The 114,479-nt window shown below is 39.2% G+C and overlaps 9 protein-coding genes across 12 annotated transcripts; 6 read left to right on the top strand and 3 right to left on the bottom strand.

The window, feature by feature from the left end:
- Positions 1 to 17,887: 17,887 nt before the first annotated feature.
- LOC149940949 (RNA helicase MOV-10-like) lies at positions 17,888 to 23,245 on the top strand. The gene is made up of 18 exons (XM_090177629.1): positions 17,888 to 18,338; positions 18,494 to 18,738; positions 18,810 to 19,050; positions 19,112 to 19,276; positions 19,336 to 19,424; positions 19,495 to 19,568; positions 19,840 to 19,994; positions 20,058 to 20,243; positions 20,306 to 20,453; positions 20,561 to 20,731; positions 20,800 to 21,067; positions 21,137 to 21,357; positions 21,416 to 21,497; positions 22,009 to 22,172; positions 22,237 to 22,413; positions 22,480 to 22,568; positions 22,634 to 22,740; positions 22,803 to 23,245. Exons 1-18 carry the CDS (start codon positions 18,121 to 18,123, stop codon positions 22,886 to 22,888), a joined length of 2,886 nt encoding a protein of 961 aa, XP_090033755.1. The 5' UTR covers positions 17,888 to 18,120; the 3' UTR covers positions 22,889 to 23,245.
- Positions 23,242 to 25,708, bottom strand: LOC149940948 (ankyrin repeat and BTB/POZ domain-containing protein 1-like). 2 transcript variants are annotated; one of them, XM_090177630.1, is made up of 12 exons: positions 25,622 to 25,708; positions 25,496 to 25,558; positions 25,063 to 25,118; positions 24,858 to 25,002; positions 24,641 to 24,800; positions 24,540 to 24,585; positions 24,365 to 24,481; positions 24,181 to 24,308; positions 24,039 to 24,122; positions 23,809 to 23,976; positions 23,549 to 23,749; positions 23,242 to 23,489 (listed from the first exon to the last, which is right to left on the bottom strand). In XM_090177630.1, exons 1-12 carry the CDS (start codon positions 25,675 to 25,677, stop codon positions 23,283 to 23,285), a joined length of 1,431 nt encoding a protein of 476 aa, XP_090033756.1. In that variant the 5' UTR covers positions 25,678 to 25,708; the 3' UTR covers positions 23,242 to 23,282. The 2 variants fall into 2 exon arrangements, with proteins under 2 accessions (XP_090033756.1, XP_090033757.1); XM_090177631.1 differs by lacking the exon at positions 25,622 to 25,708 and having other exon boundaries at positions 25,525 to 25,558.
- A 244-nt stretch (positions 25,709 to 25,952) lies between these two features.
- Positions 25,953 to 28,937, top strand: Rap1 (RAS oncogene family member Rap1). Of its 2 annotated transcripts, XM_090177576.1 has the most exons (9): positions 25,953 to 25,967; positions 26,682 to 26,754; positions 27,519 to 27,587; positions 27,659 to 27,727; positions 27,792 to 27,848; positions 27,913 to 28,053; positions 28,117 to 28,260; positions 28,326 to 28,425; positions 28,490 to 28,937. In XM_090177576.1, exons 3-8 carry the CDS (start codon positions 27,531 to 27,533, stop codon positions 28,413 to 28,415), a joined length of 558 nt encoding a protein of 185 aa, XP_090033702.1. In that variant the 5' UTR covers positions 25,953 to 25,967; positions 26,682 to 26,754; positions 27,519 to 27,530; the 3' UTR covers positions 28,416 to 28,425; positions 28,490 to 28,937. The 2 variants fall into 2 exon arrangements, with proteins under 2 accessions (XP_090033702.1, XP_090033701.1); XM_090177575.1 differs by lacking the exon at positions 25,953 to 25,967 and having other exon boundaries at positions 26,506 to 26,754.
- Positions 28,938 to 29,799: 862 nt separating this feature from the next.
- LOC149940946 (putative E3 ubiquitin-protein ligase makorin-1) lies at positions 29,800 to 36,186 on the top strand. Its single transcript, XM_090180152.1, has 7 exons — positions 29,800 to 29,993; positions 30,806 to 31,059; positions 31,126 to 31,299; positions 31,367 to 31,707; positions 31,770 to 32,095; positions 32,461 to 32,620; positions 32,740 to 36,186. The coding sequence occupies exons 1-7, from the start codon at positions 29,944 to 29,946 to the stop codon at positions 32,875 to 32,877; spliced, it is 1,443 nt and encodes a 480-aa protein (XP_090036278.1). The 5' UTR covers positions 29,800 to 29,943; the 3' UTR covers positions 32,878 to 36,186.
- On the bottom strand, positions 36,054 to 38,159 carry LOC149940945 (uncharacterized). Of its 2 annotated transcripts, none has more exons than XM_090180154.1 (2): positions 37,315 to 38,159; positions 36,054 to 36,214 (listed from the first exon to the last, which is right to left on the bottom strand). In XM_090180154.1, exon 1 carries the CDS (start codon positions 38,093 to 38,095, stop codon positions 37,316 to 37,318), a length of 780 nt encoding a protein of 259 aa, XP_090036280.1. In that variant the 5' UTR covers positions 38,096 to 38,159; the 3' UTR covers positions 36,054 to 36,214; position 37,315. The 2 variants fall into 2 exon arrangements, with proteins under 2 accessions (XP_090036280.1, XP_090036281.1); XM_090180155.1 differs by lacking the exon at positions 37,315 to 38,159 and adding an exon at positions 36,604 to 37,138.
- A 260-nt stretch (positions 38,160 to 38,419) lies between these two features.
- LOC149940944 (mucin-5B-like) lies at positions 38,420 to 51,686 on the bottom strand. Its single transcript, XM_090179396.1, has 40 exons — positions 51,631 to 51,686; positions 51,007 to 51,053; positions 49,949 to 50,605; positions 49,198 to 49,866; positions 48,840 to 49,130; positions 48,528 to 48,759; positions 48,053 to 48,464; positions 47,919 to 47,989; positions 47,609 to 47,844; positions 47,373 to 47,543; positions 47,115 to 47,294; positions 46,991 to 47,057; positions 46,741 to 46,923; positions 46,542 to 46,667; positions 46,241 to 46,479; positions 46,010 to 46,179; positions 45,687 to 45,949; positions 45,491 to 45,621; positions 44,957 to 45,251; positions 44,741 to 44,885; positions 44,427 to 44,673; positions 43,822 to 44,166; positions 43,681 to 43,770; positions 43,363 to 43,607; positions 43,194 to 43,305; positions 43,041 to 43,133; positions 42,598 to 42,983; positions 42,335 to 42,536; positions 42,112 to 42,245; positions 41,794 to 42,025; positions 41,238 to 41,729; positions 41,072 to 41,179; positions 40,803 to 41,003; positions 40,628 to 40,728; positions 40,447 to 40,569; positions 40,295 to 40,387; positions 40,116 to 40,232; positions 39,831 to 40,049; positions 39,501 to 39,765; positions 38,420 to 39,430 (listed from the first exon to the last, which is right to left on the bottom strand). The coding sequence occupies exons 1-40, from the start codon at positions 51,684 to 51,686 to the stop codon at positions 38,571 to 38,573; spliced, it is 9,306 nt and encodes a 3,101-aa protein (XP_090035522.1). The 3' UTR covers positions 38,420 to 38,570.
- Positions 51,687 to 70,629: 18,943 nt separating this feature from the next.
- LOC149940943 (uncharacterized) lies at positions 70,630 to 73,539 on the top strand. Its single transcript, XM_090179942.1, has 11 exons — positions 70,630 to 70,795; positions 70,859 to 70,943; positions 71,022 to 71,193; positions 71,253 to 71,432; positions 71,496 to 71,603; positions 71,670 to 71,916; positions 71,973 to 72,041; positions 72,111 to 72,215; positions 72,295 to 72,369; positions 72,433 to 72,576; positions 72,641 to 73,539. Exons 1-11 carry the CDS (start codon positions 70,775 to 70,777, stop codon positions 72,722 to 72,724), a joined length of 1,290 nt encoding a protein of 429 aa, XP_090036068.1. The 5' UTR covers positions 70,630 to 70,774; the 3' UTR covers positions 72,725 to 73,539.
- A 6,060-nt stretch (positions 73,540 to 79,599) lies between these two features.
- LOC149940942 (dual specificity protein phosphatase 6-like) lies at positions 79,600 to 105,581 on the top strand. The gene is made up of 4 exons (XM_090179941.1): positions 79,600 to 81,029; positions 81,097 to 81,206; positions 88,160 to 88,618; positions 104,006 to 105,581. The coding sequence occupies exons 1-4, from the start codon at positions 80,731 to 80,733 to the stop codon at positions 104,593 to 104,595; spliced, it is 1,458 nt and encodes a 485-aa protein (XP_090036067.1). The 5' UTR covers positions 79,600 to 80,730; the 3' UTR covers positions 104,596 to 105,581.
- A 3,065-nt stretch (positions 105,582 to 108,646) lies between these two features.
- LOC149940941 (uncharacterized) lies at positions 108,647 to 114,103 on the top strand. The gene has a single exon (XM_090179395.1). The coding sequence runs from the start codon at positions 108,647 to 108,649 to the stop codon at positions 114,101 to 114,103; it is 5,457 nt and encodes a 1,818-aa protein (XP_090035521.1).
- The last annotated feature ends 376 nt before the right edge of the window (positions 114,104 to 114,479 follow it).

The raw sequence follows: 114,479 nt of genomic DNA, 5'->3' as shown, positions 1-114,479 counted from the left end.
AAATAAATATGGATGCCTTTGGTGACCAAATGCAGTGGCGTAACGACAAGCTTTGCGGCCCTTTTCCACCCCTCCCCGGGCAGGATATCCAAGGGACACTTTATTAAAAAAACATTTTTATATAGGGATTGTGTAAGTCATATGTGACTAAGGCATATGAATCCAAATCTGTTTTCAAAATTAAAATCGGACGAGTGGTTAAATTTAAAATCACCGGCAAAATATGACTGCCGTTAGATTTTCAATCCTAGAATACGTGCCCACGCTAAGTTGACGTGTCGCGAAATCCCCGCTCAAAGCAGCGTTAAAAAGCTTCCTATACAATTCAGCAAGTTTTTAGGGCGGAGGAAAATTTTGTCCGGGGTCCCGCGAGGCAGCTTCCTTCTTAGGCCCTTTGATGTTCAATCTTTATGTTAGTAATAATTATATGTCTAGTAAAAACCTAAAGTTTTTTCTATATTCAGACTTGGATATAGATGAGTTAATTACTAACATGGAAAATGAGTTCAATTCTCTTAGGCGAATACTAGAGGCCAAAATATGTTAGTAAATTTTACAAAAACTGTCTTATATGTTATTTGCTCCTAAAGAGTCCTAATCGTTTTGAAACGTTGATTGACTCTATTTCCAATTTAGACAATACGGGTACAAAAAGAGATTATAAGCATCTCGGAATTATAGCGGAAACCACATAATAGACAGTTTCAGCAAACATATTTCTAGGCGTTTACGCGAACGTCTAAAAATGGGTTAGCTGAAACTGTCTATTAATTATATAATTTCAAAAATCAATAAGAGATTATGACTTCGTGCCTACTTAGGTTGGTCAACGTTAGAACAAAGATTTATTTAAATAACTTTAATTTTTATGTTTAGTGTTTATAACTTGAAGGCTCCAATGCATATATTCGTTGGCGTAAATAGCGCCCCCGCACAAGGGGGTCTAGGCCCGACAAGAGAGGGGGAAGCCGGTCCAAATTACCGGGGCCCGTACAGTCTTAGGGGGCCCGGGTTTAAACTTTTTGACTATGCTTCTTCCGTGAAACATCGATATTTTAAGAAATACGCTCTCTTTTGGGGCTCGGAGGTAAGATGTTACCGGGGCCCGGAACCGCTCTCGACGGCCCTGAGGGGGTCTAATGTCCGAATATAGAGGTTATTGGCTAGAACCGAGTGACGTCACTGCAACTTTGGGAAGGCTAGCTTTTATGGAACGGACTGACGTCACATACTAGAGTAGAAGGCTGGGAACAGACCCAGAATCAACGACGCGTAAACCAAAACTACCCAAACGAGACAACCTGTCCGCAGTTCTGTTTCTAAAATTTTTTACTAACCTTGCCCCCGCAGACCCCGTGGTGCCGGGGGGGGGGGGTGAGACCTAGGGGGCCCCAAAAGGTTATGAATAATGAAAATGAAACGGCCATTTATATTTACAGCACCAAACATTTTTAAAAGTATTACGATTTAATTTCATCACGATAACAAAGTTATAAAGTTATGTCTTATCACGACATCATTTCGTGCAGAACTCTCTTAGACGAGGAAGGTTGTCTTGGTTTTCTTGTACTGGTGGCTCTGCGAGAATGCAGTTGAACACCGGTAAAATGAGAATCTCTGGTAGAAACGCCAAAGTCTTATGCAACCGATCCATTCGCCAGACTTATTTTTCACGTAGAAATCAATAGAAAGCAAGTTATTTACCGATTTCAGTATCCCTTTAAAGCCGGAGAACTCACGAGATAAAATCTCGTGCTTCGCTATCCTAATTCGACGAAAACTTATAGTCCCGATTATTATATGTTATCTTACCTGGTTTTCTCTTTTTGAACCATATAAATACCTGAAATTAGGTATCACAACAAATTGGGGTTTTGAAATCCACTTTCTGATAAGCCTTTTTTTTTGCGCGGGAAGATCACCTATTAGTTACCATGGTCACGCATTCTTTTCAATGCAAATCACGAGCCAATAAATTTAAAATGTGTTAATATATGTCTTACACTCGACGTCATTTAAACGCCTCCTTTTTCTCGACACGCTTTCGTAACACCATGCCAATGGTACCTTAGACATTCCAAGTATATACCTATATAGTTTCCTGATCATACCCATACAAATTCTACACTGTATATTATCTACTCTTAGTTTTCAAATCCTAATGGACTTTAAACGCTTAAAACAGTGATTGGTCGGCAACATCATTTTTCATTTTCGTGGAATTATTCTCTATGATTCTACTTTATAAGATTTCTATGGAATTAACCCTGTAGTGATCGTTTTTCTCGTTTTATACATACTGTGTTGTCAAAAACATTTTCGGTTGCCATGGCAAAACTAATGCCCATTGCAACTTTTCCCTTTTGAAATTGCATGTTACCATAAGGTCTACGTAGCCACACAGTTTCAACAAAATCGGTGATAATCACCTCGGGTAGTCTCCTCGTTAGTAGGAATATCCAAGAAGGCTCAATTATGATTATTATTATTACCAAAAGTAGCTACTTTTGTTATTACTATAAGATGTTTTCGAAAACACCGTGCGAAAATGATACGTTATTGATTAACCCTGTAGTCGTTTTACCTCTGCCACTTCCTACTAGAATTGAGAACTGGGGAGTTGGGGAAATGGGTCGCCCATTTCCCCAACTGTTCATTACGCCAACTTCGTAAAAAAATTAGTTGGTGAAATGCTCGGTTGGGGAAATGCATAGGGTTTGCGAGTTGGGGGAATGGGCAACTCATTTCCCCAACTGTTCATTACGCCAACTTCGTAAAAAAATTAGTTGGTGAAATGCTCGGTTGGGGAAATGCATAGGGTTTGCGAGTTGGGGGAATGGGCAACTCATTTCCCCAACTGTTCATTACGCCAACTTCGTAAAAAAAATTGGTTGGTGAAATGCTCGGTTGGGGAAATGCATAGGGTTTGCGAGTTGGGGGAATGGGCAACTCATTTCCCCAACTGTTCATTACGCCAACTTCGTGAAAAAATTGGTTGGCGAAATGCTCGGTTGGGGAAATGCATAGGGTTTGCGAGTTGGGGGAATGGGCAACTCATTTCCCCAACTGCTCATTACGCCAACTCCGTAAAAAAAATTTGTTGGCGAAATGCTCGGTTGGGGAAATGACCGGTTGGGGAAATGCTTAGTTGGGGAAATGCTCATTTCCCTATGGAACGTACTTTTTTTACTTTTGCTATAAAAAACAGGGCGCCACCTATTTCTGTATATTTTTAATGCCAAAAAGTTTTAATAGATGGCGCTTAACTTTATTTTTTCTCAGAAATGTTTCAATTTTAAATTGAAATGTGGTACAACCAAATTTTGGTAACTTTGAACATGAGAGTCTCATAAGTCTAATTTTGTATATTATTGTAAATCTAACCTAGTCAGGAGCTTCGTAAAGGTCTTTTTTCTCAAAAAACGGTTTTGAAAGACCTCGAAGGAAAATTTCCCAAAATTCTCTCACGGCCCACTGCGCATGCGCTCGCGTTCTCTCTGGGGCGAGAGAATTCAAGGGCATGCGCAGTGGGCCGTGGTACTGTATTGATTATTTCAAATCGTACCGAAAAAGTACAAATGTACCTGTTTTGTTTCGGCAACACTGCAGCCCAGTAACAATATTTTCAGCCAAATCTCGAAAACGTTTTTAGCCACGCCCCTAGTTTCGTAGACTAGCGCGGAAAAAAAATTAAATTAACAAAACAATTATAATATACAAAATTTTTAGTTCACAAAAAGATAAGCTAGATAAGGTTTTCGGAAATAAATCTTTTTTTAATTTGTTTTGAAAAAACCACTAAGGGAAAAATCCCTCAAAATCAATGATTTTCGCTTAAAAATCCAACATTGGCAACACTGTTTCACAAAATTTCTATGATAAATACACTCTTTTTTTGGGAATTTTGCTGGGCGCGTTCATGTTGAGTTTACCCCCCTTAACCCCCATTCTCCATATCCTGGGGCCATATGTAACATAATTACTCAGAAGTATGCCACTGTACCTTTATTCCATTCAAAAATCTTCACTAACGGTTTGTTTCACCACGAACCAGTAAAAAATGGACTACGTTAGATTTTAATCTTTTTATTCATCCTAGTAATTTTGGGAGTCACACTATTGGCTAGTAACATATTTATTTAAGCCAATGGAAAACCTCTAAAGTGAGAAGAAATATTTTGCGTCGGAATTTTAGTCAGACCAATGTAGCTTTATTGAAATTTATAAACTCGCTCGGTTTGTGCGGATGAAGTTAAATTATGAGTAATTTAGAAAAATAAAAGGTTGGGGAAAATAATCAATAAGTGATCGCTTTCCGAAAATGGAACAAGTCGTCGAAGTGGGATATTCAACGTTTCCACCAGCGTTATTAAAACCAAAGATAATTTAAACTCGTACCCTAGATTCGAATACTGAGAGCTTTCCCATTGACGGTTTTGTGACGAAGCGTTTACCCTTTTCCGGCACGTGACCTCAGAAAAATCGGGTTCCATCGGTTGCGGTAAGGCGCAAACCATGGAGCGATTTTTTTCTGGGTTCCAGCGGGAAGTGGTTAAACGCTATCGGCAACGCGCGAGAGAGTGATTTCGAACCTAGGGTACGAGTTTAAATTATCTTTGCTTTTACTGAGTTCGCGCCGGAAGTCGGAAAAATCGGGCTCCATAGCAGGGTGAGAAATAAGGAATTTCGATAGATATTACTCACCTTTAGTTTTCTTTCGTTTAGAAACATTTTTAGAGCTACAGGCATGATCCATTATTGTTTTAAAACAATATAACGCAAAAATATCTGGTATCTTGAAAACCGTAAGTCAAAAACCACGGCGCAATTTTCACTAAAACTTTACGTGTTAACTAGATGTCGGTAGCCCTGCCAGCTCCATGGAGGCAGTTTTTTCCATAGAAATCTCATAGGTAACTAGAATGCTGCCGCCTACGGCCGAGCTTGTCGCCAGTTCGTTTTGAACCTTCAGCCAATGAGAGGCCGTAGAGTGGTTCCGCCAAGGAGGATAATAAACCTCTTTTGTTCAGCTACTATCGCGGGAGCTAGGTGACGTCATTCTCTCTGGTGACATTAAATTCTTGGCAGAACCACTCTTTGAGCTCTGATTGGCTGAGATCTGGCTATCGTCTGCCACGGCGTTTGGTCCATTTTCCAGTTACACAGCAGCATTCTAGTTACCTATGAGATTTCTATGGTTTTTTCCGACTTCCGCCGGGAACTCAGTAAGAGCCTGTGTTTACGTGCAAGAAGCTTGATTTAGAATCTAGGGTACGTAGTTATATTATCTTTGCGAAGAAAGTGAAGAATCCAGGCGTGGTGACCCCTGTCGGTGCGAAGTATTTGAGGTAACGGGCAATTTAGAATCTACCAAAGATGATCGACATGAACCAGCCTTACCAGGCATACTTTCTACTTCAATGCAGTGTGCTCCAATGAGGTAGAATAAATAGAGATCCAAATCCACCTTCCAGGACCTACCGTTTCGTGGGACAGTATTTGTTGAGTTGGAGAGTTGGCCTAGTAAATGAACTTAAATGTCTGTGGAATTGAAATAAATTTTATATACTCTTAAAAGAATTGTTTGGTATATGTGATAAGTAGTTTAGGAAATTTAAAAATTATCTTGCGAATAAATTTAATTCAAGACGAATAGATAAAAATTCTTTAAAAGTCTTATTGCCGTCTTAATAATAAAAAATCATACTAAAATATTTATTTTATTTATTTATTTATTTCACTAATAGGAACTTGGCCTACCAAGCTGAAACGGCTTTTGCGCAGGCACTTACAGAAAAGAAGCACTCGCATGAAGCGAATATACAAAGTACTTTATATATTATACTTATTATTTCATTCAATATATTATTATTATTGAAATTATAGGATTTACATTTAATATTATATTTACTCTATTCAGAATATTATTTTAAGTAAATTCAAATAAACGTTTTGAACTTTCTGTATTACCAGCCACTAAATGTCTTTCTGACATACGCAAATCAGTATTGTATAAGCTTCTTACAAATATGAGTCGACCACAAATGACGTCAAAGTCGTCAATTTATCTCTATATCTGAGCCTCGGGTACGTTCAGTAACTTGCAACAAATTCAACGGTTCAAGATTTAGAAACCGGTTTTTTACTGTACGATTTTTTAAACTTCCGGTATGACGTTACGCTGCTCAACCGATTGAAACCATTTCAATCGTCTGGGCGAGCCGGTTCATTTGCAGCGTGACGTCACAACGTTAAGGAAAGTAATGGCGTTTAACCGATTGCGTGAGTACAGAAAAGCGTTCAGTAGTTCTTGACGTAACGCTGCAAACGATATGCAACGGTTCAGAACCACTGCAGGTCCGATTACTCTTACTGAACGCAGCCCGAGACGGGAAAAGTTCCAAACTCGTTCCTTGAATGCGCCCCCCTTGCTCAGTCACTACAATCCCCCCTAGTTTCCTCCTCACGGCCAGGTGGCGCTACCGCCAGATGAAATCTTTTATTGGTCCATGGCAGAAATGCGAGGGATCCGTCACTTCGATCATGGACACTGGACACTATATCTACAGTGTCCATGCTTCGATGAATCGTGTACGAGATTCCGAATCAAGATTCTTGATTTTGCTAAGATTCTAGATTCTACCCAGATTCAGTGATTCCGCCATGATTCCTTAATATTCCGTGATTCCACTCTTGATTCTTTGATTCTTATTTGATTCCTTGATTCTTGTTCGATTCCGTGATTCTTGTTCAGTTCCGTGATACTTGTTCGGCTACACACTTGTACAAGGTTCCTTGATTCATCTATTCGTAACCAAAACCAATCTAGCTGTTCGAATATTGTAGAAAAGGCTTAAGGTTAAAGTCCACTAAATAGAGTAAAGTTGTTTAATTATAATACTCAACAACGGCTCTCTGACGACGTTATCATTGTGGCAGGGGGGGGGGGCAGAATAACGTGTAAAAGGTTGGTGTATATGGCTGGAAGCCTTCACACCATGCACACAGGAGATGGACTCATTAACTACAATGCCATCAAGTAATACAAAAGGCCCAAACAAACGTCCGAAAAGAGTTATAGTCAAGCTTGAATGGTTTTACGTAAAATGTCACAGGACGCCGCAACAACTTCGGTGAATCCGGCGTGTACCGCACTGAGGACGTCTACTAGATTGGTCGACAGAGCCCTAGACGTAAGTGCCCGAAGAAGAAAAGCCCGAGCCGTCCGTCGCGATGGGCAAGCGAATAAAGTGTGGGAAGCGTCATCCACTGCGGCTCCACGCCGAGCGCAGGAGGCCGTGGGACTTAGATTAAAGCAATGGAGAACTGGCACACATAAGCAACGAAAACTGTAGGGTTTACGAAGAATTAAGAGAGAACTTCGTTCAGTCATCGGGTGTCGAAGAAGATAAAATTGTGTGCGCGATTGAATCATCGTTCGAACGCGTAACTTTGTCACCAATCAATAATAATAATAATAATCATCTAGGCTAATACCCAAGGCACCACCTTAGGCCTAAGTCATCAAGCGACTTTTAAAGCCATTTATCCAGGTGGCCGGGTTACAATGCGTAGGAGGGTGGACCTGGGGGGGTGGCCAGGTTAGAGCTGTTAGATTTCAAATTCCGGCCTTTTTAAAAGCCCTAAGCATAGATTTGTCTATGGCCCTAAGCGAGATTTCAGAAAGAGCTCGTGATGTGAAAATTAGGTCTTTTGATTTCATCGTTAGTTTGATTATTTGGTACGAAATGTTGACCAAAGTTAATATAGTCAGCAAAACCAAAAAGTGACAATGGACGTAGCGAATAAACATTTTAGCAGAAATTGTATTTTTTTTTTTCAAAATTATCGTTGAATTGGATATTGAACCATTTTTAGGGAAGTTAGGACACAAAAAAATGTAGTTATGAAGGTCCCGATGAAACAGTTTACAATTTTGAGGTTCAATTTAAAACGAATTATTTTTTAAAATTAGTTGATAACGCGTTATCCGCCATGGAAAGTAGATTTAAACTGTACAGAGAGCACAAAGATGTATTTGGCTTCTTATATGGTGGGGGTGCAATAAAAAACATTTCGGAAGAAGATCTACAAAATTCTTGTAAAAATCTTGAAACGACGTTAATTGACGATGTAGACGGAGAAGAATTATTTGAAGAGTTTCAGTTGTTTAAAGATGTTATTCCTGTAACAGTCTTGACAGCTATTGATACTTTAAATTATATAACTAAAAATAACATGGTTGTACACTAATATTGTAATAGCTTTGAAAATTTTGTTGACCACTCCAGTTTCAGTAGCCTAAGCAGAAAGATCTTTTTCAAAATTGAAATTAATTAAAAACTATCTAAGATCAACTATAAGCCAAGAGAGACTGTCATCACTAGCCTTATTGTCAATCGAAAATAAAGTGGCGAAATCATTAGAGTTTGATGGCGTAATAAAAGATTTTTCTGCCAAAAGATCTAGATGTCAATTTTAAAGGGTAAAGGTAACAAGTAACTGTTACAACTGTAAATGAACTATGAAAAATAAAATTAATGTCTTCCAATGTTAGAAACTTAAAATAGTGCAATATTTGATCAATAAAACGGGGGTGTGTAAAAGGGAGGGTAAAGCTATAGGGGTTATGAAATCCGAAAGTCGAGAGCCCCGCAAGTATATTTCGAACCCGGCCCCGCAAAACACCAAGCCGGCCCTGCCTGTAAAGATTTTAATCAACTTCGAACTTTTTCATTATTTTCTTATTTATATTTTCTATTTTTAGCATTTTCAAAAATTAAATTTTTTTACAGGGGGTACCCTTAATATTGGTCAGATTCCCATGTTATTTTCTATGGGAAAATTTCCATTTTGTGTTGTAAAAAACATTTTTGCTTGCCATGGCAAAACGGTTGCCTATGGAGACATTTCCCTTTAGGGTGTTTCAAGTTACATGAAGGTCTACCAAACCCCCGAGTTTGAACAAAATCAGTGTGTTACACCTCGGGTCGTCTCCTTGTCAGTTTCATGTAAAAAGCCCGACCCGACCAGACCCGTTAAAAAAAAAGACCGGCCCGAAAAAAAAAAAATATAAAATGAAACCCGACCCGACCCGACCCGCCAAAAACTTCAATATCCAAAACCCGGCCCGCCCCAAGGCGGGCTCGGGTCGGGTAAGCCTGCCTTTAGCGGGCCCAAGACTCATCTCTAGTAAACGCTATTGGCAACGCACGAGAGAGTGATTTCGAATCTAGGGTACGAGTTTAAATTATCTTTGGTGGGATGAACGCTGTTCTAACAAGGCCAAGGAAGTCCGTCAGACCCGTCGCAGGTGCCAGCGGTCGGGACTCCTGTTGGACCAGGCTGCTTACATACGGGAGAAGGCTGTCTATAAACGACTGATTAGTGACACGAAGCGTGCTAGTTGGAGGGCCTATTGCGACAGGCTACATGCACACACGCACCTGCCTCAAGTTTAGAGCCAGGTTAGGTGGTTCAAAACAGGGATCCACCCCAGGAAACTCCTTACGCTTCATAATGGGGCTGAAATACTCACTGACCAGAAAAAGGTTGTGGAGTGTTTGGCATTCTCAGCTGGCGCTGACATACATCCCCCGCCAATAGCCCATTCTCGGCAAAGGAACTATATGGGGTCCTCTCCGGGTTACACAATTCGGCTCTGGGCGTGGACAACATTTCTAACCTTATTATCAAAAATACTACTCCGGCGTTCCGCACAGCACTTCTGAGTTTCTACAACAGCCTGTGTTCTCCCCCAAGACCGATCGGGTTTCCGGGAGGGTTGGTGGGTGACGGATAATGCTTTCCGGTTGACCACGGCGGCACAGTGCACCCTAGCAACCAACCAATTTTGTCTACCGGTGTTCATCCCCAAGCGCTCCTCTATTAGCGGCCTCGAGGGCAACCTTCTCTGCTGGGTGGAAAGCTTCTTAACAGATCGTACCTCCCAAGTGTGAGTCAACGGAGAGATATTGGTACCTTTTACGGTTAAGCAGGGCGTCCCTCAGGGAAGCTCGGTAAGTCTCCTCCTCTTCAGAATCATGCTGGATGGGAATCCCTTGCTATGTCCAAGGGTGGTCGACCAAGGGGAACAAGCAGATGATATCGCCGTCTGGATATCCGGTCGGAATTTTGAGCGTCTATATACGACCATGCAGGTCGCCCTGGACAATGTTTCGTCCTAAGGCGTAAGATGGGGCCTAAACTTCCAGCCGCTGAAATGAAAATACATGGTTCTATCCAAGATCAAACAGATTCCGGACGCTCTTCAACTTCAGCTAGGACGCAATATCCTGTCGAGGGTGACGTCATACAGATAGCTAGGGGTTACTATAGACGCAGGGCCATGCTTAGGGGGGGGGGGTGGGAGCCGTGCTTAGGGGGTGGGGCGAGCCGGGCAGTCACCCAGGGCCTGTAAAATTTTATCATAGGGATGTATATACCGGAGGGCCGCTACACTCAGTTTCGCCCATGCATTTCGTCCAGGGCCGCAAGACCTCTAAGTCCGGCCTTGTACAGACGACATTCTTTCATGGGCGGCCCACATCGACGGGCTGATCTCGACTTCTCTGGAGCGTCTCAATCTTTTGAGGGCGGTTTCGGTGACTGGCAGGGGGGCAGTCAGTAGACTGCTTTATACCCATATCATTCGCTCCAGGATGGATTATTCCAGCTCTCTCTATGCGTCGGCTACCTCCACTGTTCTTGCTAAGCTTGACAAGGTTCCAAAATTTTTTGGCGGGTCAGGTCGGGTCCGGTCGGGTTTCATTTTATATATTTTTTTCGGGCCGGGCTGGGCCGGGCCGGGCCGGGCCGGGCCGGGCCAGGTCGGTCTTTTTTTTAACGGGTCTGGTCGGTTCGGGCTTTTTACATGAAACTGAGTAGGTCGGGTCGGGCTTTTATATATTAATGATCGGGCCTTCCGAGTTTCTATTCTATTCGCAACCGCTAATCTCTTCATGCAGAAAGCGAATTATTCCATTATTGCTTGTTGACAAAAGCGACATGATAAGAATCAAAAACGTTTAAACGCTAGCTTTGCCATCACAATTTTTTTTACTGAGAGCTAGTTTCACAACAGAGTACAGACTACATAGCGTACTAATTGGAAAAAATACTCAATATTTGGTCTATATACCCTGGCGCCTTTTCACTCTTAGATTTACTCGCCCGTAGAGAGACATACGTTCTAAAACGCTTCACTTGGCGGCGCTGAAGTGGACCAAAATTTTAATTTGGTTTACCTATGATTCCCCCCTCTCCCGAGTCTCCCACGTGACTCTATCTTTTCACTTCGTGACAAGCGTTGTTGTGGGAAACTGAGAGGTTCACAGTTCATGCGGTATTCAAATTTCAATTTTATCGGACCTTGGCGGGTCGGGTTTAAAATTTTACAAATTTTATCGGGCCGGGCCGGGTTGGGTTTCAATTTTGGCGGGTCCGATTTTTCTAAGGTCACGTGCCGGAAAAGGGTAAACGCTTCGTAACAAAACCGTCAATGGGAAAGCTCTCAGTATTCGAATCTAGGGTACGAGTTTAAATTATCTTTGATCCCACCATGGAGGCTGACGAGGAGACGAGCCTCCCCCACCCTTTTTGATAGGAATGATCATTTGTTCCTCGGTTAAAGACTGTCCATGGGAGGGAGTGAGCCAATGTGGAGCTTACGAAAGTCAGATCTAGGGCAGCCTCTGGGCCCCGAGTTGTGCGGCGGATGGCGTCTCCAGTGTTGAGGAGGACCAGACAGTCCTGGGCTTCTAGCCAACTCTGGATGAGGCGGCCTTGCTGATCCGTATGACTACTACCCCAGAGTGTGTTGTGGGCGTTGAAAGTGCCTAGGATAATAGCTGGTGTGTCAACTCCTAGGAGAATATCGTCGAAACATTGTCTGGAGGCTACACCACCCGAGTCATAGATGTTAACAAGTTGGCCCAGGCCGTAATATTAGTTCCACATCAGTGTATTCGAGTGGGCAAACCCATACACCCTTAGTAGACACAGGTAGGCAAACTAATACCAAAGCTGTTGGGGCTACGTGATTTCTTATCGTTTGATATATAAATTGCCATCCTAAGTTAAAGAGTGGATGCCGCCCACCATCAGGAGACCCGGGTGGGAAAACTAATATAAAAGCTGTTGAGCCCATGTGATTTCCTATTGTTTGATATATAATTTACCATAATATGTTAAAGAGTCGGCACCACCCACCCTCAGGATACGCGGGTGGGCAAAGCAATACCAAAGCTGTTGAGGCCATGTGATTTCCTATCGTTAGATATATAAAATTCCATCCTAAGCTGAAGGATTAAAACTTGGGCGCCACCCACAATCAGGATACGTGGGTGGGCAAAGCAATACAAAAGCTGTTGAGGCCATGTGATTTCCTATCGTTTGATATATAATTTACCATCCTATGTTAAAGGGAATATAACCTCTGTTATTTCTGTCGCCCTCCGAGGGTTCTAATATTGTCCGCTGCCTCCCATGGCTTTTCACACCTGCGGCGCTGGCAATCGCTGATTGTGAAGGGAATAAAGGAAATTGATGGGGTCTTCCATAAAGAACGCGTTGGAGGTTCTATTCCCTTTAAAGAGTGGCCACCGCCCACCCTCAGGATACCCGGGTGGGCAAACCAAATTAACCAATACAAAAGCTGTTGAGGCCATGTGATTTCCTATCGTTAGATCAAAGTATCAAAGGTGAACTAGGTAAGCAAAACACGACGAACATAATTCTTTTAAATTATTGAAATTAGTGGAAATATGATTTATAGAAATTCTTAAACTGGGATTAAAATGGGTTTATTTTAGGAAATTTATATCAAACATATGGGTAGTTTAGGCACCAAAAGTCATGAAAATTCGCAAATTCATAAAAAAATACCGATGAATTTATTAACTTGTTTTTTTCGATCACTCTCCCTTTAAGAGGGTTGGTTGGAGGGGGCGGAAATTAACGGCACTGCATGCGGTTCAAAGAGTTCTATCGAATGAGACCAACTGTTTTTTTTCGGTCACTCTCCCTTTAAGGGGGTTGGTCGGAGGGGGCGGAAATTAACGGCACTGCGTGCGGTTCAAAGAGTTCTATCGAATGAGACCAACTTGTTTTTTTCGGTCACTCTCCCTTTAAGGGGGTTGGTCGGAGGGGGCGGAAATTAACGGCACTGCACGTTCTATCGTTTGATATAAAAAGTACTATTCTAAGTTAAAGAGTTGACTTTAACGTATTGTTATTAAAGGGGGGGTCCAAATTGTGCCCCCTGTTTACCTGACAGACCTGAAACTGGCCATCGGTAAAAGTTGTGTAGCCCCACACTGTAATTCAAACTTCCCGCCACGCCCGTGTCACCCTTCGGGCAAATCCACTGTGTTGGGGGGGGGGGGGGGCGAAGTGTGAGGTTCACTTGACCTTAAACGCCGTAAATATACGTAAAATAAGGCGGAAAAAGGAACGACAATTGCGACAACTTAACTAGCCAAATACAAACTATAAAAGTGTTCAAGGGTAAAAGTTCAAGCACGTAATGCAAGAGGACGGCGTGGCTTGATTGGTAAAGGCATCGGGTTATAAAGATTACGGGGCCAGCAGCTATCTGGGTTCAAATTCCGGCGTCGCCAATAATATAATTTATTATATAAATTATTTTTCGCAGCTCCATCTACCGTGTCGTCACTTTCCACAACAAACAAACCACAACAACACTTAACGACATTCCATCCATAGCAATAGTCCCACTTCGATATATATATCGATGTGGAACTAAAAAGAGTAATCCAGCCAGTGGTAAAGCGGATCTTAAGAACCAGCACTTCCATCCCGACACATCCTGGGGAAGGAAGCTGTACCGTCGGAAGAGACCTAGCAACCAAAATCGCAACGCAGCCCCTGGCGCCTTTCGCCGGGGGTGGGAGTGATACGCGGTCCGCGCGGTTGGTACACATCATAAAATCCAAAGTGGACGTTAAAAATTAACTTCATTTTTCATTAATAGGTGTCGGTTTTTTTCGAAGAATATGTAGATTCATAGCCTTTTCGATCGAAAACTAGATTTCGAACTTCGAGATCTCGAAGAATGGTATTCGGTAAAGATTTCGAATAAATCAATGCAAATTGTCGAAGTCGATTTCGACATGGTATAGGGTATCGAGATCGAATTCCCAGTCGATTTTTTACAGAATTGCCCCCCTGGTGGCAATGATAGAGCCGACAGTTGCTGTAAGTGTGACCGAGGCTTATGACTGTGATTCCTTAAACCAATTTTAGATTCCGTGATTAATCTTTGATTCCGTGATTAATCTTTGATTCCGTGATTCGCACGAGATTCCGTGATTCGTATGTGATTCATCGATTCGAGTAGGATTCCAAGATTCCGAAGATTCGGATATTCGAGAGATTCCTGATTAGATTCTTTAGATTCGGAATCACGGAATCAAGGTCCGTACGAGATTCCTCGAAGTGACGGACCCCTCGCAGAAATGTATGATAAAGGTCTAGATAAATTACAGGGGGCTATGATAAATGTCTAGATAAATTACAAGGGGCTATGATAAAGGTCTAGATAAATTTCGGGGCGTCTAAGCCTAACATAAAATACGGAATAAGCGCTTAAATAAAACATCTTCCCAGAAATTGCCAAGAAGTAATATTTCCGACAGCCAGGACTCATAAGTTACTATTTACATAGTGCTTGTTGAAATATTAGAAAGCTGGAAACTTTTCTCGAACATAACATCGGCTTTTTGCTAAGCCTTAACATGGCAAAAAAAGTTACCTGGTTAAAAGGAAACACTTGTTGCATACCGTACTGCAAAAGTAATTCGTTTAGTTCTAAAGGAATTAGTTTTCATCTTTTTCCGAAAGATAATTTTATACGAAATTAATTAACTCTGCCTCCATGAGAAGCCTTAAAATTTCCCGGTAATATAAAAATATTCAGTATAATTTTAATTATTTATACCATAAGAGGATGATAATCTTCTTATACTTAGTTTTAGTAACATTATATATTTTACCTTAAAATATATTATCGAAAATTAACATTAGTCGACGCATTTCTTCTCTGACGCAAAATTCTCATGAGGGCAAAAACGCGTCTCCAATTGGCTTAAATATGACTTTTTGGCTAGCCATTTTAACCGTTTAACCAGAGATCCTGGCAGTTATAGAGATGCGAAACTCCCTATACCCTAAGCAAACCAGTTTTTTTTTTTCAAATTTTTGCCGATCGCAGCGACGCCTGTACGTGGGGAGTAATCGCAGAGATCCTAGGATTGTTACCGTTGTTTACAATTTTTGCGTCTCTCGGCTTGAAACGGGCGCTTCCTTCCGGCCGAAGGGCGGCGCTGATGCTTGCATTTTTTTGTCAGGTTTTCGACGGAGTTTCGCATCTCTATAACTGCCAGGATCTCTGGTTTAACCGACCGACCGGAAATAGTTCCTTCCCAGATGAATTTGGAGAGGGGAGTAAAAACCGAGTATCTTTTATTGAAGCGTCCATTGACACCAAGCAGACACCGAGGAAGGCACGTGACCAAGAGCGCGAGCTTTCTTAGCATTTTAGTACTAAGTGCTTGACCTTTCCACAGGCCGTAGTCTTTAAACACCATCTGTTGGTGTGGTGACTTTTAGTATCTTTTTAAAGCAGGAGACAATGGCTCTCTCGACGATAGCACGAGCTTTCTTACCGATAGATAGCGCCTTATAAGGATAGCCTGCAGAAATTACGCGTTTCTGCTAGCTGTCACCTCCGTATTCACTCCTTTTGAAATATTTTATCTAGACCTTTATATACGTTTCCTATACTGCCCTACATTTCAGAAACGCATTATCGACCAATTTTGAGATTTTGAGTTTCACTACCTTTTATACTAATTTTAAGTCGCTGATTCCTAATTTCAAATCCATTTATTTTTATATCTCCTAGATTTCAAGATATTGTAATTGACAAAACGCATTTTTAAGCCCAATTTTCAAAATTATCGCGCAGAAACGCATTGTCGTGCAGGAGATAAGCATCTGCTTAGGACGTAACGTTGGAATTGGTCCGATAAATTTTTCAAACGCGATAGCATTGTCTGCTAGACTTTCTCGATTAGTTTTACGACCCCACTGGGGCCCCTACTAAAAAGCATACCGGCATACCGGGCATACCATTAGCCAAGATAGGAGCGTACTTGGCCATAAATTTTCCTAGCTTATACAAATCGGCCTGGTTCGCTCTTACCTTAGCTAATGGTATACCCATGCTTTACAGCACGGGAATACCATTTGCTAAGATAAGAGCGAACTTGGCCAGCTTATACAAAGCGTTTTAGCTTCATTTTCGCGCAAGGTTTTGAATGTTTATCCATTTTACCGACATTTTTATTCAGTTTAAATTTCTTATAACTTCATTTTCACACAAGGTTTTGAATGTTTATACATTTTACAGACATCTTTATTCAGTTAAAATGATTTAATTTAATTTCAATAATAAAACGATAATAAATTGTTTTTCCTTCATTTCCGACTACTTTTCAATGAGCATACCTGCGCTTAGAGGGGGCATACTTGCGCCAAAGGGATGGAACTTCATGCAAACGTCATATTTAAATGTTTTTCCTTCATTTCCGACTACTTTTCAATGGGCATACCTGCGCTTAAAGGGGGCATACTTGGGCCAAAGGGATGGAACTTCATGCAAACGTCATATTTAAATGTTTTTCCTTCGTTTCCGACTACTTTTCAATGAGCATACCTGCGCTTAGAGGGGGCATACTTAGGCCAAAGGGATGGAACTTCACGCAAACGTCATATTTAACTGTTTTTCCTTCATTTCCGACTACTTTTCAATGGGCATACCTGCGCTTAGAGGGGGCATACTTGGGCCAAAGGGATGGAACTTCATGCAAACGTCATATTTAAATGTTTTTCCTTCATTTCCGACTACTTTTCAATGCGCTTAGAGGGGGCATACTTGGGCCAAAGGGATGGAACTTCATGCAAACGTCATATTTAAATGTTTTTCCTTCATTTCCGACTACTTTTCAATGGGCAATTAATCCTTCCAAGAAAGCTAAACTAATTGAGGAAATTATTTGTCGAATCCCCGTTATTCATAGATAATTTTGGATGGAGCTGCCAGAAACAACAATAGCGATGACTTACTAAAGAGTCGTGGATTGGCCGAAGAATAGAACGTTATATAGAATGTTATGTTATAATGTAAATTAGTTATAATTGTTTTTATGCTGTGAACAAAATGTTCCTTATTTAAGAATATTTATTTTAACAAATAAAATGTTTTCATTTTTTTATTTTAATACTAAGCTTATTTATAATTAACTTATGATAATATAATTAAATAATTTTTTTTATTAAGTTATGATAATATATAATGTTAAGATAATAGTTACTTTACTCCAGTTATTATTTACTACTTATTTTGATTATTTTCCTTTAAAATTAACTTATAACACGATTTTTGTGGAATCGTCCGATTATAATTAGAAATGCAACAAATTTCATTTAATGCGTTTCTGTTTTGACTCAGGAGTTGGAATTTACTCCGCAGAAACGCATTATGTGATTTTAATGCGTTTCTGCGCAGTATTTTGTTCTTTTGAGGACGTTCAAAACGCATTATGTCGCATTATTCAAACATCCAAGTAATTTAGGTCATTGGTAATGTCATATTCGGAATCTTCGTTAAAAAATACCCCAAATCGATTAATTTCCTCATTTCTAGTTAGTTTAATTTTCTTATTTTTTATAAAAATCACAAAAAGCGATTTTTCTCGAAAACAGCTTTTTGGAGATAATGCGTTTCTGAAATGTAGGGCAGATATATCTATGGTCGTACCCACTGAAGGATCACGTGAAATCAGTAAGTTTTAGTTACGATTTTGCATTATTAAGTTATTAATGCTGAACACGATGTGCGTTTCCTGGCTTGTGTTGTGAAATACAAATGTAGGATATTGGGGGGAGGGGAGAAAGTTATCTACGTAATTACGTTGACAGTTTTTTTTAATTTATTTATCGGTGAGGATGTAGCCAAGTTTGTCAACTTTTAATCTCTATTTGTTAGTAATAGTACGTTATTTTGACATCGAGTTTTAAGGGTGTAAGTGAATCACAATGGCTACTTGTCATGAAAATCGAAGAACAAGGTCTTCCAGTAGGACTCGATCTTCAAATAAGGGAATTTACCCTAAAGCTGACGGGAAGGATTTATTTTCAACTTTAAGTTGCCCAATTTGTGATATATTATGTGAAAATGAAGCAGCTTTTGATGTTCACAAATCTTCACCAAATCACATGCTCAACTACATCAAACACTTTCTGGACCAACATAAGTAAGTTAACTTGATTACATGACATTACCAACCTAATATCATTAGAAAAACACAATTGTCTACGCAAATTTGTGGTATTATAAATGGTACAGACGTTCAAATTACTGTACAGATTGCAAACATTACATATCTTTTACCAAAATGTTTACTTTTAGATCAACATTTATGGAAGACAAAAATGGAGTTAAAGTTAGCTGTCTAGAATACCGGAATTGCGTTCCGGCTTTAGTTGTTCCAACAAGACCATCAGTACCTTGCAGTATAACAATTTGTATTGAAAATCTAGAGGAAACGGTCTACTTTCTTCAATTTGAATTTCTTACCAAAATTCCATGTCTTTATCAAGTTTATGATAATTTAGAAGTTTATACTGGTAATAGAATGATTAAAATGTTAAAAGGTGAATGTCTAAATAATTTTCAAGTTTTTTAAGCATAATTAATTACGTTTTATCTTGCATATTTCAAACAGAATCAACATATCAAATTAAAATTAATTTTGAACCGAAGGATGTTGGTTTATACTTATCACCATTGGCATTTTTATTCAGAAAGGAAAATCATGAAATTTTTTATATCGTGAGGTATATTGAACTTCACTGCCGCGATTCAATTGTGGAGTCTCTGCAAGAGGTGGAACCTTATTGTCCAACTGATCTTGTTCAAAGTTTGGAACCAGCCGCAAAAATATATCCAGGCTTAAGATTTATTAGGTATGGTTTGGTTAGATCGAATTGTGTGATTAGTTGTGTGAATTTTTCTATACATTTCAAGAGCAACACCGAATAAGCCTAAACAAGTTGAAGAAATTGAGTTGAAAAGAGTACAAATCCCGCATACTATGAAAGATGCAATTCTGGATATTCAGAGGACGTATCAAAATGGGAAACATCGTGCTTTACCTCTTCATAAAGAACAAACTTTGATTCGGAATTTGATGTAAAATATTAAACTTTACACGTCGTATAATCTTGTTTTAATGTTTACTTATATTACAGAACACTCTTGAAGGATGGAATGGACATGAAATCCCACAATTATTATTTTCGAACTTTGTTAAACTTTGAAGAGCTACAGTGTGATAAAGGTTTTTAGATAATTTAAAAAAAAGGTAACTGAATATTGATATTTATAGAACTTTGTTTTTGTTTGCAAAGATATACGAAAGTATGACATGTTGGACGTAAAGTTATCAAAACCTGCAAAATCTAAAGACTATTTGACTTTAAATGTAAACAAACTAGATGTCTCTATAAATGGTGCTCACAATAAAATGGAATGGGTCTAATAACTGGTAAACCTTTCACTACAAAATAAAAATTAATTGAGACTTTCTTTATGTAGGGGGGGGGGGGGGGACATTTGCCAGTTAAAATTTGGTTGATGGTCATATAAAACCCATTGGGTTTGGAGAGGCGGTTCCTATTAGCCCAATTCCAGTTTTTGTAGACATCCTGAATTTAAAAACTGGTTTTTAGCAAATTGAATGATATCCAATTTAGGTTCCTGGTTTGGCCGAACAGCGGCCATCAGTTGTACTTGGAGATCATATTTTTGTCAGGAGGGATGATGAAATAAAATCAAAAAAAGATGTCGAATATCAAGGAACCGTTTTTAGCATAACAGACAACACTGTTCTTTTGGGCTTTCATAACCAGTGTGTTTTGCGTGTACTGGCCTATTTGTAGTAGTTGTAGGCTAAAGATTCTGATTATTACAGATTAATGAATCGCTTCATGAATGGTCTTCGATTTGATGTGCGCTTCACATACAATAAATTTCCATTGTTCTCCATGCATAGGTCTTTAGATATACTAACTGACGCTCAGAAGAAATATATTTTATTTCCTTCTTTCTCAACGGCTGCTTCATGCCCTACTCTCTTCAACCCAACTGATCAATTAATGTAAGAGCAATTATTTGTTTCTATCGTAATTGGTATCCAATGTCTTAAAATGTTTTTTATAGAATGTTCAACCGTAAAATTGAGGAGAATCCCCAGCAATGTACTGCTATAAAGCATATTGTCGCTGGCTCGTCACTTCCAGCCCCTTATTTAGTCCATGGTCCACCTGGAACTGGAAAAACTGTCACTATTGTTGAAGCAATAAAACAGGTTTTTTGCAAAATTATATTTCCTCACTACAGGCTGTCATTTAATTTAACAAATTCAAGGATAATATTATTTATAAAAACCACAAATTTAATTGTCTTTTTGAAAAGATATGGAAATCGCAAAAGTTTGGTGGAAAGTCATATATCCTCGTAGCTACACCGTCAAACAGTGCTTCAGATTTGATAACTGAAAGACTATTAGACCACGTGACTTCATCGCACGTATTGCGTTTGTATGCTTATAGTCGAGATTGGAAAAAGGTTCCAGATAAAATTAAGGTATGAATATATAGAGTAGGAATTCAAGAGTTGTATTTCTTATTCTTGTGGGTATTTTTTTCACTTAGAGACACAGTTGCTGCAACTATGATGCGCAAGATAATTGTTTTTACGTGCCATCGAGAGAAAAACTCATGATGTATCGTATTGTCATATCTACTATGATCAATTGTACTCGCATTGTTTCAGTGGCAGTTCCAGAAGGCCATTTTACCCATGTTTTCATTGACGAAGCTGGCCATGGCCTTGAACCTGAAACTCTCATTCCAGTTGCTGGTTTGCTTAAATGTAGATATCCAAAGAGTCAGGGCTATGGTGGCCAACTGGTTTTGGCAGGTAAGAGTGAACTTTTACTAAAAACAGATGATCCAACCATTTGACTCCGACTTTCATTTAAAACTAAAGGAGATCCTGCACAATTAGGGCCATTGATACGATGTAAGGTAGCGGATAAATACAATTTGGGTCGCTCTTTGCTTGAAAGGTTGATGCAGACGTGCGAAGTTTACCAAAGAAAAGATGGCAAGTTTGACCCAAGGGTCCTAACAAGACTAGTCAGAAATTATCGTAGCCACCCAGCGATCGTCAAGTTGCCTAGCAAAATGTTTTACGACGATGAGCTGGAGGTATTTCTTTATTAAATAGTTTCAGTGTGTGTAAAATTTTAATTTATCTACTTATCAGGTGTATGCCGATAAATTTGAAAGGGAGTCTTTGTGTCATTGGGATGGATTGACATATGATGACTTTCCTGTATTGTTTCATGGTAAAACATAAAACCATAAGTAATATAAAAGGGGATAAGCATGATACTTAACAAATGTGGTTAATGATAGCCCAATTGATAGTTTCAAAGCAGGAAAGTTGTCACAACTTGCTCTCTTTAATGGCAAAATTACCGCCAGAATAGTGTGATGGTCAAATTCTAAAGTAACTACTGTCCAAAATGGAGATATTTATGCTAGTGAATTATATCTTAAGTTTCAGTAACTTAATTTGCCACCGTAAACATATTTATTTGACACTTTTCTAGTCTATTAACAGCTCTTGGTATATTTTCAGTACTTAACCACATCATTAAAAAAATACTGTTGCAAAAAAAAAGGATTGTCATACTTATGCGTACTATCTTACCTATGGTAAACCCCAAAATAGGAGAAAACAGCTGCACTTGTTACTAGCGATTGGGCAAAACCCTATAATTTAAAATTACCTATATGAAAGAAATATTTTGTATGGGGAATGTTTAATAGTTATTGCTACAAATCCTTTCCAAGGTATTTATGGACGTGATATGAGAGAGCAAAAAAGTCCATCATATTTCAATGCTGAAGAAGTAGCTATCGTAATACAGTACGTTATCAAGCTTATGGAAGCCAGAAATCGCGGAATAAACTTAACTCAACAGCAAATCGGCATTATCACACCTTACCGACAGCAGGTCCAGAGTCTTTTGTGTTTGCCCATAGCAATATTTATTTTAAGTAATCTTTTTAAATCTTCAGGTAATTAAAATCAAGAATGAACTTCATAAGAAGCGATACGATGAGGTTTCAGTTGGGTCTGTGGATGAATTTCAAGGCCAGGAAAGGAAAGTCATTATTATATCTACAGTTAGAAGCAATCCTGATTTGATGGCCTATGATAGCCAATTTAGACTTGGTTTTGTCAAAAATCCAAAAGTATATAGTTAATATTTTTTGTTATTTGAAAACTTTTTTTCATCTTTGTTTTATTTATTTTCAAAGAGGTTCAATGTTAGTATTACTAGGGCAAAATCTCTGCTCATTATTGTAGGCAATCCAAAGCTGCTAGCTTTAGATAAACACTGGAAAGAGTGAGTTTCTTATAAATCCAAGAACTTAACTGGAATGATTCTTAATTCATTAAATCTTGGTGAAGGTTATTGATGTATTGTTGGAACAAAGGAAGTTATGTAGGATGTGCTTATGAACCTCCAGAACAAGAAATTGCTGATGTGATGGATAGGCTCAAGTCAATGTGTCTTGGTAACTAAAAAAAAAGAATGTTAAAATTTTCCAAGTTTATTAAATTTTTCTTTTTTGCACAGTTCCTTCTTTAAGTGATGCAGAATTAGCTGTTCCAATTAGTCAACGTGCCCAGCAAGAAGATCCTCAGTGGCGCGATGACTTTTAACGTTTCTCTGTAATCTTGGCTACAATGTACCAGACACAATAATTTTCACATTCCTATTTTTGTATCAATTTATGGCCTTTCCACCGTTTTAATCCTTTTGATTCTTCTCAATTTATTTTTCACTTTTTTAAGAATTCACCTTGTTACCAGTCGTTAATTTTTTGTTTTATGCTAAAAAAATTACGATGCGACTGTGATAATGAATATATTTTGTAAGATTTTATATTCTTAAAGTATTAGCAAGAAAGGAATCAACAAAAAAATTCCTATTTTGTTTGTTTTAAAACAAATATGGGAATCTTTTTATTTCACCTTTCTCATTTTTAAATGTGACAATTTATAAAATAAGTTCAAAATAAAGCTTTAATAAATTTTCAAATTTACAATACAAGTCTTAAGCGTCTAAATCTAATTTATCTAAAAGTTGTTCTATCTGTGTGAGTTTTTTATTAGCCTTTTGAATAGCCTCTGAAGTTTGCATGTTGCTATGCAGATGATATCTTATATCATCTATAATCGTGATACTGTCTGTTTCCTGCCTTTCTTTAACATCCTTTGCATCCGTCAAGACCAGTGATTGAAAGTCATCCATATCAAGGACCTAAGAAAGCCATTTTATATTGAAATTATCCACATTTAAATTGTGCAATAAATTGAAACCTTTTCTAAATTATTCGCAAGAAATTTTGCACATTGCTCTTCTAGCCTGGGCAAATTCATAATACGAGCAGTTTTTAAAATCTCAATAACATTTGATAGTTCAAGTTGTGTTCCCAAAAAATTGGCACAATATTTCTTGAGTCCTGTTAGTAAATATAGATCAGCTACACACATGATATCAAAAACATTAGATGATTTCAGCTGAAGAAGAAAAGATTTTGTCATTATCAAGCTTAAATATCCAGTGTAGCTCCAAGTACCTCGGTGGAATTTTGATAGATATACATGTGCAATTTGACAAAGGTATCGACATTTACATCCTTCAATTCAAATTCTGGGATGCTAGCGCTGTATTTTCTTTCAGAGAATTCTCCAAAATGATCTTGTAAAAGCCCTTTGAAATAATCACTTTGACCGCAATAAAAGGCCTTAAATTTCAAAACAATAACTTTTAAAATTCAAAAGTAAGATTTTAAGAGTAATATTTTACTTTGTGACAGAGGAATCTAATGTTGTCTATGCAAAAAGAGACATCAGCAAACTGGCACAAAGTTACCCCATCCTTGGGCTCCAGCTGTGGTGAGAGACTGCATTACGCTTAATTGAACAACTTACATTAAAAACCTACTTACTCTAAAATTTTTAAGCTCAAGAGGTAAAGAATTCCAAGCAAGATTTGCAAAATCCCTCCGTAATTCAATACTATTTGCATTATCTTCAATCAATAACGTGGTTACATTCATACCAGGCTTCGAGCTGACTGTAAACAAGAAATGAAACAAACATACCCAAAAAATGGATAATATTTAAGAGTACCAAAAGATTCCACTTTTTTCTCAGTTAATTCAATTTGTTCTATTAAATTTTCCAACTGACATTGCTTTGCAACAATAACACATTCATTTACTTTATCCAGCGGAGTTTCCAGCCTAGCTAACATTAACAACATTAAATTAGTAATGCTTAATTAAAAATTAGAATCGTAACTAACCAGTATATAAATATTGCATGACAGTCAGAAAGCCATGATAGGTTACCTATGAAAATTAAATTTAATTGAAATACTTTAATTTTAAATATTAAATTTATTACTTTGGGATTATTTATAGTTATAATAGCTTTGTTTTGCCATTTCCCATTCATTAACTGCCTAAAATAGTTGGACCGTGCAGCCAAAATACATCTATGAGCTTGAATTTCTTGGCCTTCAACCACGAAAGTAACATCATTATATTCTCCATCTTCAAAAAGTCTGAAGAAAAAACGTGGCTTTTGTAATTGGCTTGTATTAGAACTAATTTATATTTACTTTCTAAGAAATTCCTCATAAAAATCCCTCCTAATTGACTGCGAGCTCACTACATTAAAATTCCACAAGAGGTTTCGAATTTCATTTGTCAATGCTCCATAAAAACATCTTTCACCATCAAAAGTATTAGCTTCACATCTGGCACCTAGATGTTTTAATACTTAAATCGAATGAGTGATATATTTCTACAATTATATTCAGCTACCATTTTCTAACAAATATTGTACTATATCAATATGGCCACATAAACAAGCATAGTACCTAAAATAATGAAAAATAAACATTTTCTTTGAAATTACAGAATGTAAACAATGGCGTATCTGAAAATTTATCGGGTAAAGGAACTAAAAGTTAAGTTAAAAGGAACCACCTATTTAATTTAATTTAGTTTTTCACTCGAAGACCTATCGGTACGAGATATTAGTAAGTTTTTTAAATGTCTTCAAATTTGTTTAGGGTTTAGCTTTATTATCCCTTTATAATGGACTAATCTACTTATTCGGTAATCAAACGAACTAAAAAGCATTGGCCATATTTTCCATGCTTTGAAATATTTAGTGTTGATGTAATTTCTAGCTTAAACCATCTTGCATGTGTTGATACGCCACTGATTAAATCATATGTTTTAAATTAATTACAGTGGTGTACTATCCCAATTATCCCTCACATTCAATTCAATTTCTTTTTGAATGACCAAATATCTGTAACAATTCAATTATTATAATAAATTATAAAATTAACTCGATCGAATTAAAATAGCTCACTTAATTTTTTCTAAATCACCTTTCTTACAAGAAAAAAATAAATCGTTTAAATCCATTTATAACATAAACAAAACGAAAACTCCAAAGTGTTATAAAAATTATTTTAACCTATTGAACTTTAGATCACGCGTGTTATTGGTTGAAATTTACTATTCCAAAATCCTATGGTTGTGATTGGTTAAAGATAAGAGCTACTTTCATAACCCCACCCCGCCTTTACAAAAAAGGATAAAAGCAGAAAACTGATAAACTTTTAGTAGTTCCACGACGGTAAGCCTAAGGGATAGGTCGCGTTGCCTCATTTTGGCAAATATTGAAAATATCTAATCTAATTTGGTTTAAAGAGGTATTTAAATCCAATTAGATTAGCTGTAACTTAATCTTAGATAGCCATGTCGTATACCAGGAAAGGTTATTAACCTTTTTTGGTCTATGGATCCCCTTAATTTAAGCCTACAAGTGTTTACGCTACTTTGATCTTATCTGATTGGGTTGAGAACGTCTGCCTGTTTTCCCCAAAGTGAAGAGAGACGAGGAGTTTTTATTCTGTGGCTTTTAATTTATTAATTGCCCGGAAGATGAGAGTTTCCTTGGCCTTGTCATTTGAATCTCAGAAATGATGCTAATTTAGAACGGATATCTGAAATATTATGAAGAATCCGATTTGTCTGATCTGATTTTGAATGACAAAGGTGTGTGAAAACGAGTCTTGAGCAGTCAGGTTAGGTTAAGGCACTGAGGCCGCGGTTAAGCACATGGCAAAAGTCTGTAAAATAACCGTTGAATAAAATGCGTTGATTCATGTGATACCTTAAAGGTGACGCAATTTTTGTAGCATTATATCTGAGTCATTAATTTTTATAGTATTTATTGGGAATTAGACTGACGTCATTTTTAAACGCCGGATATTGAATAATAAAAAATATCATAACATAGAACTTCCTCTTTTACCTAAGAGGGACTGTAGGGGTGCATAGTTAGGGAGTGCGCGCTGCCTTGAAGTTTGTGACGCTCTCGTCCGCTTTTTAAACCTTTCCTTTAAAAGAAACAAATTTTATAGAAGGCCTAGGCATCAAAATCCGTAAATCCCGTACAGTGTGTAAATAACTTTTAATTTTCGGCAGTTTTATTTCGTAAGTATAAATGAGTTGTGTATTGTATTTTATATAAATTAATATAAGTGCTTAGATTTAATAACTCGTGAGGAATGAGATCTTTCTTTGAATATAATTGTTAAGCCTTTGTAAATGGGCTAGGCCCATTAGTCTTTACCAGGGGTATAGGCTAATTTCTAGGACTCTTGTAGTTATGTCTTTCAAATAGTTATGAATGCTCATAATTTGAAACGCTATTTTTCGCTTTAAATATTCCTTTAATTAAACATTGGACAATAATTTTGGGCTAGAATATCAATTACACTATTTGAACAATTCAAAGATTGCTAATGAAATTGTCAATCCAATGCTCTTTTCTTTTAGCTAATTCTATTAAATAACTAATATCGAACTTTATTGTATGCAATTAGTATCGTTTTAATATTTTTTGTTCAGTATGCACCTGCCCAAAATGAGTGAACTGGGTCTATCTCTATTTAATGTATTGAGGTCATACTGCTCCCCAAAGCTTTTAAAAGAGTGGGTTACCAACAGGATACTCTAGTCCTACATTCACTATAATAAGTTTTGCCGGGAATCGCTCTGCTTTCATGTGGGCTACTTGTATTACGAGGTCTATAAATTGTTAGCTACTTTAACGCATGTATATATCTTGAACAAATCTCTGATACTTGATGTTTTGTATGGGAAGTAGTTTTAATGATAAATAGCACTTACACACTTAAAGTGAAAAGCCAAAATAATTAGTTAATAAATTAATTTACTTTTCTGTTTTTTTTTAGTTTATTAAAAAAATGAGGGAGTATAAAATAGTAGTGTTGGGTAGTGGAGGAGTTGGAAAAAGTGCCTTGGTATGTGTTTAATATTTAAGGAAATTGAACCAAATTCTTAGAGGCTTAATAATGTAATTATTAATTAATAGACAGTTCAATTTGTCCAAGGAATTTTTGTTGAGAAATATGATCCAACAATTGAGGACAGTTACCGAAAGGTATTGTTTCAAATTTTTTTTGTATTTCTCTTCAAATATTAATCTTAAAAAATTCATCATTTAGCAAGTTGAAGTAGACGGACAACAATGTATGTTAGAAATATTAGACACAGCTGGAACTGTAAGTTGCTTTTTGTTAAAGATTTCTTTATAACCTTTACAATTACTGACCCTTATTCTTTTAGGAACAATTCACTGCCATGCGTGATCTTTACATGAAAAACGGTCAAGGTTTTGTTCTTGTATATTCTATTACCGCACAGTCGACATTCAACGATCTTCAAGACCTAAGGGAACAGATTTTAAGAGTGAAAGACACAGATGATGTTAGTGGTTGCAATTTGGTTTTAAATCCAAGAATCTAACAAAAAAAATTTTAATCAATGTAGGTGCCTATGATCTTAGTTGGTAACAAATGTGACTTGGAAGATGAAAGAGTGGTAGGAAAAGACCAAGGATCAAACTTAGCAAGGTCGTTCAACAACTGCGCATTCCTAGAATCCTCAGCAAAAGCCAAAATCAATGTCAACGAGGTATTAAATTTGAAATAACCATTTCCAAGACCTCAGAATAAATTTTTATCTTATTTACGTTTTAGATTTTCTACGATTTAGTACGGCAGATCAACAGAAAAAATCCAGAAAAGAAAACAAAACCACCCAAAAAAGCCAAATGCTCCATTTTGTAAATATTAAGAGGTAAATGGGACTAATTATTATTTGAATTTTCAGATATTAATGAAAAATTTCTATCTTTTTATAGAACGTTTAACATTCACTAGGCCTGAAAAACCTTCCCTTGCCTTCTGAAATATTTTTCTTATTTAACCATTTTTAAAAATTCAAGAAACATGAAAGATGGACTATCTTTTTCTCCCATTTGTTTCGATTTTTCATTTAAAAACTTATTTAAATAATAACGAAATTAAACTACTCAACTTTTAAGACTATTTTGGTTTCTGTAAATTTGTTTCTCGAAATAACCTTTTTTATTTTAAACGAAGCTAAGGGATGAATTTCTGGGTTTTTAGTTATAATTCAATAAAGAAGCTAAAATCGAAAGAATTTAGGGAGGTTGTAATGTTGTATTGAAACTTTTACCACGTACAGAACTGAAGAACGCATATGAGATTCCGTGTAAAAAAGTTAAAACAAAATTCTAGTTAAAATGATAATCACTTTTTGTATAATGAATAAAATGAGAAAATCCAGTTTTAGGTTTTATTTCTTTATTTTGATGGGTTTTAATGGAATTGTTTAGCCGTATAACCTAACTGGTGCTAATGATTTTTGTTGCAAGTATTGGAATTATATTATATACCCCTTTTAGGTTAAAAAAACGCTCATTTATTTTATGCTGATTATAACGAGATAAAGCTTATTCGGAGATTTTGTTTAAGATGGAATTTATAATGGAGAATGCTTTTGATTATACATCTTTTTAAAATATTTTGCTTATTTAATTTTTGTTTGGAGCTTCAAACTTTTTTTATGGTTTTAAATACCCCCCTCTCTTTATACATGTAGTAAAAGAAACACAAACTGAAAACTATTTTCTCCATTTAGAAGTTTAAATATATTTGATCAGATAAAAAAATTAAATGTATAAAGTTTGATGTTTATGTTAATATAGTTTTGGTCCAATCTCGTTTTAAGTTATGTATAATCGTTATAAAATTTGGCTATAATGCCTGTTCTTCTGTAACGAGTAGTACTGACATAAGTACAACTTTATTATTATAATAATTATAACCAGCTGTCCATGAAACGCTATTGTGCTAATAAACGTTAACTTTAAAGACTTTTTTTCTGTTATTTAACAATTTATTTTTATTTAAATGATGATTAATTTAAAATTAAAATGCAAATTGGGAATGTGTTGAAAGTCTTAGCGAACTTTTAAAGATTTGAAATGGTAAGTTTAAGTAATCCCACCTTTTGAATAAATTACCGAACTCCCAAACAAATTAAAAATGGTTTTTAACCAATAAGCCTACAGCAATTTCCATTGTTTATATTTTGAACTCTATTTAGATCCATAGGTAAGCCGGGACTATTGCCGATGGTGGCGTGACAGTCGAAAGAAAAATAGGAAATATTTCTCGACTGTTGATTCCGCAAAAAAACCCAAAGAGCGTAGTGTGGAATCGTTTTGTGGGAGAGTGCTGCTGCTGACTGGTGTTATTCGTGATTTGGGGGCAAAACGGCTGCCCCATTATGGCTGAGGCTGCCAATTCAACTATTTCAATAAAATCCGTGTTATGTCGGTAAGATTTCTTAGAATAACGTTAATTTCTTAAATTATTATAGTATTTTATCTACGAATTTTTTACGCGTGAATTTACCTTGTAACACTTTGGTACCTAAGGGCGAAATGAATTTTTTTTTGCATTAAGCCTTGGTTAGCCTAATTATGCTTGAGTCAGTTGAATGGCTTGTTGACCCCCTTGTTATTATTATGGTAATTGATCAGTGTTTTTGCGACTCCTTTTCATACAGAAATTCAAATTTTTTTGCGATATAGATAATCGTTTATGAACGTCGATTAAATAAAACATTTTTTTCTGTCTTTTTTGAAAACCTGTATTTGAAGATACAAATGCAGCATTGTTAAATTTAAAAATTGAGTGCCCTGAAATGTTGCTAAGGGCCCAATGAACTGTCAAGGATTGGTTATTTTTCTTTCAAAATTTCCTTTCTACAATAAATTTTATACTGAGGCATAAATGTTTTTGAGGTGTGAATATGAGAAATTGCAACATATATTAAAGGTTTTTCTAATTTAAAAACAGATTTAAAATAGTTATTTGTAGGGGATACCAAAGTTGGCAGTATTAAAAATTCATTTAAATAAGATTTTATTCTTTTTGTTTATCATGTAGTCAAATATGAAACTACTAGTGCTAATTTATATAATTTGTAAACTGCTTATCATTCTTCATTTAAGTATCAGCTAATAGCACCAGTCAACATTGCAACTTCATGCTAATGCTGCTTAGCGCCGTTGCATGTTGATTCAGTATAACAAAAACCTTATGGTTAACCTCTGATCAACTTTTAAAATTTCATTTTGATTTAGGTATTTTGCTAACGGAGCTTGTCGTGAAGGTGCAAGTTGTAAATTCTCCCATGATCGGTCAAATTCAGTTCTAGACAATGTCTGTCGTTACTATCTCAAGGGTGCTTGCTCTTTTGGTTCATCATGCAGATACGATCATATAAGACCTGAAAGACTAGCTGCTGCTAGGGTCGAAAAAAGTCGTTCAAACTGTGTTAGTAGAACGGAGATCTCATCTATCGGTAATCAGGCCCAAGAAACACGGTCGAATACTGGTACCGATTTTGTTTTTTAATCTGGCCATTTCAATATGGCATAGGAATTATATATTTTTCCTTTAGGTCGCCTTACAGTCTTAAGGAAACAGGGCCATACTGTTGATAATGGTCTAGGGGATGATGTGTCTTCTGGAAGCTCTTCTAGGTCAAATAAAGTTCATAGTGGCTCAACATCAAAGAAGGGAAGCTCAAACTCTTCCAACACGTGGTTAAACGCACCGGAATTTGTACCCAGAGGTACCTATACTCGTGTTCAGTTTTCTAGGACTTTATCGGTAATGACAAACTTTGAACAAATTTGCAGCAACCCAAAAAACATACGCCCAAACAGTTAAACCAGAAGATTTGCTGGTAGAGGAAGCGGCGAACGATGATGAAATCTTTGAGTCTCTGATGGAACCTTCTTTGTCTTCTCCCTCATCTTCAAACTCATCCTCCTCCTCCTCTAGCAACGTAGCTTCCACAGTCCATTCTGAGGAAGGCGTACCAATGGGCCCCACCTCTAATTTACTTTGTCCTTACGCAATGATGGGTGAATGTAGTTATCAAGATAAATGTATTTACTTACACGGAGAACTTTGCGATTTTTGTGGACACGCATGTTTGCATCCCTTAGACGAGGAGCAAAGGCAACAACACAGGGAGGTTAGTATCGTAATGAGGATTAAACTGAAACATTAATTTAAATTTTTGAACTGTTTTTTAAGGAATGTGTAAGGGAGCATGAGAGAGATATGGAGTTATCATTTGCGGTACAGCGAAGCCTAGACAAAACATGTGGTATCTGCATGGACATAGTTGTTGAAAAAGAGCCACCAAGTGAGAGACGGTTTGGAATCTTGGAGAAATGTACGCACATATTCTGCCTTACCTGCATACGCAAGTGGCGCAACACAAAACAGTTTGATAATAAAACCATCAGAGCTTGTCCCGAATGTCGAATACCCTCGGATTTTGTAACTCCTTCAAAATATTGGGTGGAGTCTTCTGATGAGAAGGAAAAACTTATCGAAGATTATAAGAAAGCGTTAAGGTTAGTGATAATTCTAGGGATTTTTGTTGAGCTAAGGCTTAGCAGTTTGAATGAAGGCAAAGATTTGTGTGCCACCTCTTAGCAATGCGATTTTCTAGTGATTAAATTATAGATTGGTACTGTGTTGCTTTGGATTAAACGTATTCATCCTTTGTTATTGCTGAAAGAAAGCGACAGATTGACTTAGGATAATAAAACTACGCTGAAAAAGATTATCCCCAAAATAACTTTTTCACGTACTTAAATGTTCTATTTCTTTAAGTCAACAGTGGCGTTTGTACTTTTGTCTATATTTTAACTAAGCTTTGGCTGATGAAAAAATGTATTGGAAGGTTTTAATAAGTTTTTGATGTGGTTGTTTGCAGCTTAAAGCCCTGTAAGTACTTCAAACAAGGCAGGGGTGAGTGCCCTTTCGCTGGTGCCTGTTTTTACCTACATGCCTACCCTGATGGAACAAAAGCGGAAATGCCATTGCCGCAGAGAAGAAGGAGGAAAAACCAGGATGGAGAGTGGGAAACTGTGGAGGTAAGATTTCATTTTGATATTATTTATTATTTTATTATTATTAAGAGTTACGTTTTTTTTGTATTGTGTGGAATTTTGGGAACCAACTATTTAACCTGTGTTTGGGGTTTTTTTTACAGCGTATATTTTTGTGGGATTTTTTCGAAGTAAGAGACAACCATGTCCTTTTCCATTTGGACTTGGAAGATATGTTTGATATGTTCTCTGATATTGATGATGACACAGATCTAAGTGACGTAGATCTTATTATGGATTAAGAATCAAGCAAATGATTCTAAAAAAAAATTGAAAAATATTATGAACAGTCTATAAAAAAACAAAATTACTTTTTGAAAAAAAGAGGGAATAACAGTAAATGGAAAAATTTAACCCGCTTAGTTAAAGAAGAAAATGTGAAAAAAAGCGTTTAAATTATCTAAATCATCCTATAATTATTGACAGAAGTTAAATGAAACTTATAAAGATGTGGTTAATACAGTGGTTCAATTAAAATTTCCGAGGAGAAGAAATATTTTATCCCCCAAACACGTGAAATAAAATTAAGCGTAGCCTTTTTATTCTTAAGAATAAGTATAAGAAAAATCTATACCATCCCTTCCGCCCAATATATAGAAAAATACACACGTTTTAAATGTGCTCTAAAATAGTTTTGAGATAAAAACCTAAAGAAAGAAAATAATATTGAATGTGTTTTCACCCAATTAACTACGTATAACAAATAAGATAAACATTATAGCCATTTCTCGTTGTAGTAGTAACTGGGAGTAGAACTAAAATGTTTTGAAAAAAGCGATGTCTAGTAAAATCAATCGCTCAATATGGCCGTAGTACCTAGTGTCAAACTTACAAAGAATCTGCTGTTAAGCAAACATTCTTTAAATGTGAGGGCGATTTTTTTTTTAATTAGTGGTATATAATTTTGATAAGTTCATTTTAAAGGTTACATGTAAGAGTAATGTGTGGTCTTTAGTTTATTCGTGTCTATGTTCATCAGTATAGGAAAACTTCGCTGTTTTGAGAAATGGGAGTGCTTTTTGAAGTTTTGTTTTTTTAAATCTCGCTTTTTTGACGAACTATATAATCGCCGTGTTGTAGTTTTGACAGGAATAGGTAATACTAGTAGGTTGGTACTAAATGTTAATCTTGGCATTTGGAATGAGAGAAAATGATATGTACCTTTGAGCCTTTGCATTATAATAATCGTAAATATTAAATGGTGATTTTTTCCCCTTTAATCACTGGTATAAATAAACAGCAAAGCATTTCTGATGAAATAATAAGGAAATTCAAAATAGCCTTGGGCCTATTCACGTTTAAATATATAGATAAACAATCACGGGCTTGATAACCCCTGAGAAAAGAAAATGAGGACTTTTGATTATAAAAGAAAATAATTGAACCTTTTTACCCTGCATTTTTGCTGTGTAAAGTTAAAAATCAAAAAATAAGATAACCACATCTCTAAGTTTAAGACCCGTAAAATGTAATACGCATAATACAGTATACATGGATGCAAAACGTATATATCAACCTTTTTACTGCCAGTTTTAGCAGGGTTTAGAAAAATGACCATACAAAATTGGCATTTCCTGCGCTTAGAACATTTAAACTTACAAAAAAAAGAGGTTAGTGATTTGTGCATTCCCGTCTGTTAAATTCGTTATTTGCGGCTAAATTTGTTTCCCAATCAAACATGGACAAAAGCCTCAAGAGACCTTATTATTCTTAAATTGTCCAAAAGTATTCGCTATTCGTTATGGGTTTACCCTAATTTATCCGAGCATACTTGCAAAAGTGAACCTAAAAATTGACATTGTCTTTTTAACAATTTCCCCCAAAATTGATCAAACTAGTCTTTTAAAAGAACAATTTGGGAATGTTGGAATTATAAAAACAATTAAAAAAGACACCCAATTATACTTCGTATTTAAGAACTCTTTGGAACTTTCAAATGGTCAGTCCCTTATAAAAGAAGCTACGCAGTGCAGACAGAAAATATTTCGCAGACCAGATAACTATATCATTGTACATTAAATATTTAGGGGGAAAATAACCTTAGTTGAACTAAAATATCGCAGCATTCCAGTTGTTTTCCACCCCATAGCCAAAAAAAAGTGTTTTTAACAAATTAAAAAAAGCCTTATTGCCTAGGGGAAGTAACTAAATAGTTTATTTTATTATAATTAAATTTTCTCTTCCCACCAAAAAACAAAAGTATTGTCACTTATAACAATTTATAATTTCAAATTTTCTGCTTTTTATTCTTCTGTGTTCTATGTCTGAAAAGCATTTTTGGAAACTTTAAATTTGATTATAATCCCTTATTAAGTGTTGCGTAAGTTGACAAAGGAGGTCGCCCAGATCCCTTATTGCTACAATATGAAGTTTATCTTCACAGTAGCTCTATAATTCTAAATTTACGGACATCCAGCAAATATATTTTCGCTAGGATTTTACCGTTTGCTTTTGTATTAAAAAAAGTTGTACAGCCCTTTATACCTCATGCCAGTGAAAAATAGTTAATTCATGGTTAATAGTTTCTAAACTTTGTTGAATTACGTTAAAACTACCCGTACCTACCATTTTTTGGATTATTTTTTGTCATAAATTCAGGGAAAAAATAATTTTTAGCATACGTTCTAACTTAAAGAACATCACATTCTAATTTCAAACAGTGCTCAAATTTTTTCGCCCTTCCTTTCTCACAAACTTCTTTTAATGTGGCCTTTCGAGCGGTTTTTTCTGGCCAAAAATATCAGAGTATAATTTTAATTATAATTTATCCGCTTATACAATATGTAAATTACAAAATTGGAGATAAAATTGGCCTTATAAAAAATTAAGTCCAGGTTAATAAGTGTAAAAAGCTATAACAAATAAGTTTTTTAAATATTTAATGCCCATCTTTTGATTTTACTTTTACAAAACTAAAAAACTGACTTCCTCGTTATTATATTCTATTTGAACACAATGACTTCCCAAACGCTCGCCTACTTATTAGTGCTCTTATGAAAATTGTTCCCCATCAAATATTCAATATTTCTTGGAAAAAATGTTTTGTATAGTACAAAATTTAAGCGCAAAGTATTTTACTTCAAACGGTTTTTACAAAGCCATAACGCAGTACTACATTCTTTTATACTCTATTGTTTTGAAATCAAAAAAAATCCTGCCAGGGATTCTGTTTTTAATTAGGTATTTTTGTGTTAGCCCAAAAAGCTGGCTGTATTTGAAAAATGTGTGATTTAGGATATATATAATTTTATTTTAGTTCTTTACAATCGATTAATTATCGTTTAAATTTCTTTCACTGAGTACTGTAAAATTAAATTAAATAAGCCTTCTGTACGCATATAAAATCCCCACTCTCCAGGTAATTGTTGTGCCCAATTAACTCGTCATGCTAAAAGCAATAAAAAAAGACAAAAACCCATTTCTGGTTCTCATAACATTATCTTTATTATTTTATCATTGTATTACATTGAAAATCATTTCAATTGCTCCGTATCATTGTACGCAAAAAACTTTATACCTACTAAATAATTTCCGTATCCTTAGGGTCATAGTCGTCTGGTGGCTCTGTTATTGGTATCACTGTAAGAAATTGTAAAATATTTAGATAAATAATAACATTTTTTTTTGTCAGTTTCAAACGACTGGCGTAAGGGGATAGCTAAATAAAAAGTGACGGTAGTGAATATGTTTCTGTAAAGCTTAGAAGAACTTTGGGGGAAAAGACGCGGCCTATCTTTCTCTAATCTTTCACCCAATTAATATTAGACCTTAATTATTTTGGTCTTATTTATACTTTTTTGTGTTAATGTTCCCATTGCTGTTATACACGAGCCATGGTCAAAAAGAGATATTGGCATCATTTATAAGTCAGAGGCAGCGCTACAACAATATATCTATAACTAAACGTTATAACAGTCAAGATCTCAAGATCTTTTGGTTTTCCCTTGAGAGTATGGAATATCTCCTACATTTTCCATTTGTTGGTTTATCTCGACCACCTGGTGATCGTGGTAGTTGTGGTTTATCTCGGCCACCTGGCGGTCGTGGTACTTTAGGTTGATCACCGCCTTCGCCGTAATAATTGTAGTTGGAAACATCTTGGTAATCGTTATTTCCAAAACCGTTAAAACCTCTGCCATCGTAGCACGTGTTCTCAACTAAATCGTGCTCTGGTACAGCTACGTCGCACCAATCAAATATAGTTCGTTTAATTAGGTGTTTCTGTCTCTCCGGGGGCAAGAGTTGTTCCACGCCTTGTCCGTGGAAAGCACCGTGATAGAATGGATTGACCACGAATATGCCTTTTTCGTTTTTGCACCACTGGTTCCCGCAATCCTTAAATTGGATCGAGTTCCCTTGGAACTTCGCGCTTTCCATCGCCCCTTTACTCACTATAAACGCGGGCGCTAACAGAAACAGGGTGCTAATTAACATCATGATCACCTAACTAGAGCTCCGTCTCGAAGGTGCTTATAGGGATCGCGCCAGGTAGACCGTAGTGAAAATACTCCTACGGAATCACGGAAAATTGTTATTTTATCCCTTTGAGTAGACTGACGTTAAAGAATCTAAATCATGACCTTTAGTTCTATTCAATATGTATTTCGCGTTTTACATTCGAGAAATACGTGTTAATTATCATAATTGCGGGGTGAAGTATTTATTTCGCGAACACTAACCTTAATCATTAATGATGTATTCGGGTTCGGAAACTGAAATTGACTGGGTTACTGTGTATTCGGGTTCAGTAACTTGAACTTCTGACGTTTTACTCTTTACAATCTCGGGTTCGTGATGATTTCCAATCGCATTCCTATCTGGTGTGGTGAAAACGCTAGTTGAAGGGGTGGGATAGAAAGACGTGAAAACGGAAGTCACGGTTGTGGTTCCAAGTCTTTCCTCACTCGAAAGAACTTCCGCCGCTGACGACAGGCTACGTTGAGTTAACTCTGCGTCCGTTTTTTGCATTGAGACTATCTCTTCACTGATGTAAGGTTGAATTGTAGTTTCGAACATTCGTAAAGTAGTGGGACTCGCAGTTGTGTTAGGATCCTTCGAATTTATGAAGGTCGCTTCTGTTATTAGCGATGTTGTTTTAGTTATTGATCTCGTTTCTTGGAAGTTTTTCGATTGTTGCGTTGTTTCCGTCTCCTTCAAAAATATGACTGAGGCATTTTCTGGCATTGTTACGGCTGCATTTGGCAAAATGGTGGTCTTTTGAACTTCATTCTGGCTATCTCCAGGAGGGGATTTCGGTTGGTCTGGCTTCAGTACCTGTTGGGAATTAAAAGATTCTTGAACTCCTTTCTGATCTGAAACTAATTTCGTCTGCAGAGTAGCTTCCGTGCTTCCGATTCCCAAGATATAATTGGAATCTGGGTCTAAGCCGTCGTCTTCGTCAAACAGAGGTACCGAAAGGCTTGATGTAACCCCTATTAAAAAGATCAGGAACAATCGCATGGTGCTATTTTAGTGGAATTTTCCTGCCTGCGCTGTCGAAATGAAAGTCTGGAAACGAAATAAACGCTGATCAAGGGATCGGTTTTGTTCTAGGTGCTCATTTAGTTTATTTTTGCAGGAATTTTTATTGACGTTCTTACTGTATTAAATGTCACGATTTTACTCTTATTTTTCGGGATAAAACGTCATCTATTTTATAGTCGAGAACTTGGGTTTCATAGTTTCGTGCTAATATGTTTAGATAGCGTTAAAATAGAATGGTTTTGTTTTATATTAGTACCTAGCGCTGAGTGCAAATTATGTCATAGAAAAAATATTAAAACGTGAATATATAACAAAGTTTTATTTTCGCATTAAAATATTAAAAAACGCTCTTTATAATGACTAGAGTTCCTCTTTAGTTAAAAACATCTGCATTGTCAGCCCTCATAATTCTGCTCACTGGAATGAAGGGGCCTGGCTGTACGTATTGATTTTATCCTCCCTGTTGTTGTTGTTGGGTGTGTGACATTTGAACAGCTTTGTGATAATCGTCCTGAAGTCTCATCAAGTCAGCCTCTTGTTGTTGGTGTTCTCTCAGTTGTCTCGCCCATTCGGATTCTCCGGTAGCTCTAGACGAAGAAGAGCCGAACGAATTTCCGGAAGTTTCAGTGTAGGTTGACCGATGGTGCGATTGGCCGTTGACCGAAGGAGACTGTCCGAATTCCGAAGAGTGCTGGCCGAATTTGGAAGGTTTTTGACCGAACTCCGAAGGATGCTGGCCGAATTCGGAAGGTTTTTGACCTAATTCCATAGGGTGCTGGCCAAATTCGGAAGGTTTTGGACCGAATTCCGAAGGGTGCTGGCCGAATTCGGAAGGATGTTGGCCAAACTCCGACGGATATTGCCCAATTGTTTCTTGTCCTAAACGTTCTTGATTTTCGGCGAATGCGAAATTACTTTGCGTTCGATGTCCAGTTTGTTGTCGAGAACTAGATTCCGGGAAGATGACCTCGTCGGTTTCTTGTCCAATTGGGTAAGCACCCGTGTTGATTTGCTGCGTTTCTTCCGGTCTCTGACCACCAAAGTCTTCGAAACCAGCCTGTTGTTCCGGAAAGTAAAAGTCACTCGAGGAACTTTGTTGTTCGAAGCGACCCCCTTTCGTCGATTTGGGTTTCGATTTGGTGGTTTGCTTGCTGGAACGACTTTCACCGGCGCAAGGACTGCAGCTGCAAGAGGTTGGTTGCTGGAATTTCCGTTTGATAGTTCGTCCCTTGGCGCATTCCAATTCCACTTCTATGACTTCGAACGTTGTTGGCGAACAACAGTGACAGTTGCTCTGAAAGACGCCCTCGTCTAAATGGACAAGGTTGAGTTAGGAATGAGTTTTCGAAATTTATGGCTTAATTAAAGAGTGAAGCTTCACCCATTGAGTATTTGGAGTGAGAGTCGCAGGTTCCCGAGCATTCTTTCAGACCTTCCACCTTCTTGTAGTTCTGGCAAACACCTAGCCTGGAATCTCTGATTCTCAAGAAACCGATAGCTTCAGTTTCGTTGACGATTGCCGGTACGCATTTATTTACTGTAATTGGAAACATTATATTTGGTGAATTCGGTGTGAAAATGGTAAAAAACTCACTCGTTACGTTGCATTTTTGACAGCATCCAGTTTCGTCCCATACAATATGCTCCTGAAAAGGTTACGAAAACTTTTTTTGTAGTTCTTCGTTTAAGCTGAGATAACGGGGCAACATACCAACGGACATTCTACGGGAACCGCTGGACATTTAGGTGAGGTATATATAGTTCGGACAGATCCCCCGTCAAGTACGCACTCAGCGCTATAACATTTGTGAACCGTTGAGTTCCAAGTACTCCCCACTGGATAGATGTTGGAATCCTCTTCGCAGACGATACTACGACACCATCCGCAACACAGACCAAGCGATGCTGGCGGCGTGACGTATTCCGTCGACTATTATACAAAAAAGGCTCTAATTAGCATCGCCGCGTTACTTTATAGCCTAAAACTGGCGTTTACCTCGGGGCACTCGGTACAAACGATAGCTCTTTCTACTTTTTGTACGTCTCCAAAATTAGATATTTCGCAACGATAAGAAAGGCAGTTGTTGTCTGGGCTTTTCCATTCGCTTCCGACCTTTAATACCAATCAGATGTGTTAGTGCGAAACAGGGTACGACGCGTTATCTCGTTTCTTACCTCGTGAATACCTCCCTCGGCATCCTTACAAAAAAGTCGAGCAATGATGGGACAGCAATGATCCGGAATTGGAATCGTACTCAATACGTAATCCTAAAACGCAAAACGAATTAACATCGTGTTTGTTACGAAACTGAACGCTGAAAAGTCACCTTTCGATCTGGCATATCATCGATACTTGGGCATTGCTCCAAAGTACATTCCGGGCTATAATTGCCATCGCTACCTTCGCAAGAACAATTACGGCACAAACCGTCCTTCCATCTATCGCCAGGCTAAGTGGCAATACAAGTAAATATCGTAATATAACACGCTTTCAATTAGAATACTAACTCTGTATAGGCTCGGCACTTGATCAGATACTTCAACCGGATACTCCGCTCCGTCAACCAGTCGAAACTGAAGAGTGTAAACGCATACGTCTTCCGGGGGTTCTAGTTTTACACACTGTAGCTTTAATCCTCGGGGTCTTATATTTATAATATAAATAATTATAATAGTAACTTACTGCACTTGTAAGAATCGCAACATTCTCCGGGAAGGGTTTTTAATTCGAGACCTGGAGCGCACGATGGTGGTACTGGACATGACTCGGGATGACAGACAATTTGGGCTTGGCTGCAACAAGACACGCTTATCAAATCAACTTGTTGGCCGGGTTCCAAATCGGATGGCCATCTGATTAAAGGACACAAACCAGGGTCGCATTCTGAAAGATACACCGCCGAAGTCACTTAATGTTACCCCCACCTGTATTTCTTATGAAATTCGAATTACCGCATATATATTTAGCACAGATGTCCTTTTCAGATTTCAGTTTCGCTATTTCGCCGGGTGCGCACGTAGGTACAATGGGCGAAGGACAAGTAGGCTTTGGTTTCGGCTCTGAAAGTAAATCGTTAGTTACTTCTAGCGAAAATACATTATTCGGTAGTGTCTTTACCGCATTTGTAAACAATACAGCAAGGAGATTCCGCGGTGTTGTTCGGATATACCCGCAGGTTCTCCTCGGCTCGGCAAATGGGGGGTGATGGGCATGTTGTTTTTAGGCAGACGACTTTCAAGTTGTAATCGCAATGACATTCGGTACATTTGCCTTCTTTCCAACTGTCTCCAGGCTTATGACCCTCGTCGTCACAAGTATCACAAACGGTATTGGTCATGCATTTTCCTCTGTGGAAAACCATTCCGTCCGGACAGAAACACCCGTCCATCTTCATTTCGTGACATTTGACGCTATCTTTCAGCATAGGCGATGTTTTTCCACCTTTAATAGCTCCTTGAACACTCGATCCTTTTACGCCTCCTTTAGTGCCACCATCGACTATCTTGTCGTACCTGGTTCCCACTTCATTCGTGGTTGTTGCGTTGGAACAGGTTTGAGGACAAGCATCGTGACATTGCGTAAACGTACTACCCTCTGGACACGGGACCTCTATTTATAAAAAAAGAAATGGTTATTAGTAAAATATTTCAAAGTATTTTAAATTGAATCGCACCGCATCCCAATGTTTCCATCCAATTTGCAACTGGTGCGTTCATTTCGCAGCATTCCCTGGTGAATTCGAAGAGGGCTTTGCATGCCGCGTCTCTCGGGAGGGCTCCTTTCACCACGTCGTAAAGGCACGAGCGACGGTAAGGTTCGGGGTCAACCAATGCGGTGCATTCTTGTAAAATGGTATGTTGAAATTCCTTGCACTCGTACGGGTTATCGACGAAGTTCACCGGGATCTTAAAAATAATTTTACGTAAGTATATTCGCGTTTTTTCGTGTTTTTTTTTGTTCTTTTAATTTATGTCAACGTATTTTGACTGACTTGTTGTTCGTTATCGGCGACGCAAGCGTCGTAACTCCCTTCTGACATCCAACTACAAAGGATGTCTTTCCTATCGGGAATTCCATCGTTATCGGAATCCATTTCATCGTCTTTATCGGCGAAGTTGCAATTTCCTGTTTCGGTAATTACATTTTTAATTAATTTTCGAACATAAGCTTATAAATTGAGAAGTTAAGAATTAGTGGTTAATCAGCATACGAACCGCATAAGCCTTTGGTTCGGTTGAAGAAGAGGGCAACGGGTACTTTGATTGAAAAGGCAGCGTGCGATGAGAAATAGAATATTTGGGCGTTCAGTTCCGGAATTACAACCATGTAATTGTGACCCGGGTATCCCAAAACGGTCATTCCAGCTACGTCGACGGGTAACCTTTCCAAATTAACTCCGTAATCATCCACCATAACCTGGAATTCCAAATATTATTATCGTTCAATTTCGCATCGTAATTTAGAGCTAAAAGCCTACATTTTGGTTTCTTCTGATGTCCACTTTGTGTCCATTGTATTCTACACCCATTCCTACGATACAGGCCACTCTTCCTTGACAGTAGTCGGTATGCCCGCTAATCACCAAACTACTTTCCAAGTGATTGGCCATAACGAAGGTGCCCTTTCCTTGGAAATTGAACATGGCACCGTCGAAGGTTATGACTTGGGGATCTCCGAATCCGTGACAAACGCGATCGGGGCATTCGTCTTGTTCGATGCATTTGTTACCATCTCGGACCTTACCAGTAGGACAGAAACAACCGGAAACGCACCCTTCGCTGCAGTCTCGTCTCTTATTAGCGCAAGTTTTTTCGCATCTCGGATGACAGTCGTACCATAACAGTTCAGGGGGGCACTCGGGAACTATATACGAAACAGTTTGTAGATAATTTCTAACATTTTTTCAAAGCTATAACGTACCGCATTTGAATGCAGGACATACGTTGTCTTCATCTTCCACAATTTTGTAGCCCTCGTCGCACAGCGGGGTAGATGGTGGTGGGCATGTAGTTACTGTTGGGATGGTAAAAGTTACAATTATAAAATACTAATTAGCAAAAATAAATAATTTACCGATCATTTGAGCGTGGGCAGTTGTCCAGCCACACCGCTCAACATCTACGCATTTCAATTTGTTTTCCACGCAGTGGCATTTCTTGCAGTCTTTTTGAATTATGGTTCCAGGCTATTTGTCAACGGAAAGTAAGTATTTCGTTAATCAATTTTGTAAAATTGAACTTACGGCGAGGATACTTCCGTCTGGTAAGACGCATGTACATTCTGCCTCCTTGACGCAAGTACGCTCATCTAATTGTACGTATCCTGGTCTGTTACATTCTACGTACTCGCATCCTGGTACGCACTTATCGGGACTTTGTTCCATGTTGCAAATACCGGTCATAATCAGTTGGTTTTGGTACGAGAGACACGTTTGGTCGCAACGGAATAGACAGGGACTCCAACGCAATCCGGGTGGGCAAGGAGATTCTAAAACGTCAAAAGTGAAGTTAGATTTTTTGCCAGTAATCGTTGCATTCGTCTTTAACAGTAAATTGGTTACCGGTGGTTGGGATTAAAGTAGTGGTTGTTGTCGTCGTAGGCTGGGCGCAGAAACAATACACTCGAACTTCATAATCGTGACACTTTTTTCCTACAAGTTTTTATTGTTTATTTGGAGATAACATTTTCATAAACGAGATACCTTTAGCTTGTTTTCCGTGAAGGCAAATCAATCCGTTTGAGATATCGCATGTTAGACCTCTTTGCCCGGCATCATACCAGGGTTCTTTAGTGTCAATTCGTCGACATTCGATATTCCTGACGTGGTTGGGAGGGCAGGCTTGAGTCGAGATTAAAGCGTTAAGAACGGTTTCGTGGTCTCCATTCTGGTCCTTCTTGGAGTTTGTGGTGCTGACCCACTCGGTCCATCCATGGTTTTCCGGGAGACACACGTATGGCACCAGCGGAAGTTCCATCCGTCCCTCCTCTTTTGGGATTGTAATTGTGGTCGTGGTGCTTGTAGTGGTTTCAACCGGTTTTTCATTTTCTAAAATGATCGGCGAAATTTTAAAAGACGGTTTTTAAAGGGCAACGAGAGTGGCGTGGGGAAAACTTAGTAGCAGAACCTGCTCAAAAAGCACCGTTACACTGAAGTTGGTAACTTTGTTGTTGTATGGCAGTGCCACAGGTGGACTTCCTTGAACTATAGTTTGTCCCTTCCACCAGTGTCACAGTGCAGATTGAAAAGATTATTCCACGTGGTATTCCCCACCCACGCCCTTTAGGTGCGTGTTTAGCGGGGCTTACCACAGGCGCAGAAAACTCTAATTTCGTGATCTTGACAAAGTTTGGCGCCTTTTCCTTTTCCGTTCCTACAGACGAAGCCTTCGGTTAACGAGCAAATCACATCGTCAGAGAAACCACCTTCTCCAATTTTAATAGATTTAGTTGGGCGGCATTCGATAGAAGTCATGTTCTGGATAGTGCACGGTACGTCGTAATCCTTATACAATTTACTGAACTTGTTGTTAATTTCCTCAAAATCACCTTCGCTCTATAGTAAATTAAATCAGTGATGTTAGTTATTCTTAAATCGAGGCACCATAAACAAGTGATATTACGTATTCATCGTCGGGATGGTAAGAGTTCATCCACTCGGTCCATCCGAATAATTCGCACTTTTTCTCCTCGATTGCTTCCACTAATTTGTGTCGTTCAGTCTTACATTCTTGTTCGGTACATTCTACTCTACCTTTATTACAGTAGCTGCGTTATCAAGAATTCATTTGGGCTATCAGTTTCGCTATTTAGATCTCTTAGCTTTTAAAATATCTTACCAAGACTGACAAGGATTGTTCAGCGTTCCCTCCGACACCCATTCCCCGTCCTTGTAAACCTTGCCTTCAATGATGCAATCCCAATTAGGAGGTTCGCATTCTACTTCCGGTACGCATTCGTGATTAGAGGTTGAGTTGAAAATTTGGCCAGGTGGGCACGGTTTGATGTCGCAGCCTTCTACGCAAGGACGACCCTTGCAGGAGTATTTTCCCTCTGTCCGAATACTTAAGCAGTTGTCCTTCGGGCACAAGGGAATGCATGGGTTGTAATGGTCACATTCCTCGCACTGGATAGCTGAAAGATTTTCTTCAATTTACAAAAAATACCGCAATTTACGCCGTTTAAAGGGACTTTCAAGGGAGGTGTCAGGGGTCGGAAGTCGATTCAAAAAACGTCACTCAAAACATCATCAGAGTGTAACTTTGTAAATGCAACGAACGGCGACCGAATGACGTATTTTAACTGGAATTCACCCCCTCCCCCTCAGGCTCTCCCTTGAAAGTCCCTTTAAGGTTGATTGTAAGATATCTCACGGCATAAATCCTGGGACCTCCAAGTGATTGGCAGTCCTTTAGATGCGCAAGCGTCCCCGTAAACGGCAATTGCTGTACAGAGGCAGTCGCAGTTTCCTCCGCTCTCACAAGTACACGTGTCCATAACGCATCTATTTGAACAAATTAACTTGTGTAAAAAAGGCCGAGTTTTAAATATTTTATAATATCCGCTTGCCTTTCGTAGTAGCGTTGTACTGCAACTTGAGAATGGCAGGGTGAGAAAACGTCAGATTTCAGAACGCTGCATTGATGGACAGCCCACTGTCTGTGAGAGTTGTCGTTGGCACAAATATCAATGAGTTCATTGGAGATTGGACAGTAATCGTGCAACTTCCAGCTGTCAGTGAAAACGCTGACTTGGGTTTCTGGCAGGCCACCGCCGGGCAACTTGAAATCGTTAGTAGAATCGCCATCGAAATTTCCACACAGACCTTCGAGCTATGGAATTTGATTTGTCTTTAAACTTAGGTCAAATAAAGTTTTAAATCTTCCGTTTACTTTTCCTTTGTGAAGCGGATTAACCCGGACGTATAGTCGATACTTTTTATCCCAAATGATCTCGATTCCAATTTCGCTGTTCAAGAAAACAAATAGTCCTACTTCTTTAATGTTAAACCAGTCGCTCGTTGGGAAAGGACTTCCTTTCGGCAAGATCAGGGTATGGGGACCTATGTTTAAAAAAAACTCGTTATTGGTGTCCATTTATTCGTGATTGAAGCTGTACCTGACCTAGGTTAAAGGTAATTTCTTTGCTACATATGATATCGGAGCTCCCACATGGAATGTTTTGGACGATAATGGAGAATGGTTCGCCCAGGAAAGTTTTCCCTCGTGTGAGAACGTACTGACAATCGCCTTCCACGTCGTACATTTTACCATCGAACGTTTCGAAGTGAGAACTGCCGTAAGCGGAACACTGTCCCGAACACTCTTCGGTTTCGCAAACCCAGTTGCTTCCTTTGCAGAGACTGTCAATAAACGAACGTGAGTGCTGATCGTAACTATAGTAAACGATCGTCCAAATTATTACCAATTGTTACAGTCCATCCTAACTGTACTTCCATCGGGATAACTTTTACCACCGTGATGGCACGGACATTGTCCCGGTCTAACGCAAATGCCTCGGTCGGAATCCAGCACGTAACCTTTTTTACAGCTAGATCATTTGTCAACCAATGGTATAGATGTATTAGAGGTCAGTCTAGGAGCTAATTGTCAGTTGGACCTACCCACATCCCGGTCTGCAAGTTTTGGTGTGACATTTTGGTTTGTGGTTCATGTTCTCACATGTTAGAGGACAGTCAGTGAGACAATCCACGCTCTCCTGATTTTCGGAACACGTTTGAATTTGATCGGGTGTCTCAACAACTCTCGAATCAAATTTGCACTCGAAACGACCATCCTGGCATTCGCTATGAATAGTTACGGTATATAATCTATACATTCTCTATTATTGTGCTAAAAATATTTCAAACCTACCATACTTTCCCGGACCTCTGTTGCCGAAAGCCAGCCGGATACTCCTTCCCGTTATAAACACAAGGGCCTAAAAAAATGCTATGTATTTACGAAAATATTTCGAATTTATTCGAATCATAAATACACTGAGATTTGGGGACGCAGTTTCCAGTAGGCTCCATGCTAGAACCTGGGGGACACGCGCATCCATCTACGCACTCTTCCTGTAAATCGGTACAGTTTCTCCGCAATGATAACGCTGCGCAAGAATAGTCACAAGATTTAACGCATATCTGATATTGGTTTCCTCCACTGCAATGTATTCCTTTAAAAGAGGTTTACTTTAATATCTCAATCTTTTGTTGATTTCATTAGTTAGGGATAACTTTTCCTAAGTCCTTACCGCATTCGGGAACTTCCGGTCTCCAGTTTACCAAAATTCCTTTGTTAACGCAAGCCAAGGCGTACTGCTCCAGTTGGGGGCAGAGGCAATCCTCGAATCGATTATCGCAAGCGCAGATTTCGTAGACGCAGGCCCTGTAGTACGGTTCGGGATCCACCATTTCGTGGCAAGCTGATTTCAAAACAATATTTGTATCATTTCCGCTGGTAAATAGGGGTTTTATCGACGACCCTCACCAGTAAAAGCGTTGCTTCTGATAGCGGAGCAAAGTCTTTCGGCCGGAAGTCTCTGGTCGGTGTTTTCGTCGCAAGGATCGTCCCTAATCACCGTTGAACTTTCGCAATTTTCTTCCGTCCTCCACTTTCTCGCGAAGGAAGCAACCGTTAATTCGGTGTCTCCTTCTGGCGTGTAAAAATCATCCGCTTGGTTATGAGTGAATGTCCCGCATAAACCATCAGTTTTCCCGTAAAAACTGGGTCCGTAAATTAAGTTATATTTAAAATACTTGGTCAACACACGATGGTCAAAAAAATTTAAGGAATATACCTGGGTGGTACTTGAATATGGCCACCAGTCGCGCCGTTCCAAACTACTTTCATTCCGTTGGGAAATTCGACCTTCAGTAAACATAAACATTAGCCAATTTTAAATGAAACGTCTGAGCCTCGAAGATTACTGACTTGCAAGTATAAAGATGATAACTGCGTGATTAGTATGTTTCCGATTTGAATAGGAAGATAGTTGACTTCTTCTCCGTCAATAGTGATATCCAGAAACTTTTTCAACTTAATGTAGGAACTTTTTTCGGCTTCGTTAACGATAATGACCAAATTGCGACTGCAAACCGCCGTAGAAGCGGCAGATTTCTTCCCGTTGTTGGTTTTACCATTCTTGATGGAGGCGGAACCTCCTCGACATGGAACATTTTCGATCTCAACGACGTATTTCTCGGAGTAATACAGAGCGTAGGAGCATGTTTCGGGAATCTGGTATATCCGTCCGTCGAATGTGGTTAGATGGTGATGACCGCTTATGACGCATCGGGCCGAACAAACTTTGCTGGTACATTCCCACTGACCACCTCGGCATTCACTTTATTCGTACGAAAAACGTATTACTATTTATACCATGAGACATTCATTCAATTGCGCTTACCAGGTGTTGCAATCCTGCCTAATCTTCTGCCCATTCGTGTAAGTTTCGCCCTTGAGTTCGCAGGGACATTCACCTAAGGGTATGCAATGACCTTGGTGGGAAACAGTATTAGGTGGACACTCGCACCCGTCGATACATTCTTGGCTGTCACAACTGGGTTCCGGATTCTGACAGGTTCGAACGCAAGGAGAAACGCATTCGCTGTACACGGTTTCGTTTTGGCAGTTGAGCGCTGTTTTTAATTTCGTATTTCTTTCAATCAGGCATTTTGGAAGTAAATACTGTAAGCTGTATATTGTTTGAAATACTTACGACATAGAGCGTCGGTTCTCCAACCGCGCGGCAGCTTTCCTCCTACTCTGAGGCATTCCCTGAAATATTCAGAGAGAGAAGAGCATTCGCAATTGTCTTGGTTTTTCTGTTGGCAACAGTCTTGTTGACAAGCTTCGTAGTAAACGTAGGCGTCCAATACGTCGTGGCAAGTTGCGAATTCGGCAGCGAAGATTGGGAAACACTTTTCGGAAGACGACTCGGTAGTCTTTTTACCTTTGGTCGTCCCTAAAGTGCACGCCGGGGTTTCTCTCGCAACGTCGGTGCAAGTATCTGAAAACATTATTACTGAAGGTTAACGAAAGGGAAAAGTTATATTATTATCATTTGTTAACTTGACCATCGGGTCCTATTTCCGTCCAGCTATTTCCAAAAGCTCTGGGCTCCAAGACCACGGATCCGTCCGGTGCGATAAAATCTTCCGAAGGAGAGCTGGATCCCTTCTGACCGCAAAGCCCACAAGTCTTTCCGGCGTATTTATCTGGTAATTGAATCGTTACGGCGGTACCTTCATTGTCTAAACGCACCCTCAGTCCCCGAGCCGTCTTCATGACTACGTATCTTTGTGACGGTGTAATTTTTATGTTTTCATTGACGAATGGAATTTTTAACTCTTTATCTCCTTCGAAAACGCTAAAACGTGGTTCGAAATGGGTATGTTTTGCCTGGCCCTGGCCTTCTTGTTCCACTTCTTGGTTATTTTTACCCGTGGACGGGTCTGGGAATCGGACGACGTATCGGTTTTCGTTTAACTGCAGATGAACAGCAACATACGGGCGGCTACACGTATGACGTCTCGGCACTTGAAATTCGTTACATTTGGGATCGTGTTCGAGTGTGACGGCGAATTTTTCTTCCTGTCTCAATGGCTGCGATTTCTTAGAGGATGGCGTGCAATCCTGGGCGAGGACGTAAGTGCAAAGGCCGCTGTAGCTGAAGTGTCTTCCGCTGAATGTGCGGTAGTGACGGGGTCCCCAAGCGGAGCATATTCCGCTAGATCTGCTACCCCCTTTATTGGAAATTTCAAAATGATAAAAATGATCTATTTATGGTTAATGTTTCGGTTTTTAGACCGAAAACAAGATTTTTACTTATGTCGTTGCTGCTTATTCTTGGAGCCGGAATGTCTTGCCTACTTTTCATTTTCTGAGATTTTTCTGTGGGTTCGTCGTTGGGAAGGAATTCCACGTCTGGTCTTGGATAAATATCTTCACTCTGTTGAGGAATTTGTTGGATATCTTCGGTCTGTTGAGGAATTTGCTGGATATCCTCGCTTTGTTGAGGGATTTGCTGAATATCCTCGCTTTGTTGAGGAATTTGCTGGATATCTTCGGTCTGTTGAGGAATTTGCTGGATATCCTCGCTTTGTTGAGGAATTTGCTGGATGTCTTCAGTCTGTTGAGGAATTTGCTGGATATCCTCGCTTTGTTGAGGAATTTGCTGGATATCTTCGGTCTGTTGAGGAATTTGCTGGATATCCTCGCTTTGTTGAGGAATTTGTTGGATATCCTCGCTTTGTTGAGGAATTTGCTGGATATCCTCGCTTTGTTGAGGAATTTGCTGGATATCTTCGGTCTGTTGAGGAATTTGTTGGATATCTTCGCTTTGTTGTGGTATTTGCTGGATATTTTCGTTTTGTTCCGGTACTTGTCCAAATTGAGTGCCATCCTGCATTTTATCGGCTATAACGTTGGACTTAGGCTTGGAATTCATGATTTCCCATTCTTTCGGTGGATCAGTTGGTGGTTCTAAGTACATAAAACATAAATTAAAAATCGATGTTTGTAATAAGTTTCCGAACTACATCATCGTTTTCCGGTGGTACTATTTAGAAATTGTATGTGAAACCATTTCCCTTTCTTCATAAAGGCGACTTCCGGGCTAGAAGGCGTTTATCCCAATCGAACACACACGAATGAAAGGATGCAATAATCTTATCTTTCAGCAGCCAGTAGAGAGGAGAGAACTGGGAGGATGTTACTGACCGAAATAATTTGTTTTACTTTGAATTACAAATAAATAAAATGGAATACATTTTGTGCGACGTCCGGTCGGGGAAAATTTTTATTTCCGATTTTTCAGTAGAGAAGAAATTTTGATAACATTATAATTATATTTCTTATAAAATTGTTCACATCAGTTGACTTACGGGTTTGTGGTGGTTGACGGAGTAGAGGAGGTAGATTGCTCTTCTTTCTGAAAATATAATCGAACATTTTGACTTTTCTGCACAAAATACGTCTATACAAATTTACTACAGAAATCAGAGCGTAACTGGAGCAATACACCCAAAGAGGTGCATTTGGAGTCCGCGTTATTCATAGAGGTCCAAAAACTCGGCGGTTCACCACGAAGGGTGAACAGTCACTGGCGTAAGTATAGAGGAAGGAACATTTTCAATTAAGACACAATTTTTCTAAGCCACTGCTAGAAATATGTTACGACTACAAATAAATAAAATTTACTGGTTATCTTTAGGTAAAAATTTAGTTAACAATCGGCTATGACCACTTAATCACACCCCTACTTATCCACTTACAAAGTAAGCACTAAACAGCGGATAAAGTGCTGCGTAACCGAAATTCCAGGATGCCTTACTACCCCAGCGTTTTTTAAAAATCAAGCAGTGTATCATCTTCCGTACCTCGCGTTATTTTCCCTGACCTATTTCCGGAGACTGGCGCGGCAAACTAGTGAAATTCAAACGCCGGTGTGGCCCTTGTACCATTGTTCAGAATTCGATATCTAAAAGCGAAAATTACTGAAAACTCACGAATTAGTTTTGGTTGTTTTCTTCCCTTTGGCGGCTCCATCGACCACGAGGGCCATCGTGAGAAAAACTAGAACTACGAGGAAAGACCATATTATCTGGCGCTTGTTTCGCGTTGCCATTTGGACCTTAAAACTATAAGGCGTATTTCAGCCTTCGCTGGTGAACTGAAGTCAGTGTCCCGCTCAGGAGGGGATTGTTCGGGTGTGGGCGGCGGCGTGAGTTTATATAGCAACGGGGTGGTTCCATTTTGCCCACTCTGGGAAGATGTTTCCGATTCGATAAGATACAATACAGCCACTTCCATTGAGGAAAGACGTTCGCCAGTTTAGAGAGAAACGGGTCTTATCGACGGAAACATTAAATAAGAGCTATTGACGTCTTCGGGTCACCCGCGTTTCACAAATACTTAAATGACACAATCGCCTATTGTCATCCGCCCCTGTTACTTCCTATGTAATAGGCGATAATCGTGTTACGTAAATGGCAAATTTTGGCTTTTTTTAATCCTTCCGACCAGAAAATGCGTGTTTTCGTAAGTTTAAGAGATTTCCTAGAAATGTTTTGCTCCCTTTAGAAGCATTTAGGTCAGTTATTATCGACCCGCGGAAAGTGTATCTGATTACAAGAAAAAAAACGATCTAGTTAGCTTTCTTTTGATGAGAGGGTTTATTAAATTAATTTTTATGTCAAAAATTTACTCGTTCCCAAATATTTCGACATTGACCCTCTAAGATTAACGCTACAAGCTATCCAATCTTAGAGTAAATTCCTTAACAGCACTGGGCGAGAGCTCAGATAGTTCGTGTGTTGGAATCTCTATTAGAAATGGAACTCGAAATGGGAATTGAGAGCGCTTTGAGTGTAAAAAGAATTCGATATCCATCAATAACGAAGATTCGTAAATAGTTAAAAAAATGGTAGTTTTATTGCAACAAATACTTTATCGTTTATAGTAAAAGTATCGAATATAGTTTTGCGGGAGAAGTATTCATAGACCGATTCTGCTAATGTTATTCGCCCGAAACACGCATCTTCTCATTTTCCCAAAGACATTTCGGAAAAAAATTGTGCGCAGCTAAATCAATTAGCAAATTTCTAAAACCAAGGTTACTCAATATCTAAAAAGTTCAGAGCTCACGCGTATACCTCTTACGCCTGCATGGAGGTCAACTATTAAAACTATTACATCAGAAAATGAAGTTTGTAAACAAGTATGGGTAGTTAAATCTTCATATTTTACATCGGTAGGAAAAGTAATACACGCAGTTACGTTTCTGGCGTGATGAACGTTGGCGGGAAATTTTTGCCCATTAGAATCTGGCTCGAGCCTGTGAAGGTACGTGTTTCAGTTTAATAACATAGCTGAATACTTCCGCGTAGAGTCTAGCGGCAACGAACCGCCGCCGCCGATAAATTTTGAACCCGCCACCGAATTTTTTTTGAGATTTTCTACTTAACTTTATCTATTTCCGTTCAAAATCATTTTGGAATTACGTTTTCCAAATTTTCAAAAGCGGGGAGAAACTGTGGCACCTTCGCAGCCAAAGACTATATATAGATAGACTGGCGTGTTCAATAGCTCAACTTGCATACGCGGGTCAAAATTTTCCCCGCGCTTCAGAGTGCTACTAGTGGCGCCTCTAACGGCTGGTCAAAGATTTATCCCGTGTTTCGAAAGTGTTAACAGGTTTTTTGTATGGAGACGCCTGTCTAGTAAGCGAAGCGTATATAGTCTTTGTTCGCAGCCCTCACCGAAAAAATCAACGCCGCCGGGGATTTTCGCGAGACGCCGCCGCCGACTCAAATCAAATCGGCGCTATAGTGCTCTACTTTTGCGTAGACTAATATCTTGAAACCATTGAAAAAATTATTTAAGTACTACAAATGAGATTTACCCGTTTCGCGAGTCCCGGATAATTATTATATGTAGCGCGGAGATTCCCCACATTGAATTACGTAAACACGTGATATTAACGATGGTTTCAAAGCGTAATTACTAAAGCTTTTTACGAATTTAAATTCATATTCTCTTTTTTGAAAGGGCAATTAGTTTAAATTACAAAAACTAATTTTTGAAGCGTCTATGTAATTTTCAAGTGTTTCGGCAAAGGAATTCAAGGTGGCGCCGAAAAAGCTCTTTTTTATATTTTGGTCGTACGAAACTACGAACCCTTCTTCGAAAGCCCTTGATCCTTTCTAGATATTGCCAAACCTTGTTACCACTATTCCATCGATATTTATAAATAAGTGCGTATCCCTACGCATTCTAACTGCTTTTTACATCATTATGCGATACAATTTCAGCCGTGATGCGCGGTGTACACATTCGCGATTTGGCCCATCGGAAAGGAACTCGATAGGCCCTTTATTTCATTTGAATCACCTAAGTGGATTCATTTCTGATAATGGTTTACAGCGTAGTAACTAGGCCTAAGCCGATCGACTAACAAATTTTTTTTTCATCTAGCTAGACCTTTTTTTTTTAATCTTTTTTTTCGGAAAATACGTATACTTTTTTTTTAATTTATCAATACTAAGAAAGCAGGCAACGCACTTAGGTATGAAGGCAGAACATACCGTTGAAGGTTTTTGCTAAAAAATGCTTAGTACCATGAGTTTCGATAGGACACACAATTGAAAAAAAAAATCAAAACATTGTACATACATTCAACCATACGTTTGGGGTGGGGAGGGGGGAGGGGGGTGGGAGCCGTGTCTCCTGGCTACGACACTGGTTTGTACCTATTACCCTTTTTATCTCTGTGGCATAAAATAATATAATTAAAAATAATGATGTTTACTAATCTCGTTAAAAACGTCTATATCGGAGTTTTCATTTATTTACGTGATTTACGTTTATTGTTTACCGGTATAAAAGCTTCGGTAACAGTAGTGTAGTCATCAATTATCAAACAAATTTTTAAATATTTAGTTATGGAAAGTTTTTGATTTTATTTAGCTTTGTTGGTGGTCTTAGTTGATTCATCTTGAAGAAGTTCTTAACGTCATTTTCGATAACGGCTGTAGCGGAATTTCAGGCTTGGCAGGTGACCAGTCTTCGTGGTACGCTTCTTTCACTTGGCCAATCTCTGGAAATTGTATGGTGGGAGCTCTTCAATCCTGCTTAGTTGCTGCATTACACAATTATTCTTTGTCGTTGCTTTCCGATTTTACATTGACAATGCTGACAAATGAAGTAAACCACAATCCAGAAGCTTTTTCTACGTCAATAACTGGAGCTGGATTGTTGCCGACTTCAATAACACGAATGGTAGTTGCGAGTCTTCTTCCGTATCGGATGGCGATTTCAATACCAGAAACCTGACTAGAGTTAATTCCTGGGACTGGAGCGTTGCGGAAGAATCTAATTATTCTAAATCTACATTCAATAGCCACCGTCCTCACCATTTGAACAGAGGCGGACTGGCCATAGAGTTAAACTGCCCGATGGCAGGTGGGCCCCACGGACCGTTCATGAAGTGGGCCCCTCAAACATGATAGGGTTATAGTTGTTAAAGCTGGGGCCCTTTGTCTTCTGGCAACCCAAAATATTAGACCCAGTCCGCCACTGCGTTTGAGCTTCAACTTCGTAGAATAGTTCAATAGTCCCGCAACGGCAATGGAAAATGGTACCGAAAGAGAAACTGAATCGGATCACAATCTCATTCGTCAACATTGGCTATCAAAGAGTCCAGCAGCTCCGTTGCCGCGGTTGATAATAACTCGAAAGAAGCATATATTAGCGCCCACCTCCATCTTCCTCACCCCTTCAAGTTTTACGTCATTGAAGCATTCGAAAGTTCTAATGGTACTTTAAAAAATGAGACGCTCAAAGAGTCCGATAGAATCCAAAGAAACTACACACACGACAGCTTAAATGCTACAGCGGATAACGAAACTTTTACCTATACGAGCGCCAATTAACAGATTTCGAACTCAATAGCTCCCAGAACGCCACTTCGACTAAGGTCCAATTCCGTTAATGTAACTGTTGATGAAAAATTCAAGGCAGTTGCCAACCAACCCTGAACCCGATTTATTACTCTTGCTTTTGAAAACTGATCCACCGTTCGCAGTCCGTTTTGCAGATTTTGACGAAGACAAAGCCGTAGAAAATTAACCTAGCTTAAATAAAACGACGAGCTTGTAGTTTCAATCTTGGGCTGACTAGTTAACAGATCCCAAACCGACTTCTTTCAATTTCAAATTGCACGAATATCAAATATGTTTTAGTAAACTAATCGATTCCGAAGTAGGGCAGCGTCGCAAAATACTATCATGTCTCGGATATCCAGCAGCCAGGGATATCGGTACCAGTTTTTGAACAACCCATTACTCAACACTTTCCTGCTTTATGTAAGTCTTTTAATGGATCGCTAAGCATGAGTAAACATTAATATCAAATATACATTCAGAGTGCCCTGTATGTGAGCAGTCCATTGCAATTTATAGCATGGCGGTCGCTATTCAGCGGACATCGTTTACGCTCAGGCTTCCGTTGAATTCCAACGTTAAGATATTTATATCAAAAGTCAAAATTTAAGCTAGAGATTCCAACAGTAGACCAGTTATATAAATTTATTTATATAAATTGCAATGGACTGCTCACATATAGTGCCCTATTGTCCATTGCAATTTATTTAAAAAACATTTATATAAATTGCAATGGACTGCTCGCATATAGGGCACTCTGAATGTATATTAGTTTAACTGATATCGGTAGAGCTCCAAGTAAAGCCAAAGTTCCTACACCGATGAGCCCAAAAAGGGCGAAACCGGTCTACTGTTGGAATCTCTACCTTAAATTTTGACTTTAGATAACATTAATATCAATTTTATTTATAGCTGCTTATTCTGTACAACCTTGTCCCGAGTGGCTGACTGAAAAAAATCAGCATTGTGATTCTTATGATGATTGCCACGTGGAATATGTGTACTCCATGTGTTACCTTGTCAAGTGTCGTTGGCGTTGTATAGGAAATGTGCCTTGGTTAGTGCACAACATTTGTGCTTTTTTTATTGTAATATAAATTGGACGTGTTCATTTCCATGCAGATTTTATTGCCCAGTTTTTCACGTTTTTGAAACTATTGTGAATAAAATTTTATCTGAGTAAAATTTTCCTAAATAATTCACCTGCTTAGTCTGTTATAGGGAAGTACGAATATCAAATATATCTTAGTTAACTAATCGAATATCTCAAACATCGAATAATTTGATCAAATTCTTTTGAGGGCTGAAATTGGGGCACGATATTTGATCAAATGCCAAATAGTTTTTCCAAAAATGAAACTTTCAATCGATTATCAATGTATTTGGTTTTCAAATGTACCTAATATGTTTCAAAACGATCCACTAAATGCTTAAAAAATAGCACTTATTAAGCAACAAATTCAATAACATAATCAAACTTTTTACGCTTTTAGATAGTTTTAGTACACTACTTACCAATATTTTAAGAAATTATAATTATAAGAAAGGTGAAAAACCGTCCCATGGAAGCAGTCTAAGACAAGTAAGTTTATTCTAGTGGGTAAACGATTTAAGCTACCTGTATCTTAATTAATTTAACATTGTGGTACATGTACATAACAATATTTAATAGTTATTATCTTAAAGAAAAAACGTCTAAATGACAACTATCAAAATACTGACAATTAGAGTACCCGAGGTGTTTATCGCCGATTTTGTTCAAAGTCGGGCGTAATGTAGACCTATATGAGATATGAAATTTCCCAAACGGAGACGTTGCACTACCCATTCGTTTTGTCATGGCAACTGAAAATGTTTTTGAGCGCTTAAAACCAAAAAATCTCCATTTAAAAAAGCATAAGATTTTCTCGGCTACGAAAATTTTTAAAAAATTTCAAATTTTTTATTTTTTTTTAAATCACGAAACGGGTAATTTCGATCACATTTAGGTTACTTTCATCAAGATTGGGTAAATTGGAACAATTTTTGGGTAAGATAAGGAAAAAATCTCATTTTGATAAAAGTGGTAATTCTGGGAAAGTTTCATTAAAATTGGATAAATTAATGTTTGAAATTCGAGTAAAAGATCAAAATTGGATAAATTGGCTAAAATTGGGTAAAGCTTTTGAAATTGGGTGAAATCGGCTAAAATTGGGTAAACTTGTTTAAATTAGATGAACTTGAATAAAATTCCACCAAAAGTTACCGATTTCTGACACTAGATGGCGTTCTAGATCGAGCAGGAGATCCCCCATTTCGTGGGGAAATCGAGACCAGAAAATACGCGAAAGTCGGACTGCTTCGCCACAGATACAATGGGTCTTATCTTTAGTGAAGAAAGGAGTAGCGTCTCCTCTCGAAAAGGGATGGGCCGTGGCCACTTACTGACATCACTGGTCAGTGAAAACAGAATTATAAACAAGCTACAAATAGGCGTAGAAGGGGAGTAATTTCACACGGTTATAGTGAAGAATTCGTTGAAGCAGCAGGTGTAAAAAGTTCAAACGAGAAAATTTCCTTCTCCGCTCGAAATAAAACCTGACTGCGTTCATGCATCAAAAATTGAAATTAGAGAAATATTTCAAATCCCCGAAAACATTATTTTGTTTTAATTTGAAGTTCATTATTTATCAGATAGATACTGTTGACATAGTCAAATGGTATACTTGTATATGTATTATTGATGTACATGTATATATATATATAAATGTATGTATATATATATATATATATATATATATATATATATATAGTTGTGTGTTTCGAGGCACTCCCCCCCAGTAAGCCCCCTACCCCTCTTTCCCGTGCGAGAATTTCCGTGGTACCCTTTTCCCCATAGTCGAACCACCCCAGTAATGCACTGCTCCCAGTTTCCCCATGCCAGAATTATCGGGGTACCCTTTCCCCCCCCCCGCAAATATAACACAAAAACTCTCTCGTCCCAAACCCTCCAGTAAGGCACCCCTCCCCTATTCCCCATGCCAGAATTACCGGGGTACCCTTTTTTCCCCACAAAAATTACTCAAAAACTCGCCTTTCTCTCTCTTCCAAACCCCCCAGAAAGGCACCCCTCCCCCTTTTCCCCATGACAGAATTACCGGGGTACCCTTTTCCCCATAGTCGAACCAGCCCAGTAAGGCACTCCTCCCCCTTTTCCCCATGTCAGAATTATCGGGGTACCCTTTTACCCCCGCAAATATAACACAAAAACTCTCTCGTCCCAAACCCCCCAGTAAAGCACCCCTCCCCCTTTTCCCCATGCCAGAATTACCGGGGTACCCTTTTCCCCCGCAAAAATAACAAACAAGTCGTCCCGGGCCGTAATATTAGTTCCACATCTTTGTATTCGGGTGGGCAAACCCATACACCCTTAGTAGACACAGGTAGACAAACTAATACAAAAGCTGTTGAGGCTACGGGATTTATACATAAATTGGCACCCTAAGTTAAAGAGTGGATGCCGCCCACCCTCAGGAGACGGGGTGGGCAAACTAATATAAAAGCTGTTGAGCGCATGTGATTTCCTATTGTTTGATATATAATTTACCATCATATGTTAAAGAGGTGGCACCGCCCACCCTCAGGATACGCGGGTGGGCAAACCAATACTAAAGCGGTTGAGCGCATGTAATTTCCTATTGTTTGATATATAAAATACCATCCTAAGTTGAAGGATTAAAACTTAAGCGCCACCCACTCTCAGGAAACGCGGGTGGGCAAACCAACACAAAAGCTGTTGAGGCCATGTGATTTCCTATCATTTGATATATAATTTACCATCCTATGTTAAAGAGTGGCTACCGCCCACCCTCAGGATACCCGGGTGGGCAAACCAATACAAAAGCTGTTCAGGCCATGTGATTTTATATTATCTCGGTGATTAAATTGGTATTTCCTTAGAGCAGATATTTAATATGGATTATTAACAACTGCATAAATCATATTATTGCAAGAATGTATTTATGTACTAAGAATATGGCAAGACGGTGATCCTGTCCCCATGGCCGCATACTTTTCAGCTTAAGGGCCTGTTGCAAAATCCCTAGCCAAAGTGCTAGCCCATTGAATTTAACATGTGTGATTCTAGCAAAGCAGACTTTTGCAGCACGCCCTAAGTTCGACTGCTTTGGATATTTGGTCTCACTCTTTCAAGTAGACGCGAGCGTAGGCGATTCCAATCTTTTACTTTTATTGTTCTATCGAATGAGACCAACTTTTTTTCCGGTCACTCTCCCTTTAAGGTGGAGGGGGCGGAAATTAACGGCACGCGTGAGGGGGCGGAAAATCTCTGGACCAACTATCTATATTATAACAAGTCGGCCCAGGCCGTAATATTAGTTCCACATCTGTGTATTCGAGTGGGCAAACCCATACACCGTTAGTAGACACAGGTAGACAAACTAATACAAAAGCTCTTGAGGCTACGTGATTTCTTATCGTTTGATACATAAATTGCCACCCTAAGTTAAAGAGTGGATGCCGCCCACCCTCAGGAGACGGGGTGGGCAAACTAATATAAAAGCGGTTGAGCGCATGTAATTTCCTATTGTTTGATATATAAAATACCATCCTAAGTTGAAGGATTAAAACTTAGGCGCCACCCACTCTCAGGAAACGCGGGTGGGCAAACCAATACAAAAGCTGTTGAGGCCATGTGATTTCCTATCGTTTGATATATAATTTACCCTCCTATGTTAAAGAGTGGCCACCGCCCACCCTCAGGATACCCGGGTGGGCAAACAAAATTAACCAATACAAAAGTTGTTGAGGTCATGTGATTTCCTATCGTTATATAGACGGAAAGTATCAGAGGTGAAATAGGTAAGCAAAACACGACGAACATAATTCTTTTAAATTATTGAAATTAGTGGAAATATGATTTAAAGAAATTCTTAAACTGGGATTAAAATGGGTAAACTTATTTTAGGAAATTTATATCAAACATTTGGGTAGTTTAGGCACCAAAAGTCATGTAAATTCGCAAATTAATAAATAAAATACCCATGCATTTATTAACTTGTTTTTTTCGATCACTCTCCCTTTAAGGGGGTTGGTCGGAGGGGGCGGAAATTAACGGCACTGCGTGTGCGTCAAAAAGCACTATCGAATGAGACCAACTTGCTTTTTTCGGTCACTCTCCCTTTAAGGGGGCTGGTCGAAGGGGGCGGAAATGAACGGCACTGCGCGTTCTATCGTTTGATATAAAAAGTACCATCCTAAGTTAAAGAGTTGACTATAATGTATTGATATTAAAGGGGGGATCGAAATTGTGCCCCCTGTTTACCTGACAGACCTGAAACTGGCCATCGGTAAAAGTTGTGTAGCCCCACACTGTAATTCAAACTTCCCGCCATGCCCGTGTCACCCTTCGTGGAAATCCACTGGGTTGGGGTGGAGGCGAAGTTTGAGGTTCACTTGACCTTAAACGCTGTAAATATACGTAAAATAACGTGGAAAAAGGAACGACAATTGCGGCAACTTAACTAGCCAAATACAAACTATAAAAGTGTTCAAGGCTAAAAGTTCAATCATGAAATTCGAAGAGGGCAGCGTGGCTCGCTTGATAAAGGCGTCGGTTTTGGAAACTACGCGGCCAGAAATTTAGGTTCAAATTCCGGCGTCACCAATAATATAAATTTTTTTATAAATTATATTACGCAGCTCCATCTACCGTGTCGTCGCTTTCCACGACAAACAAACAAACAACACTTAACGACAATCCGTCCATAGCAATAGTCCCACTTCGATATATATATATATATCGATGTGGAACTAAAAACCACTTCGTCGTCGTTGTTCGAGCTTTTGGTTAGTCAGTAAGGAAGGCGAAGGCGGGCCGGCGAGGAAAAAGCTGTCGGTTGGGTGGTAGGTAGGTTCGTTCGTCAACCGATTTTGGAGATTTATTTATCGATTTTTTTTACGGGCGCGAGGGTCGCGTGGCATTTTTTACGTACGCTGGCATTCGCGTTTTCACATCGAATCGGCTTTGATTTCCAATTTGGTTTTTAGTACAGGGAAAATAGCATTTTTCTCGGAAATAATTTGGGACAAGCAACTCTCAACGGGATTGTGTTGCCATCGGGGTCCTGATTTTGGGTAAAAAAGTTTTCCGCGATCAGATGAGTTGATCACGTCTAAAAATGGCCGCCATTTTGTCTATTTTCGGGTTTTTGGGAATAACGTTTCAACGGTTGCTGTTATCACATTTATGATGTGGACCAAAGTTGTAGAGAACGTCATTTCCTATCGAATGGGATATCATGTGCTATAGTGCGCCAGCAGTACATTTACACAGAAAGTGCGGTTCAAAACATATGTTGGATATACTCTCTAAATTAGGAGTATGTATGTCTTACAAAGAAGCCCATAAATTCGAATCGTCAGCTGTTATAAACACGGAAGTAGAATACGAAGAAGGTGCTTTTATTCAATTTGTATTTGATAACGCCGATTTTAACGCGCGAACACTTGATGGGCATGGTACATTTCATTCCATGGGAGGAATATGTTGCGCTACTCCTGAATGCGCGACTAAAATGAATATGAAAATACCTAGACCTAAAGCGGTTATTTCTTCCATCGAATTGGGAGATTTCGGAAAAATTCCCGTCACTAACTATAAATCTGCTGGCTCAAACGGACTCTTGAAAATAGTAATTAAAGATTACTCACAGATTTTGAAACCTCATGAGTTAAATGAAAATATCAATAGACTAAATTATTTATTTATTTTGGGAGATCTGTTTGAATTAGAGTCGAGAGTCTCTTGGAGTGGCTATGTATCTGGCGCGTGTATGAAGACAGATTACCAAAAGTCAAGTGTGTCAGCCTTACCATTCATTAATCTCGACCCTGGAAATTTAAACACTATACACTCCGCACTAGTTTATGCCAAAGAAAAAAGTCAGAAATACAATCAAAGTGTATGTGTGGTAACCTTCGATCAACCTCTGCTTTTCAAAGCTGTTACTATGGTTGAGTCCGTTTCAAGTGAAAACCCAATATCAGATATAATAGTACGGCTGGGTGGATTTCACACTCTTATGTCATTTTTGGGTTCCATAGGATACATTATGGATTGTAGCAGACTAGAAAACGCGTGGGAAACAGTTTATGCGAAAAACTCAATAATCCATATGATGAACGGACATGCATACTCAAGGGCGGTTAGAGCTCATTTTCTCTCGGAGCAGGCGCTACATCATTTAGTATGGAAAATATCTGGTTTAAATGAAGAAGTTTGAACGAGTTAGATTTACTTGCAATATATAAAACTCCAAAGAAAGTTGATCTTGAAAATAAAGTACTGGTAACCTTGTATGAAAAGCACAAACGTACGATGGAAACTCTTAAGAGTTCGGGGAAAACTCCTAAGCTTTGGATAATGTACATGGAAATGGTTAATTTGGTTAAACTGTTCATATTTGCCGAAAGAACAGGCAACTGGAACCTTCATGTAGCTTGTATAAAAGAAATGGTTCCATATTTTTTTCCACTGGTCACATTCACTATGCGAAATCCACTCTCTTGTATTTAAGCCAAATTGAAAAGATGGCCAAGCAAATGAGTGAAGCTGACTTTAATAAATTTACTAAATGTGGAAATTTCACAATACGGAGATCGGATAAATTTTGGAGCGGCACCTGGTCCGATATGGTCATAGAACAAAACTTAATGCGCGCATTGAAAATTAAAGGAGGGTTAACGCAAGGCCGAGGTTTCGAGGATAGTACTGTGGCGAAATGGATTTCCGCGATGCCGCTGTGTTCTGCCATTAGTAACGCCATCGAAGAGTTAGCTGGAGTGCATTCTTCAACAAGTGAACAACATATTGAACTTAGAGAGTCGAGAATTTCACGTGACCAACTAGACCTTTCCAAAATTCGAAGCTGGTTTGAAGAACACAGTCCATTTTCCGTCGATCTAGGCTCCAGTCTCGTTTCTCTACAGAATGGAATTGTTACAGAAAATGAAATTAATTGCGAAAGTGCTAAGGAAATTGGTCATGATTTGTTCAAAAAAATTGTTGGTACAACCATTGGAAACCTAAAAGTAAAAAGAAATGACAAAGTTAAGACTCTTTCAGTTTCCAACAAAAAGACACTCAAAATAATCAATGATTTTGTCAGTATAAATCCTGTCCAACTTTTTAATAGAATTATTTGTTCGAACACTAGCCCAGTTCAGCTTGAAGAATGTTTTAGCTACGAATTATCTACATATCCAACTTCGATTTTTGTCGATGGCTTGATACGAAAATCTGTAAAATCAAATATCTTGAAAGAATTTGACAACATTGATAATCCTTCCACCGCCTTTCAGAAAAACGATCAAGATTCGTATATTATAGACGGTGGCCATTTGCTCCACAAAGTCGTTTCGCAACGCCCCGCAACATACATGGATATTATCCAGCAATAAATCCGATATATCAAGCACCACTATGGAAAAAATGTCATCGTTGTATTTGATGGTTACAACTCCAGCCAAATGAGTACGAAAAGTGTAGAACAGCAACGCAGAGGGAAGTTTTCCCCGAATGTTAAGATTCAACCAGGTCTAATATGCAATGTGCCTCAGAGTGACTTCTTATCAAATTCGGAAAACAAATCCAAATTTATTAGCGAACTAGCGAAAAACTTGAAAGAAATTGATACTCAAATAATTCAAGCCGCGGCAGACGCCGACTTCGAGATTGTATCTGCGGCAATCAAGATTAATAATCCAGTAAATTCAGTCTATGTCGTTGCCGACGATTCAGATATCTTGGTTTTGTTAATTTTCCACGTGATTAACAAAAATGTATTCATGTTAAGACCGGGAAAAGGGTTAAAATCCGACAAAATAACAAATGTGCTCAAATTAAAACATAAATTGGGTAGACTATCTAATATTATGCCTTTTATCCACGCGTTTTCTGGATGTGATACTACATCGAGCCTCCACAAAAAAGGCAAAAATACAGTTTTAAAGTTGTTTAGAGACAATGAAAGCCTAGTGAAAGAAGCGGAAATTTTCAACACTGAAAATCCTGACAGACACGCTCTTTACAAAGCTGGAGAAAGGATTTTTTTAAAACTTTACGGAGCCGGGTTAAAAACCAAAGCATTAAACCAACACCGGTATATACTATACAACAAATTTGTATCAAAACAACAACTAAAAACGGCTTTCGAGCTAGCTACCCTTCCTCCTACAACCGAATCGGCCAAATACCACATTGAATTAGTATATTTTCAAACACAAGAATGGATCGGAAGAAAACTGTCTCCTGAAGAGTGGGGCTGGAAAAGTAACGGTGAATTGCTAATCGATATTCAAACGGACCGTCCTCCAGCTCCAGACAGAATTTTGAAGATGATATTTTGCCATTGTAAAACTAGCAATTGTGGTACGACTTGCACCTGTAGGAGATATGGGATGAGTTGCTCTGCAATGTGCGGAGAATGTAGTAGTATTTCGTGTCTAAATGCTAGTCTATATAATAAAACTCTAAGCCCCTTTCGTCGCATTTTTTTCTGACTTTCATTCGCGACTCTAACGTGGCATCGCCGCAGGTACCCGGAGGTACACAACGAAGGTATGCCTAGCGCTTCGCCTTAATACTAGGTCAACGTCGCATTTTTTTCTGACTATCATTCGTGACTCTAACGTGGCATCGCCGCAGGTACCCGGAGGTACACACCGAAGGTGTGCTTAGCGCTTCGCCTTAATACTAGGTCATTGAGTATATTTCAGAAATCGGGTCTAACGTGACATCGCCGAAGGTAATTTCTCTGTGTATAACCCGCGGTCGTTGCGCTTCGCCTTAATACTAGGTCAAGTATATTTTGGTCATTAAGTTTGTTTTTGGAATTTTGGATCGGATTTCGCGCTGGCTCGAATTTCGCACTGTAAATCGGGACTCAAGGACGAGTGTATTTTTATTTGTTCGTCATCAGAGTAAATCAGCCATTGGATACAGGGGGTTTAAAGGAGTACAGAGGGGTTTGGGACGCCTGCGATTTTTTGAGTTATTTTTGCCGGGAAAAGGATACGACGGAAATTCTCGCATGGGAAAAGGGGAGGGGAGTACCACGGTAACTATCACATGGGTAAAGGGGGGAGGGGGTACCACGGTAATTATCGCATGGGACAAAGGGGGAGGGGGTACCGTGGTAATTATAACATGGGGAAAAGGGTGGAGGGGGTACCACGGTAATTATTAACATGGGGAAAAGGGTGGAGGGGGTACCACTGTAATTATAACATGGAGAAAAGGGTGGAGGGGATACCACGGTAGTTATCACATGGGAAATGGGGGGAGGGAGTACCAAGGTTATTATCACATTTGAAAAGAGGGTAGGGGGTACCACGGAAATTATCGCGTGGAAAAAAGGGTCGAGGGCCTTACTGCGGTGGTTCGACTATGGGGTAAATGGTGCCACGGTAATTCTCGCATGGGAAAAGGGGGAGAGGGTACCACGGTAAATATCACATGGGAAAAAGGGGAAGGTGGGTACCCCGGTAATTATCACATGGGGAAAAGGGGGAGGAAGGGCCATACTGGGGTGGTTCTACTTTGAGGAAAAGGGTACCATGGAAATTATCGCATTGGAAAAGGGGGAGGGAGCCTTACGTGGTGAGGTCGACTATGGGGTAAAGGGTAGCACGGTAATTATCACATGGGAAAAGTGGAGTGGGGGTACCACGGTAATTATCACATGGGAAAAAGGGGGAGGGATATCAGGGTAATTATCACATGGGGAAAAGGGGGAGGAAGGGCCTTACTGGGGTGGTTCCACTATTGGTAAAAGGGTACCACGGTAATTATCACATGGGGAAAGAGGGGAGGTGGGTACGATGGTAATTATCACTAGTGAAAAAGGGGGAGGAAGGGCCTTACTGCGATGGTTCGACTATGGGGAAAAGGGTGCCACGGAAATTATCCCATGGGAAAAAGAGGTTAGGGGGCGTATATCCACGCCCGTAGAAGAGCAACGTAGCTGGGAAAACAACCGAAAACTTTCCAGCATTTCCCGCATTCGTCCTTGGCCTACCCGAGCAATAAATCAAAATAGGTGGGTGAAAGGAGTACGTTAAGGAGGTCAATAGTTGATTTTATAAAATGTCTTTACGCTTGTCTAACTTGTTGAAATGTTGCCAATGCCTAAGAATGAGTTCATAAACTCTTTAGTGGGAGAGAAAACGGATCCACACCTGAAGCGGAGAGGCAACAATTCAACAAGATGGCCAAGGTTATTTTATAAAAAGAACTATTATAAAAAGTCAAAGGTTAACAATTCAAAATATATATCTAGGGTCAACTTTATCAGAAAATATCTCAACCATTTATGTGTTTACCAAATAAATGCAAAAGTTTATGAGATATTTAAATTAATGAAGTTAAGCAAACCAAAAAGAAAATAATACAAAATTATCACAATATATTGTTGAATATTCAACATAGTTTACGCAACCTACTTACCATATTCGGAGATAGCCATACTTTACTTAGATTTAATTCAGAAACTTTTTTAAGATTGGGTCAAGTCTAGGGCACTCTTCAAAGAATATATAGGACCAAAGATAATATAGACCTCGTAGGATCATACCCTAGATTCGAAATCACCGCCTTGCGCGTAGTCAATAGCGTTTACCCACATCCTGCCGAAATTCTGAAAACATTAGCTCAATAGATACCATGGTTACAATGTTTACCAACAATAGATAGCGCGCTACAGTACCCGGGAGAAGCCGATTTTTCTGAGGCCACTTGCCGAAAGTGGGAAATCACTTCGTTACAAAACAGTCAATCGGAAAGCTCGCTGAATTCGAATCTAGGGTACGCAGATCTATATTATCTTTGCTCTTTTAACTCTTGAGCGGCCACGAAAAGAAATTTTAAAACGGTTTCCATGGTAGAACGCTTTAAAAGTATTTTTAAACCGACTAGCTTACCGTTAATTATTCTGCCAGCGGATAATTTTAAATTTGGTAACTCGATAATTTTTTTTGACTTTAAAGTCCGAGAGGAGATATTCTATTTTCTTGTGCGCGAATTTTGACCCCCCACTTACCGTTAATTATTCTGCCAGCGGATAATTTTAAATTTGGTAACTCGATAATTTTTTTTGACTTTAAAGTCCGAGAGGAGATATTCTATTTTCTTGTGCGCGAATTTTGACCCCCCACAAAACTGAACTTGTCGATTTCAAAGTCAAAAAGTCAAAGTCAAAAGTATTTTATTATTTAAGAGTTAAGTTATAGCCCTTGAGGAGTGACAGCGTGGGCAGCTTGACCGACGGCTCAGACTGTTTTTGAATAGAATATCGATAATGAGAATCATTCAATCTGTCAGAGCTGTCAAGTAAGTTGTCAGACCTGTCAAGCAAATTGTCAGAAATGTCAATCAGTTGTCACTCGTCAAAAAAATTAGAACATCATAAGAGGGGTGGAAATCCACTCTCCTCTCGGTCTTTAATGTAACTGCCTATAAACTGTGACCCTTCGGCCATTTTTAGTTGGTTCTTTGAAGTGTAGTAGTAGTACTTGGTAGTAGTAGTAGTAGTTAAATTCAACTAGAGTGGGTGTCACCGAACTTAAGCGGCCTGATGGAACTTTCACTACCACCACCGGGGAAGCTGCATCCCTCCTGAACGATTTCTTTGCTAGTACTGCCAGCACCCCGGGCCCTGGTATCTTATCTGCATGCCATATGACTACAGCTGACCTTCCACCCCTACCTGCTTCACAAGCGAGGCTAACTCGATTCTCCTGTGAACCTTGGGACTTATTCAGACTCCTCTCTACTTCAAAAGTTACTAAGTCGCCTGGTCCGGATGGTCTTCACCCTTTCTTACTAAAATCGCTTGTGGACGTGCTTGCCTTTCCCGTTTACCTAATAAAATCTCGCTCTTTCTCCCATTGTGAACTACCAGCCTCCTGGAAAGAAGCTAACATCACGCCAATTCACAAGTCCGGCTCCCGTACCGACCGTACTAAATACCGTCTGATTAGCAACCTTAATGGGGTCTCATCTGAATGGCGTGATATGGGTAAAGGGGTTCCCCAAGGGTCAGTCCTGGGTCCCCTACTCTTCAATCTCTTCATTAATTATCTGCCCGATGCAATTACCATTGCTCTCATACTCCTTTTTGCGGACGACTCCAAGCTCTTCCATAAACTTCGGGACGTGTCCCACGGTCAGGAGCTCCAGGCTGATTTGGACAGGGCTTACCATTGGGCAAAATCACTTGGACTAGCCTTCAATGAAACTAAATGCTCTGTCCTTCACCTAGGGCATAAGAACCCCACTTTGTTTGCCATATCAATGGCACACCCCTTACTACCACTCTGGCTGAACGGGACCTAGGTGTTCAAGTTGACCCCTCATTGAAATTTTCCATCCACACTAACAATGTTGCCAAACGTGTCCGAGCTGTGGCAGGGCTGGTCCGCCGTAATTTGTGCTTCCACTCACCTGTGTTGGTCAAATCCCTTTGCAACTCCCTAGCACTTCCCATTTTCAATTATTGTTCTCCAGTATGGTCTCCATACTTGGAGACTCCAAAAAGCCGAAAACCACTTTACTTTATTTTGGCTAACAAAGTCGCGGCCCTCTCCGCCCACGCTCGAGCAAAGGCTCTAAATATTCAACTAGTAATGATTCGACATAAACTCAACAATTTATGCTTACTTCACAATTTTTTTCATAAGAATCTGGTTCTCGAACCAGGGGACAGGGGTCACTCCCTCAAACTTGTCAAACCCCGGGCGGCCGCGAGAACCACTCGCCGGTTAATTTTTTTCTCCCACTCTGTTGTTAGTGACTGGAATGCTCTCCCACAAACTATTGTTTCGATTACTGACTATTCGCAATTTCGTTCCTCTTTGAGTGACCATTTACATACATCTTCGTGTAAATCAGCATCATTCTACTTTCAAAATGCTTATATAGCCTCTCGTTACCTGCCAAATCAATCCCTAACATTTAAAATTAATCAGCGGCGTTTTGGTTTCCCTTTTAATTATGGACCGCTTCCTTCATTTTCGGCGAACGTCCTCTTGAAGAAAATAATTAAAATACTTAATTATCATTCACCTCTTCCGTTTGTTAATATTTGGTAAATGTCGGTACTAGTGGCGTTGCAATAAAGTTTATTTTTGGTTAAAAAGGTAAATACACACGATACGACGATTCACATAGAAATCTCATAAGTAACTAGAATGCTGCCGCCTACGGCCGAGCTTGACGCCAGTTCGCCTTGAACCTTCAGCCAATGAGAGGCCGTAGAGTGGTTCCGCCAAGGAGGATAATAATCCTCCTTGGATCCGCTACTATAGCGGGAGATAGGTGACGTCATTCTCTCTGATGACATTAAATTCTTGGCAGAACCACTCTTTGAGCTCTGATTGGCTGAGATCTGGCTATCGTCTGCCACGGCGTTTGGCCCATTTGCCAGTTACACGGCAACATTCTAGTTACCTATGAGATTTCTATGACGATTCATGACGTTTGAAATTTTCTCTTGATCACAATACCCATTGGGGCCCTCAGGCGTCCATAAATTTAGGTCTTTGATTTATCAGCAACCTCTGAGGCTCTGAGGCCACAAATGTAAGCGATACGTTGATTCATGCGGTATGAAATTTTATCTCGGGCCCGTAACTTTGAACGACAAATATGAACGGTACGTCCAATAATGGGGTATGAGAAACTCTTAGATTCGTGATACCCGTTTGAGCTCTCGGGGACCCATAATTTTGGGCCCCTGATTTCTCGGCAACCGCAGCTGAGGCCACAAATATAAACGATACGTCCATGAATGGGTGACTAAACTTTATCTCGATCGCGATACCCATTTGGGCGTTGGGGCCATACATTTGGCCGATGTTGAACTAATATTACGCCTGGGCTGACTTGTTTTACATATATTTAGTTTTGTTCAATGTTTTCCTTTTGCAAAAGTGTTGTTTTCCTTTTTTTCTGGCAACCCTGATCAACAGTTTTTCCCGCCATTTTCGCCATTTTGATTAAGTTGCTTAAACGTGATGCGATTCAACTAGCTTATGTAATTTTATAAATAAGTAACTGCTGAGTGCTGACTTGATGGTCCTGTTATTTTAAGTTTTAGTTAATGAAATTGAATTTCTACTGTTAGAGTATAGGTTATACTATTCTTGAAAGAAAATGTCAGTCCCAGCTATCAATGTAAGTTATCAAACATAATCGAATACAATAAATAGTTATCTAAACTAATACTTATATTTACAGGAGGATCCAAGTCTTGAAAGGCATTTCAGAGGCCACAGAGATGCGGTATTATCGGTCGATTTTAATCCGAATATGAAACAGTTGGGTATGTTCATTACGGTGGACTATATCTAGTAGATGGGTATTACATTAACTATATTTGTTCAATCAATTAACCCTACAGCATCTGGTGGTTCAGATTCCAACGTCATGGTTTGGCATTTTAAACAAAGTCTTAGGGCTTACAGGTTTTTGGGTCACAAAGATGCAGTTAATTGTGTTACCTTTTCACCGTCTGGAACTATTCTAGCCTCTGCTTCTCGGGACAGAACGGTTCGTCTCTGGGCACCTACAATGTATGGTCTTTTAGACATTCATTTATCTTGCGTACTATAATGTTTTTAAATTATTCTAGGAAAGGGGAGTCAACAGTATTTAAAGGACACACTGGCGCAGTTAGATCAGTTGATTTCTCACCAGATGGACAGTACCTTCTAACGGCTTCAGATGATAAATCTATCAAAGTCTGGACGACCAATAGGCAGAGATTTGTTTCATCAATGGCTGAGCATTTGAATTGGGTTAGGACTGCTAGGTAGGCAAATCAAGTTACTTCACACAACTGAAGTTTTTTTTAATGGCAAATCAATCACAACAGGTTTGCATCAGATGGTCACTTGATTGTGTCTGGTAGTGATGATAAGACTATAAAAATATGGGATTTAACAACTAAGAAATCAATTTTAACCTTACCAGAGCAAACGGGGTATAAGATTTAAACAACCATTTATTTTCAAAATACAGCTTACATTAAGTATTTTCAAATTTCCAGACATGTAAACTGCGTTGAATTTCATCCAAGTGGTACTTGTATCGCTGCAGCTATTGATGATGTTGTTAGAATTTGGGACATAAGAGTGAAAAAACTATTGCAGCACTATTGCGTCCATAAAGGAACTGTCAACAGTCTTTCATTCCACTCTTCTGGAAAATATTTGCTCACTGGTTCGAATGATTGTGACCTAAAAATTCTCGATTTACTCGATGGTCGTTTAATCTACACGCTTACTGGACATCAAGTATGAAATTTGGCTGAAATCATTTTTTACAATTTTATTTGTTCTTTGTGTTACAGAGTGGTGTCACTGCTGTAGCTTTTTCACGTAACGGAGACTATTTTGCCTCCGGAAGTATTGACAAACAAGTCAGTATTTTTGTTATCATTAATGACATTATCCGAAGTATGGTAACTCATATGTTGTATTATTTGAAGGTTTTGGTTTGGAAAACCAATTTGGAGCAGGAGCAAGCTCAGAATTATAAAACAAAAGCTGATGTTTCGATTTTGAATCCTGGTACGCTTAAAAATTGCAGGCAGGTAAATTGATTTGAGCAAAAATTTGATTATTTTAGTAATCCTAAATAAGTTCTTGTTTTTATTTTATTTTTTGTAATAGGTAGATGCGAATGCTACATTAAAAAATATGGCTTTATCAGACCCGGAAGTTACGGACATTGAATATCAATGTCAGGTAATTAATCGTTTTAGAGTGCTTGGATATTGATGTACCATATTTATTTAAATTCATATTCAGGCAAAAAGTTCCCCACTATCTCAAATTAAAAATGAAATGCGAAATGATGAAAACAACATTCCCACATCGTGTCCATCTGAAACTAATCCTGCCATTTTACAAACTTTGGAGCATATAGTCTCGCAATTGGATCTTCTAACTCATGTACGAAGCATTTTTAACCAATTTTAATTTTTCAAATACTTAAATTTTCATTCGTATAAATCAGAGTATCAGTATTCTGGAAAAACGCCTAGTGATTGTAGAAGATGCTTTACATATTCAACGCGATGACCTTGAAGGAACTCAATAGTAGATCACATAAGTATACATTTTTTGTACCAACAAAAGTGGGGTGATGCGGCTTTTAATTCGGATAGTCTACTTTGGAAAACGCAGATAAGAATACGCCCGCAATTTACATAAAACGTTTTATTTGTTTAATCATTGCGGAAGACCTTTGATTAAGGTCGTACTGATTAAGTAACTACCTTGCCTTAAAAAAATCTCCGAGTAGTTGAATTTAATTATCATTAAGGTCGCTGACTCAAGTTGCAAATATGTCTGGCCTAATGAAATCGTTTTTAACAGCTTTTTTATCAGTTGTTTTTTGCCACCTCTTATAAATTTCCCTAATCAGAGGTTTTGCTCTCTTTTGCATTCCCCTTTTTACGCGATTTATCTTGAAAGAATAATATTGACGGTATATTATAAAGTTAATGATATGAGTCATTTATTTTTCAAGTGGTAGCGTTTCAAGTAGCGCAGGATATTTGCCTTGTCCTTTCGTAATGATTTCATCACATTATTGGATGAGGTTGTGAGAAAAAAATGCCGTTTCTTGTAATCCCCAGATAAAATATCTAGTCTTTTTTTTGTCACGTTTCTAAATCTGAATATTATTGTAATTTTGAGAATTATTGGATTTTATTTCCTGATAATATCCTTAAATAATTAATAAGCGCAGTTCTGATTTTTAAGTTTCCTTATTGGTTTACGGTTTTTATTGTGTGTTGTTTAAAGGGTTTTGGCCCATTTTATTAAAAACAATTTTAAAATTTTAACACTTTGTATTTTAAATATTTTCGATCATAGATGGCGTCATATGAGCATATAAAGTTCCAATTTGCCTCTCTTAATCGGAAGTTTCTAGTTATTTCTCTAATATTGCTCTCATTTTTCAGATTTTAATTGAATGAAATGTTATATTGTAAATAAACCGTTACGAATTAATTTCCCTACAATGCGCAGTTAGATATATAGGTAATAGCATATGAAATTTCCTCTTACAAAATTACGCGCGCGAAAGTTGAACTATTAGTCAGTATGGGACATGTCGGTGTCAAATGGTATTTAAAAATTTGAGGGTTGAAACGCGTTTTATTGTTCCCTTAACACCCAAATTTTCCCCAATCACCTTGAAAATAAAGCAGTCGCCTACGACGAGATATTATCCAATTATAAGAAATGGTGGATCGACGTCTGAGGTAATTACTATAATAACTTAGTCGGACGGGGGGGGGGGGGTTGGCTATTATAGTCTTCAGCTCCGTGAATAGCCAGGGTAGTCGATCCCTCGGTCGAATATTTCTACTGCCCATTGTTATGTTAATTGGAATCGCATCGGGGAGCTGAATTATCGCTTATGACTTTTAGCGGAGCTCCTACGGAATCAATTCTTAGAAACGCGTACGGGTTTGGTTGGTAACGTGCCGAACTTAATCATACAAGGCTCAATGCAAAAGCGCCATCTCTTTTTTCCAAAGAAAAAGATAGTCACAATGCGTAGCGTGTGTAGACGACATTTATTTTGCAAACAAAGTCGTCTACTTTCGCCACCCCCCCAATGAATATCGTGATTCATATTAGTTCCAAGTACTTGTACGTTGGTTTCGATCTTCTACGCATCCAGGGTATGCGTTTTTTCCAGTGCACTGACTAACGGGGGATAAACAACCTTACCTATTACCATAAGAGTTTAATATTGTTTCATAAGTGTGACACTTCCTATTCTTCACATGCAAAAGTTTTACTAACTAGGAGAGTACCCGAGGTGTTTATTGCCGATTTTGCTCAAAGTCGGGCGTAATGTAGACCTATATGAGATATGAAATTTCCCATTTGGACACGTTGCACTACTCATTCGATTTGCCATGGCAACCAAAAATGTTTTTGATCACTTAAAACAATAAAATCTCCATTTAAAAAAGCATGGGTTTTTTGTCGGTTTAAATATTTAAAAAAAAATTAAAATCACGAAATTTTAAATTGGACCACTTTTAAGTTAAATGTCATCAAGTTTGGGTAAATTGGAACATTTTTGGGGTAAAATTGGTACAATTTTTGGGTAAAATAAGGAAAAAATCTTATTTTGTTTTTCAGTGTTCAAAAACATTTTCGGTTGCCATGGCAAATCGAATGGGTAGTGCAACGTCTCCTTTTGGGAAATTTCGTATCTCGTATAGATTTTCTTCTGGTCATGACGTCACTTCGTTACTAGCTCTCAGTAAAATATTCCCCAAAGTGACAAACTTATGGAACAATATTATCGACTTACTTTATTACCCGTGACGTCAGGAGCAAACTACCATTACAAGTTAGGTTAGCAATTTTGCTAACTGTAGTAAAATCTCGAGTGAAGGTATCGGTGTTTCGCGTGGGAGAGCTTATTTCGCAAACAATTTCGTCAACATTCGCATTGTGGGTGCTTTGATAAGCCGCGACTATTGGTCAAGTATCATCCCACATTTTCCCGTAAGGTGTCGGAAATTACGCAAATTCACGAAGGGCTACGATTACCAGCTCAAGGTAGAACGGCTTTCATTTACGCGATCCAGGGTCATCGTAAAAAATCTGCAAGTTTTTAGCTGGAACCCTTTTTTCGTTAGTTTAAAAACAAGCGAAAGTGGTTGTCCCAATTAAAAGTACGAGCGGCGCCCCACCGGGACCGAGTTGGCGCCAATTTGTAAAGAAGGGCTTTTGTTTATGGGCGTCGGAAAAAGAAAGCCCGCGGTTGATGGATGAGGCAGCCCGTTGCAAAATGATTGGGACAAGATTTTCCTAATCTGATCGATTAAGAAACGACCAGCGAACGTGACCTTTACCGCCATGGGCGCCAGTTTTCGTTGGCCTCCTAAAAAGGGACTCTATTACGAGGTTTAAACTTCCATTACGTTTAGATAATGGAACTTGTAAGAAGGTGGTAAACTTCGATTTGGCCAGTTTAACAATTTTCGATGTTTTGGGCTACATCCCACTCCCGAGACAAATATACAGGGTGTTTCAAACGGTTATGCAAAAATTTTACAAGGGTGAGTTGAGAAATAGGTCTGTTTTTTCCCCATTTTCCTACGATGAGTTTAAAGAGCGCCAGAGAGCTTCAAAGTGTGGCCTACTAGCCCCGGGAAGTAGGCTGCAACAAGCGCCAAACGAAGCAGCAGGGACTTTAAATACGGTTTAAGTTTACTTTTTTACGCGGGTTACCTCGATTTGTTTACAAACTCTTTTTTTACCTATCACAGGAACCCAAACCTTAATGTTCGCGTTTCCCCGCTGCTTGGTATTGCCTTTGTTGCAGCCTACTTTAGGCTACTTCCAGGGGCTAGTAGGCCACACTTTGAAGCTCTCTGGCGCTCTTTTAACTCATCGTAGGAAAATGGGGGAAAACCGTCATACTTCTCAACTCACCCCCTACAACTCCTTCAAATATTTGCGTAACCTTTTGAAACACCCTGTATTCGCAAATGAATCGGAAACACCCATATTCTTCGAAATATAGTTGGGAGTGGCTCTCCGTTTTAACGTATCATCTCGGGAAAGATATAGATAGGCTATTTCCTCTCGAGAGAGTAAAAATCTTTGGCGTTACCGAGAATTTTTCGATGGAGCCAGATACATCAAAACGCGTATTATTCCTATAGTTCTCACTCCATTATCAGCCTTGACGATTCGCGGAAAAGACTCGATTAGTTTATTCCGGAGACGCGCTTTTTCTTTATTCCTAAACGAGGTTTCCGGCCTATGAATTTTTGCCAAATTACGCGCTCTAATGCGAATTGGAGAAATATAGGATGATCCATCAACTTTTTACATACGCAATTATTAGCATTGCTTTAGTCGAGACGTTATCGAGATGGACGTATTCTTCCATCACTAAACTATCCTTGGGATTAAAACTTGGGGGGGGGGGGGGAGAAATCTAGTTCTTTCTGTATTTTGATTACTGTAGGTATAACCATTAGTAACATAATACCATGAAGTATGACACTTCTTATTACTTTAATGCCAATCCTTGGTAGTAGTATATTTCTCCTTGGGAATACTTAGACACTAGAGGGCTCTGCGCAATTACTGTGGAACCAGTTCGGTTAAAATTTGCTAATTCACATATTTGAAGTACCACGTTTATCTGAATACATTTTAGTCCCCACCCCCCCCCCCTCCAGAATTGATATTGTTTAAATTTACTTATTACTTATGGTAAGAATGTATTTATTTAAACAGGGTTGCCACACGTCAGAGAAACGACAGGGGACTTAAAAATGGGCCTAAAAAGTCAGGGAATTCAATTTTATCTTGACACTTTTTGAAGGTAATTTTACTTTAGATATATGACATATTCTATGATTATCATTTATTTCCTCGAAAGTTTGGCTAATTTTTTCAACATTACAATCACCTTTTTACTGAAATATGAGTCCATTTAAATTAATTAACTTCTGATAAAAGTAAAATAAATCATAAAAAGTTTAGCTTTAAAAAAGTCTAGGAAAACGGGGAATTTGAATAAAGTATTGTGGCAGCCCTGTTAAACTTAGGGAGAATCACTATGTAGAGGCGAAATGTGCAAATTTCGCGTACGGGATTTTGAACTTGGAGATTTCAGAGTACAATTTTCGTGTTGATTTCTGGTTTTCCCTGCTGATTTAGAGGTTTTTTTAACTAATTTTCGACAATATTTTAGGATTTTCAAGTTGATTTCAAAATTTCTAAAATCATTTTTCTTTTGAGTGTACGGGATTTGTACGAATGTCGGACTCCTCGTAATAAATACATACCCATTTCCTTGACCTTATTCTAATTTCGGATAAAACAAAATGGGTTTGTTTACGTTTTTATGCAAAATAGCTTGTACGAAAAGATAATGCAAATTTTTGCAGACTCTTCAGCAGACGATCGGTTTTTCCCCTTAGTTTAAAAGGTAAGTTTTTCACCCACGTATTTATTGAAATTTGTCTTCATTCAACTGTCTCTCATAAACCCTACGTTAAAAAAATAAAAATATCCTTTAGACCCTGTATTACGTACGTACAATAAAGTTCAAGAACTTTTCTCCAAACTTGATCACGATCCTGAAAATACGATATGGAAATTATTTTTTTTTCCGCGAAATTTAGCCGCGGTTTTTTCGCGTGTTATATTTTTTGTGCGTGTTGAAGCAGGATACGAGAAGGCATGATGTTCTTCCCATCCACCCACTCAGTATCCGGATCCTCTGTTCAAAAAGATGCTCTCCTCCTGCTGGCATCTATCCCCTCGCGTTGAACAGGGGGGAGGCTAACCGGGGGTTTTAATCCATTAGGGTGTAAGTTTTGCGCTTAGTTTTTTTTATATGACGGGGGCCCCTATTGCGTGACCTCTCCCTATTTTTCGGTATAAAAATATCAAGGGGGGGGGCGAAAATTCGCCTTTAAATTCTATCTTTCGCTGACTCCTCGTAAATTATTATATAGATTATTGAAGAAGCATTTCTCGATTTTTATTGTTATTTCGGTTAATACATTTTAAATTAAATGAAAAATGACCTGGTCATTGAGTGAAGTATTAAAAGAGACTTTGACCCACCAGTTTAAAATTAATTAATGAAAAATAAAAGTTCCAATCATCCTTATTCATTTAAACTATTTTTTTAAATGTTTCCTTTAGGGAGCTAACAGTTCTACGTCACCCATTCTTTTTCCTATTGAAAAAAATCTACCCAACATGACGGTCACAGCCAAAGCTACGAAGTGTTAGTTCCCTATTATCATATTTTCACATTTATATACCCATAAGTAACGCAATAACAATAAGTATGATACTATGGTTTTAATAGGAACTTGGCAACATGACGTAGATAATACGTCACCCATGCTTTTTCCAATTGAAAAAAAAGCATGGCGGCCATAGTCAAAGGTAAGGCGTGACGTTATGCTGCCAAGTCCCTAATCCTAATTTTCACTGAAACCTTTTTCGACACTGAAACTCTCTCCCAACTCCAACTCGGACTTTTAACCGAATTGAATATTTAGATACTATTGGGCTCTGTCCTGAACTAAACTTTAATCGCGCGATTTCAAAATTACGTTTTTGCGCGTGACAGTACCTTTACATTATAAGGTATGGCAGGCTTATTTACCCGCTTTTATACCCTAACATGGCGGCGTATTTTAACGCGCAAAATGAATTTTAAAATCCCCCAATTGTCATACTTATCGGTATTACGTTACTTATGGTAGCCATTAAATTCCATTTTGTTTTGAGGTTTTATGGCTGGTCAGAGGCCAATTTGAATCGGTTCCATAGTAGGCGTTATTACGAGAGTGGTACAATTTCACGCGAAATAGCGGTCGGCGTTTTGAGCGTGTTTTTTAACGCTTTGAATCTCGGGCCAAGGCTAATTCGCCGGAAATAGATTCGTAAATAAAAATCAGAAATCCTCGGCAGCGCACGTGCGAGGAGGTTTTATATTTTACAGCCGCAGAAGGTTCGTATAAATTCCGGCTGAGCTTTTAAAGCAGTTAGAAAAAATCGCCGTAGCCATAGCTCTCTATTTATAAACGTTCTCTCAACGTCCCGAGTCACGCGAAATCGCGCGCTTTCCTCGTTTCTCCTTTAAAGCGTCTTCATTTCCGTCCCATAGATGGAGTTTTTCGCCTGCCGAGAATTCCTACGACAAAATCCTGCCAACACCGGATGAGGAACGCGTTTTCCAACTCTTATCATTCTCGCTACTAGACAACGGGGAATTGTCTTTAAATATCTATTTTTGGATTTAAAAAAAAAAACGTGTAGACAATAAAATGTTTTTTTTTCTAAAAAAAAAAGGCTCTTCAAAGTATTTTGAGAAAATTCTCGAATATATCATTTTTTTTAACTTATATTTTTAAAAAAGTTTTTCTTCTTTGAAAATTATCTCTAGATATTCCGGAAAGAGGATAAGGGAGAATTATATACACCCTTCCTTTTTGGCATTTTTGACCCTTCACCTCCAATACACCCACACACGCCTCTTACCAAACCGGATCTGTTCTCCAAGAAGAAAACCCCTTCTATTTTCGCGAAACCCGGTTGGATCCCGACTTGAACCTGCGACTGAGCACTATTTTTTATCACTCACTAGTACGAAAGTATAGAATTTTGTAGGCTAGTCCACTGCCTTCTTCTAATTAGAGAAGGCAGTGGCTAGTCCCGTTTCCTCAATGATCATACTAAACCCCCAACTCTATTGCGAATGACGATTCCCGTCCGTTACGCTGGTCATCGCCTTGTACAGTCCGCAAAATACTGATCAAAATGATCTTCCACCAGCGAGTTATTAAATTTCAACGATCGCCTGGTTTCGCCGCCAAAACAAATGGCAAAAAAATTGAATAAATCGATACTCTACGCGGATACACACGAGGACTGGTGTCGTCATCAACCTTTAATCGAGTAAAAAAAGTAAAACTTTTGACGTCACATCCCGTACGCCATCGCGATTGGATGTTGGGAACCACGTGATCGTTCAGTGAAGCGCGTTTGGGCATTGGGAGTCGCGGCATTTTCTCGTCAGCGACGGAATGAGATACGCGCTATGCCTTCCTTTCCCGCTAAGCCTCGTCTCGCGACACGGCAACAAGTGGAATTTTTTTCTTTCTCGATCGGAGTCAAATTTTTAATTTGAGCGAGATATTTATCTCCGTAATATTCTCGGAACTACTCGACGACGCGTTTGTATCGGCTCTCCGGCGAGAGAAAGGAATCGGTCTAAGCCTAAGCGGAGGTCTCTCGGTTTGAGAAAAATACGTTTGATTTAAAGTGGCCGACGATCTAGCGGAAATCGCCAAGGACGACGCGTGCTCGCGCGTTTTTGCCCATCCCCTTTCGTAATCGGACGAAAGAAAATAAGCTATCGAATGTGGCCGTGATCTCGCGTCTGTACGGTCTGTTGGTCAACTCGCGGCGGGAGAAGGAGAGAGCCGTCGCCTGGAACGGAACGATTCGGAAAAACGCCAGGAATAACTTATTCATTCGTGAAAAGCCCGAAGGCTCCGACCGTATTTTGTCGTAAATTTCCGAATGAAAATGCCGTCGCTGGATTACTTGGACGAGAAAGGGGAGACTTTCGTGTCGGGGGCTTCTTTAGTGGAACAAATTCGGGCCGATTCGTTGAAGCCGCCCGTGCTTTTGGTCGACACTAGATCGGCCGTGGAATTTCGCCAAAACCGCGTGACCGCTTCGGTCAACATCAGTTTACCCGCTTCTCTGCTGATGCTCCGTCGACTCGCTAATGGCAAGTTACAAATCGCCAGTTTGATACGCGACGACGTTTGCCGACAAAAGTTCCTATCGCAATGGAAAACGCACACGATCGTTCTGTAAGACCATTTATATTATTATTATCGCCTTAGATACGCTATTATTGATGATGATTATTAATGTAAGGTACGACGCCGATTCCGAAGATCTCGGTTCGCGGATGGACCAAAGCGTACTATTGACGCTCTACCGTCGACTCGAACAAGATGGCTGCCAAAAAGTGGTTTGTTTACAAGGTAGGTTAATGACTTTTTATTCGCTTTTACAACAGTCACTACCCCGATCATTTCGTAATCTAAAAAGCGCGATTCATCGGGAACCGAACGCGCGTAACCTTCCCTTCGTACGTAAATCTCGTAGTTGTTGATGGGCGGGCAAACTGACGTATCCATTTACAAATTACCCTCGGTCATAGGCCTACGCTACCATCCAAAAGACTTACTATTATTCATTTTATAAACGTACGCGCTCTGGTATTAAATTTCACCGTTTTAGGGGTAATTCGATCGGCTATCGCTAGTAACAGCTACAATTTCGATTCGTATTTTCGCGTACGTTTAATTGGATAGTCCCACTGGCCTGTCAAAAATGCGCCATACGAGTGCAGCGAACAAATTTCTGAAAATGGCTCGCGATAGGTCTAATCGAAATTAATTCGATTGGTATTGGTAGTTGGGTACTTTGCGTCAGGCGCAGCTCGGGTCGTGGTAAAAATTTTCCTTATAATCCACGCTTTTCCACGAACCCAGCGTGCGTGGGTATCTCGCGTAGGTTTCCCCGCTTTAGCCGTTCGTAAACTCCGCGTTGCAACTTGGACAACCTACCCGTTAAACCTCCCATCGTATTATACTACGCGCGGGCCAGACGGCTGGTTTTATTAAGTTATTAAGCTGCGATAGACAACAATTGGAAAAGACAAGTTGTAATATAAAAATATTTAGGCCTTTTTTTGTAGAGTGGGAATATCGTTTTTTTCTTCTCCAATTTAAGGAGATAACGCGAACTGATTTTTCCCTGTTAAATTTATTTCAATGAAAGATAATTTCCCACTATTTAGTTAATTAACGTTTTGAAAAATACGAGATAAAAATATGTAAATTTTACAACGTGTTGAGAGGAGTCAGTGCCTTCATTACCTAACAGGTGTTTGGGAAATCTGTATATATATATCCCACTTAGATAATACTGAGATCTCTCTAATGAGCGCCACCTTGTGTCGGAAATTGCAAACGTCTTTTCCCACGAGTCGTCTAGCTTTTTGACGCTAGAACTTTTATCTTTGAGAAAAATGCCTTTAGCAATGAAATGTTTCAACCCACTTCCCCCCCCCCCTTCCACTTTTTTTTATATATTTTTGTCTAAACTCATTGATAGGCTTATATACCTTTACCGAAGTTAGCGACAAAATAAAAATCTAGCCTGAAATAATGATCGTTTATACTTGTATCATTTAAGAAATAATTAGACCCATGCTTGAAAAGGAGGAGGAGGAGGGGGGGGGGGTAGTTAACCCGTGGGCTGATACAAATCGAGTTTAGGGTATTTTTTTAGTCCTAAAATTTTTCAGACGCAAAATTTCGTTTGTCATATAACCGATTTTTTATAAATATTTTTACTAGCTATTTTTATTGACCCAAGATTCATTGATTCGAAACATCACAATGAGAGTGTAGTAACGATATCTTAGTTTTTATAGATAGGCTTTGTAGATATTACTGAAGACTGAAGTACATGGCTTTCGTAAATCGATAATTTTTAACCGATAAGAATTACGATCGTGTTTCTAGTACTATGTTTCGCCTTATAAATATATAAAACTAAAATATGGAATTTTAATCGTATTTTAGTTAAGTTTTTTTTTCTTTTAGTGAACAATAGTCTAATGTTATTTTTTCTTTGTACTTATCAGTACAGGCGGGTTATAGTTGAAACCCAACGCCCTACCTTCGGGATGTAAAAGGTCCCCCAGGCACCCCGACGTCTCGTGATTGTTAACTTGGTTCTCTCTGGCCCGGAGGGGGTTTAAAATGAATTTCGTATGTAATATTTTGTAGCGTAGAAGAGCTAAAAAATGGGGTTCTTTTTTGAAAGTGTTTTTGTCAAGAATTTTAGTTTTCCCCGTTTTCAAAATTATGTAAAACTTTGAACAATGCGGCGCGTTTTTTTTTCCAAGGCTTCTTAGAAGTCTTCAATTATCCCGCACGATAACAATTAAGTCAAAGGAAGTCGGCCATTTCTTTCTAGACAGGATGGTGGACCTCCCCCACCCGCTTTTCTATCCATTATTATACGTCTCTCGAAACGCGCTTTCGCTTGACAAAAGTTTGGTATCTCCGCGTCGCTTGAAATGTTTTCTGGGAGGGGGGCGGGGTGGAAAACGCGAAGAGGCTCCCCAAGATTTCCCTTTCTTCCCGGGCCAACCCTCCCCTTCTTCATTTCGATCCGCACGCCGAAACTCTACGTTCTTATTTTGGAAATCTTGTACATCTTTGGTACTCTCCATTCTTCTCGTAAGTTGATTATTTAAGAGTGGAAATACGATGGCGTTTCGAATTTGATTTTCGCCGTCACGCTCGCGTCAAACTCGGTGGAAATCGTCATCGTCTAATCCGTCGACGCGCTATTTTTAGTCCTAAAGGGAGCTGCCATTTTCGCGTCTCTTGTTTTAAGGTATTTTCGGCCCCGGTAAACGAATTTCCCCTTTCATTATGGCGGGAAGCGCGCGTGTTGTCATTTTCGCGTCACTATTTTCATCGGTAACCTATTGTTGGCCGTAAGACGACGCGTTTTCTCTCGTAGGCGCGGGGTCCGAGGCTTAGCGTCGGGGCGGAAATAAGCGTAGCCTTTACCCCTGTGTCGTCGGTTGACGAAAACGCGAGTACGCGCTGAAAATGAAGGCGGAAATAAAAGCGGGGAGCGCGAAATGTCGTGTCCCGTAGGCGGAGAGAGAACCATATTTGGAACCGACTCCGATGGCTCGCCGCCAAACGGAACACCCTTGCATTTTGCGCTACTTTTACTCGCAAAGATTTCTTTTATTATTATTGAATGGGCAGAGAGGGAAAAACGCTCATTCACGCTATTTTTTTTATCTTCTCATTGTACGTTTTTTTTGTTTTGTCATTAGGATTGTTTTCCGCGTAGGGTGATGTACCTATTCCACAACGGCGCGCTTTCTACACGGCCTTCAACTGGCTCGTCTCCGCGCTTAGATTGTGATACGACGTAACCTTATACTCCGTCGATTCACTAGGTTATTAACGTATATAGGATTAATGTCAGCTAATTGTTATCTCGTTTCGAAAGGAATGATAGATGGGGAAAAAATACGGGATTCAATTAATTTAATCCTTAGATATTTTACATCTGTATTCACACGTGTTCTTCTTCCTTCGGAAAATATTTATATTTATAGTTTCGTAGTCTGGAAATCGAGAATTTATTTTGGCCTTAAGGCTATAGGATGTATTATCGTGACGTCATCATCGCTGTAGTGGAAGGCTATTGTCATCCCCCTTTCCCCCATAACTATCTACCTTAGAGCAATGGCTGCCATCTTCTCGTGAATACCACCTATATCGAAAAAATCGTCTGTTAAACAGGGTTCGTACACGACCTGGAAAAGTCCAAGAAATTTAAAATGCTTTCAAAAAAAGTGTGGGAAAGGACATCGCACTTCTTCTATGGGATTTGGCTTTCGACCGATTTTTTTCAAATTGAAATACGTTGTTGGGCTTAATCAAAGGAGCAAAATTGTCCATCGCCATTTTTTCCTAGCTCCTATAGTTGGGCCAGTATCAGCGGTCAAAGGTGGACGAAACTTACGAGGAGAGTACCCGAGGTGTTTATTGCCGATTTTGTTCAAAGTCGGGCGTAATGTAGACCTATACGAGATATGAAATTTCCCAGAAGGAGATGTTGCACTACTCATTCGATTTGCCATGGCAATCGAAAATGTTTTTGATCACTTAACGGGATTTACGAAAGCTTTTCCATGGGCGCCATCATACGATGTCGGCACGCCTTCGTCACTGGCTGGCATTCCTTGTCGGTGCATGGAAGCCAATAGCTTCCACAACACTAGCCTCCAAAAAGGGGGCGGCTACCTTGTAAATCGCTTTATACAATTTTGCTCCTCTGATCAAGCCCAACAACATGTTTCAATTTGAAAAAAATTTGTCGAAAGCCAAATCCCATAGAAGAAGTGCGATGTCCTTTCAAATGGTTTCCAAAAGTCGGGGAAATTTAAAATTGTTTCAAATAAAATTCAGGGAAATTTAAAATTGTTTCAAATAAAATTCAGGGAAATTTAAAATTGTTTCAAATAAAATTCAGGGAAATTTAAAATTGTTTCAAATAAAATTCAGGGAAATTTAAAATTGTTTCAAATAAAATTCAGGGAAATGGAAATGGTTTCCAAAAAAGTCTGGGAAATTTAATATGATTTAAAAAAAGTGGGAAATTTAATATGGTTTAAAAAAAGTCGGGAAAATTTAATATGGTTAAAAAAAAGTCGGGGAAATTCAAAATGTTCCAAAAATTCTACGAATTGGGAAATGAATAGGTCGGGGAAATTCATTCCGAAAATTTCGTACGAACCATGTTAACACGCGTTGACTAGTTGTAAACGTAACTACCCCCAATTATCAAATTGATCGATCCACCGTAAATATGGAACTTAATACTCCCTTTAATTTTTAAAATATTTGTGTACTTGAAATAACAAAAATAAGTTTACATAATCATAACATTTCAGTATGTAACTTTAGCTAGGTATCCATTATCCTTTTAAACTGCGGAATTGTCGTTTTGTAATAAGATTGCTATTTGAAAATGCAGCAGTACGCGTTTCGTGTGAACTACAAACACTTAATTACAAATGTCGTATATTTTAATTTCCGGTTAGTACGAGGAGTCCGTTCATTTCACCTTTAAAAAAGGTGAAAAGTCGACCCGTGAATTTCCCAAATACCGACTGCAACTTCGAACCGGAAATGAATGATAGTAAGATATTTACATATCTCTCTCGGAAAGAATACTCTCTGTATCGCGCCTTGAAATTCTTCTTTGGCTCGCTCGTGATCGAGGCTCAATGACGCGGAATCTTTTGTCGCTGGCACTCCCTTCTAAAGCCAGTCCTCCGCAACTACGTAACGCTTCCGTCGTCGGCCTCGGAAGAGGCGGACTCGTTTCCGTTACGTAGTTACTTCGAACGAGTGGCGCCTTTTAAAAAAAGAATGTTGGGCTCCCAAAAGCCAGCCATCTTCTGCGGAACCGAGAGAAAAGGTCCGGGGATGTTATCAATAAGCTTCATCAAGTAGCAGTCTTGGCGGCGCCAATCGCTCTCTCTCTCGCTCTTAAAGCACGGCGTTATTTTTTAAGTTGATCCTCGCCACCCTAGAGTTTCCCCCTTCCTTCCTATCGAAGGCTTTTCCTGCGGGACTTCTTGACTCGAGTGGTTCAAGAGTTAACGAGGGGGGATGTATAAAAAAATAGCTTAATGGTGTTGTTTGAGATTAGCTGCCTTTCATTTACCCTGAAGTTTCCGCTTAATTTTTCAATGGAGGTTTTTTAAATTAACGAAATGTATGCAGGGTTCATACAAACTTGGAAATTAGTGAAAACCTAGAAATATCAGTGAAATTTATTTTAAGCAAAAAAGTCAGGGAAATTAAAATATGAGAAAATTATGTGCAATTTGTTTTAGTATTACTGAAATTATTACTTAGTATTGAATTCATACGTTCAATCTTGACTATATTATATTAGAAAGTGTAACAGTAATGCTTTTAACATTTTAGAGACTCCTATTGTTTTAAAAAGTACACCCGGAAAATATTCAAAACTACAGTTTTTAAAATTTCAAATATGGACCTATTTTTAAATTTTTTACGGTTGGCGAAAAATCTTGATTCCCCATTTAAAGAATTTCAAAATTACGGATGTTTTCGGTGGGCGAAAAATCTTTATTATCCCCTTTAAAACATTTGTAATTTGAAAATGTCAGATATGGTGCGAAATTTTTATTACGCATTTATTACGAAATATAAAATTTATATCATAATTTAGAATTTCCACATTGCTAAAAGCAAATATACCAGATTTCAAAATAAAACTAAAAAATTCTGGGAATAAATATTTTTCCTGCTTAGTTAAAATTGAAATATACCACAACACTAAAGTTGGGTTTTCTTACTTGATAGTATATTATTTTTACCGTCGTATGATTTACAAACTCGGCAACAATTTTACGATAATCGTAATATCGTTCCAGGTATTAAATGCCAAGAAACTTATTAATGGTTGCGTACTATTGTATCGCGTATGGAGAAAAAAAAATCTCAACGTAGGATGCTTGATTTTTTTATCGGTATAGGAGAGCCTATTAAGTTCAACTCGGGACCTGTTCTTGCCCGGAGGCACGTGCGTTGGATCGTAGGAATCTTTTGACAGGTTTTAACACTATTCGGGGGAGGGGGACCCCCGGGCTCGTACGAAAATGAAGTATACCTTACCGACACTACGGCCGTAAGCTACCGACTGCGGGAATTCACCATACTAGACGCGAATTCCATCCCGGTTCAGTTCTCACTGTCGGCTTACTATTTAGGCGTTTTTGGACCGCACCATCCCTCAGACCTTAGCGATGTCAGACGAAAATCGCTTTGGCGCGGGGGGGGAGTGCCTTCCCCCTGTTCAGCTGCGCTAGGGTGCGTTCATTCTCCGGGCGGAGGTCGAAGCGATGTTGGTGCACTTGGCGGGGACTGGGAAACAAAATCGCGTGTTGAGAGAGAGAAGGGTGGATGGGATCATTATGCCCAGAGAGAAGAACCCCTTTTCTGGTATCATGTGGCGGGGGGTGGGCCAGGCGATGGTGTTCGACAACAACACGTGCGCGCGGTTGTTTTTCTTTCGCGCTCGATGGTCGGGCGCGGAGGCAAATATGAGAGATCAGGGAAGGAGCCGTGTAGAAGCTATACAACGTTGACTGATGCGGAACGTTCTGATTGTACCACTACCCTACCCTACTCTCGCTTTAAAGAAAATCTCGAATGTTGACCTTTTATTTAGCGGCCAAATTTGATCTATTGTTATCTATTATATAGCGTTGTTTAGTACGCTTGTCACGGGGCTTCGTGCTCGGTTTAATTGTTGACAATAATTCTTCCGTTTCGTTTGTCATTGGCAGGAGGTTTCAACCGCTTCAGCGCCGATTTCCCGGAATGGTGCGAGTCCGGCGCGGATTTGGACAGTCCCCTGGACGCGTCTCTGCTGGGCCTGGAGACCCTGCGCATCACGCCTTCCAACTCTTCGCCGTCTTCTTCGTCGGCCACCTCGACGTCCAGCGGCAGCGAGTCGGAGTGCGACAGCGGGCTGCCCTTGCAGGTGGCGCCGGGGGGGCGGGGCGGCGGAGATCCCCCCTTCCCCGTCGAGATCGTCCCCTATCTCTTCTTGGGCAACGCGGAGAACGCCAGCGACTTCGGCGCCCTGGAAAGGCACCGCATTCAACACATCCTCAACGTCACCCCCGACTTGCCCAACGCCTTCGAGAAGAAGGGCTTGGCCATTCGCTACCTACAGATTCCGATCATGGACCATTGGTCCCAGAACTTGGCCGTCTTCTTCCCGCAAGCTATAGCCTTCATTGGTGAGTCAGTCAGACTTTTTTTTAAGCCTACTCTCTCAAATCGCTCCACCGTGATACCTAGGAGCAACATGCTCGTCACTGCCCACACAAGGAGAACGCAACGTGTCAAAAGTCGTGCATTTTCTCGCGTACAATTTTCATTGGCTGGACGCTTTAGCGCCTGCTGCCGTCGGAAGGGGAAAATTTGGTAATTGTCTTCCCCCCTCGTCCGGAAAACGCTCAGCGTAAAGGCTCGTCCAATGAAATTTGTACGCAACACTGCGTTAGCGTGTTAAAAGGCTAGCCGCGTTCTCCTTCTTATCCCCCTCACAGTTCAAAAGTAAACGTTAACAAAAAACCAAATCAGGCCGGCATTTCATTGGTGCTCTAAATCTGACTCTTTAGGAACGAGTTAGATGGCGCGAATTGGTTTGGGATGTCACTTAAAATTAAAATTTCCTAATGCAACCGAAAACGTATTTCAGAAATGATCAGTACTAACTACAAATACAATTTTCCATCTAGTCGGTCTTAAATTTAAAAAATATGTAGATTTTAAGACGAAAATCGCCAAAACCACTACATAAATGTTAACAATCCCGGCGAGGTATCATGTGTCTTTGTACCGCGATAAATCGCGCGAACACCGGAGGCGGCGGACACAGTACGTGGAACTAATACCGTCATCATTAACTTTACGAATGGTCTTGGTGTAATTCTCCATTGAACGATATAAAGCTTAATTTACGATCCTCGTGCCCAACTCTTAATCGGGGTATTTAAAGGGCCGCGGAAACATTTGGAAAACTGCGCCCAAATTCCGGGTAGCTCCTCCGTTTCCGTACCTCCTCATTCGCTATTGGAATTTTCTTAAGTCTAAATTTGAGCGTTTTTACGGCCCTTTAAATTTAACGCGGTATTTAAACAGTCGAGTCTTCCTAAATAAGAATCTCGGGTTGGTCGGGGCAGACCTCCGCGAAGGGGAGACCCTGGAAGAAGCGTTTCTTTTGACTCCGCGGTTCGGCCGCTTCCTGCCTCCCCGCGCCGAGGCCAATTTTCTCAAAGCGCGCGTCCGGTTGTTATTGGCTTCTTTTTCGTCTGCCAAGAGTGGCTCATTCTTCTCCGCTCCATCCGGATATCCGGCTTACGTATTTGCCGCCACGCGTTGGATGGCTGCCTCCGCCGACGACGATTGTTTATAAGGCAGCGGCGCCTAGAAATATTCTTGGTCACGGTAAAGGTACTCTTCCCCTCGCCGGCGACTCATTCCTATTCTCGGAAACCCCAAATTGCCCCTTTCCGCGTATACCCATTCACTAAGATCTTACCCGCCTCGACGCCGACATCCCGCCTTTTCATTGATACTCGACGGAGATTTCTGTTAATATTCTGTCTGGGTGGAGTGAAGAAGCCAGTGGCTGTTCCGTCAACTCTTCCCATTCCATTTTTAACTAATTATATTCATCGGCTCGACTACGATATTAAAAATTGCCCCCAGATACGATTCTCTACGGGTGAATCTTCATTCTTCATTGGACGTTCGTTGCCAGCCTGGATTTCTTCGTTTAGGTTCACGTCGGAAATAAGCGCCTTTTTGATGGATCTAATTTGTCTATTGACCCTATTTACAGTTCTCAAAATAGACCCGAATTTAGCTGAATAAGAACTACTCCTTTCATTAATTCACCGATTAAAAAAAACGGCAATTTTCGTTATATTCAGTCTCTTTCACGGTTGCGACACGTCAGTGAAAAGTCGGGGAATTTAAAAATGGGCCTAAAATAGTCGGGGAATTTAAAAATGGGCCTAAAATAGTCGGGGAATTTAAAAAGGGCCTAAAATAGTCGGGGAATTTAAAAAGGGCCTAAAATAGTCGGGGAATTTAAAAAGGGCCTAAAATAGTCGGGGAATTTAAAAAGGGCCTAAAATAGTCGGGGAATTTAAAAAGGGCCTAAAATAGTCGGGGAATTTAAAAAGGGCCTAAAAGTCTGGGAATTTAAAAAGGGCCTAAAAGTCGGGGAATTTAAAAATGGGCCTAAAATAGTCGGGGAATTTAAAAATGGGCCTAAAATAGTCGGGGAATTTAAAAATGGGCCTAAAATAGTCGGGGAATTTAAAAATGGGCCTAAAATAGTAGGGGAATTTAAAAATGGGCCTAAAATAGTCGGGGGATTTAAAAATGGCCCTAAAAAGTCAGGGGATTTAAATATGGGCCTAAAAAGTCTGGGGATTTAAATATGGGCCTAAAAAGTCGGGGGATTTAAATATGGGCCTAAAAAGTCGGGGGATATAAAAATGGGCCCTAAAAGTCGGGGAATTTAAAAAATTGGTCCTATAAAGTCGGGAAATTTTAAAATTGGCCCTAAAAGTCAGACAAACGTCAGGGAATTAAATTTTATCGTGTCACTTTTTGAAGGTAATTTTACTCTAGATCTTTGACAAATTCTGTGATTATCATTTATTTTCTTGAAAGTTTGGCTAATTTTTTCAACAATTAACTTTTTTTAAGTCCATTTAAATGTAGTAACTTCTGATTAAAGTAAGTCGGGGAAAACAGGGAATAGTCAGAGAATTTGAATCTCAATTTTGTGGCAACCATGTCTTGAATCGTAATTCAAAATTGTTTTAACACGGCAGAAACCATAGTAGGTAATACAAATTAGATTCCAGAGATAACTAACATTTTTACCCATCGTAGAATAAAATTATCAATTATTGTTTGGTCTTATTTAAATTTGACATCCAGCAGTCGTAAAATTAGGCTAGCGAAAACAAAAATGCAACTACTTTTTAGCTTCTAAATTTGAATAAGTTTTCCGTTCCCCGAAAAGAAAAATAAAGTGAGAGAAGTTATTTAGACTGGAGCCGGTGTGTCTCTGCTCTGGGGGCAACTACATTACCTAGTCAAGTACATAGACACTAGAAAAAAAATGCTGGGATTTTTTTTTCTTCAATTTGGATTGAATATTGTTATTAAGTACACGTTAAAACCGGTGAGGCTCTAATTTCGGTATCGTGAGCGACCACCACCCCCCTACTTCCCATCCCCCTCGGGAAGGTAACTTACAAAAATAAGGACATCTGTAGATTTAAAATACCAGCTACTGGCTTGAGAGACTTGGAAGGAGCGTGTACGCGCGGTCTTGAGAGAGTCATTCAGTGTTTCTGTTCGCCATTCAATAAAATGCGGCAACGGAGACCTTCAAGCACGACCCGGATTCCAATCTTTCTTTTTAGATCGATCGTGTCCCCCCCCCCCCCCCCTCTCGTAATGTAGCGCGATTGTGCCCGAATGGTTTTGGATCTTTCATTACAATATTAGAGAGAAGCGACTACTTGTTTTATTTATAGTCAACGTAGTGATAAACATCGTGATTGTTTTGACGACATTATAATAATAGTAAAATTTTAATCCGCTAGGCTATAATAATCAAGGCACCACCTTAGGCCTAAGTCATCGAGCGACTTTTGAAGCCATTAATTCAGGTGGCCGGGTGCCCTGCATGCCAACCGAGCCAACAGCTACCTACACTTAAGCCGCGTTCACACCATAAATCGCTTCGTTTAGATAACTAGTTTTCGAATCCAACGTGAGAAATCGCTTCGTGTTGGTTCGGGAAGCAACTCGTCCAAGTTGGTTCGCTTAGAATCGCTTTCAAAACGACAAGGCGGGGAACTAAAATTGCTCGGATTTTCAAAAATAATGGGAATAAAATTCTAAATAATGTCAAATAATATTACTGTATGTATTATAAACATGATTAACCAATTTTTTTTGGGATACATTTTAATATTTTCAAAATCCTGGTCATAATTTGAAATGACGTTACCGGGGTGAAGCGATTTCGCACGTGTGAACCAAGAACTATCGTCGGCGGTCAAAACTGGCATTCAAACTGACCTAAACTGGGTTTAAAGCTCTAGTGTGACCCTGGCTTAATCTCGCGAAGGGTGTCGAAACCCAGCTTCCTTATTGACCGTCATTACCCTCAGGGCCGTTTTATCCAAGCGCCTACGATAAGTTACGAGTATAAAAATATTGAATAAAATAAATTATTCCTAAAAATAGGGCCTACAATTGTCTTAGTGCCCAGGGCCTACGGAGGTCTTAAAACGGTATTGATTGTTGTTAAGACAAACGTACATAAAATTTAAATTTTCAGAATCTCCCACCGATTATTAATTAGCAGGAATCCAAACCTCTACTTGGAATGCCTATCGCGGCAGATTTTAGTCTCGATGTGGCTGACGGTTTTTTTGACGTCACTATGTTAAACAACTACGTGATGGGATTTTTATCTCGTAGGTGGGGCCAAAGCCGTCAGAGTGATCTTGCCAAACGGCAGGATAAGCATTCCAAGTAGAGAAATGGATTCCTGTTAATAGTAATAGAATAACATGTTTAATGCGCACATCAACAGTACAGACCTTCAATGTAATACACAGAAATTGGACAATATTTCGAAATTCTTATTTAGAAAAAATAAAATCAGCTACCGTCATCTAGCGACTTTCAATGATTTCAAATCGGGTGACCGGGTTCTATTACGTAGGAGGGTGGTGACAAGCCCTTCATGCCACGCGAACCAACAAGTTTTTAATTCTTAATCTGAAATTAGTCTTAAAAAAATGGTTTCCTCGGCGTAACCATTTTGTGATTTTATTACCGCTCGCGAGAAGAGTTATGAAAGAGGCAAATATTGGCCCAAACGGGATCAATGCCACGTTTTCGGAGATGTTTTCGGTGAACAAAAACGTGTAAAGTCGAAGCTAATTTCAATTTTCTAACGTCTCATCCGCGGGGACAACCGGGGATAGCCGTACTTCGGTTGATGCGTAAGGATCTCCCATTACCCGATTTTCAAAATACCCCCCCTTTTGGCAACAGTCCCGTCGTATTTGTACAGTAACACCCTTGGGGTACATTATATATCGACCCTTACTTCCCTTACTAAATAGTTCCCCGGCGCAACGGATTGGATTTGGAAATATTATATAAGTGTGAAATCCTTTGGGCATTCTGTTTTGGGCTCTATTAACGGGGACATTCGTAAATTACTTAAAGTTATAAAATACTTCTCAATAATACACCCTCGTAGCAAACAGTAACACTCAATCCTCTTAATATTATTTCGTAACTTTTAATTCCAATTAAAATCAACCTTATTTCTATCCGCGGAGTGGTTAGCACTTTCACCTCGCAGAAAGAGGAGCCGGGTTCGATCCCCACTTGTGGCACTTGGTGAAAACTCGGAACAACTCTTACCGCGTTGATTTTGAAAGTTCTCTCCCCACCGCTTACTGGGGTTTTCACTCGAGCTCTTCTGTTTCCCCTTTCCATAAAAACTTGTTGAGTTTAACGGTAATAGTTTGTGTAGGGAGCTGTTGGTTCGCGTGGCGTGGTGGTCTTACGCCGTATAACCCGGCCACTTGAATGAACGGCTTTAAAAGTCGCTCGATGACTTCGGCCTAAGGTGGTGCCTTCCTTATTACTTTATTTAGACAATTTCTTATATTTTCCTTAATTTGCCTATGGTGTTCCTATATTTTCCTTAATTTGCCTATGGTGTTCCTATATTTTCCTTTATTTGCCTATGGTGTTTCCTATATTTTCCTTTATTTGCCTATGGTGTTTCCTATATTTTCCTTTATTTGCCTATGGTGTTTCCTATATTTTCCTTTATTTTATCTATTTTGTATCCTATATTTTCTTATAATTCTCGTTAAAATTTCCTATTTTTCCTATAAATATCCCTGGTCACCCAGCTTTAGACAAATAGCAATACATAAGGAAGATAATATTTGTTTTGCGACTAACTTAAAATATTTGATAATTTAGATTCTGGTATGAAATTGAGACGTAACGTAATATTTGGTAACGTAGCTTAGATACAAATCCTACCTTCCGCCTTATCGCGTTAACTAATTTATGAATAATGTTATTTATGTTACAATTTACTAGAAAATGACCCGTAGAATATTTTTTGTATTAGAGGAATTTGAAAAAAAAAATAATAAAACGTCACCGTAGAGCTGTAATAACCTTAATTGAAATTTTGAAACATACCGCAATATTTTAACATAATTTGGCGTTTACCAATATTATATTTTTATAAATCTCCAATACATTTTGTAAAATATTCTGACAAGTTCAAAGGGTCTTTTCTTGATATTTAATCGGGGATGGTTTTCCCAGGAAACATTCGGTATTTGGCTTCACTTTCTCCGCTCTAACCTCTGTTCTCCCCCAAAGTTACGATAATCTGTCGGACCGATGTCGGAAATGGCTCAAACTAGCGATCCTCGCCCGATTTCCGGTTCTCTGTCGGGCCGAGCTCCGTCTCCTAAAAAGCGCAATATGGCAGGCGTATGGGCCTTCACAAAATATCTTTTCCCTGTTACCGGAAACTCCACTACGTTGCTCTTTACGACTGTTATTTTCCTTTTACCAAAAATATTAGATTTTCCTGTTCTTAAATTTCGTTGGTAAAATTATTTTGCCACTGTAAAGATTTATTTTATTAATACGACCTACTGGTATGGTTAAAAAAAACAAGATGTCACGGACATTAAATGTAATATTTAAAATATTAAATTTAAATTCGAACAAATTTCCAATCATCTTGTACATTAACTTGATCAAACCAAGAATTTTTCGAGTTACCTGATTTTTAAAATACAGTAACGAACACGTTAATTTGAATTAATCTTTAGACAAAGCGAATTTTTCGAGTTACCTGATTTTGGAAATAAAGTAACGAACACGTTAATTTGAATTAATCTTTAGACAAAGCGAATTTTTCGAGTTACCTGATTTTGGAAATAAAGTAGCGAACGCCCTAATTTGAATTAAATTTTAGACAAAGCGAATTTTTCGAGTTACCTGATTTTGGAAATAAAGTAGCGAACGCCCTAATTTGAATTAAATTTTAGACAAACCGAACGAGTTAGATGGCGCCTGTATCAATGGGACCGAAATTCAAATATGACCATAGTGCGTACGCGGGTTGGTTGGGTCCCGCGAATTGGCCAGAAATCGCATTTAAAATTAAAATTTCTGAATACAACCGAAATCGTATTTCAGAAATGATCAGTACTAACAAAATATATAATTTTCAACAAAGTCGGTCTTAATTTTAAAAAATTATGTAGATTTAAATTGAAAGATCGGCCTAAATCACTAAAATGGGCAAATGACCCACTTCTGGGCCTTGATCTAACAAATTTTAAGAATGCCGGTGGGGGAATGATATTTCCAATTGATTGACGTGTGATGGTACCTCTAACGTACCGCGAAACTAATAAATCGCTTAGGATTGTGTGTAAAAACCCTATAGTTTGTTATATTACTGTCGTTCTGTATAATTCGCGGCGTGGACAAAATTCTTGTCGCGTACTTTTGATGTTTAATGTAATCAAAAGTTCAGTTTTCTAGGCGTACTTTGGCCTTCCGCTATTTCCTATATCGCCCCCCCCCCCTCCTTGGCGCGTGCTACGTGATAAGTTTCCAACTCCCTTCTAGACTCTTCAGAAGGTCGTCTATAGGATCCCTTTACTAGAGATACATTTACGCGCTTCGGAATCGAATATTGTTTAAAATCATCTTTTTAACTTCATCCCCAGTCTAGATATAAAGAGCGACGAGGCTCTTGTTTCCGACACTGTCGTTGCCGCTCGGTGAATACGCCGCGCCACAAGCTCCGAATGGAACGCCGCGAAACGTTGATAACTTGATATCTTCTTACCGGGTCTAGATAGAAATTGAATTTAGGCGTCGGTTCAACCGGTATTAGTGCTCTATATTATCATGCCAGTGGCTCACCGCTGGTATTAGTCAAGGGGGGCGGGGGTATAGTATTTTAAATCTAAAGTTTATTAAAAAATTTGGAGTTACAATTTTTGTAGTGACCGCTACTACAGTATCGGGGTTCGTACGGAACCTGGATAAGGTGGGGTGGCGGAGTGGTTAGCACTTTCGCCTCGCAGCAAGAGGAGCCGGGTTCAATCCCAGCTTGTAGCGCTGGGTGAAAACTCGGGAACAACTCCTTCGGCGCTGAGTTTGCAAGCTCTCTCCCCGGTTTAAGGGATTTTCCCCCGAGATCTTCGGTTTCCCCTTTCCATAAAAACTTGTCGAGTTTAACGGTAATAGTTAGTGTAGGGAGCATGAAGGGCTGGCCACCACCCTCCTACGCGTTGTAACCCGGCCACCTGAATTAATGGCTTTAAAAGTCGCTTGATGACTTAGGCCTAAGGTTGTGCCTTGGGTATTAGCCTAGCTGATTATTATTAAGTCATAGATTTCAAATTTGGTGAAAAAGTCAAGGATTTTCTTATAGTCAACAAACTTTGCATCGCGGAGAAAATGGTCTCTTCTCTCGCGCACCTACGTTAACATGAAATGATGAAAATTAGCAGGAATATTACCATAAAGGTCAGGGATTTGAAAACCGAAAATTTCGTACGAATCCATGTCATCGACGCTTTGAAGTACAGTTACTGTACTTTAAAGCTTCGATAAAATGAATTCGAAACCGTGTTTATTAGTAATTTTCCGACACCGCGAAATGGGAAAACAAAGGGACTGAAAATAACCTGACACTCTCCACCTTTAGTCATGGTCTAATCAAATGTTGATTAGTTCCGTGCTCTAGCGAAGGGCTTGTGTATAAAGTCTAATCCGCTTTTTTTAGGTAGTTAAAAGAATTAATGCCTTTCAAAAATGTAAATTTTTCCGCCACTAGGTTAAAAGGGAGTGTCCAAAAAGCGTCTGCTAAGTGCTAACCCGCTATACGGACTTGTTTGTCAACGTAACTAGCGCCAGTCGTCCCTAGCTTCTTTTAACAGGCCGGAAGGCAGGCAAGGCTGCCAGATTTCGATAGATCGAAAACGGCCAACTCTCAAATGTTTTCGTCTTCAAAACCAAAATTTTGCGGCGTAGATATCGACTAAGACTAGAGCTCGGCGAAACAGCTAAATTAACCGCTAAAGTTTTCATTAACCATAAAAATTACGATTAACTGTTTATCCGTGGATATTATCCACGTGTATATAGCAATTTAACATGTAAAATAATCGGGGTTTTTTCGGATAATTTTCTTTTGTGGATAAAAATAAATAAAGTGATTATTTCTTATCCAAACGCCGAGCTCTAACTAAGACTATATAAATAAATAATAATCAGCTAGGCTAATACCCAAGGCACCACCTCAGACCCAAGTCATCGAGTGACGTATAATGCCATTAAACAGGTGGCCGGGGTACAAAGCGTAGGAGGATGGTGAAAAGACCTGCATGGCACGCTATTCTGTCAGGGTGACCATACTTCCTATATTTTATAATTTTTCCTATATTTCAATGCTTTCCCTTATTTTCGTATACTTAAACTATTTTTCCTATAATTAGATATTTTGTATTTCGCTCGGTTTTTTCAAATTTCCCGCCGGCCTAATTCGCTTTTCGTAATGCAGATGGCACTCAATGTACTAAATCCCTTTGATAAAATGTAAACGGCTTCTCTAAACAACTGCACTGAACGGAATTAAGAATATCGTCGTCTGCTTAAAAGAAGTTCCTTTTATATTAACACAAATTTAAATTTTATTTACTCAAATTTTCCTATATTATCAAAGATAATACTCCTATATTCTCCTATAAATAGACTGTTGAATTTCCTATATTCCTATAAATTTTTTGAGGTTTTTCAGTGGTCACCCTGTTCTGTCTATTTTAGTATCATCGTTGTAACAGGTAGAATTTCGCTAAACAACAAAACCTCGGGATTTTTTACGGGTCAATTTGATTGAGTCTCGATTCGAATGTGATTAAACGTCTCGCGTGTATATTATGTAGAAATCTACAATCTTTACCGAACGCGTTAGACACGTGATAGTCGACTTGAAAGTGAAACCAGTTTGTGTTTTTGGCAAACTTCAACGTGTATTTCCTGGGTGTTCTTTACGAAAAGAGGAAGAGAAGGGGGCGAGAACAGGGTGCCTTTCCGACCCCCCTTCTCAATCGCGCCCCTTTGACGAAAAGTAGCGGAGTATAATGAAGAAAGTCGATTTTGATTAGTATATTATCAGGTCGTCATCACCCGGTTCTCCCTTATTAGAGTCGTTTAACCCTAGCTACTCGCGGGAAATACTGATTCGTACTATTAAGAGCCCCCCCCCCCCCCCCTCGGCATCTATAATAAACCGGAATTGATAATCTCAATGACGGAAAAAACGTCAGTGTACGGACATACCGGAGTTTACTGACGCTGTTTCGATTTCTTTTTTCTTTTAATGATCGTGTTTTATTTTTTAATGATAGGCGACACACCCCTCCCTGGCCCCCAATTAGATCTCGTATATTTGGGAATATTGTTCGGAGCCTTAGGCCTAGAAATGTAATATTTATGAAGCGGGTCTGTATTGTGTCCGCGTCGGGATGGGCTGTCGGGAAACCTATTTCATTTGTGGCTACCGCGTTTCCAAGCTTCGTTTCGTATTTAAAATTAGGGATGTGTGGAAACTAGCCTCCCGATGCTGGCCGATCGAAACGGTGCGCGAGGCTCGGTTTCCGCTTAGCATATTCTACGAGGTCCCGTGACTAATCAAAAAAACGTTGTCAGTTTCTCGCGTACCATTGCTGTACGTGACACTCGTTAGCTTACGTTATATTAGAACAATAGAACTACCTTATTAAGTTTACGATTTTAATAAATATTTTTATAAAATAAAATAAAATAACGATAAAGTAAAAAATGTTGCCTCTGACGTCACAGCCTCTTACTTTTACAAGTCTACGAGCGCGCGCTACAGTCGCCAGAGGAATATAGGTTTTTCTAGCGCGCGTGCAAATCCAGGGGGCCTATTCTGTAAATATTCGAAATCGAATTTTCAAATCGAAAATTAGATTTCGAACTTCGAGATCTCGACGAATGGTATTCGGTAAAGATTTCGAATAAGCATAAATCAATGTAAATTGTCGAAGTTGATCTCGACATGGTATAGGGTATCGAGATCGAATTCCCATTCGATTTCTTACAGAATCGCCCCCCAGGGTTCGTTTACGACCTGAAATACCTGGTAAACTCAGGGAATATGAAAATGATTATAAAAGGTCAGGGAAAAGTCGTGGAATTTGATAATTTTAAAATGACCCCCAAAAAATCCGGCAAATAATTTTTTGAAAGATGTATTAAAAATACATATTTTTAAAGATTTTACCTCAAATCATTCATTTATTCTACAAAACGCGTCAAGGAAAACCTGGAAATGTCATGTAATTTAATTCCGGAAAATTGGTACGAACCCTGAAATCGGAAGAATATACTAATAAAGCTGTCTCTTGTGACATAAAGGGAATATAAACTACGAAGCAACCTTTATGGAAGACCCCTTCGATTTTTCAAATTTCCCTGTACAGTGGTGCCAAACATTTTTAAAGCCAAAGGCAAGAGCCGCCAGAGCTGCAAACATTGGTGTTCCACACCAAATACCTGAGGTTATATTCCCTTTAAGAGCAACATATTCTATTTTTGTTCTTTTTATTGATTTTATTTCATAGAAACATGTATTCTGGTGAAGAAAAACGTAGTCGTGGTTTTTAAATTTTACACAAAATTGTAAATTAAAATTTTTAAATTTCGAAACATTTCTTTAATCTATTTTTTAAATTAGTTAATTTTTTTGAAGAGATTTAAGAAATTTTTAGAAATTTCTTTCCAATTGTGTAATAATTATAATTTCAATTGAAAGATATTTTAAGAAATTTATGAATCGTTCCGAAATTTATGAAATTTCACTTTCCATATTATTCGTTAAAATATATTTTATAATTACTTTTAATTAATAAATTACCAGTATTTTAAAAAAGACGTTAGAATCTTTAACGAAATTTTTAATTTTCTGATTTTATATTACGTCAAAATTATAATTTCAGTTGAAAGAAGTGATTTAATATTTAATATTTAATTATTTAGATCGTATGTAAAAAAGTACGCGAATCATTTCGCATATTATAAATTTAAATGCAAAAAACTAAAATTTCTGTTGAAAACAAGGATTTGGTCGTAAAATTATAATGTCGATAATTTCTATTCCATTAAATAATTATTTTTGCGTAACCAAAAATATCCGTCACAACGATTCGGTAAAACCAGATATTTGGTCGATTCAGTCGCGCACCCCGCAACACGTGTAAGCGGGAATGACACCCAAGGAAAATATTTAAAAAAAAATGTGGAAAAAATGGCAAGTGCAACCATCCGCTGTCAAGCGTGTAAATTAATCAGATTGACTCTCCGTCGGCGGTCGTTCGCTTTTCCCAAATGAATTCGATTTTCCACCTGTTACATCATGAATCGAACGATGACAGAGAACAGCGTGTCGAACGTGGGAAAAACTAACGTCGTTAAAAATTGGCGACACGCTGTTGAAAAAGGAGGGGGGTTGATGACGCGTTGCTTGAATCCGGGGCGGGGGGGGGGGGGACCACTGGCCGCCAATTAGTAGTCGGGCGGCGGCAGGAACAAATTGCTAATGGAAATCGTTTTAATTATTAAAAGCAAGGAGTTCAAATAACGTAATCTACATTGTCTACGAGCTGTAACAATAGGGAAGTTATTTGTAGTGTACGCCCCATAGTGTCGCCAGGGCAGTATTAAGGCGTGTGCCATGGCACAGGGGGCTAGTCTTCAAAATAAATGTTTTTTCAATTTGTTTTAATATTATTTAAATATTTTTTTGAAGTTTAATTGTAATGTTTATCTCGGGACTAAAACAAGTCATACAAATTCTACTTCGCACAGGGGCCCTCAATAGTGTTAATCTGACCCCGTGTGTCGGTGCTAGGAATGGTTTGGTTAGGAAGGCGATATAAGTGGGGCCCATTTTTTTACTTCCAAACGTTAGCGTAATAATTATTAAAATCAATCGATTTAGACGTTCTTTGTAGTTAATTTTAGTAGGAATTTAAAAAATATTTCTAAAAGGTTTGAATTAATTTTAATTTATTAGGTGGGATTTGGGGGGCGTAGTCCTTAGGCTACCCCCTAGATCCCGGGTTGCCTCTAAATATCTTTTAATACGTTTCGGCGTGAGTGTATAATATTGTTACATAAGCGTGACACTTACTATTCTTCACGTGCAAAGGTTTTACTGAGAGCTTTTCACAAAACAGACTCCATTACGGGGTTCGTTGCCGTTTTGCGTCCGCTTGCTAACGCGTCACACGTAGCCTTTCACAGCGCCTCGCTAGGGGGAGATTTTCTTCTCGTGAGGACGTCACCCCGTTACTAGCTCTCAGTAAAATATTCCCCAAAGTGACAAACTTACGGATCGATATTATAGACTTATGGTTTCGGTCTTCGTACGCCAGTGTCGTAAGTTTCATTTCCCCCCCCCCCCCCACGCACCTTTGACATTTCTACATTTCGCGCGCTGCTCAAAGTGCAAAGGGCAAGGCTTGGAAATTCGTGTTTATGTTTATACAGTAAACGCGATTGCGTTATTAAGATAGCGTACGGGCGATGCCGATTGTATAACTCACGGGGGGGGGGGGGGGGTGAAGTCTATATATAACGCCTATTCAATGTCGGTATTGTGGCTGTAGTATATTTGGATCGCGTAAGCTTTCCCTAAAATTTGCAAACCTTTCGATAGCAGCGTCCTCAGCATCCATAAATTCCTGACGTCTGACATTCGCGCTTTATATAGAAAGGTATCGGGGGTTCCTCCGACGCGAAAAAGGTGAAGCGGGCAATCAATAATATAAAATCTTGCCGACCCCCCCCCCCCTACACGAGCAACCTTTTTTGGTGGAGGGTGGCCGTCCTTTTTTTAACAATCACCTCGACCTTTATCGCGACCCCGCCATGATTTCGCCCGAAGAAGCGAGAGAGAAAGGAACTGGTGGTTCCTTCCTCGGCCACCAGGTGGACGGATCTTCCAACTATTTTTCAGCGTGGGAAAGTGTCCCATTTCCATTGTGCATTTTCGGGGTCTCCCTCCCCAAAAATTCCTTTCACTCCAGCTGGTAAGCACCTCTCTGGCTGCGGAGTATTGTTAGCGGGAAGCCCCCCTTCTCTCATCCTGGGCTTCGTGTTCTCCGCTCTGGGTCCCTTCCGAGTAAATTGCGCGTTATGAAAAAGTGGCTCCGTTCCTCCGTGTTTAACAGGCCTATTTATTCGCCCCCTGTATTTCTATATATATATACTCGTATATTTGATTGTTGCGAATTTAAAGTGATTACGAAGACTGTCTCGCTCGGGAGGAATTTGCTTGAGTTCTTTTGATTGGGCGTTGGATCGCGCGGTGTACGGGTTGGTCTTGGTCGTGGTGTTTAGCCTTAAAGTACATTATTTATTCCTATCATGTTGGGAATTGGTCTCAACATTCGATTAAAAGTAATTCGAAACAAATACATTTTTCAATTTGGATTTTTTTAATATTGAAATCCTCTGTTTTCGACTCTGGTTCATTCACTACAAGAATGAAATACGGTAGAAAGTAAATAGAAGTTTATATATTTTATACCAGATACGTATCCGTCGGTATCCGGATATTGCGGTGTACGACAATTTGGTGTAGCCATCTTAGTGGGAGGACCTTTCGGTGCGAGACAATTCGGTGCAATAACTCGTAAATATTTTGTACACCTGATTACTGATTTTCGTAAAACAATCGGTGATTACCAATGATTGCTCGTAAGTTTTCGATGATTTCCAGTGACTACTCGACAATTTCCGGTAATAATTTTAAGTTAATTCCCGTGATTACCTATGTTTTGTACACCTGATTACTTAAGTGACTATACTGTAAGTCGCTGTTACCTTCTTGCACTACCAAAGGCGGGGATTTTTCGTTCTCCACCGGAAGTATAGTCCGTTAATTAAAGTGATCTATGCGAAATAGTATTAGATTTGAGTTAGGTGAAATTTGTCTGCCACTATTATGAAGTAAGAGCTTAAAAAAAATATTTTCACTTAAAAATTAGTTTAAGTAACATCGTGACGTAAGCACACCTCAACCACCGTTATTCGTAATAATATCCGCTTCTACATTATGGCAACCCTGTTTTGAAAGATTTTTTAACTATGGACTAACGATTGGACAAAAATCGGCAAATGTTTCTGCGTAAATGAACATGATTTTTCTGCACAAGTCGCGAGAATTTATTTGTGGGTGCTCTTATTTGAAAATTGCGCCCGACACTTATTACTTTTGGTAAGTAGTATCACGGTGGTTTATTTAGAGCCTGTTGCGTAAGTATGTTTGTCTAGGATTTGCCAATATAAATTTTATGGTCGAATCCTCTCCAAGCGTATTTTTTAAACAGGCCATTAGTCTCTTATTCGCTTAAGCCAACACTTTAAAAAAATGTCAAAAACGCGACTAATTTTGGGTTTATTTTCTGAAATAGACGAAGCCCGTCAAAGGCGTCAAGGCGTGCTGGTGCACTGTCTGGCCGGGGTCAGTCGCAGCGTGACGGTCACGTTGGCCTACCTGATGCGGACTCTGCGGCTCCCTCTCAACGACGCCTACGAGCTGGTCCGAAGGCGCAAGGCCAACATCTCGCCGAATTTCCACTTCCTCGGCCAACTTCTCGACTACGAGGGTCAACTAAGGCTGACCCCGGCGAGCGGGCCGGGAGGAGCGACCACATTGGTGGCCCACCAGTCGCCGTCGCCGCTGTTCGGAGACAGTCCCGCGAGGCCAATGGGCGCCGCGCCTTCCTCTTCCACGGCGGTCTTGGACGTCCCGGGCGCCCTGACCTACGGCACCTTCCCCTGCGCCTGCCCCAACACCTGCCCCTGCTCCTGCAACGCCCGGCGGGGAGGCGACAGGGCGGGCGGCGGCTCCGGAGTCTCGACGGCCACCTCGTCGCTGGCCACCACCCCGATGTCGGCGCCGCCCTGCCCTTGCACGACCAGGACGTCGGCGCTCTACTTCACCTCGCCCGCCCACGCCACCCCGGACTCGGGAATCGACGTTGACCGTTGGACAGAATGACCCTAAGGATGAGCCCGTCTAGTCTCTTTTAACGCGTGCCGCCGTTCGGAACGCTTCGACCCCAAATCGTTCGCCGCCAATTGACCCTCGAATCTTTAACAGTCGCGAGAAAGTGTTCCCAAAATGGATATTCTCGTTCTCGCCTCCGCGTATTCGTGTTGTACCTACAAAATGGTGACTTTGTTTTTATCGAATCTTAGGATTAGTTCGACGTCACGCGTTGACGACGAAAGTAACTTAACATTTTTCGTCAAGAAAGTATACGCGAAATTCCTTATCCACGTTCGAAATTTTTAAAAGAAACTTCGATTCGAATTTTATTTTATTTCCCACAATATTTTTGCGATCAAATTTTAATCATTTTACGGAGTGTTTTTAATATTTCGCGCGGGGGGGGGGGGGGTCCGTGTTTATTTATAGTACGGGTTTTTGAAATGTTTTAAAACTGATTCATCTGGTTCGCGATTTCGTATTCTTTCGTCATTTTTTTATCCCGTAAAGGGCTCTATAACCTGACATTTTTGACGAAGGCTTTCAGTTATATCTCCCACCCTGATCCGAAGTATCAGCTAACCCGAGAGGCAACTTTAACTGAAGGGTTTTGAGGAATTTAACGTGCCAAAATATTAGGGTTTAATATAATTTTGTATTTTTTATTGATCTCAAGATTTCTTATAAGAAAAAATTGTTGCCCAGCCCCTCCACGTGAACGTGCAATTTTAATAAACTCGCGTTTGAGCCATAGTAAGAAACATACTACAAATTGGTATTAATCCTTTTTTTAAAAAATCGCGTTGTTGAAAATTGATCGTAATTTGGAATTTTTACCCCAAACCCTTATAAATGTTTTAAAGTAATATAATATGAAATTGTTTTAAAGACTCCATTTGCAAACGTTTTGTTGCGCCGTGAAATGTTAATACGATGACGAAATGTTTATGGCTATAATTCATGTTACGATTAAAAACCTAAATTTGATTTCTTTCGCTGTTCTTAAACGACATGACCTTTGATCCTCATTCTCCTTATCTTGTTGTATCATATTTTTTTAGAAAATAAAGTTATTAAATTACTCGCTAGCCTTAGTGTAGGGATAAAAAAATATAGGAGTATTGATAGTATTAATACTCCTAAATATTAAACTGTTTAAAAATAATATTCTGGCGTTATCGCGCCTGTAACGCGATATAAGGGTTTTTAAAAATAAAAAATGTTACAGAGGGGGAGGAAAAATATTAATAAATATTATTATATTTAATTAATATTTAAAATATTAATGAAATGGCGTGCCTTTTTCTTTGTCTGGTAAGAAGAAAATATTGAAACTGAGGTGGAATGATGGTTGATTTACAATTTCAGCCTGTTTTAAGGCTTAAAAATTGAGATAATTTATCAGACATTTATTATACATTAAGGATGAAGAATTTAAACCCAGATTCTCGGCTTAATGACGAACGGAAGTAATATAATAAACGGAAGTGTACCACGTACGAGACCAAAAAAAACCATCTTAATATATTGATTTCAAATGGTAAATGTTATTTATTAAATATCGAAAGAATTGTCACACTTCTGGGTATTACCTTACTTTTACTCAAAACTGTTGTCTAACATTTTATTAATTTCGCACTAATTAACAAAACATACTTCATTATATATTAAAAAAAAACATAAACCGAGAATCTGAGCTTTTAAAACTGTTTGGGAAAAAAATTAAATAAACGCAATATGTAAAGTTACTAAAATTTTGGGATTTTTAGAAAATGCCACGTGTTATTAAATGAAGATATATAAATTTAATGCTCAAAAGTATAATAATAATAATAAGAAGTGGGGGAGATTTTACTTAAAGATGTAAAAAAAAATTAAAATACAAAACATTAAAGCCAATAAATTTATGACCTTAAATGCTGTCGATAACCCTTCTTTCGGAAAAGCGTAGAACCAAAAAAATGTGAAGATGTTATTTACAGTCTTTTAAGTATTTTTAACATTTGTTGCCTACTTAGAGAATTAACTGCCACGAAAATTTACCAGCACAACATATATATTTAAACTTCATAATAAAAATGTTTTTTTGTTAGTTAATTTTACTGTACCGTTATTTGACCATGTTTCCATAATTATTCTTTGCGTATTCCGCCGTACCCATCCGTAAATATTACCGAGGAATATTTTAAATTCACATTTTTCGGTATCAATAAAATACTTTAAACAAATAGTGCTTTAAAAAAAGTTGTACAAATCATTAAATATATAAAATGGAGTAATTAAATTAATTGCCAAAAATTTTGCTCTCGATACAGAAGAATTTAAAAAAAAAACTATTTTAGAGCATTACATACGTAACCGAAAATCGCGTGAAAGTTAATATAGAATTGTAAATACGAGTATTAAAAAATGTGTTATTGCTCGCCCGCCCCCCTCCCCCGTAAAGGACCCCAAAATGATGACCTCCGTTCCCCCTAACTAGCATTTTATCTTGTAAATACGTAAAAATCACATTGTTGACAGATAAAAATAGTTGAAAAACAGAAAACGTGAAAATTATAACTGTAATTTTTAACATTCCACGATATACTTTATAGGAATAGGCGAGTTAAAAAATTTATATGACGAAAGCTACGTTGGTTGGTGTCAAAAGTTAAACGAAGATAATACAAAAAACATATTTGTTATTTATATAAACAGATGAGAAATTTTTGGAGAGAAATTCCAAGTAAGCGCGCTTTGGGATGTTATAATGTGGTTCGGTATTTAAAAGATGTTGGCTTGGTCTTGGAAACAAAATTTATGTAAGATACGACGGAAGAAAACTGGAAGGAAAAAAATGTTTTTAAACAAAAAATGGTATAAAAATTCATTGTTCTTATCCGTCTTGTATATTTCCCCCCATTATTCATTCTGTATAAACAAAACTATTTGAAAAAAAACGTACATGGCGTCGATTAAAACTTCTATTTTTTACGAATGCTTGTGCTTTTATTCCTTACTCGTGCTACAACTAAGAACAGGAATCCATACATCTACTTGGAACGCTTATCGCGGCAGATTTTCGTCTCTATGTGGCTGACGGTTTTTAGGACGTCACTATGTTTACTTAACAAACAACAACGTGAGGGGGGGGGGCGCGTAAAGTAGATGGTGTCTCTCGGTAGGCGGGGCCAAAACCGTCAGAGTGATCTTAAGATACTCGATGCGGCAGGATAAGAATTCCAAGAAGAGGTATGGATTCCTGTTAAAGGCCGATGTGAAAACTCACATTTCAAATTCTTTTTTTTTAATATGTTATGTATAATAAAAATAAATGTAAAATAAAAATTGAGCATGTAAATTAAAACTAAACGTTAAAAATGTAAAATTAAAATACCATCACATGTAAATTTAAATGTAAAATTTCCAAAATACATCAAACTTAACAGTGAACCAAACTTTAAAAACAAGATAGACTTTTGGTATTAAAAACCGTTGTAATTTAAAATTTACTCTATTGTAAGGAGAAAACGCTGGCGACGGACAGTCGGAGAAAAAGGATTATCTTTTCGGCCGGGTTTCAACCGTCCACATTCCTTTGACCTGACTCATATCCTCGCCGGACTGTCCGTAGCTAGCGTTTCCTCTATAAACGTTGTAAATGGAAAATTTAGCTATCAGGGCAGTGATTGGTCGAACCCTTTCACTACCTTGCGAAATTTGTATTTTGAAGAGAGGAAAGTTGGAGGTTCACTGGGCAGTTGCTACTTGGGCTCCGCTAAGAAAGGACCCCAAGAAACTCCATAAAATAAAATAAGTGTTCCGAGCAAACAGTCTCATCTTTAAAAATAAAATAAGTTAGCTACTACATTTTTCAGTCGGTGTGGTAGTAAGAAGAAATAAGTCTCTCCCCAAGAGCGCGAACCTGAAAACTTACAATTAAAAAACAAAATAAATTAGGCGGGTTTCTTCATGGTGCCGAAACCCGGGAGACTATTAACGGTAATTAAGAACAGTTAATTATCAAGTCGCGAAATAAGAATTTAAACGAAAGAATAACCGAGAAACAAAGCGAATCATGGCTGACGAAGCCACTCGAGGAAACGAAATAAAGAAGCTGAAGGCGCTGAGAACGCCAGTCAGGGCGAATACAACCTACGCTGTTAATACCCTGACATCATTGCTGAATGCCATACCGGCCGATTTGAATATCGAAGAGGTGGAAGATCAACTTACCATCATCGAACTAAAAGAAGCGATGTTATTGAAGCTGGACACCCAAATCTACGACCTGATGACCGGAGATGACATCGAACTGTCGAAGGAGTGCGAAATGGTGGAGAAATATAACCAAGAAATTCTCGTCGCGAGAGCAAAGGCGAAGAGGAAACTTCGAGACGCCGGAGTCATCCCCGACGACGCCCGCAGCAACACGAGTTCTTCCGGGACATCGAACAGTGATGTTTTGAACTTAATTAGCGCGGTGAACTGTGAATCCAAATTACCAACTCTCGTGATATCAAAGTTTAGTGGTGACCGCACCCAATTTAAGGGTTTTTGGAGCCAATTTGAAACCATGGTTGCATCGAAAAAAGGGTTAAGTAAGACTCAATTGTTTTTTTACTTAAAATCATATTTAGAAGGTGAAGCTCTTCGAGAAATTTCCGGTTTGCATCCTTCTGATGCCAATTATGACGCAGCCGTTAGAATGTTAAAATTAAGATTCGATAGGGATGATATGATCGCGAAAGATCATTTGCGCCAATTACATATGTTAAGCCCAATTTCTAGCTCCAGGGATTTGGTTGCGTTAAGAAAATTTCACGACGAATGCCAAACTAACATTCGTAGTTTAAAATCGTTAGGGTATGATACCGCAAAAAATGGGGTGTTTCTTTGCCTTAAATTAGAAGAATGCCTCCCGAAAGATATTCGCTTAGAATATACAAAACAAAGAGGGTTAGCGGGAGACTTGAATATAGACTCGTTTATTGAGTTTCTACGAAAGGAATTAGAATACAGAGAAGCGTGTGATTTTATGGGCCCCCAAAAATCTGTTAAAGAAAGTGAGCCTTCGCGGGAAAAACAGAAGCCATTTCATAAGGCCCCCACGATGGACGTTAGATCAAGGTCTGGTTCGAATATGCCTAGTAGACTTAATCCCAGCGCGTCTGTTTTCGCCGCCAACGCTAGAGTTAAAAATATTTTTTGCATCTTTTGCAAAGAAACGTCGCACCCAACGTTCAATTGTAGGAATTTCAGCTTAGAAGATAAGAAGCGCATGGTAAATGACGCGAACCGGTGCTTTATTTGCACGCGCTTCGGACACGACGTAAAGGACTGTCCATCACCCTATTATTTATGTAAAATATGTACTAGGAAGCATAATATCGCATTATGTCCAGAAAATGAGGCTAATAAGGCAAAAATCAAATCAAAAGAAATTAACAAGGAAAAACAAGAAGTCGCGAAAGACGAAAAAGTAAAGGTGGGAAACAATCTAGTAACCTGCGGCCAAACAGTTCTGCTACAGACTGCCAGAGCATTAGCCAGAAACCCCAACAGCGGTAAGGGGGAAGAAATAAGATGTCTGTTAGATCCGGGAAGCCAAGCTAGCTTCGTAAAGGAAGATATATCGCAAAGATTAAATTTGCCGGTAGTAGGAATCTGTCCAGTCGAAATAACAAACTTTGGGAATCAAACTCCGATCGAAGCTGTCAGAAGATTAGTTAAAATAAGCCTAGAAAACGCTTCAAACCCGAGCGAAAAGATAGAAATCACAGCCGTCGAAGTTCCTTACGTCTGCGAGGCAGTAACCATGTCACGATGCAAAGATATTGAAAGATTAATGGAAGGCAGAGGGTTCCAAATAGCCGACAAATCAGTTTCAGGACACTCTGAGGATCTGAGCGTAGGAATTTTGATAGGAGGCGATAGTTATTGGGAATTCGCCACGGGCAAAACAGAGCGGCTTTCAAAGTCTTTAGTCGCCGTAGAAACGACCCTAGGCTGGGCCGTGCAAGGACCGGCACGGATCGGAGAGATAGCCGTCGGTACGTACGCCGTTAGCGTATTGCGAGTAAGCGTAGATAGCTTGACAATATCAAAGGCCTTGGAGTCATTCTGGAGCCTAGAAGGAATGGGCATCCACGAGGAGGCGCGAACTGATCCCACAGCGGACGATTTTATGAAGAAATTTAAAAGCGAAATAAAGATAGCCAACGGAAGATACAGCGTTAACTTCCCGTGGATCACGGATAAAAGTAAACTTCCAGATAACTTGACAGTAGCGAAGAAAAGAATGGACGGGCTAGTACGAAGATTCAAAAGGGAACCGCAACTCTATGAAGAGTACAAAGCGGTGATTGAAGGTCAACTCTCCGAAGGAATAGTAGAAAGGGTCGAGCGTCCCGAATTAGCGCCACAGGGAACTTATTACATCCCGCATCAAGCGGTGGTCAGGCAATCGAGCTCCACAACAAAGTTAAGAGTAGTTTTTGACGCTTCATCGAATGTCAAGGGTTGCCCTTCTCTAAACGATTGCCTGTCGAACGGCCCAAATCTTAATCCGCACCTGCTGACCTTGCTCTTAAAATTTCGAGGGCATCGAGTAGCGGTGACTGCTGACATAGAGAAAGCCTTCTTACAGGTGGCTTTGGAGCCAGAAGACAGAGATTCAACGCGGTTCCTGTGGACAATAGAAGATAAGGACGGCAAAATTTGTGAAAATACGCATCAAGTTTTAAGAATGGCTAGAATACCGTTTGGAGTAAAATCATCGCCATGCTTATTAGCGGCCACAATAAAAACTCATTTAGAAAAATACAAAACAAGCTACCCACAAACCTACGAAGTATTAAACGAGCAGCTCTACGTAGACGATCTGCTGGGAGGTGAAGAAGACGTTCAAGGAGCGTACGAGCTGTCAGAAAATTGCTCTAAAATAATCAGGGAAGCGAAAATGCACCTACGCAAATGGCAAACAAATTCATCGGATTTAAGAAGATTATGGGCGGAAACGACCGCGAGAAAAGGCACGATTGACAAGTTCGATGGAGAAGCCAAACCTGTAAAACAAAAGGTTTTAGGCCTAATCTGGAATCCGGAAACGGATGAATTATCCGTAGATTTTTCAAAACTACTAACCGTTGTAGAAGCTAATCAAAAAACGAAAAGATTTCTCTTAAGCACTCTCGCGCAAATTTTCGACCCTGTAGGAATTCTCACACCATATACCATCAGGGCGAAAATAATGTTCCAGAAACTTTGGAAATGTCAAGAAGATTTGAAAAAACAAAAGAAAATACTCGCGTGGGATGACAGTCTTCCGGAAGAAGTTAGTAAAGAGTTCAGCTCCTGGTGCGAAGAGATGGGTGACATCAAAGAAATAAAAATACCGAGATGCATTTACCAAAATCGTCAGTCGGAAGGAGTAATTGAAAAGGAGCTACACTGTTTTACAGACGCGAGTATAAAGGCATACTCCGCAGTAGTATATTTACGATACGTCACCGACCATGATGAAACTAGAATCGCTTTCGTTGCGTCAAAAACGAGGGTGTGTCCAACCAAGGAGCTTTCGCTGCCAAGGTTGGAGCTGATGGGTTGCCTCCTAGGCGCTAGGTTAGTCGCGAACATAAAACAAATATTCAAAAGGGAGAATCTGGCGATCAAGATGTGGTCAGATTCAAAAATAGCGATATACTGGATTAACAAACCCCCAAAGGAAAACAAGCCTTTCGTCCAAAATCGCGCCGTGGAGATAAACAAGCTGGTAGACCCCGAAAACTGGTCGCACTGCCCGGGCTCGCAAAATCCCGCTGATATTCCTTCGCGCGGAGCCAAGGCCAAACAAATACAAGAGGATCACCTATGGTTCCACGGACCCCCCTGGTTGGCCGAAGGAAGGGAACAATGGCCTCGCGAGAAAATAAGCGAAAATGAAATAGCCGAACTCGACGAAGTTCAGCGCGAAAAAAGAAAGTCTGTTTTGACGGTTCAAGTAAAGGACTCTATCGGCATACAAAGAGTCGTGGATTTAAAAAGATATAGCAGCTTTAATCAGGCATTAAGGGTAATATCCTATCTCTATCGTGTCGCGGGCAAGGCCAAAACGAAGAAAATGGAGAAGGGAGAAATCAGCGCGGATGAAATGAACCACGCTGAAACAAGATTAATTAAAGACATCCAACTTGAAGATTACGGAAAAGAAATGAAAGCGCTACAAGAAGAGAAAGCTCTACCGAAAGATTCAAGCATAGCTACTTTAAAGCCAAAATTGAACGAAGAAGGAGTCTTATGTCTAGGCGGCAGATTAGATGAAGGGTGTTTTAGTTACGAGCGTAAACACCCAATCATAATCAATAGAAATCAGGAATTAGCCAGACATTTAATGACGAGAAGTCACGAAGAAATGAAACATTGCGGAATTCAGGCTACCGCGAGCCAGTCACGCGAAAGATATTGGATAACTGCGGGGAGGCAGTTGGCTCGAAATATAGTGAGGTATTGTCATCGCTGCAAAAGACACAACGCCAAGCCCCACGAAGCCCCTACTGGGCTGCTTCCAAAAGATAGAATTACGGAAGCCGACGCGTTCACTGCCGTAGGAGTGGATTTCGCCGGTCCCTTGTTAGTTAAAATGGGAAAAGAAGAGGTAAAGGCCTACGTTTGTTTGTTTACCTGCAACGTAACGAGAGCGTGTCATTTGGAACTGGTTCCATCGCTGACGACCTACGAATTCCTAATGGCATTTCGACGTCTGATTGCGCGGCGGGGGTGCCCCTCAGTCGTGTATTCGGACAATGCAAAAACTTTTAAAAGAGCGAAACAAGACTTAAACTCCATGTGGGAAAATATCAACGACAAACAAGTGAGCCAATTTTTTGGAAATAAAGGAATAAGGTGGAAATTCATTGTAGAAAAGGCGCCGTGGGCAGGCGGATATTACGAAAGAATGGTCAAAACTACAAAAAACATCTTAAGAAAAATTCTAGGAAAGGCTTCACTATCATATCAAGAAATGGAAACGGTCCTCCTTGAAACCGAAGCGGTAATAAACTCCAGACCCATCACGTATCTCTACAACGATCACCAAGAGCCCGAGCCATTATCACCCGCTCACTTCTTAACAGGTAGAAGATTAACCAGTCTCCCGCCCCAAAAGTTAAATATCGCGAAGCTTCCCAAAACGCAAACCGAATTCGCTAGGAGGGTACGGTATAGGGAAACCTTAATGCAAAGATTATGGCAAAGATGGAGGCAAGAGTATATTTTAGAATTAAAAACGGCCCATCACGTACAATTAGCTAAACAAAACCAAAAAATTCGTGTGGGTGATGTTATGATCGTCCACGAGGAGAAAATTCCAAAACATATGTGGAAACTAGGAGTTATTGAAGAGGTAAATGAGGGACGAGATGGGGAAATAAGATCTTGCTTAATAAAATTAGGAAAAAATACCAGAATAAGGCGTCCAGTGCAACACCTCTACGCGTTAGAGATTAATAGATTTTGTAATAATGAAAATGTTTAAAGTTTTTTTTTAATTTTCTCGGAAAATACTACGTATTTTCGCGGGGAGTGTGAAAACTCACATTTCAAATTCTTTTTTTTTAATATGTTATGTATAATAAAAATAAATGTAAAATAAAAATTGAGCATGTAAATTAAAACTAAACGTTAAAAATGTAAAATTAAAATACCATCACATGTAAATTTAAATGTAAAATTTCCAAAATACATCAAACTTAACAGTGAACCAAACTTTAAAAACAAGATAGACTTTTGGTATTAAAAACCGTTGTAATTTAAAATTTACTCTATTGTAAGGAGAAAACGCTGGCGACGGACAGTCGGAGAAAAAGGATTATCTTTTCGGCCGGGTTTCAACCGTCCACATTCCTTTGACC

This window comes from Leiobunum rupestre, chromosome 6 (assembly GCF_980474605.1).
Source record: "Leiobunum rupestre chromosome 6, qqLeiRupe1.1.hap1, whole genome shotgun sequence".
Lineage (NCBI taxonomy): Eukaryota > Metazoa > Arthropoda > Arachnida > Opiliones > Sclerosomatidae > Leiobunum > Leiobunum rupestre.
Note: the sequence above shows the minus strand (reverse complement) of the source record. Positions and strands in the feature narration are given on the sequence as shown.

Coding starts and splice junctions, on each gene's coding strand:
- LOC149940949 (XM_090177629.1), top strand. CDS start 18,121: ATGGCTACTTGTCATGAAAATCGAAGAACAAGGTCTTCCAGTAGGACT. Junction 19,277..19,335: donor ACTTTGATTCGGAATTTGAT/GTAAAATATTAA, acceptor CTTATATTACAG/AACACTCTTGAAGGATGGAA. Junction 19,995..20,057: donor CTTTTGGGCTTTCATAACCA/GTGTGTTTTGCG, acceptor TGATTATTACAG/ATTAATGAATCGCTTCATGA.
- LOC149940948 (XM_090177630.1), bottom strand. CDS start 25,677: ATGGATTTAAACGATTTATTTTTTTCTTGTAAGAAAGGTGATTTAGAA. Junction 25,119..25,495: donor AATTGGGATAGTACACCACT/GTAATTAATTTA, acceptor TCATTATTTTAG/GTACTATGCTTGTTTATGTG. Junction 25,003..25,062: donor ACAATATTTGTTAGAAAATG/GTAGCTGAATAT, acceptor TAAAACATCTAG/GTGCCAGATGTGAAGCTAAT.
- Rap1 (XM_090177576.1), top strand. CDS start 27,531: ATGAGGGAGTATAAAATAGTAGTGTTGGGTAGTGGAGGAGTTGGAAAA. Junction 27,588..27,658: donor GAGTTGGAAAAAGTGCCTTG/GTATGTGTTTAA, acceptor ATTAATTAATAG/ACAGTTCAATTTGTCCAAGG. Junction 27,849..27,912: donor TATTAGACACAGCTGGAACT/GTAAGTTGCTTT, acceptor TTATTCTTTTAG/GAACAATTCACTGCCATGCG.
- LOC149940946 (XM_090180152.1), top strand. CDS start 29,944: ATGGCTGAGGCTGCCAATTCAACTATTTCAATAAAATCCGTGTTATGT. Junction 31,708..31,769: donor AAAGGCAACAACACAGGGAG/GTTAGTATCGTA, acceptor CTGTTTTTTAAG/GAATGTGTAAGGGAGCATGA. Junction 32,096..32,460: donor GATTATAAGAAAGCGTTAAG/GTTAGTGATAAT, acceptor GGTTGTTTGCAG/CTTAAAGCCCTGTAAGTACT.
- LOC149940945 (XM_090180154.1), bottom strand. CDS start 38,095: ATGCGATTGTTCCTGATCTTTTTAATAGGGGTTACATCAAGCCTTTCG.
- LOC149940944 (XM_090179396.1), bottom strand. CDS start 51,686: ATGGCCCTCGTGGTCGATGGAGCCGCCAAAGGGAAGAAAACAACCAAA. Junction 43,608..43,680: donor TACTTTAATCCCAACCACCG/GTAACCAATTTA, acceptor TTGACGTTTTAG/AATCTCCTTGCCCACCCGGA. Junction 42,537..42,597: donor ACATCAGAAGAAACCAAAAT/GTAGGCTTTTAG, acceptor TTGGAATTCCAG/GTTATGGTGGATGATTACGG.
- LOC149940943 (XM_090179942.1), top strand. CDS start 70,775: ATGTCAGTCCCAGCTATCAAT. Junction 71,604..71,669: donor ACCTTACCAGAGCAAACGGG/GTATAAGATTTA, acceptor TCAAATTTCCAG/ACATGTAAACTGCGTTGAAT. Junction 72,577..72,640: donor AATTGGATCTTCTAACTCAT/GTACGAAGCATT, acceptor CGTATAAATCAG/AGTATCAGTATTCTGGAAAA.
- LOC149940942 (XM_090179941.1), top strand. CDS start 80,731: ATGAAAATGCCGTCGCTGGATTACTTGGACGAGAAAGGGGAGACTTTC. Junction 81,030..81,096: donor AAAACGCACACGATCGTTCT/GTAAGACCATTT, acceptor TATTAATGTAAG/GTACGACGCCGATTCCGAAG. Junction 88,619..104,005: donor GCAAGCTATAGCCTTCATTG/GTGAGTCAGTCA, acceptor TTTCTGAAATAG/ACGAAGCCCGTCAAAGGCGT.
- LOC149940941 (XM_090179395.1), top strand. CDS start 108,647: ATGGCTGACGAAGCCACTCGAGGAAACGAAATAAAGAAGCTGAAGGCG.